The 144,179-nt window shown below is 37.5% G+C and overlaps 10 protein-coding genes across 26 annotated transcripts in view; 4 read left to right on the top strand and 6 right to left on the bottom strand.

Annotated features, from left to right (window-relative positions):
• Positions 1-8,175, bottom strand: part of LOC146450861 (epithelial sodium channel subunit alpha-like) — a 14,275-nt gene extending 6,100 nt beyond the window's left edge. The window contains exons 1-5 of the mRNA XM_085099864.1: positions 8,083-8,175; positions 7,310-7,576; positions 3,173-3,299; positions 1,514-1,727; positions 787-917 (exon numbers count right to left, since the gene is read on the bottom strand). Coding sequence (XP_084955990.1) covers positions 787-917; positions 1,514-1,727; positions 3,173-3,299; positions 7,310-7,570 — 733 coding nt within the window. The 5' untranslated portion in view covers positions 7,571-7,576; positions 8,083-8,175. The remainder of the gene's footprint in view (positions 1-786; positions 918-1,513; positions 1,728-3,172; positions 3,300-7,309; positions 7,577-8,082) is intronic.
• Positions 8,176-10,077: 1,902 nt separating this feature from the next.
• On the bottom strand, positions 10,078-20,235 carry LOC146450860 (degenerin mec-10-like). The gene is made up of 12 exons (XM_085099918.1): positions 19,972-20,235; positions 18,215-18,320; positions 17,034-17,643; positions 15,726-15,856; positions 14,712-14,875; positions 14,076-14,186; positions 13,424-13,532; positions 12,619-12,697; positions 11,356-11,413; positions 11,173-11,243; positions 10,954-11,029; positions 10,078-10,567 (listed from the first exon to the last, which is right to left on the bottom strand). The coding sequence occupies exons 1-12, from the start codon at positions 20,233-20,235 to the stop codon at positions 10,403-10,405; spliced, it is 1,944 nt and encodes a 647-aa protein (XP_084956044.1). The 3' UTR covers positions 10,078-10,402.
• A 1,506-nt stretch (positions 20,236-21,741) lies between these two features.
• On the bottom strand, positions 21,742-32,398 carry LOC146450859 (epithelial sodium channel subunit beta-like). The gene is made up of 11 exons (XM_085099900.1): positions 32,299-32,398; positions 31,686-31,914; positions 30,123-30,253; positions 29,190-29,353; positions 28,561-28,671; positions 27,874-27,982; positions 27,286-27,361; positions 25,169-25,226; positions 24,939-25,009; positions 24,172-24,247; positions 21,742-23,655 (listed from the first exon to the last, which is right to left on the bottom strand). The coding sequence occupies exons 1-11, from the start codon at positions 32,369-32,371 to the stop codon at positions 23,482-23,484; spliced, it is 1,272 nt and encodes a 423-aa protein (XP_084956026.1). The 5' UTR covers positions 32,372-32,398; the 3' UTR covers positions 21,742-23,481.
• Positions 32,399-37,832: 5,434 nt separating this feature from the next.
• LOC146450855 (neuropeptide FF receptor 1-like) lies at positions 37,833-109,970 on the bottom strand. 13 transcript variants are annotated; one of them, XM_085099876.1, is made up of 10 exons: positions 102,440-102,532; positions 90,583-90,816; positions 61,152-61,386; positions 56,721-56,813; positions 56,022-56,100; positions 52,441-52,480; positions 51,724-51,776; positions 49,681-49,773; positions 44,151-44,203; positions 37,833-40,300 (listed from the first exon to the last, which is right to left on the bottom strand). In XM_085099876.1, exon 10 carries the CDS (start codon positions 40,210-40,212, stop codon positions 39,115-39,117), a length of 1,098 nt encoding a protein of 365 aa, XP_084956002.1. In that variant the 5' UTR covers positions 40,213-40,300; positions 44,151-44,203; positions 49,681-49,773; positions 51,724-51,776; positions 52,441-52,480; positions 56,022-56,100; positions 56,721-56,813; positions 61,152-61,386; positions 90,583-90,816; positions 102,440-102,532; the 3' UTR covers positions 37,833-39,114. The 13 variants fall into 13 exon arrangements, with proteins under 13 accessions (XP_084956002.1, XP_084956005.1, XP_084956003.1 ...); XM_085099879.1 differs by lacking the exon at positions 56,022-56,100 and adding an exon at positions 42,023-42,094; XM_085099877.1 differs by lacking the exons at positions 56,022-56,100; positions 102,440-102,532 and adding an exon at positions 109,595-109,970.
• Positions 64,147-70,302, top strand: LOC146450858 (galanin receptor 2a-like). Its single transcript, XM_085099870.1, has 2 exons — positions 64,147-64,509; positions 68,032-70,302. The coding sequence occupies exon 2, from the start codon at positions 68,161-68,163 to the stop codon at positions 69,304-69,306; it is 1,146 nt and encodes a 381-aa protein (XP_084955996.1). The 5' UTR covers positions 64,147-64,509; positions 68,032-68,160; the 3' UTR covers positions 69,307-70,302.
• On the top strand, positions 75,801-78,584 carry LOC146450857 (neuropeptide FF receptor 2-like). The gene has a single exon (XM_085099893.1). The coding sequence runs from the start codon at positions 76,539-76,541 to the stop codon at positions 77,562-77,564; it is 1,026 nt and encodes a 341-aa protein (XP_084956019.1). The 5' UTR covers positions 75,801-76,538; the 3' UTR covers positions 77,565-78,584.
• LOC146450856 (QRFP-like peptide receptor) lies at positions 80,476-105,764 on the top strand. Of its 2 annotated transcripts, none has more exons than XM_085099872.1 (2): positions 80,476-80,545; positions 101,699-105,764. In XM_085099872.1, exon 2 carries the CDS (start codon positions 101,949-101,951, stop codon positions 103,071-103,073), a length of 1,125 nt encoding a protein of 374 aa, XP_084955998.1. In that variant the 5' UTR covers positions 80,476-80,545; positions 101,699-101,948; the 3' UTR covers positions 103,074-105,764. The 2 variants fall into 2 exon arrangements, with proteins under 2 accessions (XP_084955998.1, XP_084955997.1); XM_085099871.1 differs by lacking the exon at positions 80,476-80,545 and adding an exon at positions 93,234-93,495.
• Positions 106,234-114,527, top strand: LOC146450854 (UDP-glucuronosyltransferase 2C1-like). Of its 3 annotated transcripts, XR_014860204.1 has the most exons (7): positions 106,235-106,540; positions 108,144-108,366; positions 110,277-110,678; positions 111,822-112,025; positions 113,004-113,292; positions 114,067-114,399; positions 114,443-114,527. XR_014860204.1 is itself a non-coding variant. In XM_085099866.1 (6 exons), exons 1-6 carry the CDS (start codon positions 106,391-106,393, stop codon positions 114,347-114,349), a joined length of 1,380 nt encoding a protein of 459 aa, XP_084955992.1. In that variant the 5' UTR covers positions 106,234-106,390; the 3' UTR covers positions 114,350-114,521. The 3 variants fall into 3 exon arrangements, 2 of the variants coding, with proteins under 2 accessions (XP_084955992.1, XP_084955991.1); XM_085099866.1 differs by having other exon boundaries at positions 106,234-106,540; positions 113,175-113,292; positions 114,067-114,521; XM_085099865.1 differs by having other exon boundaries at positions 114,067-114,521.
• A 4-nt stretch (positions 114,528-114,531) lies between these two features.
• LOC146450853 (neuropeptide FF receptor 2-like) lies at positions 114,532-131,093 on the bottom strand. 2 transcript variants are annotated; one of them, XM_085099890.1, is made up of 2 exons: positions 131,001-131,093; positions 114,532-116,722 (listed from the first exon to the last, which is right to left on the bottom strand). In XM_085099890.1, the coding sequence occupies exon 2, from the start codon at positions 116,609-116,611 to the stop codon at positions 115,535-115,537; it is 1,077 nt and encodes a 358-aa protein (XP_084956016.1). In that variant the 5' UTR covers positions 116,612-116,722; positions 131,001-131,093; the 3' UTR covers positions 114,532-115,534. The 2 variants fall into 2 exon arrangements, with proteins under 2 accessions (XP_084956016.1, XP_084956017.1); XM_085099891.1 differs by lacking the exon at positions 131,001-131,093 and adding an exon at positions 124,700-124,795.
• Positions 131,094-137,782: 6,689 nt separating this feature from the next.
• LOC146450852 (uncharacterized) lies at positions 137,783-143,033 on the bottom strand. The gene is made up of 4 exons (XM_085099916.1): positions 142,964-143,033; positions 141,889-141,951; positions 141,133-141,194; positions 137,783-140,710 (listed from the first exon to the last, which is right to left on the bottom strand). Exons 1-4 carry the CDS (start codon positions 143,031-143,033, stop codon positions 138,026-138,028), a joined length of 2,880 nt encoding a protein of 959 aa, XP_084956042.1. The 3' UTR covers positions 137,783-138,025.
• Between the last annotated feature and the right edge of the window lie 1,146 nt (positions 143,034-144,179).

Below are 144,179 nucleotides of genomic sequence, written 5' to 3'. Positions count from 1 at the left end.
TACATTTTTAAAGGGAGGAAATTTAAGAATTTTAAAGGCCAAACTGAACAAACGGTGCAATCACACTTAATTGAAAGTAATACCAATAAGATTTACACAAATTAGCGTTGATTGCAAAGTGGCATAAAGCGCTTCTAAACAGAATTCGATGGGTCTAAGACTTCGTTCAAAAGGGAAATCGAAAAGGTGTGGTAATTGGAGTAAAAGACATTGATGCGAACTTACATGCTTTTAGAAAGCGAATTACAGAAAAACTCGTCAATTATATTACTTGGAGTTTAATGAAGTTGTTTTAAGCTATTCACCCCCGCACGGACAAGCAAATATTTCATAGCCATATCGTAAGATCAAGAGCTGCAACAATCCCTCCCACAATGGGTTTTCATTGTGTTAGAACATTTTGAACAGAGTTAACCTTTGCTAGACAATACGTGATGCGGCTTCAAGATATCGTTAACATTATGGCTTGTAGAACTGCTTGGATCCTTTAACATCATCCGTATTAAACTGACATGTACACCAGAACCATGCAAATTAACCCACACTTCCGTCCGTCCGTCCGTCCGTCCGTTCGTCCGTCCGTCCGTCCGTTCGTCCGTCCCTACTCCCCACTTTATCTCGCCCATTGTGTATCGAGACTTCATTTTACAACACCTAGTCTTAAAACGTTATGCGCTATACCGTAGGTAGTAATTTTCACTGATGCAAAATCCTGTATTAATTTACTTTTTGTAATAGCACAGTTAGTTTAACCTCCGTTTGATTTACGTCAAAGTTTCACCTTACCTCCAAATGGTCCAGTACTGTGGGTTTTCAAAATCGTCTGATCATTGTAGTTATCATCCTTCCCGCCGTTAAACTCGTAACAGTTTCCATAACGATAGTCCCAGAAACGAGACCAGAAGTTGGAGTAGTTTCTGAAATGTGACAAAAACTTAAATATTAGTAGAGTAGTTTTAGTACAGCATGTGGTACTCATTTCATTTTGAGGGAAGTTAAACAAGATACTAAGCTTGTAGTTGTTGTTGTTTCTTTTTTTGCCTTTCATTTGTGATGAATACTTGCAAGCCGAAATTTACGTCTATCTTTATATAAGTTGTAACAGAGCTAAACTCCATCCATCCATCCGTCCGGCCCTTTGTCTGTCTGTCTGTCTATCTATCTCACAGGTTCCATTGCAAGCTTTTCAACCACGGTTCAATTTACTTAATGATTTTTCAGTAAATCACGACTTACAGACAACAGAACTTGAAACCAGAGAGTCTTGAAAATGTCTCCGCCCCATACCCCATTTAGTTTGGAAGTTCACTTTTTCTCAATTGCCGACACTGTCGCCCAGCCGCGCTTAAATTATTGGCAAAATAATTAATGATGGCCGCTTTTAGTTGATTCACTTTAACTTAACCGATTATCATTAATATAGAGCATTTATCTGGAACAACAATTCCTGTAAGTGATCAAATAGATACAGATAATACCGTGTAATAATGAACAAAAAACCTTAAAATCTCACCTGCAATCAGTTCCCCTGAAGTAACAATCAAACACGAAGTCGTTAAATTGGTGTCCCATTGCGTATAAAGTGGTGTCATTCTCTACTGCTAGCTTTGCTATCAGCAATTCTTCAGCAAGATATTCAATTCTAAGTTGTTGTTCAGGATCGTAATATTCATCAGCTGTATCGTCGCTGTCGGTTGACGAGTTTCCCAAATTGGGATTTTGAGAATCTAGATGACATAAATCGCACAATAAATAAATAAATAAATAAATAAATAAATAAATAAATAAATAAATAAGCAAGTGAGCATTCGCAGAAAGTGTAGCACGAAATGGGATTGTCTTGTTTATGAACAATAATAAGACTCAATTTAAACACCCAGAGCGACTCCATTAGAGCCAAACTCTTTGTTTAACTTCCAATTTATTCATCTCTTCACTATTATTATTTTACTTTCATTTGATAATAACCTCGAAAAGTCATATTTTATCCAAGACTTTTATTGTCAAATGTTTTACCAAATCCTTACTTATTCGAAATAAACAAGTGAAGGGAAAAACTCGTTTGTGTAATTACAAATAATTCTGCATTGCTTCAAAAGGAAACATTTTGCTGCACACCTTCCGTTCCCAACATTATAGCAACCGAGATTTAAGATTTCATTCATTAATATAATCATTAATTAATTTATTAAACGGATCGGTTTAGTTACATACCGGATTGCACTTTAGTTTTGGTTGAAGTTGGAAAACCAAAATCGACGAGAGTAATCACTAAAGCCAATCACAAGAGACAAAGCACCGTGAACCAATCAAAACTATTGCAGCTGGCGATAAAGCGGGTACCGAAACCTTTAACTTTGGTTGAAAATAAGAAAAAAAAAAAATTCAAAAAAAAAAGTTAGTTAATTTTTTTTTTAACTGAATTCAATGCAAAGTCATAAAATTACAAAAACAGCAAACGTGTCAGCCTTGAAGTAGAAATAGAACAATGTTTCCAGGGAAACATTCTCTATAATAGTTTTAGAAACCGAAGATGTCGATGCTAGTGTTTTCAAAGATTAGCGTGGTTGTAGATTTCATCCCAGTAGTTCTCGTAAAACGTTTAGTAAACAATTCCCCTGCACTAAAGTTCACGCTTGCCCGAATTCCTATTCTAAGACGTAATTATTTTCTGTGAAAATTTAAACTTTCATCTGGAATTCTTGAGTTTCTTGCGGTATAATTTCCTAAAAAACTTGCAAAGAGGTTTCATCAAATAATTTTCTCTAATTAGGGCACATTTTACGCAGTGGCAAAAACCAGAATCTGCCTCTTCAACGCGTAATTTTTTTGCTTTTCAAAGATTTTCCTGATGAGGCGCTATCCGCAGTGACAATTTCCGAACCTTTGGCCGAAGGAAGCTGAAAATATCAATTAAAAATGAAAGCCAAATACACACTTACTTAATAACTCATGACCCAAAGGTTTTATTTTACCAGCGATGGTTCAACGCCACAGCTTTGTTCTTAATTATTACATTCTGGGGAATTTCAATAAATTGGTGGATAGAAATCAAGAGAAAACTGGTTTTCGATGTGAAAGATAGCGCGCGCTATATCTTAATTGATAACCCTGTGGAGCTACCTTTTAAAGTAAGACTTCTTTTAATTAATGGTAATTACATTTCATGTACCTTTCTTGTTGTCGATGTGGAGTCTTTTACGAATTTCTTCATTTATGTCGCTGTTGTAGTTATTTGGTATGAAGTCTAATTTGACGGGGTTTTGGTTGCAAACTACTACGGCTGGAAATGCCACTTTCTGTTGATAAAGAGAGTAAGATAGCCAACAGTCACTGCAAAGTGTATTTTCGTTCAAAACGAGACCACTTTGTACAACGAGTAATACAACTCAATTTCAATTCCAGAAGCACACGTCTATTTCATCATGGTGTCATTGGTAAGGACAAGTACTAGAATCCATCAGTTTTTTGTTTTATATTCTCGTGCTAATTAGAGGTATTGTAATCGACTCCCCTCTGAAAGTACAAAATTTGAACTTTTTTTTCCACATATTTTACTGTCATTTTGAAAATAAAGAAGTGTTCACAAGACTCTCAGTATACTCTATTTACATTTGTGAGCTATTATTAATTATAATCCATCGAATATTTTCGCTCGCGCGCGATTGGTCTAAACGCCACACGTGACCGAATATACCCCAGCTAAAACTGGGGAATATCCGAGGATATTCCCCAAGTGATATTCCCCAATTTCAAAAACTTCAAGGAGCGTCAAGTTTGCAATTAAAATGAAGGTCAAGATGGGGGAACGGTTTGCTTTTGTGACAAAAGAAGAGATAAACCTGCTGGTCGATAAACCAGTATCAGAAAACAACATACGCTCTAAACGTTTTTGACGGTAAGCTGTTCGTAAACGAAATGTTGAAATACTCAAGCTCGTATTTGAGACATTTTCTCTTGGTTTGAACTCTGTTTAACAGCCCTTTGTTTAAAAATGTGGTAAAACTGAAAAATATGAAAGGCGAAAAGTTTTAGCCCATCTCATTTAAGAGTATTTATGGTTTTCTTTCGGTCTGGCGAAATGAGAAAGCCATCAACAAGCTATTAAACGAGTTTACTCGCTCACACGACGGCAAATATTACAGTTTAGTTGTAATTCAATGAGAGCAATTCGTGCTGGCCGGGATATAGGGAATTTAAAAAACGAGAACATAAATTTCAGTACCATTACTGACAGAGTTCAAGCCGGTAAATGATGATATCAATGCTCACCTGGTCGAGATCGCTCGCGAACATAAAATCTCGTCCACGAAACAAAAACCAGCCATGATACCCCGAGATGTCGAAATTCTCTACGAAGAGAAGCAGCTTGTCCTACTCTCGAGCAACAAGTTTAATCCTCAGTGATTGTGGACGACTTCGTTGCTGGCTCCATTCAATGTCAAGTTAGCAAAGAAAGCACTTCGATGGAATCCAGCAAAAACAACCGGTGGCGTCGTATTCGACTGCAGGTTCAGCTCCGATTTCTTCACAGGTCGTTTTCGGCTGGCAAATTCCACAATTGTATTTTCGATATAAAGTGCTGCTCCAATTGAACACGAGATAATAGAAGAGAACGACAAAGCGCCGGCTGTTTCGTTGAAGACAGTTTACACTTTTTACGGAATGCGATACTTTACAGTTTTTCGCTTTCAGTGATCTTTAGCTTGTTCTCGAGAGGTAGTTAGATTCCCTGTAACCTTATCCGCCACTTGTATCTTGCTTTTGTCTTTCACGGAATTAAACAAGTTTACTTTCCTTTCAAATGTTTTACCTTTTCCCCAAACGAACGCTTTCGACCTGAAGCGAAATCTGACGTGGAGATTTTGGAAGCCAACTGACAAACTTTGACATGATTGACATATGACAGAATGGCAGATCCTGCCGATTCCCGCGAGATTCCCGCATGTTGCGAAAAATATTTGAAGGATTATAAACACAATATCCTCCATTTGACTTCAAAAATATGCTCAGATATTTGTCCTTGGACATTATCTGCTCCTCGAAGCTCACAGTTTTCCTCGAGCTTCGCTCTCGGAAAACTGTTCGCTTTTCGGAACAGATATTGTCCGCGGACAAATATCTGAGCATATTTTCGCGCCAAATGGAGGCTATTGTTTATTTATAAATCACATTTATATTTGTAAACAATTACTATAATTATATTTGTAAACCATTATTTGTTATATATAAGTGCCATCTATACAATAACCCCATAGCCTGAAATTTTTTCTGTGAATTGTTTTTAACAGCAATATATTTCTCAGTTCTATATTTGACGTCTACTTGTTTTAAGAAAACTTCACATTCTGGAATTTTATCTTGTTTACGACTTTGCCATATATGCAATTTTGCGAGAGTTTAAGATAATTCAATAACTCGCATTTTTTTCTAATTTACTGATATATACATCTTGTAAGGTGAATTTTTCCCTTTTACCTGAAAGTACAAACCAGAAGTTTTCAAAGTTTTCCCAAAATGGAAGAGCAAGAAGACAATTGTAAAATAAGAGATAGATGGTTTCTGTTTCCACTTTGCAAAAAGTACAGGTATCGTGTAGAACATAACCTATCTTTGCTAGTCGCTTACTAATAAAAACGATATCATCCAACAGTTTTAACTGAAAGCTTCCGAAAGGTTTCCGATGAAACTGACAGCAAATTGAGAAAAATCTTTGACACAGTAACATTATCTAAGTCAAAGTCATTTTTCAATTGATACTATTTCCTTTTTTGTAATGAGGAGTTCATAGAATTATTTACTTTTACATAGCGCAGGATCAAACACTTTTTCCCCGCAGCAAAATTCCAATAAACCAGTTTTCTCCTATCATCATCCAAAGATTTCAAGTGGCCAGGGATTGCACTTCGAATCCCTGCCCACGTTGAAAAGTTTGATTGTTTCAATCCTGTATCTGCTGCAATATTGTCTGACTCTAAACTTCCCTTATCGAATTGCATCTGACTAGTTAATAGGATACCTGCTTTAACATAGTTGTGGTATTAAATGCTCTTTCCGTCTATTTTAATAAGCTTATTGTTCCAAATTATATTTCCGCAGTAAGAGGCAAAGTAGAGAAAGCATTCCTAAAATCATCCCACCACTGGAGGATCGGAGTTCACTATAAAATGATGAATTGATATTATAATCCCTCATTGTATAATTACAGCTAACAAAAAAAGTCCCAACATAATTTTCCAAGAGGTTGTCCAAAAAGGCCTTCCATGGTATTTGGCCCGGTGAATAAATTCTTGCAAGCCAAGCTAATCTTAGTGATATTATAGACGTTTCAATATCTGTTAACCGAAGTCCTCCAAATTTTATGTCGTTAACTACTGCTAATCGAGCTATTTTATCAGGACCGTTCCACAGAAAATTATATATAATAATGTTAAGTTGTTTTATAAACTCTTGAGAAAAATTTAAACACGAAATTAAAAATTAAACGAAAAGAATTCGGCTTCGACTGTTGTCAAAAGATGTACGACAACGTGAAAATGGCCTGTTATGACCAATGGCCTATCGTGACTATGCAGTGTTGTGATAACAAATTGATATTAATTAACGAAAATTCAAAGCAGTTTGGAACTGAATACTTTGTATTCCTAACCAAGACTGCATGCTGGACTAGTTGACAGTCATGTCCATGAATAAATCATAGATGTTTTTTTTTTTTTGGTACCCTTTATTCTCTTTGGAAAGTTTCAAATGTTGTTACTGGTTGAAGATTAGGCATGAAGCAGTTTCTTGTTTGGTGTTTGGATTTTTTCTATAGTCGACGCTTTTGTATCCCCCGTGAATTCCCAATTCAACCTACATATGCGTAAATAATTTAATATTTACGTCTAAAAGTTTGCAGCGGAACGCTTTGTGTTAAGAATAATTAAGCACCCCCTAATGGCACATGTAATAGTTACTGGCATGCAAATATGCCAGAGAGAGGACGCCCAAGGTAGTTTTAATCAATATTAAGGCCAATTTTCTGGGTGCAATGAAGGCTAATTGTACTGTTCGTAATAATTAGAGTGATTTCAAGTAATGATTATACACAGCAATCACTTTTCTTTTGCAGCACCTCTGCTGCACGGAATAAAAAGTGAAAACAATGCTTAAGGCATTTTAAATTCTTGAATGAATTCCTATAAGGATGATTACTACGTTAAAAAAATATATTAGTGCGTTTGCTAGACCCCATGTGATATGTTCTTGTTGTACATAACTATTTCAAAGCTATTCTCTGTGACAGTTAATTCACGTAAGAATGACTTACCGTTTTATGTTTGACTTTCACTACGGTTGATACAGGCCGACTCAGAAACAATTCAAATAAACCATGAATCTGGTAGAAGAACATAGCAAAGGCACCGCATATGAAAACAGTCCAAATAAACCGGCTAAAAATCGTCTTGGTTTCTGCAAGCCTTCCTACTCCATGGGTGGTAGTATAGTTACAGAATTCCTTTATTAGCTCCTTAGTTGAAGGAGCCATCTTGCTGACTTTGGGCGATTCATCAGAATTTCCACCTGTCATCTTCGCCTTGGATAAATGAAATAAAAAGATACGATTTACTGATACGATTTTTATTGCGATTTATCGTAAAAACGAGAAACCAGAGAACATGCATCCCCTATATTATTTTCAAACTGTCTTGCCATCTCGATTTTCAAGTTCGTATTGATCGTTTCGTACATCCAAAGAAATTGTCTGATTACGCAGCTGACTTACAATTTAATAAATGTGAATAAACGTTTCTCTTAAGCAACGAAAAACAATGTTAAGTAACTATACAGATATACATATCGTATCATCTAAAATTTATGGACCTATTCCGTTTTCGCCTAAGTACGTAGCAAAACCATCAACCAAAGACATAAGAAAGTTAAACACTAATATTGGTGAGCAAGTCCTTGGCAATTACCTGATCGAGATACAAGGGTATATATTTTGGCTATTACAAATGTGCGTTAATAGCCAAATTTAATTTAAAAGAAATGGTTCACTGCAAAATCTAATACTTACCAAGCGAAAAGTAAATCACTTACCAGTGAATGACAGACTCAAAATTTCACTTCTTCACAGGAAAGAAAAATGAATAATTGAAAAGCTTTGGCAAGAAGTGACACATTTGCATCCTGTTTTGGACCAGTCCGAGGACGCTGAAATGCAATTGTTGCTTGTTTGCTTATATTATGTATTTCATTATTTACGACTGATACATCAATGTCAAAAGGACAAATAGGTATAGATAAGTAATTTCCGATAGAGCAGCTATTTTCTCGTGCCGCATACGGCAACGAATCTAGGAAACTTGCCCTCCGTTTTTCTTCGTGTTTTGCGGATCTTTCGTGTATGGGCGCGTTAGATCTGGGTACGACAGGATGTGCGCATGCAGATCGAGAAAAACAAAATGAGATTCGACGTCGTTTTGCAAGCAGAAGCGCAGCATTATTTTGGGTTTTACTGAAACGTATTGCTGTTTACTTAAGTATTTGCTCTCGTGTCACGTACAGTACATCACTCACACAAATTAATTCTGTTAAGATAACTTAATCGATAAACAGGATCCACACGAAAAATCACCAAAATATAGAGGGCTAATTTCGGAAGACACCCTGTTTGTCTACCAGTTACAGCGTGGGCTAATAGGCGATTTTCAAGATGAAGTTACCTTAATAAAAACTACTAGGATCCCCCCCCCCCCCCCCCCTTTGTTTTTCCTTTCTTAATTAAATTTGACTATCGATCCCAGTGAGGTTTAGATAACAAAAATTCTAACACAAGTTGGCAAGAGAAAACAATTAACAAACTGAATGATTATGATAGCTGTAGGAAATTATGCCATCGTTAAAATCGCCCATTTAACTGAGATCTTAGAAGCTTGGTACTGAAATAGAAAGCTGCTTGTACGTCAGAATTGACTGATCAAGTAAAACTTGGTCACAGATTTAAAGCAGCTGATTGTCCTGAAAAGAATCGAGTGAAAGTTGGGCAGAACGCAGCTGATAAGAATTTAGGCGTCCCTGCGTTTCTTAAACTTCCGACAAGAATTCGGACCTGAAAAACTATGTTTCATGCACAAAATTCATTACTAAAAATTCAATTTCTGATAATTCTAAAAGTATAAAAATTTAAGTTTCACAAGTTTAAGAGACGCATTGTGTTAATGTTTGTACGAGAAACAACCAGCCGCCTGTTGAAAATGGAAAAGAAAGAAAGCTCTTCGGGAGCCATAAGAAACGTTTACCTTCAGGATTGAAACGAGTGAAAGTTGGCAGCTGACATGGATATACGAAAAAACCCGAACTTAAACCAACATTAGCTGAGCATTAAGATATGCACTTACCGAAATTTATAAAAGTTTGATAAATATACACTGGTGGTCTGTCAGAAAATAAGGATAACTCTGATAAAAAATTCCATCATTTTGTACTTCAAGAAGTTCTTGAACCAAATGATCGGCAACACTCTCCAGAGCATGACAGAATACATGATTTTTGAAAAATTGCTGCTCCATTTATTACAACAATCAAAACAACCGTGAAACGTGTGGAAATATAACGCAGAATTAATGGTGACAGCTAAATTATCCATGTCAAGCGTTTCTTCCACGTTAGTTGTAGTTTATTCTGTATTGTTTCTGCTTGTTTTACAAATTTCGTCCATTTACAAGTCTCAGCATTTGTCGTTGTTTAGATAACAAATCATGTAAAACACACTGGTCTCTTATCCAAAGACATCAAGCGACGCCCCATAGCCTTAGGTGTCTTGGGTTCTACAGAACTTAGCCGTGCCCTAGGACTTCCAACACCTTTCGTATAATAATAATGAAAATGATGATGATGGTGATGATGACAATGAAAATGATAAGGATGAGGATAATGATAACGATAATGATAATAATAGTCTTATTTCTTCGCAGAATATATTTCCTAATATACATTGAAATATTTGATGAAGTGGCTTTTTCATTTTTCGTATAGTTACACTGTACAAGCTAGTACTTAAAATAATAATAATAATAATAATAATAATAATAATAATAATAATAATAATAAAATACAATTAGATTCCTTTGAGGGAAAGCCTATTTTGTCCTGTACATTAGGCATTATATGGAGAAATGGTTCGCTTCACACGAAGTGTGTAAGCAGGACCTAGTTTCATTATTTAGTACGTCTTTGTGAAGGAATCTGCCACAGCAATATGATCTGTATTAGTTCAAACTTAATTCATCTTTTATACATTCCAGTACAGATTCTTTACTTCCAAACCAAGATGAAGGGAGTAACATATAACGACTTAATCAATAAGTATGACTTGATGAGACTGGCTGCAGCTGGTAAGGACGAACATGACAGAAGATTATGGTGTCTGTGGTTTAAGGTCTATAATGTTCCTTCGTGAGACCCTATTTATGGCTGTTTTTATTATCATCCAAGCCAATTCCAAGAACTCGCAGCATGTTAATACCGAAATACCAATCCAAAGCCCCAGTTGACCTCCGATGTCGGCTACAAGGTTTACACCCTACAAATTAACAAACCAGTAGAATGCAATTAATTTAGGACTGTGTAATAAATGAACACCTTGCGCCGATTGTGAGATTGATAAAGGACATAAGCTCGGAATGACAACGCTGACAACCTCCCCTAACCCACTTGGTATATGACCCTGACTTCCTTGTAGGTTTATACCCTACAAATTAACAAACTAGTAGAATGTAATTAATTGACGACTCGTAAATGGCACCGCTGACAACCTCACCTAACCCACTAGGTATGTGATCTTGGCTTCCTCATTGGTCAATTAAAATATCGTTGAGAAACCCAACTATTTGACAGTAACCATATAAAGGGCGGGGGGCATTATTACAGACTTATTCAGAAATTTAAAAACAAGAGGAATATAATTACCCCATAGCTGATTCTCTCAGTGACCTTTTCATAATTAAGCTGTTCGTAGTAGACTTTCACTTGAAGAAAGTTCTCACTTAATGGTGGAAGTAAAGAAAGAAATCAACTCGTTGTCATTGTCAACACACTGAGGAAGATTGATGATCAACAAATTGAAAGAAATTAAAAGGAGTATAAAAGAGCTTAAGTTTAATTAAATCATATACTCTATTTTTATACCTTAGAAAGTATCCTTGTTGTAGTTCGTTTGAGAGGGCACTATTTTCTTTCACTCGGCTTTCGAGGATATACTGGAAAACAGAAACGCGCGGAAGCAGAAAATTTTTAACGTCATAAATTAAACGAGTCTCGATAAAGATACTACATTCAACGTCAATGAATCATCTTGACAGCGCAGATTACCTCATATCCTTGAGATGGCCAATGGCCCATGGACACTGTAGTCCTGAACTGAACCTCCCTTAAAAAAGAAATAATAATAATAATAATAATAATAATAATAATAATAACAATAACAATAACAATAACAATAACAATAACAATAACAATAACAATAATAATAATAATAATAATAATAATAATAATAATATTAAATCAATGAATTCTTCTTTGAACTACATCAAACTTCACCGTTGATAAAAGGCTATCGTTTCTCAAGTTCAAGTTTAAGTTCAAGTCAAGTTTATTGTGAAGATACGCTTAGCTTTAGTGAGACAGCTCACCAGCTAGTTTTCAGGTATTTTTGCTCGTCTCAATTTAGCAATGCATGTTCAAAGCTGTACTATTTAAATTTGTGTGGCACTTGATAAGATTGCCCTCCCAATAGTGGGGTCGAAATGAGGTCTGCAGTAAAACCTGATAAAGGTATTCTCTCAAGACCAGTCTGCAAACTACAAGATCTCTGAGATAGAGAAACCGTGTTTTGTAGTTCTGTAGCAACTGCTGCACGGACCGAGTGCCCCTTAAAAGTAGCAGTGTCTATGCCCACTAGCTGTAATAGTTCCCTAATCCACCTGGCCAGTGTGGCAGGGGAGACCGGTTTGTGTGGGCGTATGTGGGACAAAAACAACTTATTAGGTTTAGACTGGTACATTGGTCTCCACTCTAGGGTTCTTGACAGGTACTCCAGGAGGCACTTGCACACACACAGGTGTTCATTTTCAGGGAAACTGGCATGAAAACAGGTTTTGAGCTCCTGACCTGCTCAAACAGTCTTCGTTAAATCTGGAAGTTTGAACTGAACGCATTCACGGTAAAAGGACCTGTAGCGTAAATCACGAGCTGCTAAACCTAGAAGCTCTGTCTGGGGCAGTAAGGGCAAGTAAGCCCACCAATTTGAAAGTTTCATAGACAGTAGATTGTTAAGGCCCAAAGAGGAAATAAATTGCACTACTTTAGAAACCTGCCACGTTGTTGCATATGGCGAGATTGTGGCCCTCCCTCTATATTATGCATTATATTGTTGAGTTATTTCCTTTTCGGGTTGAGGTGATCCGTTCATTCAAAGACGTGAGCCTGCGGTGGGTATACCAAAACATGTTTTGTTGTTGTTATTTCTGGTTGCATTGCTTTTCTCTGATGTTATGGATTTGTAATCCTTTAGTTATTGTTGCTGCTGTAATTACGTTGTTGCTCCTGCCCAGTTATTGTAGAAATAAAGCTTACCTGCAAGGGATTGGGCATTGTGTCTCGCATTCGAGGTCTCCTGTGAGCAGTTTTAGTTGAATTCTTTCTAAACACTTAGCTGGATGGTGGAAAAAGGAAAAGAGTTTACGAAATGGCCTTGTAAAAAGTGAGATTTCACATTCGTTATAAAGCAAGCATATCGATTTATTTCACTGTTGTGGTGGGGTGGAGGAGAGAGGGGGATTTGCGAGGAGGCCTAATCTTGGCTGGTGTAATACATTCACCCCAATTTTGTATAGAAACTTCAGTTATCATTATAAATCATTAAAATCATTATTATAATTAAAAAAAATATTTTTAAAAAAAATTCATGGGAATAGTTTGATAGCTATCTGAGATATGATATATTTTGCATATTGTCACTTGTTTTAACAAGTGCGAGAAGCGCTTGTCTACGAGTTGTGATTCTCTGAGCACTTCTCTCGTGTTCTTAAATATTTCTTTAATAAATGATGCAATATCAAGTGGTAATGCGATGTGAGGTATGTTAACGTTTACTATGGTTTCTAGAGCAGGTTTTACGTGAGTGTCGTAATTTGTAAAACTAAACTAATATTCTGACGGACACAACTCGGCGCAGCGAGCCAACCAAAATTCAAAATAACCGGCGTCAAGCGCGGGAAAACGCGCGCGAGCAAGTAAACGACTGGTTTTGGTTTTGCTTCTCAATGGTTGAAAAAGTGGCACGAATCTTGTTAACCAATCACAGAGCTTAGGAAGGCAAAACCAAAGCAAATGCCACTCAATTTAAAACCACTCTATAATCAATATATTTTAAATGTACCAGTAGTAGCGTTTCGAAGGTTACAAATGTCAGCATCGGAGGGAAACTGGCCTTCGGCACATCCACAGTTTTCCACCTGTTTCTCAGCGTGACAAGAGTTCAAACAAGCCTTACAAATATAAAGGTGAGCATATCATTTATTATTCGATCAGTGCTCAATCAACACACATCTAATGTAGATCATTAATTTAAAAGTTAAAATAGGGGATAGATGGAAAGGGTGGGTGGATCGGTGGAGTGGCCTTCATTTATCTATTCCATTTATTTGGTTTCTCAACTCCTACTACAAATACACAAGTATTAAATAATTAGAAATATTAAATAAATTACAATTAACTCGAATACAATTCATATTGGGAAGGTAAGGAGAGGAGAGGAGGGGCAACTCTAGTAAAACTAATACTGTGCCACTTATTATAGGCCAATAAACTAATTATTTAGTTAAAAATTACGTAGAATAGAAGAGTAGAAAAAATAGAAAAAGGAAACGAAAAATAATAATTACGTTTCAAGATCACTTTTGCCACTCAGGTTCACGATAGTTGCTTTTCTTATGTATTTAATTTATGCTCTACATAATGTCCAATAAAAGTGTACTCTTATGGAATCGTTTTAATTATTCCGGTCTATGTACACAAAAAGCGTGCCTTACCTGTCGAGAGTAAGAAACGTTGAATTTTTTGCTATACAAGCTATCGTGATTCAAGTCCTTCTCGGATACACAGCTTCCATTACCAAATGGATCAACCCTCTCGATGACAGTCTAAATTTTTAAAATAACAATAATAGCTCATCATTGGCACAATTTCATCTCTATCTTACGATTGCTTGATTGGTTGTTCAGTGCATTGCTCTGGCACATTGCTTAGTTGGTGAGTTGGCTCTTTGGTTGTTGGTTGGTTGATTGGATGATTAATGGGTGGTCTCCCTCGCAGTCGTTTATAGTGTCGCCACGCAACGTCGTTCTTCCCCACAACAAATAGCGTTGCGTTGCGACACTAAAACGGCGGGGAGAGAGACTAGTTAATGGGTGGTTGGGTTGATTTATTTTAATAATTCAATGGTTTTTCCACTATGACAGACTCGGAATAAAATTTGTGATTCCTCAAGCAATTTAAGTTCACTTATGACCAGGATTGGTTCTTCTTGTTGATTCCAACATGCACACATTGCACTTTAACTAATGCGCCCCCAACCCAAATGCCTCTACCTTGAACTTTCCATTTTAGTTTTTAATTTGCTTGTTGTTCCTGTTCCTTCAGTTAAGTGCTACACAATGGATACTTACTCTTCTTATTGCAAACGATGTAGAACGGCTTGGAAGAACACTGTAGCCTTCGTTATTAGGGAATGGTATTTGTCCTTGATCGTGAATTATCACCCTGGCTCCTGCTGTGTGACTAAGCTCTGGGATGTACTGTGATTGTTCTATGAACAGGTTCAACTTAAGGCCTGCATGTCGAGAAAAATATAATTTTGTTATTATACCACTTAACTTTAGATAGATAAATGAAACACTATCGCAGTTATGTGGGCAACTTAGCCAATTACGAAAAGAAAGCATGGGAAAAATCCAGGCTTCAACAGCTGCTTAAGTTACGCACAATCACTGTAACACTAACTAACTAACTAACTAACTAACTAACTAACTAACTAACTAACTAACTAACTAACTAACTAACTAACTAACTAACTAACTAACTAACTAACTAACTAACTAACTAACTAACTGACTGACTGACTAACTAACTAACTAACTAGCTAGCTAGCTAGCTAGCTAACTAACTAACTAACTAAGTAGCTAACTTAATAACTAACTAACTAACTAACTAACTAACTAACTAACTGACTAACTAAACAAAATCGTGAAAATGTTGAACTAAAAAACGAAGTTACAAAGGTTCAAAGTTAGCTACAATCCCATATCGTTCCTGTCACATCTCAATGTCCTTTGCTTTCAATAGCAAGAGATAGCCGAGGCAGTGATTAGCTCTACTATATATTGCATATACTAAATAAACAGGAATGATGTTGGTCTTTTAAACTATTGATAGACTTGCGTAAAGCGAATATAAACCAACTTCAAGAACAACAACGTCACTACACTCAGTTTAATCTTTCAGAGTTGAGGTGTCATTGATAGACCCTGTAAAGAACTCATTTGTTCTTGTATATGGTGGATACCGGAAAAGGTTTTTTAGTATACGTATACGCCTGAAAAGAAAACATCAAACAACAACAAAAAACAAACAAAAATGAAAACAGAAAAAGTTTGTAGAGGAAAACCTGAAAAGACAATTACCGCCAGTTGGTCCAGTGATATGTGAGTGAAGAACCTTTTGCTCTTCGCCATCGTCGTTTACGCCACCATTAAATGTGTAGCAGTTACCATGGCGATAATCCCAAAGGTGGCGCCAAAATTTCGAGTAATTTCTGCAAAAGAAGAAGATATTTATTTAAGCAGATAAAATTGTGCAGGTTATGCAAAATAAATGATAGTCGCAAGTATCCTATTATCTATGCATTGCACTAGTTAATTTATGCAATGATTGATTGATTCATCATTTACCGATTGACCAGTAAACACTAAGTAAAGAAATGGATTCTTCTTTCTTTTTCTTTGTTTGTTTTTGTTTTTTTTGTTTTTTTTTTTTTCTATAGCTTTTTTTTTTTTTGCCTTTGCTCTTTGGGTGTTTGCTTCTATCGTAAATTTGTTTCATATATCAACCAATCATCGAATAAGTACTTTTGAAAAACAAGTTACGCAGAAGATCCAAAAGTCAACGAGGAACATATCGTCTTCTTGGCCACTGGCTCAAGCATGAATAAATTGATCGGGAAAGTAATTTACTTCATTATATAGCGCCACTGGATCACAACATGAGAGCTTGTTTGCATTAAAAGCAAATTTGTTTTCCCTGTCTACTTCCAATATATTTTTCTATACGGTATGGCATAATATGATAATACTCTAGCAGGCATTTAATTAGGGAGGTAATGTCCCCTTGTCCTTGTCCAATCGACGGCCGTATTCTTTGGTAGACTCCATTTAACAAATCGACGGCACTTTTCTAAGGTCCATGCTGTTATAGATCATAGAATGACGTCAAACAATGTTGAAAACTCAAGTGGAACCACTCGCCTGCGGCTCGTGGTTTCACTGCCAAATTTTAAACATTTTTACGGCGTCATATTATAGTCTATAAGAGTATAGACCGTAGAAAAATCCCACCGATTTGTTTTTTTTACAATAACATAAAAAAAAAAAACGATCGAGAGGAACTGGCTTCACTTTCCGTTGAGAAAACGCGCGCGTTACACCTTACGTTATTTTTATTGTGTGCACTCTTATAGAAAATAGCTACGAGCCAATCAACGCGCGAGAATTCGAACAAGAAGAAGAAGAAGAAGAAGAAGAAGAAGAAGAAGAAGAAGATACTTTTATTTAAAACAGGGTAATTCCTTCAGTAATTATAAAGCAAATTACTGTTATCAAAGGAAGCCCTAAACGTTATTGTAAAAATAACATCGTTATTGTTATTGGTATTGTAAATTGATCAGTTATTGTAAAAGTAATTTCCCGTCGATAGTGTACTCAAAAGCATGATACCTGCAGTCGTATCCCCTGAAAGAGCACTCAAACACCAAATCTTCAAACTGGTGTCCCATCTCAACAATGGTACTATCGTTTTTAAGGGCCAACTCAGCACGGATTGTTTCTTCAATTTCAAATTCTTTTTTTTTGGTCTCACTTCCAAGTCCTCCAAAGAAATAATCGTAATCGTAGTCATAGTTGTAATCGTAGTTGTCATTGTAATCGTAATTATCATTGTAATCATCGTTGTGCGGATATGGAGTGGTCCCATCCGTAGGGGAATCACGTGACCTAGCAGTACCATCATCCGTTGCGATAGTACTCCCAGTAGGAGCATCGGTCACACCATCGGTAGAAGGTTTATCTTCAGAACCAGTAGGTGTGGCACTTCCATTTTCCTTTGAGGAGGTAGCACCATCAGTAGCAGCACCAGTAGCACCATCGGTAGAAGGATTATTGGTAGGAGTCGCATTATCATCATTAACTGGAGTGGCATCACTAGGGGTAGGAGCCTCAGTTCCTTTTTGGGTAGCAGAATTAGTTGCTGAAGCAATACGGTTATTAGTAGCACGAGACGAAGCAGCATCCTCGGTAGAAATGGCTTCTTCATTTGAATTTTCATATGCTACCAGAAGTGAAAAAAAGATGGTTAGTTTAAATTTAGAAATCTGTCTGAGAAAAACTTAACGACCTTACACAAAAATCAATAATTGTTGCTTAGAATTGATATCATGAGGACATTGATCAATAAATAGAGGGAAGTTGAGAGAAACAAGTAGGTAGTTTTTTTCTGTTACTGCAGGAGGCGTGAAACAACAAATCTTAAGTTAAAGGGAATTTCAAATTGTCAGGGCTACGTTTTGCCACACCATGAGATAATTAATGCCCGTGAAGCAGGAAGAGGCAGCCACGATTGTGAGTGTCTTTGTTTCCATATAAGACTTATTAGCATACGGTAACATAAATGACAAAACTAGCTACGAATATTTGCACTCCATAAATTGAAATAACACAAACAAAGTACTCTGTGAAACTTTGACCACGATATGTTGAATAGCTTTTGACAAACGAACTTTAAATTGTCAAGATTTTACAAAGAATGTATGGCTGGTTGGCAACTCTTGCCAACCAACCATACATTCAATAACCAACTCTTTGGCTATCATCTTGATTAAAGATTACATAAAAAACCTCACCTTCCTCGAACATTTCCATCATTAGATTGTCTATAAAGTTTTCAGGAAGCTTATCGTAGCGGATCATGTTTAGATTGCATATTGACACAGCTGGAAAGGGAGCATGCTAAAAGGATGGAAACAGGTTTGCATTTAATCTCACGTCAAAATAATATCAACTTTAACTTCTAGTATGGTATGTAACAATATCAAAGTAAAAAATGACAACTATCTGCATTTCTATATTCAATCAAGCATTTTTCTTCAATTCGATTACCCAACACGAGGCAAAATTGCTCGAGTGCACTGGTTGAATCTGGCCTGGCCTGAGAAATAATATTGTAAGAATGAAGAGGTATCACAGTTTTGCTAGAAAAAAAAAAGTTACCCCACCGTATAACGTACTTTTGCGATTTTGGTCTGGAACCGATGTGTTACTAGTAAATTATTAAAAAAAAAAGGAATGTTCTGGAACTGCGGACCGTCAAACGTTATTAGAACCATTTATATAAAAAAAAAAGGGTTTTAAAAACGCGTTCGCTGGCAGATAGAATATCAGATCGAATTATATAACGTTTTATTCAAAATGGTGAAGCATAAAAGCTCCCACTAACGGACTAAAAGAAGACTGTCATCTTGTAGACTGTTTTAAGAAGTGTTAAGTAATATATAAGCGATGCCCATTTTAGTATATTTTTTTGGTAACAAAACTGAAACCAGTAACGTTAACTTTAAAATATCCATTAGTACACTACTCTAGAAGGAATAACAATATCTTTCAAGTGCGGTCATAAAGACATTTAAGATAATGGTATCATTGTTCAAACACAGGAACCACCAAATCAATTAATCTTAACCAAGAGAGGATGAGCAACCTGGTCGATGAGAAATTGTAAGCATTTTCACACCAAAAACATTGTGTTTACACCGAATAGTAAAGTAAACGACATGACGCTACCAAGTCATCCTTCTCATAAAGCTATTTTAGCGAACGTCGTCGGAAAGCGTTCGCGACAAGACTGCATGGTGATATGGATAATTTAGTAAAAACTTTACCAAACTCACTTATGGCTCATACTTGCCGAAAATAAATAACAAAGACAATAGCTGATGGCATTTCCTCTGCTCTGGTGAACAATCATGAAATTTCAGCTGAACAGACCTTACTACGCTTCCTTGTTTTGTTGCCCCATTACAGATCGTGTGACGGTAATATAAGGAGTAGTCTGTTTTAATTGGTCATACGCTGCATGCATTCTGTACTTCCAAAAATATAAAGGATCGGTTCTCCTGAGAATATCACGTGAGTTGTATGTTACAAAACATTTATAACTACCTATAGTGCCTTTTAGTCTTTTCGCGTAAGCTGTATGGCTCTACAGCAAAGCAAAATGGCACAATAAGGTATAAGTATGTGTTGCTTTTATGATAAAATAATGGTCGGTGCAAGTCTTCTCTCAGACCATTAGTGGGAGTTTGTGTACTTTCGTATTTTGAATGAGCCGTTATATAATTTGATGTGATATTTTAATTGTTTTTGCCCCCATCACCCAATAAATTGTTTTGATATTTTCCCTGCGCACGAATGTTTTTCATTGAAAACTTTAGAGAATGATATCCTTTCAAACAAAGTCTAACAATTAGGTCTTGCACGACGTATAAGACTTCTGAAACATCTGCGACTATCTTCACACGTACGAGTCGGTTTCTTTTGAGGGGTATCTACGCAACGGTGCCGTCATTTTAATCGAGTCTATGTAGATAATTCCCATACTTACACTTTCGTGATGAACGTTAACAACAGTTGCCACTGGTCGACTTAGGTACATAAGGAACAGGTTATACAACTGGATAACAAACATGATTAGAGCACCTATGCAAAACACGCTCCATGCTGTTCGATGAAAGAAGCCGCCACTTTCAGCCAATCTTCCAAGTCCGTGGGCGGTTGTATAGCTACAGAAACGAGTTATTTCTTGTTTGATCGAGGGCTTCTTGTCAACGGTGGTCTTTGACTTAGCTACTTCGTCCTGTAACTTCATGGTTTCTTTCACTGTCGGCAATAAGCGAAACAAGCTCATTTAATCATGGCCAATTGTAATAAAAACTTTGTGAATAATTAAAATTTCATGTTCCATGAAATAGTGGCGAATAACTTTTTTCCTCGGACAGTCATAGACGACAGTCAGTTCCCTAAGACTGTTATGCTAAAGAAAAGTTATGTTCAAAATTATGGCGGGAAAACACAGTTTACAGCTCATATAACGTGAAGCTGACAGCTTGTTGTTATTACATGGTGTTTAATCGTCTCTTGTAAAAAAAAATAATAACAAAACAAAACAAAGTATTGTTTATAGGCGAAATCAAACTGATAAGATTGTGTATCTTGAAAACAAAATGATGAACGATATGACATTTTATCTTGGTACGAGTAAAATCAGTTCTTGGTATACCAGCTTGCTATTTTGTATTCAGTGCTCGAAGCCTAGCCAGCCTCATCAACCCAGTTGAATATAAAGTTATCTATCTAATGGCGTAGTGTTATTTCGTTTCTTCGTATATATACTTACGTATAATCACAGGTTTTGGCTGCACAGTCATTCTTCGTTGGAGAAAAGGTTAAAGAAGGGGTATGTGACAATACCGATATTTTTCGTAAAACGCATGTAGCACGTATTAAAATGATTTTTCAACCAGTTTGGACATAAATTAGCTTGGTTAAAAGCAGCCATTTAAATGAATGCTATTCTGCAACACTTTCATAAATGTGTCATGTCTTTTCATAATTGCGAGGCTGTAAAGAGTTCACTAAACGGTTTACCTTATCATCCAGGAAGAAAAAAAATACTTGGGGCTCTGAAAAAGAATTGGTAATTGATCTGAATGGTACCTTATTCTCCCAATAAGTTTTTTTTTGGTTGACCTTTAAAGATTCAATAAAATAAGAAAATGCAAATTATTTGCCTCCTCGGGATTTCTAATACCGGTAAAGTTTAAATAATAGGTTATGTCTTACCGTCAGTTTTTCATTTTTGTAGCTAAGGGTGTCACGAATCTCCTACCAGTTACAATGTCAAAGTTATGCGATCGTCTTCGCGTTCGTTTTCTTAGACTCCATAAAGCAAAACAATACAATTCCCACGGACTATTACGACCATTATATAGCCACCAGAAAATTGATGTAAATATAACAAATTAAAGGAATCAAGTGTTAGCAGGAATTCTGCGATGAATAAGACACTTAAGGTAGTTAATTATGTTGCGCAGCGTGTAATTTTGAAATGGTTAATTTTGATTGGGTAATTATGAGTATCGCGATATTTGAAGTGGAAGGAGACAAAGAGGCTCTAATTGATGAGCGCTGTGGAACCGTGCGTCAGCGCTCTAGAAGGCCATTCTGATAATTAAGTGTTAGCGCATTAACCAGGTCAAATAAGAGCAAACAGGAGAAAAGGAGAGCAAAATAAGAGTAACAATTGTACAAATCTTAGGAACAGCAAATGGTTAATTTATCTATATCTTTATTGAAAACAACAACACCGCCATCTTTTACAGGTGAACGCAAGATTTTTTATGCACAGCCCCAACCAATCTACATATATTACAGCGGTTACCAATAACACGCGACCTGCGGCATTCAAAAGAGTCGGATAAAGTTGCGTTTTGGTGGACGTCAATCAAAGAAAAGCAGTTGAAATTATTTTGAATTCTGACAAAATTCCAAGGTAACCGGCAAGAAACTAAGAATTTTACCTCGCTAAGAGAAGGTAAAGTTTATTTAACTTGATTCTCGAGCCAGATCAAGCGCAAATAAAAAGTATTTTTGAATTAAAATTTTAAATTTTCACTGCACGTGATAATTTGCTCACTTGCACGCATCGCTGATTTAATTATCAGGTGTAGCGATTTCAAATGTTTCAAAAAAAAAAAAAAACGGCTTCGTCTAAACAATGCCCATTTTTTTAGATAACCGGACTTGGAAATCAACTTTCATTAAGTTTATCATCCGTCAGCGGATAAAACTGTCAATTTCTTGGTTCTGTTGCCTTGAAATGTTCTCAGAATTCAAAATAATTTCAACGGCTTTTCTATGATTGACGTCCACCAAAACGCAACTTTATCGGAGTCTTTTGAAGGCGATAGGTCGCGTGTTATTGGTAACCGCTGTAAGATTGCAGGCTTGTAGCTATGATCAATATAATTATACAAATCCTTAGGAGTTTAGCAAAAGCTTCAATGGCAATCCTTAATATGTATATGGCGTCGTTTAAAGGGTGGTTGTACTGAAAAATGCCTTCTCAATTACCAACTAACTGGAAAGGTAGCTGTAGATTTTATTGTATCAGGGTTGGTGATCGGTCCAACATTAATTATTTATTTGTTTTTGCCATACTTTTTATATAGTAAAAACTTAGGATAACGATAAAGTTTTGAAATAAAGAAGTTTTCTAGTTATTTGTTTATTTTTATTTTGCGCTTATTTATTTCTTCAATGTTTTAATTAATTTCCCGCTGCACTGTCAACACAAGTTACACTTATGCTCTCGCAAAGGCAAACGACTGCTACGCACGCTATGGCAATGATTAAGGTGGTTACAAATACACGTGACAAAAAACATTTTGAAGGACGTATTTTTAAACATCATATCTCATTTAAGGTTTGACTGTTCTAGATTAAATTACAATTCGCCTTAATTTTGATACTGCAGTTTATTCTATTATCCCTGATAACAAAACTGTTATTGAAAACAATTTACAACGCGTGGGTCAGGATTAAACGTCAAGTTCAACTCCAGCTTGTAAAGAAATGTTATTTTTTTATAAGAAATTCAGCTTCACTCCATATTGAAACCAGGAGAATAATGCTCAATTGAAACATAACAAAATTGATGTCTTCACAGGACTAGGTACTGCGTAAAATCCCAATGGGTATGCCGCCTCTATACTTTAGAACATCACAAAAGAATTTTGTATGTTAACTGCGGATTAATTGCTTAATTTGAGGGACTTTTTTTTCATGAAACCATTGTGATCAAATTGTAATAAAACTAGAAAGGCGAAGCTCCGGCTGCGAGTACAGAAGCCTTTTCCGAAATTTGTTTCAGGCGGATGAAACAAAGCCGGAACAGGCGTCTATTCTCACAGGCTAATCTCACAGGCTTCTCGAATCCCAACCCGCCAATACACAATCTTTTTGGAAAAAAAAAAAACTGTAAATTGACTGAACACCGATTGCTTATGGGCTTTGCGATTTTTCACTGAAGCGTTCAAATTCTAGCAATAGAAAATTAACTGTTTCTATCTGCTGCAGGCATCACACGAATCACATTTGATGAAAATGCTCTTCTCAAGGCACTCCGAAGTAAGAGGAGAGCAAGCTCTAACAACTCGCAGCATGTCAACACTGAGATGCCAATCCAGAGCCCCAACTGTCCTCCGATATCTGCGGCTAGGTTTACAGACTGATGAGAAAAATAAAATCACTGATTTTTGGATTGTTGCCTATTACCATTATTGACTAAACAAGTACATGGTCTTCAACATGCCCATTTGGCCGAATTTTGGCGTATTTCTACGTCAAGCGACGCCATTAATCTTTACTGGGACCCCCAAAGCTTACCAAGTTTTGTTGTCGCAGCTTTTGGGAGTTAGTTAGGACGGACCCACCCACCCTCCCCCCCCCCCCTCCCCCCTCCCTGCTCCCAGAAAGTCTGGTCTAGACAGGGTTAAACAAAATAATTTATATGTTTGTTTTTAATTTGGTAGCCGGAAAAAGATTCGAGTGTTGACGTTGTTCGTGAATATTGAATTAACAGTGAAAAGTATGAGGCCGAGGAGATGAGGGTTATTAATTGCTTATTAAGGTTTTCAGAAATTTTGTAGATCAGTTATTGTACCATGCTGCCATAAATGAAGAAAACTACTCTCCCAATACAACAAGTGGAGGAAATTAGTCCTTAATTTCATGCCTAAGATACCTTGTAGCTCACTCTCTCGACCACTCTTTCGAAGTTCAGCTGCTCGAAAAATATCCTTACTTGCAAGAAATTCTCGCTGAAAACGAATGAAAATGCATAAGAGTTGTTTACATATCACTTGAATGGTGTTTGTGTTCAGTTAAGACATTTTACCCACTGTCGACAACTCATAAGCTATATATACTTGCCCATTTTGATCTCTTGGTTGATGACCGCAAATTTATCGGCAGCTTCTGAGTGCTACTTAGTTTGCTGCTGCTACTACACTAGATCCTTAATAATGGCTTTGGGAATTACCAAGGGCAACCTATACACAAATGAGGTAGACCATCAAGGTGATTTCCACAGTGGGCCACATGTACAGGCATTGCCAATGGGCATGGAGTCATCATCACAATTATGGAGTAAAAAGGATAATCTCTATTCCCCATTGAATCTGAGGAGACTGGTTAATCTCAATGTTACTATCAACATTCTATTTTGATAACATGTAACCATATACACAATGGTAGAAATTGAGAGTACCACACCATACATAAAGATTATGATTTAACCACTCGTTTTCAGGCCATACATCACATCCAATCTGCATGCGATCCACTTGACAATCGCGAACTTTCCTAGCCGTGAGTCTGTTTTCGTCTGTTTAGGCTACCTTCAAAAATATCTCATTCACTTTAAAGCGGTGCTAGGTAAAGTCACTTAAATGCCATCTAAATAACTGAGTCACACACACGTTGTTGTTAAAAGTGGCTTAAGTTATTTACCTTAGATAATAGCCAAAATCCTGTTCAGAAGTAAACACCTGTCTTTCTTTGACGCGCGCCTGAAGAATTTGCTTCAAAAATAAATTTAAGGCAGTTTAGTATTTTCGTTTCGACTTTCATGGATGCCAAAAACTTGTTTAAATTCTTTAGGCTAAACTCGTTTTAAAAACTTTTCGAATTTCAAGTTTTCAATGCAAAGCTACAGTGAAGGTCAAACAAAATTCCCATACCTCATATCCATAAGAAGGCCATTCGCCCATCGACAAGGTGGTCCTGAACATGACTTCTCTGTAAAAAAAAAAGAAAGCAAGTAAATAAATATTTCAGATTACGTCCTGATTCAAGTTTGCATGTTGGACTGGGAAACCATATCACTGGGTGCAACTAAGCCGAACAACTCCTAAGCGGGAACTTCTCCATGCACAAGCTGCCCAGGCCCATTGTAAGGGTCACTTTACAAAGTTTCGACTATAGCTAAACAAGTTTTTCTAAAAAGACGTTCCTGTAGTTTTGTTCCGATCTGTACTAAATCATGCTTTTAGTGTACGTATGAAGATACCTTGCTCATATATGAAATGCTTCTCTACTAATAATTTTTAATTTAATTTTCACAATAATAAAACTTAAATAATACAAGTATTTCTATAGTTTCTTCTTTCTTAAGATAAAGGAAGGAACTCCTATCACTTTGACAAGAAATATGAAATTAAAATATCTGACATGGTCCCTTAAAGGGGAAGTATCACAAAAATTTTGATGTCATTTCAAAACCCCAAAATGTTTGTCTGAAAACAGAAACAAGACAATAATGTCTAGTTTTGTCATAAATTATCACCACGGTACAATAAAACTGTCCATTAGTGCCTCTGGCCAGAGACAGAGTAGGTCGGAATGGATTGAAACTTGAAAAATGTTAGGCTAATGTTTTTCAAGTTTTCGTATTTTTGTTTCCAAAATGGGCTAGAACAGAGTGCGAGTACATTGTTCCTGTCAAGAATTGAGTTGATTTCTCTCCTCTCGTTGTTGTAGAATTATTTTGTTGCAAAGTGAAGATTTTATTTCACCATTTTTAACAAAAGAGGTAAAAAACCCCAAGATACTTCCCCTTTAATATATGTCATTGTTTCTGCTTTGTTATGTACTTAAAAAGCAAAACTAATTGATCTGAAAGCACGGCAAAAGGGAGAATTCTTCTATTCCCAAGCACCCAGTTCCAGCCAAGAGACGCGCTTCAACTCCAAGAGACAAGCACCTGCCCACACCCACGGGGGATGTTTGTCTGCTTATAGAAGCAATGTCAGACACATGAGTTACTTCATGAAAAAATATAAAGGGGACAGAGAGGGAGACCACCAGTATAGTCCTTGGGATATGTGAATTTCACTTAAAGACGATGCCTACTAATACCGAAGTATTTTTGCGCGGTTTACGACTATGTGGAACAAACAGATCTTAGCAAGGGCTATTCAAATCCAAAAAGTCAATTAGGGATAATCACGCATTCTTTAGAGATAATTAAGTAACAATTGTTCTAAAAAGCAGTAAAATACAAAGCAATGTATGGTGCATGTTTTTCGCCAGATTGAAGTTTTATTATCTCTGAAAAATGAATGGTTACCCCAAATTTTCTTTTTGGATGCCAAAAGCACTTGCTAAGTTTTGCTTTCTCCTCATAGTTTTAAACCGCGCAAAAATATTCCTGTGTTAGTAGGCACCACCCATAGGAAACCCGAGTATCTCGAGATGCACAGAACGTATGCCCAGTAACAAAAGTAGGCACCATCCTTTAGTTAGAGAGTTTACGCAACACGACGGCTGATGTGGTGGGACGGCAAATTGTCCTGGTGTGACCAACGTGACGTCCAAGTATTTACGACTCTCGATTGTAACATTTCTACTGCTCGTGGTCTTCACGTTATAACAGATGTGAGAACAGCAGGTTTGCACGCAAATCGCCTAAAAATGTGAAGGTACTAAGATGTCATGTTGGTCACACAACGATAATTCACCGTCCTCTTCCGTCAGTCGTCCTGTTGCTTAAGCTCACTATTTTTAGACGTCGTGAAAACGGAAGTCCCGACACGTCCGCAAATGTATTTAGACGCCCGTAAATACCACTTAGGTAAGCCATACTGAATATTCAACAGCCGCCTGGTAACACAATGCGACGTTGGCACGCTCCGATGATATCCGGTGACGTCATACTGAGCATTTGTGGACGTCTTGGGAAACTGAATTCCGTCAAGACGATGTCTAAAAGCAAGTCAAGTGAAATTCACATATCCTAGCTAACCCCCCCCCCCCCCCCTCAGTTTTCCTCTCTATCCCCGTATTTTCTCATGGTTACCTGCATGGAGAAGGACATTCCTTTTCGCAGTCAAGTTCTCCACTGAGTTTTTGGAGCAGAGTTTGTAAGCACCGTTCTGGAAACCAAAAGAATATGGTGTGCACGATAAATCATTAAGGACAAAATAATATTCAGCGGTGATAAAAACGAGCTCCCCTTTAACTGACAACATAATACTACCCAGGGGTTATACAAGAAGATATGAGTTAATGAAAAAGGGGTGGCACTTGTTGACCGAATCGACAGAATAGCCTCGTTGTATGTATGTTATCCTATGCGTCTCGTGAGAATCTGCAATGGTTACCAGTCGGAATTAAATGTTGTTTGCATTGCCTTAAAACAATCAAAAACATCCATAGGGTACTTTTCTGAGGCCAAAGAAGACCATATAAAGCTGAAGCTTAGGAATCTTTCTAAAGTGAGATACAGATGAAAACCGCTAAGGGTCATTGCAAAGTTCTTGTGGCTGACTTCCTTATGGCGATACAGCGGTGAGTTACCAAAATTTAAGTAAGAATTTTAAATGATTGTGAAGTTTTTTGGTCAGTTTACGAGTAGGTTATACAATTAATCATACAATGTGATTACCAATGGTAGAATTTCTCTTGTCACAGATTATCGCATCAGCTGGATATTGAGCCTCGACACATCCACACTGCAAAATTTCTTTTTCAGCAAGACAGGAATTCAGACAGGTCTGCAAAACATATGGGTGTAAAAGAAAGCCAGTTTTAAACACGTTAACAATTGGAAATAATGTAATGGAATATGTTAAGCCTGGTGAATAAATGAGAATGATGTATTGATTAGGAAATGACACAGGCATACTCGAAAGAAAAAACTTCGAGTGCTCCGAGTGATTGTTTGCACCTAGAAGTTAAAGGAGATTTCCAAGAGACAAGAAATGGCTGTTGGAGGGGATATGTTGCAAACTTCAAGTGCACGTGTGCTTCCGGACGCTGCTGTATTTGATTGAGCATGTGTTACTAATTGTCTTTTGTTTTGATATATAATAAAATTTTGTCATAGACTTGTCCCTCAAACACTTAAAACGCGGAAAGGGGAACAGACACAACTCTATGACACAACTCCCCAGGACTAATGAATTTTCTCTCTTATGTTATAGTTTCCTCGAATGCATAGCCCCTTAGTGGCTCTTAATACAATTGTAACATTCTCTTGGACCACTCTCGTGTTTGTCAAGCCATTTTGTTACTCATAAAAACTTTGTAGTAAGGAAAATGGAGTTGCTGTAGCAATGAATTGTCTACATGCCTGTCTGGAATATGAAGTATTGAACTTCTTCGTGTAAATGTTCTTGTCAAGGATGCCGTCGTCTGAAATACAGCTTCCATTGCCGAACGGATCAACACGCTCAATAACAGCCTGCCATGATAAAAGACTATAATATAGGAAGATATAGAATAATATGTATCTTCTTAGCGAGAGCGTGCGCAATGGCCGTTTTCAAATGGTTGCAAAATTTGTATATTTGTTCTTGCTTGCTTAGGTTTTGGGTTGTTAAGTTCTGTGATCGGTTTAAAAAGCATCGCACCGCATGGTAAATCAATCAGAGGTCCAAACTTCAGAACAATCATAAATTGCTTCCGTGAGATTTCCTGCAGTTGACGAATGGAGCAAAAGTTTCTTCAAGGTTTTATTGGTTTGGTACTTTGCTATATTCGCGTACGTCGTGTCTGACAATGGTGACTACGTTCAAAAAATATTGGCAATCAAAACTGTGTTTGGCAATATTTTTTTAGCGACTACTTAAACTGAATTGGTTGTGGCTTTACGATACTCAGATGAAAACTTTAACATCCCCTTCTTTATTTTCAATCTTTGGTACATTACTCAGTGCTAGAAACCTGTTGGCAGAATACAACGTTCTTATAATTACTTACCCTTCTAATTCCAAATGAAGTAGAATGGCTCGGGAGAACACTCAAACCCTCGTTGTCAGGAAACGGCACCTGCCCTTGATCGTGAATGACTACTCTCGCTCCAGCCGTGTGTGATAGTTCTGCGATGTACTGTGACTGTTCGATAAACAGATTTAATTTCAGACCTGAAAACGAGATGCAGTTGGTCAGCCCTTCGTGGGTTTATTATAAACACTAGGAAATGTGACTGTTAAGAGTTGAGCTCTCTTACCAGAAGTCTGGTCTAAGACCGTCGAGAGAGTACTAGGACTTCACTACGAAAAAATATTAAATTCAACGCCGAAAACAAAAGGACGGTAAATTGTTGGAAAAGTGTCTAAATTCTAAATTTTAGTTTAAGAAGTAGAATTAATTAATATTCAAGAGTGTTTAAAATTAGATATGATTGTCGCCTATTTTCGCTTTTAAATTTCCCAGGCGCAGCCATCCTGGATTTCATGACGTAATACGGTTGCTCATTTACTTCACACGAAAGAATTTCTGCCTATTAACAATAGCGGCAACCGTATGACGTCAACAAGTCCAAAATGGCGCGAATAGGCGATAATCATATTTAATTTTTAGCACACTTGCATACTTTTTAAACTAAAATTTTGAATCTTGACACTATTTCAAACGATTTACCGTCCATTTGCTGTCGGAGTGGAGGTTCCCTTTTCTGAATAATGTCGATTTGATTAAAATGCAAACAACAATTAGATTAATTATTTGACCTTAACAAGTGGTACGTGATACGTATCTTTATCAATATAACTTTTTTCTCAATAATTTTTATTATTTTATAAACCACCATAAAATTAAGGACTGTGAACGAAAATGACAACAACAATGAACAGCAGCAAAAAGGTTTATGAGTAATATAAAAAGACTGCGTCCCTAAATGTATTACACTACCTCCATCTGGTCCGGTGTTGTGAGAGATTAAAACTTTCTGATTGTCCCCATTGTCATCTATTCCACCATTAAAGGTGAAACAATTTCCGTACCGGTAGTCCCAGAAATGATGCCAGTACTTTGAGTAGTTCCTATAAAGAGTATTTCTTGCACAATGCATTAAGGTATTTATTAAGAGGCTAAGGCAATTAGTTAAGTTACAAGCAAATATGGTGAAATAGCAACCATTTTCATAGAAGAAGGTTCGATTTTCCTTGTTCATTGCATGTACACCTTACTTTTACCCCCCTCATATTTCTACACCCATTTACCACCTGGCACAACGTTAGTACAAATTTTCTCTACTTTTTTATAAGTTGAGGCTCATGTATGGTCAAGGTAGACAGCAGTGAAACAAAATCACCGATTCGGTCATGCGATTCAGTTTTGAAAGGCGCAAAATCTCAGCCAAGTCCGCTTGCGTTTGTCTCCAATAGTTGCCCTTTGCTATATGCAGGTGTAAATATTCCCTTTGGACTGTTTGTAGGAAACAATTTTGAGCGTAGGTAAACAAAGGATCCAACATTTCTAATCATGCGAGGAATAACTATTACTCAACTGACTTTGAAAACGCAATTGTGATTGATTAATGTAACCAGCGAGTACGAAAGCTCTTGATTAATGTCATACTGCCATGACTGCCATGAAGCAGATAACAATTCCATACCGTTACCAAGGCAAGACTCGATTCTTTCGAAAAAGCTACTCGTAATTCCGGTATGTTTTCGAACTTAATGATACTTATGTATTTACGCATTCGCGCGCTCTTTATCATTTGACAAAGGCTGCAGTCTGGTAGCCGAAAGCTCATTTCTTTACGAGTTCCTTCAAAACCAGAGAACGTTTTTTCAACTTTTAATAGATAATTATTTTATGAGAAAAAAACAAAACAAAACAAAAACAAGAAATACTGCTAGACCTTGTTGATGTCAATTTTGGACGAAGACATGTTAGATCTAGTGGTTGCTATTTCATGGTCATAGTCGGATAATTAACAATTATTCCACGAGCGCGAGTTGGACTTGAGATGATAGATAGCCAACTCGGCGCTGTTGGCTATAATTATCTCTCATCCAACAAGCGCGATTGGAATAATTGTTTTATTAAAAACAATCAAGACATATTGCTAGATCTTGCTGACTTCGCTTTGCAAGAACAACCAGAAGACAATTGAATGGTCGCTATTTCTTGGGCATGGTATAATGGCTCATATACAATGGCTGCTAAGCCAATCAAATCACTAGAACTGCGTTAATATTATACGATGATCTAGTGATAATGACTGACAGCCAATGGCAGCTCAGTTAATGAAACCTCTGGAACTGTGTTACCTATATGATCCAGCAACGACTCGATTTTGTTGAATTAGTGTTAAATATGTTACCCAATCAGACCACGAAGTGCGTATGCAGCGAGCTTGAAATCTCACCGTCTGTCACACTGTAACATTTGTAACAATTGCCACGAATCTGGCGAATATTTAGACTTTAAGCAAATAATATGGACAATGAGAAAGCACACTACCTGCAATTGTACCCTTTAAACGAACACTCAAAAACAAACTCCCCAAACTGATGTCCCATTGAAAACAACATTGAGTCATTTTCCAGGGCGATCTTGGCAAGTATAGCTTCCTGAATCTGATACTCCATTTCTTTGACTCCTTCCTCTGATGTCTCACCAAAGTAGCTTGATCCATTGCTTGAACTTGGATAAAGGTTATCTTCACTCCAAGATGAACTGTTATACAATACTTTCGATAGTACGGGAAGACAGATGGACAGCAATAAGAGACAGGAACGGGAAACAAAATGACAAAACCACACTTTAAAAAATGTATTTGCCATCAGCAGCATAGCGCATCTGCATGCTAAAAGTCATTCTAAGGGAAGAGTATCTTTTACAATCTTCAAGAAATAAAAACAGGTGTTGAGTTGGTCTGATTTTAGTAAATCTACTAAGTTTTAAAGATACTACAATTTTTTTTGTGGGTATGGATTGAATTCTTACAGGGTCAAAATTAAGTTGTACAAAATATAAGGTTGCGATAAAAGTATTTGCAGTCTAGTTGCTATTATTAGGTAAGGGTTCACAATGTCAATCTCTACACTGGATTTTCTAATTATAAATACGTTACCATATGATGAAAGGTTTCCCAGAACGTCTTCTACGTAGCTCATCGGAACTTTCTCCATTCGAAGCATGTTCATGTTGCAAATAGTCACTGCCGGAAACCGAACTTGCTGAAAATCGCCAACAACAATAAAAGAGTTATGAAATGAGTAAAATGTTAAGTCGCAACACCGGGAAGAAATTGTGTAAGAGTTAAATATGGAGACGAGAACAATATATGATGATTCACGTGCACTACCTCGGTGGACATGGTCAATAAATACATGCAGATATATAGAATAATTGATCATATATGTAGACTGAAGAAGAAAGGAGAAACCCTGGCCTTGCATCGATGTTACTAATACCTGTTGCCTAGAAGAAGAAAGCAAAACAAGTCAGACTTGTGCGCGTGCGGAATTTGAAGGCATTACCTGACCATAAACGTACCGATGGAAATGCTTCTTGCGCATCATATGTATGTATTTAATCTGGAATCACATCACACACATATAAATGAACATTTGACAGTCTAACACTGTGTAACGTGGCTGACATACACCTCAAATGAAAAGAACAACTGAAGTGTTGTCCTCTGCAGGAATCGAACCTACGTTTCCCCGGATGCTACTTGGGCTTGATGACCACTACACGATCGAGGCGACCACCCTGGCAACTTGGCCAATTATCAAATTGAGTAGAATCCTCCGCAGGCTATTCCACGGGACGTTTTTTTTCCCCGAGGTATTCGTGTATACACACGACCGATGACTGATTTTCCGTCCCTTCAGAAAGGCCCCGAAATGTTCTGTGTCGATGTTTGTTTTCATGAAGCATGTTACTTTTTTCAGCTGTTTATTTTGAAGGCGGCAAGACAATGAAGTTATTATTATTATTATTATTATTTTTTTTTTTTACATTTTGATTGCATAATGATGATGGCGCGTTACCTATTAGTTGGCTGTTTGTAAAAGAAAAATCACTTATTAAACACTTACGCTTTCGTGCTCCACTTTCACTACAGTGGTAACAGGTCTGCTTAAATATAAACCAAACAAACTGTACACTTCTATGACAAACGCAGTGAAGGCGCCAATGCAAAAGAGGCTCCAAACAAACCGGGTCAAGCTGTTGTTACTCTGAGACAGTCTTCCAAGACCATGAGCGGTTGTATAGCCACAGAAATCCGTCAGTAGTTCTCTGGTTGAGGGCGATTTCGTCTTTACATTAGTTCTGTTAATGACTCCAGCATCCTTGTCATTGCCTCGTTTCTCCATTGCTTTAGCATTCTCTTCAGTACCGGTGCTTTAATCTTTAGACAACAGAAATAAATTATAGGCCAGTTATTTAAACAGAGTCTAACTTAGGCCGCGGCTTACGATAATCAGTGGGCCTCCAAATCTGTTTACAAGTGGTTTATTTTAAGTAGATCAATAGTTTTCTCAGTCTGGGATGCAAGCCTTCTTGTTACTGTCAGCAGCAGACAATGTTTATATATGACTGATGCGGCAAAATTGAAAGTGGCTTTGAACGTGGTTTTGTTAAACACCGTCTAAACTGCCTTTTAATAACTGACCCATATATGTGTTTTGAACGCGCAAATGTGTATTGCAAAACCGTTATCTCCAAATCTACAGTTACTAAAATACTCCGGACTGTTACTCATAGTACAAACTAACTGATATTTGCTGCAAACAACAAATAGGACCCTTCACCAGATTAGTACCAGTGTTAGCTTTTTTGTTCAGATATCATTTCAACTTTTCTTGGGTTTGCTATGTCAAAATAATTAATAAACCAGTTATTTAAGGGTCAACACTTCCAAGCACGGGGTAGTTATTATTTTGGCGTCAATATATTATGATTAAATATTATTGAAATTTTTAAATCTTGGGGCTCCAGGGGACAATTTATTCAAACGTTGTTTGTACCTAACAACGACCTAGGCCCTTGTTATAACATGCTCATGCAGAATACGAATCAATAAACATCGTTGAGAATTAGTCTTAAACGATTATTATTAATTAAACTCGTTTTTGAACTCTTCATTGAGTTTTTCTTCGCGTGCGCATGTAAAACCAACGGCCACGCTTGTATGGTATAAAAATTGTCTTGAATCGACGCCGTCATTTCAATTTTAAAAAAACGATCATCTTCCTAAATTTCGTTTGAATCAGGATTTGGATTTATACTTAATTTATCAGTAACGTTTTCTAAAGGTATTCTAGTATGTCCTATATTCAAGACCATTTTCCTTGACTGACCGATGTTGATTGCTTCCGACAGTACATAAGAACCAATACTTACGACGCCTTACAGTGGACATTTTGTCAGCCAACTGATGGTGATGATGAAACTTATTCAAAATTTGGACTTTTAAACTAATTATGGATATGGAAGTAAAATTAAAACTTTACCTCTCGTGGTAAGAAACAAAACAAACAAACAAACATGCAGCAATGAGGATGGTTAGTGCTGTGCTTGAAGCTGAGGAAACGATGTTTATTCGACTGCATCGAATAATTGCATCAACATGTAGATGAACTTCTTCACAACCGAACAAAACGACCCACCCCCATGCTGGTTAAATGCACAGAAAAGGAAAACAAAGGTAACATTAACCAGCCAGTAAGGCTTGAGGACTTACCATTGTTTTCTATTTGGACTTATAGATTAGAATCTACAAGTTGCATATCTACCTGTAAATCAAGTAAAACATGGATATTTCAACACATTTTCTCTTGGAGTAAGTAACTCATTATTTACAGTAAGATATAAAGTGGTTTTTAAAAGTAATTGGTACGTGGAAAGGGGAATAGTCACATCAGGCTGCTCATTAGCTAACTCTGTTTAGGTTAACTGACACAGGCATTTTATCAAAGGTACATAACATCTCCAAGGCAACGGAACTCGTCTTTATAATTTAAGACTTCATCTCCTAATAACAGACCGCGCCATTGTCTCATAAATGAAGGCAAAATTAATTTAAAAAATCCTCTGGTAACGCATATAATCTATAAACAGCACTACTCGGTTTTCTAGAAACCTGTTTCAGAGAGGTGTCAAACACCGAAGACAATTTTGGAACACTGACCTGAGAATAAATGAGCATTTCAAGTAATTCATCTTTCACACGCGCTCATTATGAAATTGTTTTATTTTGAAGAGGTAAATACATTTGAAGGTCGGGGCAGTTTTATTGAGAGCACTATTCAAATAAATATGGACGAGTAACCAGGATTATGCATGTTAACAGCTAAAAAACGTTCTCTGGTAATAAACAATTAAAGAAATGAGCTTTCCACTACCAGACTACAGCATCTGACGAATGATTCTTTAAAAAAAAAGCTACTCGAAATTACTTACTTATGCTTATATATTCATGCATTCGCGCGATTTTTATCATTCGTCGAAGGCTGCACTCCGTCAACGAAAGCTCATTCCTTTAAGAATTTTTTAACCAGAGAACGATTTCAGTACTATGAAAATCTCTAAAACAGACAAACACTGATGAGAATTATACAAAAATTTATTCCATCTTCACTTTGGGTCGTATTAGTCATGCTTTATATTTTTATCCCACAACGTCTTTTGGTTTTAATTTTATCTCAGTATTTGCAGTCGCGTAATAAATATACACAGCTTTGTACCTTTTTCTGTAGACCGTATACGCAAACTTACTGCTAAAGGTCTATGACTATTAATGGATAGCCTCTTTTCAAAATCATTTATACTCTAAACTTAATTGAAAAGAAAATAACGTAAATCGAAGGGGACTCTACATTTTCAACCACCTCAAAATCACTTTCTTGGTCAAGAAAGAATATGAGCAGGAATGAAGCAGGTTCCGCAATGGTCATGCATCCATTATGTAGCTCACCAAGACTTGCCAGTGTAGACAGAAAGAGATTTCTTTTCTCGGTATTCACCTGGTCGAATTAAGAGTAAACCGATTATCGTTTGTGGACACCCAAAATGCGCGAGCTTTTCAAACATTATACAATGACTTCCCTGGCCCTTGAATATTAACGGCCAAGAGTTGAACCCTCCTACGACTGTTCTTTCCCGTGGATTTGTGTGGTCTTGAAATTCTTGTGGGCGGATTGTTTTCCATCTGCGCGTGATTTTAAGTTTGATTTCAAACTTCTTATCCAAAACACCTTCCATTTAACATTCATTTTCACGGAGTTATTTTTTTTTTTATTTTAGATTTAAGTGGCAAGATATAAGAACTGCGTATACAATGCGAATTAAAAATACATTATTGAGAACTTAACTTCTGATCAAGGCAGCTTCTATTATGTTATCGCACACGGATTATGCAGTTCTTGCATTGACTCCTCGTTAAAGCAACGTTTATTCTGTTATTGAATACGGCCAAGTTATTGCAAATTAAAATGTCCACAAATTGGCTGTGAATAGTGGGCCTGACCATGTCATCACGTGTTAACGGTAAATGGCTTTCTCGTTTACGTTTCCTCCGAGTTAAAAGAACGAGTCAGCTATTGAAAACAGTGAAAGAATTCTCATGTTTATTGCTAATGCAAAACTACTCACCTTTACTGACATACAACAGAACACGCTGAGTGGCAAACCATGCCGGGGAAACATGGTCACGCGGTCATTTCTTCTGTCCGCCATTTGCTCTAACACACCAGTACGTACCGGAGGTGATTTGAAATTGCTATTAAAATTCAACTCAAGTTGCACGAATCGCAGTCATAATTGCAACGAAAATTGCTCTTCTTCGCTGCCCTTGCAAAATAAGACTTGGGAAAAATTGCTAATGGCTATGCGATGGAAATGTTTTGAAAATCAAATTATTGAAATGCACACATGCAAATGCCACCCAACAGTGTGCACAAATTTAATCCGTTCATTTTAATTGTATAGACCTTTATCACTCGGCGGCCATGTTGATCTCAGAAGCTTTGTTTTTGCACGGCAAGCCTCGCCTAGACGCTAATTCAGTGCAAAGCTTGCCGTGCAAAAAAAAAAGTATTTTTCTTCTCCTGAGACTCAACATGACCGCCGAGTGATGAAGGTCTATTGTGTGCATTTCTTTTATTCTTTTATTTAATGTGATCATGTCGCTTAACCAACCAACCAACCAACCAACCAACCAACCAACCAACCAACCAACCAACCAACCAACCAACCAACCAACCAACCAGCCAGCCAGCCAGCCAGCCAGCCAGCCAGCCAGCCAACCAACTAACTAACTAACTAACTAACTAACTAACTAACTAACTAACTAACTAACTAACTAACTAACTAACTAACTAACTAACTAACTAACTAACTAACTAACTAACTAACTAACTAACTAACTAACTAACTAACTAACTAACTAACTAACTAACTAACTAACTAACTTAAAGGCTATAGATATTTGTATTAGTGCTTATTATTTTCTTTTACACCAATATTAAAACGATGGTCATGCAACGTCGATAATAATTTAAGACCAGGAGTTAATGATGTTTTCTATTTATTTATTCTTTACAATAACACACTCAGCAAACCCTTCAGCTGACATTGATAACTGCACTTCGAAAACCAAATTTCAAATATATTTATTTTAACCACAAAACTATTTATCGGTAAACAAGCTAAGCATTTCCCACACATATTTCCAATGAAATATTCACACAAGCCCCTAATACTATCTCAAACTATATATGGTTGACCACAAAACCCATATTTCTACCTTGTATTGCATATAGAAGAACCAGTTCTTTGTTTTTAAACAACGGATTACCAAACTGACAGAGAAAATGATTTTATAGGATCGTTAAATATATTACAATATTTCCTAAGTAATATGTTTTTTTTTTTCTTTTCTTTTTCTTTTTACAGCAGAGAGGGTGAATCGGTATTGGCAACATCAAATGATGACACAAATGCGATATTATGCTGCATAACTAATTACTCTCCGTTTTCCTTTGTTGACTTTTGCATCCGAATTTTCCCGGAATAAATTTGTTATATATTCATCTATTCGTCAAGTTCCGTTAAACGGAAATACGGTCTAGCATTTCTAAAAAGATCTGACGAACTGGCCGCCGCGCTGAAGAGGCGATCTCACTTCAGGGAACTCAATACATGGACTGTATAAGGACGAGTAACAACTCAGAAAAAAAGTAACACATTAAATTTTGGTATCGAAAACAGGTGGTTTGAAAGAAAGGTGGTCGCTTAAGAGACGCGGTTGTTAAGAAAGGTTTGAACATATTATTCCATTAAATATCATGAAATTAACAGAATATCACTATTCGTTTCAGTTTTTTTCTTTCGAAATAATAAAAAAAAAAAGAAAACTATTAAATAAGAAAATTTTAACACTCAAAAAATGGCATGTTTTTTTTTTATATGATTATGCTTTTACTGGTTGTTGGAATTTCACAGTCCCCTTTTACGCCAGAACGTCGCCTAAAGTCTTTGCCAAGGAATTATGGCTAACCACGTAATTTCTAGCAGAGCGGGTTTGCGGCCGCAACATTCCGAACGTTTGAAGTTATTACTATCTGTGATAATTGATTTTGACTAAGATACTTCGCCCTTTTCTTAAAACCCTCAGCGAAAGAATTCAATTTGATATGTTAATTTTTTAAGGAGACCTTTTGCAGTCACAGATTAAATATTAAGTTGTGTCCGTCCAAATGACAGCTAAGAATTAATACTTAATTGCCGTGGTGCCGTTTGTTATCCTGTACTTGATTCTATCGATAAAACTCGTTCAGGCTGTCTTAAGTATAAATGAGGTTTCTGAAATTAAACGTATCTCTCTCTTATTTTCTCTTCGTTGCGTTTCATAAACCACACACAAACGAAGGACGTTCTACGTTGTGGTGTCCCCAGTATCTCGGCGAGTAGTCATATCTTTTGAAGTATCGAGCATTTGTATCTCGTCCGACTGTAGATATGGGACATTTTGTCTAGCGAAGCAACCTTTCAGCAGATGCATAATTTCCTTGCGGTAATTCGCATTGGTGATTGTGTAGCAAACTGGGTTTGCTGCACTGTTTGCGAAAGTTAAAATGTTGCAAAACGCAACCAGTTCCCAAAAGTAGGCAAACTGCTTTTCGGCATTGCCAAAATCCAGCCATAACCACATGATGTTGGTCGGAAGAACACAAACAGCGAATAAAATCGTCACTGCAACAAGCATTCGGATTACTTTGGCGGCCTCCTCGCTTTGGGCATTTTTCAGAAACTTGTTTTCGAGACCATTGGATTTCTTCTTTCCTAACTCTCTGCCGATACTTACATACGCAGCTGCAATGATACTTAATGGGACGGCATACTGAGCGACAAAGAGAGCCACTGTGTAAATCTTTCGACTGTTATCGTCACTCCAGTTCTCCTCACAATATCCAGTGCTCTCGGTGACGCCCAAGACCCTTATGTACGGAGATACAGGAACTACAGAAAGGAGCCATATTGCAACGATGACACACTTCGCGTTGGTAGTTGTAAGCTGTCGTCGTAGCGGGTGCAATATCGCCCAGTAGCGTGTCAAACTAACGGCAGTTAGCGTGAAAACGGAGGCGAATAAGGACATGGTCTGCAACGGGTAGAGAATGTTGCACATGAAGGACCCGTACGGCCATCTGTAGTCCATTTCTTGTACAGGGATGTCGAATGGGATACATATCAGCGTGAGCGTTAAATCGGCGAAGGCAAGGTTGAGGATGAAGTAGTTGGTAACAGTCTTCATCTTTCTCCTCTTCAAAATAATAAAGCACACTAGCATGTTTCCGATTGCGCTGACGAGAAAGATGACAGCATACAAAGTGAGTTTTAAGGCCTTCATGTACACATTGGTGCTGCTTTCGTTGGATTCTTCCGTGGACTTATTGCTTGACCATGAAGGAGCGGAAGTAGCTGCAGTGGTTCCAGAAAGATTTGAAAATACTTCATCCAAAGAGGAGTTCATTTTTTGCTTGTTGTGTTTCAGCAATCGTCTTCAGCTTAATGAAGCTCTAGGCTGTGTCTTAATCGACAGTCAGTCACTTAAAGCTCACCTGGAATGTCAATAATACAAATGCTTTGTAAGTAAACATCTCCAGCATGCGCAATAAAAGATTTCACCGAAGGAGGTTCTAGGTGAAGCTTGGAGGACATTTAACGACTACAAAAAAACTGCATGACGTCCTCGAGTTGACGTGCGACTTCAGAATTACGTTTCAGATGATTTTTAAAGATTATCGGTTGAGGAAATCATCGCATCTTCGAATTGCTTTAGGCAACTTACACCTTATTTCAAGTTAAAGTGGGCGCATGTCTCGAAACTCTGAAACTTTAAATAAATTAATTGCTTTTATTGTGGCCCGGCAGTTAACCGCAAACACAATTTGAAAGGTAACTAATACTAAGGAAATTATATATTGGATAACTGAGGTAAAAGCGAAAGCTTTTTATAATAGACGCCGCACGGGAAAGATATATTTGCTCTTGCATTTTTAACCTCCGCCATTCACACAAAATAAAAATCTGCATTAATGCATTTATGGGGAACGGGGGGAAAGATATATCCCAGGTAAAACTTGTTGGAAATTATCCATCACTGTTAGTATAAAATATTTATTTTCACTCCGAACTAAACAGATCTTTCCGCTTTACACGAATTACAACAGTCATTATATGTATAGACATGCTATTTATATAATTTTACACAAATGATAGCTACGGGGTTTCTTTGTTCCAGCCAATCAAAGCTTACTCGCGTTTCCCATATGCAAAAAAGGAGCCAAACAATTAATTATAAAGTTACCGGTGAGTTAGAGCTAGAATATTCGTTATTCTGCAAATGAAAAACGCGAAAATGCTTCAGACCTTTATCGAAGTATACCGCGGAGTTACTAAAAAAATTATCTACATGCTGCAAGATGTAACTTTTTTTGTGTGTAAATTTTTACACGTTCATGGATTTGGCAAAGTGACATAACAAGTGTCAAAAAATACACAGTTGCTCCTATATATAATTATTGTGCTCATATACGGTAAATGTAATTATCCAACTTAGTATTGTGTTTGGTTCCTTTTTATTATGATCAAAAATAGACATGTGAAATTGCAATCAATCTTATATATAACGTCTACACGTGCAACCGCCTTGGAAATAGGTAATATTTTCATCGAAAAAAAAAAATGTTTCGAAATTACTAGAACGTAGCTTTGTCGTTCCAGTTTTACTACAATTATCACCTCAACGGTCAACTGCTACGATTTTCTTTTTAGTCGATTGAGTTAAAAAAGAAAGAATAAGAAAATAATAAAATAAAAAAAACGATTGCTACAACCTTATAAACGTAACTAGGTAGACGTTAGTTGAATTTGAATGCAAGTTTTATTTAGCAACTACTTGATATTCATGTGACTTATCAGTACAGTACTTTACAAAATAAAATATTTTTGTTCAAACTTTTAAAGATCACTTGTGAAGGCGCCAATGTGATATAAGGAACTTTGAAAACAGTATGAAAAACTTCCTGGCATGCACTCGAATGCCCATAAAACCTTAAATTTGCCTGTTCCACGTTGTTGATATCCAGGCGGAGGGTAAAGGAATTTCCAAGTATGTATAACGCACATGTAGAACAATTAATTTTCACATTAGCCCTATTGTTTTGCAGCGTTCCACCGCCACCGCCGTCATTTGATAAATACTCTCAAATTGCGTGCGAAACCTTACAAAGCATGTTTATAAAAGAGACAGGCACTAAGGTGAGTATATTATATGGTACCTGTCGTTGCTTGATACCAACTGGGCTAGATCCCCGGCCGCTTGGATTGCTTGAGTTCCCCGAAAGGCTTACCTGCAATAGCCATACTTTAAGATAACTAGCGCGTGTATAATATTGGAGGAGGCCAGTTGTAATATAATTACCACAAAGGTTTTGGGTGAACCACGCTGGTTTCGCGCCTCGCGTGCAGCCTTTTGGGCTACAGCAAACACCTTTTTTAAGTTATGAAGCGTTGCAATCCTTTAACAAGTATCAAATGTTCCTCACAGTTCTCTCTATATTTCTCATCACGGTACTAGCTGGTACTAACTCAAGATATGCTATCTTTGGTGATCATTTCCTTAATTCTCATGACCTGTATGTTGATCAAGTAGTGATATTCTGAGGAGAAATTAGATGCTGGTCATTAGACCGGATTTAGGGTGCGTTCGATTGGCACTATTCCGGAATAGGAATACATACAACGGTGACAAGAAATCCCCCATAAAAGATTTTAGGAGTTACTGAAGTGCGAGACGGCTCTTAAATTCTCATGTGTCAGCGATAATTTCTTAAAAAAAAAAAAAAAAAAAAAAAAAAAAAAAAAAAAAAAAAAAAAAAAAAAAAAAAAGAGAAGTTTAACAGCTATTCCGCTTATTCTTATATCGGAATAATGTCAATCGAACGCAACCTAAGAATTGCGTTTACCGCAAACGGCAAACGGCAGAAATGACCACGTGACCTTGTTTATCCCCGGCCATTTGCCGCTCGCTGTTTTTCAGTTTTCATTAGCATCAAAACCCAGAATTATTTCGCACTATTCTCATCTGTGTACTAACTTTTTCAATGCAACTGCTACAATTTGCCTTTCAGTCGATTGAGTTCAAAAAGAAAGAATAAGAAAATTAATAAACTAAAGGTTGGCTGAATTTGAATGTACGTTTCTCAGTTTTCATTAGAATCAAAACTCATAATTATTTTGCACTATTCTCATCCTGATGTACTAACTTTTTGCAATTAAACACAAACGCGAATCTCACGTTTGCCCTTTGGCTTAAACAAGATTCTAAACCTCTCTATAAGGAACCACAGTATAGTTTCCTTCAACGTGTACACGTCCTACTGGATATGATATGGTTTAGCTATAGATGGAAACAACATCAACTTTCTCCGTTCTTGCAACAAACAGTCCTATCCTCTTCTACGCAAAGGGATCAATCCTCCTCTACTTGATTACTAAGCGTAGCCGGGATTCCGGCAACGTGCAGCTTCGATTTCGTCTTCAGTGGTGGCGTTAAGAGTGAGTACAGATGACTCCAAATGCAATTGAAGCTTTTTATGTATTCATTTTACTGCCAAAGGCCGACCTTACTTTTTCATCTGGAATTTAAAAAAAATAAAATTTCGACATCACCGTTTCTTTTCCCCTAAATTAATTTTCATGCAATTATGGCCAAACGTGAACACAACAAAGACTTTTTGACATCGTGATAGTATTAACGTGCTATCAGATATGGCCGGATTCAATGTTTCTTGTACTTTAACACCATTATTCTCCACAATCTGCTTTTGAATTTAAAAGTCAGTTGTATTACTTGTGTTAATTCTCGATTCGTGTTATCTATAGAATTAATACCATGCCGTGTGACAAGCGAATATAAACCGATTATCAGTTCCATGGATGTAAATCAATATGTAAATAAAAAAAGACGCCGGCACTCATATTACCAAACTTCGAGAAATACTGATCTTGGCGAGTAAGTTTTACATAGAAATCCAGCCTTTTTACCTTTTATCGTAAATTATACGATACGACACCGACAGTGAGTGACGCCAGCGTCTGGTATCTACGTAGATCTGTATGAAAAAACCTCCTCCGTTATTTGTAATCAGACTCTCTGCAGTGATTTCAACAGTGAATACGACATCACGGTTTGGTAACCATATTAATGGACCAAGCCATGTTCAACTTCAAAGGACAATGGGCAATGAAAAGAAACTGAGAGGGCAAAATGAAACCTTGCAACATGCAACTGAATTTGCCAAAGAGTGAGGCAAGATTATGATAACTATTTCAAAACATTTAAGCAATGAAGAAATTAAAAACCAAAAAAAAAAAAAAAAAAAAAAAAAAAAACACTGAACTCACCAGAAAAATCCGAATTCGTTCTGGCGTGTATCGCGTCTTCCCAATCAGTCCTTCTGGAATAACAAGCCACGAGATAAAAAATCAAGGAAATAAGGAAAAAGGAAATTGGCATTACTGAATATAATTTGTTTATCGAAGTTTTGGCTCCATAAAATTAAACAACTATCACACAAAGAAACCGCCTACACACGCAAATCATCCAGGAGCGATCCAAGCCATTGTATAAAACATCTACTTAATTTGTTTATTTAGTATCCTCTGATGCGCATGCATTCAGTGAAATTTATGCGTTTAATTTCAGCCTTCTCCAAACATTTAATGATCTAAGATGCGGTGTTTTTTAAATAACCGCAAGCGACACAATGTAACCCTTGGATACACTACCACACAAGGCACAAAGAGAAAAAGAAAACAGGAAAAAAATTTACAGACAAATATATACCAAACACCGGGAAAGCTAGCATATTTAAAATCCGGCAATGTCTTCTTTTGAATCAAGACTCTGTGGTTTTTCCAACTTTCCCTCTCTGATTTGCGCACACAACAAATGTTTTTAATGTAAAGTCGAAAGAGGAAATTTTCATTTTGCACAAGTTCACATTACAAAACTGGTTATAATTATACTAATGTCTTACGCTGTTAAAGCTTTCAATCTTGGAGTCATGCTGTTGTCAGTGTTGTGAATGTTCACTCACATGGAAGTTATTTCGAAGTACTTTTTTAATTTTTTTAATTTTGCTTTTTTTTTTAGGGCGGGGTAGAAGAGGCTTTTTTTTTCCGATATCATAGTCAAAACGAAACTCGACTTTTTTTAATATCTATTATCTCCGGATTGAACGTCAGAGGCGAAAGGAATAAGCGTCCTTTTTAATTATTGAACGCCTTGGAAGCGAGAATACGAGAAGCGTCTTTCCCATATCGAGTAGACAGCGGGAGTCCACAAAAAGCGACATAACATATCACTCTGTTAAATTTGATAGTTTTCAGTTTTCACACACGCAAAGAACGACTTCTGTCACTTTTCAGAGGCAAAATTGAAATAACCTAAAGGTTAAAACCTCCATTAACCTCTTCTTCTTTAACACAAACAAAATGCCACCAATAATGTGTTTCAATGTCTCATATAATTTACGCAATTGGACATGTTTAAGCGTCTTCTTCAAACAAAGGAGACCAAAGTTATTAACCTAAGAAAGATCTAGAAGAAAACTCATTACTTTTGGTTCTTTCGGTCTACAGCTTTGCACTGTGGAAAGAAATAGAAAAAATGAAAAAGCAGACTGTGCGTTCACCATTGGATTAAGCAAAGAGCTCGCTCTTAAGATTTCAAGCCGGTGGAGCTAACTTTTTGGCCTTTGTGTTTTTCTCTTTTGTTTACGGGTTTAAGGTGGTAGACTTGAGTTTCGGTCTAAATTTGACTTTGTCCAAAACATTCATTGATGGAGAAATTTTGTATCATTTGCCTTAAATCCGAAAGAGAAGGAGTTTCTGTTTCACCCGACGAGGAGAAAACGACAGCCAAAGTTGGACGGCATGCAGACTCGTGCACAGCAACTTTTCAACCGTTTATAACAAAGCTGGCGTTTGTTTATTCACACTCAATAATGGATCTTCACAGCCTTACAGACAAAACAGAGTGCAAGAGGCGAACCTCACTTTTCCGTTCGAAATGAAAGCCTTTTTCCGTTGTACTTCTATGTTGTGCTCGTTATTATGCTGTGTTTTTTCATTACGGTTTCATGGTGGTCTTCACATTTCAGTCAGGCCTTTGACCGCTCAGTCTTTCCTATGGTATATTTTGTTTATTTCTACATACAAGGTGGTTCTAAAGTTCAAATTCAAAACTAAGGAAGACATGCTGTCATGCGAAATTGAGAAGCAGATGTTTTTTCTTTCTTTCATTTTATTTTCATTTAATTTTCATCCTCCTTTTTTTTTTATTTTGCCTTTTTTTTGGGATAGATTTAAAGCTTGGGTTTCTTAATGTTTAAATGATTAGCCATACACTTTCTTTCTGCACAATAAACATCGTAATGGTGAGTGAATTATTACCAAAACTTTTCGAGGTAACGTAAGTGGGCGGGCGACTAGAAGTTCGCAGATCCCATTATTTAAAACTAAAACAGGGCAGAGATCCTTTTCTTTTAGAATTGTTAATATATGGAATAACTTACCATCTGAAATTAAGCTTAGCCAGTGTTTGAATAGTTTTAAGCGTAATTTAAGAAAGTATCTTCTAAAACACATTTTACGATGAGCTACCCCGTCACCAGATTTTTAGCTAGTTTTTTAATTACTTGAACTGATTATCATTTTTAATATTTATTTACGTATTGCAAATTGTTACTGAAAAACCCCTCTGGGGAGTGTCAACAAAGTACTGTATTTTTTGTATTTGTAAGATGACATTCGGTATCAAAATATTAAAATGCCGTGTTTATCAGTTATAGATACATTTACATTCATTTACTCAATCATGATATGTACCATTCATCATTGACATCATGATATACATTTCCAGCAACAAAAAAAAACAATGTTTAAGTAATAAAAAAAAGACCAGCTAAACAAAAATTTCGTGCCCAACAGCTTAGCTTCAAATCTATAAAGACTAAAGAAGCAGAACAAAACTCTTTCGAACTCACGCTATATTCAATCATAAGTTCGTCCTTGACGAGGCCAATGTCCAAATTTTTTTTTTATCCCAAAGAGTAGGCAGCTTGAGTATGGAAAACGTTGGGTCAAGACAAGTTTCTTGCAGACAAACTAACATGTTCTACATATGCCTTTCCAAAAAAAGAAAAAAAAGCCATTTTTGAGCGCAAAATGATATCTTAGTCAGAATCAGCGGCTTGGCAAAATAATGTTTCCGAACAAAAGCGCCATGGCAGCTACTATAAAATATTTTTTTCTTGGGGGGCGGGGGGGGGGGGGGGAGGGGGGATTTTCAATATGAATAAAACTGGCTTCGAGTTTTAACAACTTATAAGCGAGGGGGGTAGTGATCGTTTCTCTGTCAAATTGGGGAACGTAATTAACAACATCTGTAACGCAAAGTTGAAGAGCGTCAATGTAAAAACGAATTCTCACTCTTATTATTCGATTTCACGATTATTCGAGCTTAATTTGTCAATTTTCATCTCACACTGACGGTTTTTAATTTTAGCTAGAGGACGAAAAATTCATCGCCGTCGTTCGTTTACAGTGTGGTTGTGCATATAATGAACATATTTCACAACTATCCTGCGAAATAAAATAATGGTAAAATAATGTTTTCGAACAAAAGCGCTATGGCAGCTACTATAAACTATTTTTTTCTTGGAGGGTGGGGGGGGGGGGGGGGGGGACTTCGACATGAATAAAACTGGCTTCGAGTTTTCACAACTTATTGGCGGTGGCGTGGTGGCGGTTTAAATTTTGTCTTCCTATTGTTCCTGCATTTGGGTATGGTAATGTATCATAATAAGTTTGAAACAATGGCAAACATAATCTAAACCAAGGATAAAATTGGACCACAACGTATTCAACCATATCTTACCTCGACCTTACCTCAATTAAATTTGATTACCGTGTAGCATGAACATTTTGCGGGAGTTTTATTTTGCGGATTGGCGATATTTTGTGGTTTGCGGGAACAAATTTTTGCAGCTCGAGATGACTGAAATTTCTGGTGGGAACTATCTTTTGGGATTCATTGTTCAAGTAGCAGAAAAGTGACCAGCAATCATCGAGGATGGATGTAAAAAATCTGGCATCGCAAACGCCCTAACAAATGGTGTTCCTTCAGCCGATGACCCTATTCGTGCCAATCTAATGTACTGAATTGCTGTACATGCACTTGACATTTTCTGTTCTTTATACATTGTTTTGTTTGCGATACAGACTACCGTATGTATCTAAGCTCTGGTTGCCTTTTCCAATGGAGAATCATGTTAACGTTCTTGTTTAAGTCCAATTTATAACGCCCCAGTGGCACAAGTCTATTACAAGCGAAGTTTTTAATTTGACTGAAGGGAGTTATTTTTTGCGGTGTTTTATTTTGCGGGGTTTTTTTTTTCTGCGAGAACTAATTTTTGCGGATCGAGGTCAATCCGGTGTATATGGTGTGTCCTACAGGGTGTATATGGTGTATACTACAGGGGGAGGTGGTCTTACCCTTTTGCTTTCGCGCCACTTTTCAACTACCAAAGACGAATTTTTTTAAATCAGTGACACAAGCATACTCGGAAAAAAAAAGAAAATCCCAGTTCTCCCAACAGGAATCGAACTTATGACCTTCCGATTACTAGTTCGGATGGTCTACCACTGAGCTACAGGAGACTCGTGGGAGCTAGCTAATCCTGCGTATTTCTAGGATTTGAATGTCGATGAGTGGTATATGGTATATAGTAAAATGAAACGCAATACCGGCCATTTGCGCTTCTGTATCATGGGCCTGCTTTTTTGTATTCATCTCGATTTGATTAGCTGATCGCTTTGTTTGTACTAGCCAGAGTAACTACTTCGAGATTGTATAAAGACCGACAAACAAAAACCTCCTGTGTACATAAAAATTATCTCGGCAAAAGATAAGCTAAGCATTTAAGAAAATGGTGGGAGGAGGTAGTGATCGTTTCTCTGTCAAATTAGGGAACGTAACTAACCACATATTTAACGCAAAGTTGAAAAACGTCAATATAAAAACGGATTCGCACTCTTATTATTCGATTTTACGATTATTCGAGCCTAGTTTGCCAATTGTCGCAGCGGTTCATTTACATTGTGGTTGTGCAGGCAATGAACAATACCCTGCGAGAACGTGCGGAATATTTCACAATTATCCTGCGAAATCGCGCGGAATATTTCAAATCATCCGGCGAGATCGTGCCGAATATTTCACAATTATCCTACGAAATCGCTCAGAATATCGCCTGATACTAAGCCGACGAGGCCGTAGGCTGAGTTGGCCAGAATCATGGGCTATTCCGTAAGTTTGAGCAGGATTACTGTTTTATTATTCAACACATTGATAACAAAGCACAGTTTTATTGATGAAAAGTTGGAGACGATCTTTATTTTGCCATTTTTCTCCCCGACACACGAAATTACGTAGAGTACGTATATTGCACGATATCTCTTCACTACGGACGACGAATATTCAGTGCACCATGACGATATTTGGGCAGTGTTACAATGTGTTAAATAATAACACCTGACACATACTTAGCCTACGTTGCAGAAAATTGCCTTTTTTTCTCATCTTTCATCCATTTTTCTCTCCGAAACATGAAATTACCTATATAGCAAGAATCTATTGTGTACGGACGAAGAATATTGAGTACACCATGAGCGTATTTCGGAAGTGTTCAGGCACAATGTATTGAATAATTACAGCAGATGTAGAACGTTTCCTTTAGGGCTGTTCTCATTACCATCGTCGTCAATGTTGGGTAACTCCTGCTTGATAACTTTTATCCTAATTCCTAATCTTACGCAATTTAACAGTGCAATTTTGGGAATTAAGAAAACAAGTACCTGTGATAACGCTTACCATGAGCTACAGATGGCATCAACTTCTGATAAAAAGAAAGGCCAAAGTCGAGCTCCAACAACTCCTCCTGCTCAGCTTGCAGTTATGGAATCTCTGGGAAGAAAACATTTGGTGACACGGTTTCTATTTTATCTTGTAGAAATGTGCGCCGAGTCCAATTTACTTTGTACATACAAAGACAGTGTTAGCTGACACATTTTGCAATTTTTCATTTACCTTAGTTAAACAACATTTCGCCTTTCTGATTTTCCACGTTCTCCTCTAATGACAGGGCAAATAAAGTGTGCGTTCTCTATCAGATTAAAACATCTTTTAAACGAATACGTCTGTTTTCCTTTAACCTACTCTAATCTTTCTGTCGAAAAGCGCCGTGATCTAAGTGTAAATGGATTGTTTTAATGGTTGCTATTTTGTATTTTACCTTCTATTGGCTTTTTCTAATGCATGTCAGTCATAGTTAATAAAAGGCAATGGTTATGAAGCCTGACAAATGTCTTTGTTGTATGTTTTTGTTAGCATATCATTTTTGGCCTTGACCGTGCGCACACCACGATAGATGGTGAAGTGAAGTGAAATGTGTTGGAGCAACTGACCAATAAAAACGTTCCTGTTAAGATATTTCAATATACTGTGAACGTAAAAGCAAAGGATTGTGTACGGTCACAGCCCTTCCGACATAAATTGCAGAACCATTGTTGTCATGACGAGGTTTCATAACCATTCTCTCAATTAATTAACTATGTGCACATTTAATAGTCTGCATGTCTGTATATATCTAATGTTTACCGTATTTAATAATTTCCTCGCTAATGTGCAGGTATTAATTTCATGAGAATTGAAATAACTCAGTGAGACCCGCCACTAAAGTCGAGAAGTCAGAAGGAAAACACAAACTAAAGATTAAATAAAATTTGGTTTTAAGATGGCCGGCAACGGTTTTCATTACTTTTCAGCTCTTATACTTTAACGGATCAATACAACCACTCTTTATATATCAGTTGATACAACAATAATGATGCAAAAAGATAAAAAAAAAAAAAAAAAAGCGTTAATATTAGTGAACAAGTTATGGTCGTTTTCTAGACGTAATGGCTTACCATAGCAACAGTTTACCCTATGAAAAACACCCCTAATTTTACCTTCAAGTCTTCATAACTCAAAAACGAGCTCGGTAACCCCCATTTTTATTATGGAAATGTTATCAACACGTTTAGATACGTTTTTTTCTGCAAAGTTGTAAATAATGCTATCAGCTGGGTTCAGAGCCAACTTAAATTTTCGAAAATTAAAGGTGGCTCTGAACCCATTGGAGGTGACAAATGAAAATAAACAATTACATTGATTTATATTTGATTCGTTTTGGTCTATATATTTGATTTGATTTTTATCAACCAAGTAGAAACTGTTTGAGAAAAATGTATTTGTTTTGGTAGCACTTCAAATTAGATATGAGTAATTGAAGATAACTTCATAAACAACAACAACAATAATAATTTCTTAAGCATTTCGCTTTAAAAGACTTTGTTTTCCTTCGGGCCAACCTCGGTAAACTTTCCTTTAGTCTCGATGTCCTTTTTTATTTTGTTTCATTTCCTCTAATTTTAGTTTTGTTGATAGCTGAGTTAATCGTTTGTTTCATATCCACATCTTTGTGACTCAATCGTGAGACAAACGATTAACTCAGCTATCATTTTAAACCACGATGACGAACACCTTTCATAATATATTTAGTTTAAGAGAAAATTTCTCAGTGAAATATTATGTTTTTGAGCAAAATATTCGAATGAAGATCCATCTCTTTACATCTACGGTTAAATTACGAATTCACAAAATGGCAAGCTCCTAGTTGATTTGATCACTCGGTAGAACACCACTCTGGTATCCCAGTTTTCACTGGTTCGAATCCGGTTCACGCCGGGCTTTCGATGGGCTGGTTTAACACGTAAACGACCAAATAATTTTGATCAATATTGCTGGAAAAGCGAGTATCAAATTAACAATGTGATCAACTCTTTGCCAGTGCTTAAAACATTTTAAACTTACCTTTGCGGTGAAACACCTGTCCTCAGGGATTGTCCAGAGGAAAAAAAAATTCTCTGAAAACAGAATTTTACACAGCATTATCCAAGAAGATTGTTGATAAATTTGACTTAAAAGAAATAAGCGAGCGAATTTACCTGTCTCTTTTAAACCTTGAAGTATTGGTTTCGCATATTAAGACATCAAGTGTTTTTGCTATTGTAAACTAATTAGCCAAAGGTTCTTTAGTCTACCCAATAGTTTTGCTCTCCTTCGGCAGGTTTTGAAATATTATCTGAAAATCGACTTTCAATAACACTCATAGTGTTCGCCTTTAAAAAGTCCTTTGAGATTCACCGAAAAAAAATGATAATTCAGTAATGTAAGATCCTTTTTTGCAAACAACATCGATCGCCATTTCTTAACTAGTCCGTGAAACATCAAATTACTTTTCATCTGCAGTGAAAAGTTTTGTACTGTTTTATTCAACTAGCAATAAAGATTCCTAACTAAACTGTTCGCAACACTTTTATGAGTATTCTTTTTTCAGTGTTCTTCGACCATTTAGTGACAGGGTCGGTTTGGAATCATTCGATCTACACAGATACAAACTCTTCCTTGTTCAGCATTTACGTGTCAATTTGTAAACTCCATAATACTTAGCTGCAGCAAAAGTAAGTATCACTTCTCGGTTTTTTCCGCCTATTTTTGTCTTTGTATGCTTGTATACACCCAGCTTACCTCAACAATGGTACAAGTTTCAGCAATCGCTCCTTAGGTACTATGGAGAAAAAACAGACCGCCGAAAAAGTTTAGCGGATGGAAACTGTCCAGTTAAGGCCTAGCCATTAGCATACGTGTATTGAATATGATATTTAATAGTCTGTCAAAAAAAACCTGCTGTTATTTAAACAGCCACTCTTAACCCGCACAATTATTTCCCTATTTCAGCGATCGATATAAGAAATTTACATCACCTACGAACGTTTGTTTCTTCCTGTACGTAAATCTCTTTGTTTTACAGTAATGCAAAATAACATGACGGAAAGGGACCTGAAGGGAATACTTTCAAGGCTGCAATCGACATAACCAGTCTTGTGCCGGGATATGTATTAGATATAAGATCAGACAGACGCCTACATATATTTCTCCAGAAATTAGAGAATCCCTGGGTCTTCCCAAGGAAAATTAAGACCACATTATTGACGGTTCTGTCACCAGCGCAGATGATGCCGCTCAATATTGTCTATCAATTTGTGATAAATGCAAAGAAAGCTTCATAAGAAGAAATAAATAAAATGTTCCATACAATATTCAATGTATGGTTACCAATTTCAGGCTAATTACACTGGACCACAACTGAGAAGCGAAAGATAATCGAGGTGGGCAGTGAAAGAGAAAAATAAATATACAATATCAGTGAAAAGTGCTTTTCGCGCGCGCTGATTGGCTAGCTCGGAGGTGATTAACCAAGTACTATCCGAGCAGCCGAAGAGAAACAATATGGCTTCCCGTTTCGCCACGGTCACTTAAGAGGAAAACATTTCGATAAAAGAGACGGCCATTACAAAGAATACAAAAATGGCAACAAAGTTTGGTTTGAAGGCATTACATGGTAAGTTGTTTAATCTTTCAAACCTCATATTCTAAGGCGAAAAATAAACATACAATGCAGTTTACGAAAACTGTCGAGCACTATAATTACAATGTAAACAACGAAACATCTGTTTTGCAGCATGGTTTCAACAACAGGACAAATTTCACACAACAATCGAAGAAAAGACACGTAGTAACTAAACAAGTGCATCCAGAAGTTTTATTTGTCCGCAAGAAAGCGAGACGGAACCTTCTACAATAAGAAATCGCTTACCGCGAGGCGCGCGAGATTTTAAAATTTCCCTCCATTTGTCGGTATATTGCCAGAAATAAAATATTTTTGATCCACTTCGTATTCAGCATGTGTGGGATATACAAAAACAATTATTCACCTTCACTTTGGTGAATAACTGTTAATTATCTATCTAAAAATATAGAAGCTCATAGCATCATTTTTGGAACAACATATTTTGTCTACAGTCCATGATGTCGTAAATATATGCAGCAATAGATCTACAATTAAAAGGGTCGATATTATTTAGAAGAAATAGAATTTTTTGAAGGGAGCGATTTTTTTCAGTTATTTAATTAAATAACTTTAAACGTAGATTGTCATAAAGTTTTACAGTAGAATAGAAAATAAAGTTAATTTCCAACTTCATTTGTCTGACAAAAATAACATAATCTCCTATTTTTCAGGTGTCTTAGCTTTGGACAACTGCGTCTGCCTGTTTCAAAATGTAAATAGTCATCGAAATTTATTTATGGCTATCCTGTGACGACGAGTTTTAATCATGTCTAAGAAATAAGCTTTCCTGGTATTTGTTTCGATATTCGATAAGAGCATTACGGATACATTGCTTGATGTGGGAAAGAAAGGCTATTTCGTTGAAGTTGAAGTTGTCACACACGGTTTTTACTTGCTGTGCAAGACCCACCTGGATGTTCTCAGCCATTTCCTTGGAGAGTTGTAAGCATTGTTTCGCAATGCTTTTTTCCGGCAATTCTTGTAAACGAATCCAAAATTTAAAGTCTAAACCATCGGTGATTACAACAGCGTTTTGCATATCTTTCTGAGGGATGCAAAAAGACCTGGATTCAATTCAATATTTGTTTAGTACTGTCAACTTAACTGGTATGACGTTCTTGTGTGTGATATGCGGGCGACAGGTCTACGATTCAAATTGTTCCGTGTTAATTAAAACTACAAGCTTGTCTCGTACGACACCCAAACTGTCGTGTAGACTTTTAAAACATGTTTGAAAATCTTACGAAAATGGCAGGTTTAGACAATGAGGCCATTTATACGAGAGAAATTATCCACCGCATACTCAAGCCGTTGCTTAGCTTTGCCGTAGAGTTAACGTAAAAGAATAATTATGCTGTTTATATGCTGTTTCGGGTTTGGTTCGTAGCTAAACCGCGACACATAAGCATTTATATGGTTAAGTTTGCGACGTAGCTAACCAGCGTGCTTTTTTTTTTTTCTCTCGTGCACACTGCCCTAATGTTGACAGACGAGAGTTGTATACTATTTTTTTGCATGGCACAAGCAGGGTGTTTTGTTTCGATAAAGTTCGTGAAGGACCATACGTCACTTTTTAACGGGTTATTGTGTAGTCTTCCGCGATACCCGTCGAAGTGAAATTTACACCAGTTATTGGTTTTCAAATGAAGTTTATCACGACTAATATTTTAGTTAAATCGATATTACCATGACGACGAAAACCAAAATTCTTGCAATAAAAACATAAAATATACAAATAAATCAAAGAAGCGATAGTGTTGTTCGTTCATTAACTTGGATAAAAAGAAGCAATAAAGAACTTTTTTCATATTATACTGAGAGAAAACAACATTTCAACTGATAGAAATTCTTTCAGTGAAATATGTGTTTCTGGAGCTAAAAGTTTGTAGGAGCATGACGTAGCAATCTTCGTGGGTTTGACTGTCAAACATTTGCGAACTACATATATCTCTCAGGCCCTTCTCTTCAAATCTTCGCTTAAATTACGAGTTCACAAAATGGCCATCTCGCACTTGATTTGATAACTCAGTTGGTAAAGCACTGGTGCGATATCCCAGTTCTCATGCGTTCGAACCCTGTTTACGCCTTAAGTTTCCAGGATCTCTTTTCGCAGCTGCTTAACCTGCGTAAATAAAACTGCGACGGTTTCTCATGTATGAAATCTTCATGGGGCTTTTTTGAGCCATGATTTCGCTCGTTCGGCAGCTTGACGAGACACCATAAAGTTTGCCATTAACACAAGAATTGTCATAATTTGTAAGGTTTACAAGGATTGTTGCTAAAGAAGGTTAATTAACTGTCGGAAAGTACAGCTTATATCAAATGCTACATCAAATTAAATGTAAAGGTTAGTTTTGTCAATGCCGCAAAACTGAGTTCGTTTGTATCATATCAAAACCATCTGGCCTCAGTTGTTCAAAGGCCGGATAACTTTATCCGCTGGATAAGGCACTCTTCAGCGTCTAAAATATACTTCACGTTAAATGTTGTCCAAGGTTTTCGTACACTCCCCAACTAAGCAGTGGTTAGAGTGTGCATATTCAGTGGTGCATGAGGAAATACTGAAATCTTTGCACAGATTGAAACTGTCGGATAGTGACTTATCCACTGGATAAAGTTATCCGGCCTTTGATCAACTGGGGCCTGATCATTAATACTCTATCGGACAACCGACGCATCATTAAAGCAAATCACTTACAATATTGTCTCCTGTGTTCCCAGACCGTCTTGTGTTTCAGCTTTTAAAGATGTGCTTATGTAAGCTAATGGAGATTGACCTGCAGGTTTACGAAATTTAATTTCATTCCGCGAATTTACCACTAGCTGTTGTTGGTTTCACTACATATATATTTGCACCTTCGCAAACGAATTTTTTGTTTTAGTTTTCTAGTGCTATGAAATTTTGAGCTGGTATTTTGCCGAAGACAGCTGTAGATTTCTAAACAACTAAATGCGAATTTCTGAAGGGATTAGGGTTTTCCCATCAGATATCCACAGAGATAAACTGATGGATGCCCTTGACTCTAACGAGTGGACCGGCGTTTTTAATGACAAAAAGGTAAAACTGTAAACTTTGTGGTCTACTCTGGGTTAGAATAAATATTTTTACAGCAATGTTCAGAACACTTAAATAAAGCCTAAAAACAATTATATTGATGAAAAATTCACCACCGTCATTGCCATTGTGGATGTGCAAACAGCGGGAAACGTAGAACGTTTACTTCGTTTAGGGGGCCGCTCTCATCACCATCGGGGATGATGTTGCGTAACTCCTTAGTAAATAGAAATTACGATTCTTTTTCTATCCTAATATATCGTTCCCTCTTACTTCAAGCAATCATGATTTAATACTGTGATTTTGGGAATTGAGAAATCAAGTGCCTGGGATAACGCTTACCATGAACTACAGATAGCATCAACTTCTGATGAAAAGAAAGGCCAAAGTCGAGCTCCAACAACTCCTCCTGCTCAGCTTGTGGTTATGTAATCTCTGGGAAGAAAACATTTGGTGACACAGTTTCTATTTTATCTTGCAGAAATGTGCGGCGAGCCCAATTTACTTTGTAGATACAAAGACAATGTTAGCTGACACATTTTGCAATTTGTAATTTATCTTAGTTAAACAACATGTCACCTTTTTCATTTTCCACGTTCCCCTCTAATGACAGGGTAAATAAAGTGCGCGCTCATGATAACGTCATCTCTAGCACATTAAAACATCCTTTAAACGAATACGATGTTTTCCTTTAATGTACTTTAATCTTTCTGTCGAAAAGCGTCCCTTCTAAATGTAAATGTATTGTCTTAATCGTTGCTATTTTGTATTTGATTTTTCTATTGTTTCTTTTTCTATTATATAATGCACATATGGCCTGTTTCCCTTGTTACTTTGACAACATGAGCGTTTTCTTTTCTGAGTATGTCTTTTGTTTACCTCGATAAAGTGCCCTCCTGGCTCTAAAAAGCATCAATTACCTTCATAAAGCTGAAATCCCCGTCAGAACGAATACGCAAACTAAACATTAAACTTGGTTTTAAAAGTGGTTTTCGTGAAGTACTCTATCGACTAATCTACGTTCAAATAATTTAGATTCAGCCCTCCATACCCCTAAACCAGGCCTAGCTTCGGCTTCTTTTAAATATTCCGTCAGAAAAGTTACATTCAGAGTTTTGTAAACTAAGTAGCTGGAACTTCTACGAGCAAAATGCGAAACCCGCGAACTTTAAGATCACCATTCATTGCCCAGCGCATGCTCACTTTTAAAATCAGTGCTCTGGTGTATCGGTTAACAATGTTGGTTATCGCAGTGTATATCTGATCTCCCTAACTCACACAAGACAATTATGAATGAATCGATATTAAACCGACATACAGCTTCAGAATAGCTGTAGAAGAGGAGAAAATGTGTTTTGTTTTAGTTCGAAAGACGACAAACATTATTCGCACTGACCATGTTAGCGACTTGTGCAGGCAAATGGGGCATTTCAAAGAACAGCAACACTGATTTAAGTCAGTAGGTGAAAATACGCTAAACTTAAAGCCTAGTTTATAAATTAAATTGTCGCCGGAGGCGACAATCACTATAGAAAATGAACAATTGCACGGATTTTTATTTGATTCGTTTTGGTCTATATATTTGATTTTTATCAACGAGGGAGAGATTGTTGAGAAAGGTATATTTGGTTTGGTAGCACTTCAGATTAGGTAAAAGCAATCGAAAATAGGTTCGCAAACAACAACAGGAATAATATTTTTTGAGGGCATTTCGCTATATTTAGTAAAAGACATTATTTTCCTCGGGGCCAAGCTCAGGTGAACTTTCCTTAAGTCTCTCAATCTCCCTTTTTCATTTTGTTTGTTTTTCTCTAATTCTAATTTTGTGATTCGGACTTCTACAGAACTCTGAGCTTTAGTTTTTATCCAAGCTTCGTAGCTTTCGCTTTTCTCCAAGCATTTTCGAACTGTGTACAATTCAGTATCAGCTTGCGACTTGATTAGAACTAGAACTTAACGCAAACATCAAGTACTGAAAACACAATTACCTTTCCTATCCAGAAGATAAGAATATGCCAGCGCTGTACTGAACGTTTCGGTCAACAGAACACTAAGGTTTTTGGTATGCAATTACAGCAATGCCATGAAACATCTGTAAAGGTTATGCATACATCGTACTTTTCACATGAAAAGAATAATTTATCTCTATTGATCCAAGTAGCTTTTGAAGAAAGGTGCTTTCCTAGATAAATCCTCAGGAAGTGGGAGACAAGGCAGCCTTTTGTTTAGATAAACAAAAACGTGATGTTTTATCAACATCAATATATTGTTGTATTTACGAAAGCCACTCATAAAAAAGGCACGTCCTTGAAAATTTAAATCTCTCATTGAAATTACAACTTGTTTCGTTTTTATTTCTTCTGGTGTCATGTCAATCGGTCCTTGTTTTTGTCAAAAACACGGAAACTGAAATCTGATTTCTTTCCCACCGCATTTCAACCCAATTACAGCCTCGTGTTAATTCTAATCTTTCATCAATACTTAGAACAAATAACCTCAAGAACCACAAACAACTTAAAAATAAAATACCTATTGTATTGAATTCCGGAGTAATAATTCTTACGCAGTCACATCTTAAATTGAGTGGTTCCATTTGAAAGAGAACCGTAGGGTTTTGAGCGGATTTTCTTAAAGGGACTATGTCAGCTGGGGGACATGCGCAGTAGAGTCCGGTTTAGAATAATTTGCATATAACTGGTCGAGATATTATTGTTTGTCCGCCATTGCGTCCGTCGTGTCGATCGCACTCTCACGCTCGGAAATACGTCTTCAAGTGCCCGCTTTGCCAAGCTTATGGAAACAGACTGTGCTGTCATTGAAAGTATATCACATGAGTTAAGTTTAACCGCTTGATTCGCGTTTAATGTGCTGTCTGATGTAAATTATCGGTCAGCTTACCTTTGCCAATACAGTGATAAATAATGACTTACGTGTGAGTTTCTTTTGTTTAAATGCCGATCCTTGCAATTGCAAAACTACTTGTACTCAAAAAACTACGTCCAAAACCCGCGGTTGCCCCTGCAAAACTGCGAACGTACACTGCACAAGACTGATTTATTTAATTGTGGCACGAAGAAAGAGTCGGATTGTCAAAACAGCGAGAGCGGTATTTGTATTCATGTCTGATTTACACTCATCATCTGTCAATGCATTCACTCGATCACAGCGATATCGAGGTCAAGGTCAATAACTATCCAGGCAAATCCTTCGATGTCTTCGATTCCAAACTTTATGTTTTGTGCCGTTGCTGTCGTATATTCTTTTCGGCCGCAGCCAGAACGACGGCCGCCGCGAGTACACATCGAAAAGCCACGCTAATAGAGCTCCAAGAGCAAACGATTTCAGAAATATTGCAACAAACAGCTTCTGTGATTACTGAGGAACGTTTGTAAATAAAAATTTTAGCTAACTTTCCGGAGATGAACGCGATTCAGGCAGATGAAAAGGGCTTCAGCTTCCTGAACTCTCCACGGTATTTGAAAAAGTTGGGCCAACGATTTCAAAGTGGTTCTAACAACGCACTGACTCTACTGCGCATGTCCCCCTGCTGACATAGTCCCTTTAAGTGCATTGAGCAATCTAGGAAAATTGTATATTAATAACGCATTTACCCTCTCGCGTGAAAGAATATCAAATGTATTCGTATGGCAAAGTTATTGTTGTGCCACTTTAATCTATCGAACAGCACTTTTGAAGTACAACTTTATCAAAAATAAATTCATTAAGAAACTATAAGTGGGTTTGCTGGGTTTGTGTAAGCTGGAGAAAATTCAGAGAGCCGTTGCGTTCAATTTTTTTTTCTTGTCTTCCGGTTGTGATGTTCCAAGCATGATAGGATCATTTTAAGATAAAGGAGCCTGACACTATATAGAATGTGGTTGAATCAGAACAAACGATTAGTAATCAACATAATGCGATGGAAATTGATAATCGTAAGCCGATTAATTTTCCCGAACTATCAAAGTGGCAGCAGTGTGCCAAGGTTTCTCAACTTGGGTCCGGATCAAACAATCATGTACCGAACCTAACGCAAAGTAGAAAAATCAGAAGCTTTTCTTCATTTACATTAGGTTCGGCAAAGTTCCACGTTTGGACCTAGCCTTGAACATATGATTGAAGACAGCTTTAGAAAGTTGATTTAATACATGCAAAGGAAATCTGCTTCACCTAGTTTTTTTTTTCTATGCCGTCTTTGGGGTCCTCTGCAGATAAAACAAACAATTCGATTTATTTCCTGCACTGCTAATAACACAACCAACAACTTCTTAAACATAATCCGTTATACGATAAAAATAAAACGTATGTGGAATATGGTTGTCACTGATAAAACGTTTCGTGTATGACACTTTCGCCACCAACAGGAACAGTGAAACAACAAAACATTCATTTTCACCAGATCTGTGAATCAAACTGAGATAAAATTTAAAGCAACTCCTTGAAGGACTTTAATTAGTTTCTCCTGTTTGAATCACTCCCGCGTTTTGCATTTTGAATAAATTGATTAAATAGGTCATACAAATATTCTCCTAAATAAAAAAAAACTAAGAGAAATTAACGAAACAAGATCAACCTTGATTGTTTTGAGGCAAGAGCGAAGGACTAGGTAATGAACAAACACAACGTCATTTAATTCTGACTGGTAGCCATTGCAGATTTTCACGAGACGCATATTGCATCATCTGCAGGATAACATACGAATCAACGAGGCCATTTCTATCGACTCGGTCACTACAATTCGTCAACAGGCCCCACCCCTTTATAATTAACTCATACCTTCTTGTATAACTCCTGGCCGGGTAGTATTATATTGTCAGTAAAACAGGTACAATCGTGAGAGCTCCATTTATCACCGCTGCATATGGTTTTGTCCTTACTGATTTATCGTGCACACCAAATTCTTTTGGTTTCCAGAACGGTGCTTACAAACTCTGCTCCAAAAACGCTGAGCTGACCGCCAAGACTTGAAGAAATCAAACTCCTTGAAAGTCAAGTGGGCGACCTTGAATCCCTGCATGAAAAACAACTGACATTTATCCGTTCAAGTCTATTATGGTGGGTACAAAGTCCTACGTTCAAAAATCATGAATTTCACTGAGGAAAGCAAGAAAGCTACCTAAACACGACTAAAGATTGGGGAAAAGGTAAAAAGAAAGCAAAAAGCCTGACCAAGGAAGACCAGAAAATAATCTCTCATCTCCAGCGCGTATACATGTTTCAGCTGCAATAGACTGTCACAACAGAACCGCTATCGAGGATTCCGACTCTGTTAAGACTATATTTTGCTCGGTAAAATACATTTTTAGCCACGTTTCTGTCCACAGAAACGGTTTGTTGAATTGAATTTTTTTTGAGAGTCTCGCCAGTCAGGTTTTGACTCATCAATTGTTATTGAGATCGATTGGCTAATTCTACTTGATTGAAATGTGTCGAACCAACAGTGATCGGGTTAAATTTCTCCTTACAGCACTTGTCACTTATGATCAAGATTATTTAAGTCATTTGAATAAAAGAAATGATCACTAGGGAAAACAAATGTCTCGATTTTCAGTACAGAGAATATGCACATTGATACCGGTTAACCAGCCTCCCGGAAGAAAACTACAGTTACTGGAGGTCGTCGATCAGCCGTATGGCATGCTCGCCTTAGGCTAGGCAATTCAACCCTGAATCATAATTTGTTCCTGTCAGTGCATAAGAATTTACTAAAGTAAGTTTTGATTGTAAACCGATATGCTGTTAAAACGTGATTGTCTGCTTCCTCCAACTGATCAATTGATTGGTAATGAAAGATGGGTCAAGGCATCCAGAGGAAACCAGATGCAATGGCTTCTGAGTAGTGTTCCTGAGATTTCTTTCCAAAGTAATGTTTCACTTTTTTAAAGTGTTTAGAAGGTTTTGGTAGATTCCAAACGTTAGCAGTAGTTCTAGAGCCTTGCCAATCCTTTACTCTTTATGATCTTTTCGTGTATATTTAATCCAATTCTTGTAAAGAAAGTGTTAGTCACAAGAACTCTTGCAGACCGAGGACGGCGCGCTGTCTTTCTGGGCCTAGTTGTTCAAAGCTAATCCAGGGTTAACGCGACTGATTGGCACAAGTTTAATTACTGATTAAATTAAGTTTTTCAAACGCCTATTCCCTTAGATTTGACGAAGACTTAAGCTTTAAATAAGCTTTCAAAGATGTCTTAACGATTAAGATGAAAACTCCGGTTACCTTTTAATCGTGGATTAGCGTAAATCGGCTTTCGAGCAACCGGGCCTTAATTTTGCTCATGGTGAATCCGAATACTTTGCCTTAAAATCATATATCAGCAAGTTTCACTCTGTTAAAGGGAGAGTAAAACATTCAGTATGTTTAGTTTGTATTGATTGGAGCATCAAAATAACTGTTCAAGTATGCTAAAAATAACTCTACTCGGGTACAGTCTGTAGATGGCTAGAATGGAAATGGAGATTGAAACTTGAAGAAAAAATTTGTTCCTACTGCGAATTTTTGCGAAACTGCTAAAATCTCATTAAAGTTTACTCTACCGTGGAGAATTCAATTCATATGTTCCTCCCGGTGCTCTTTTAGCGATTTCATGTGAGCAATTTTGGCCAACATACAGCAAAATCTCCATGACAGTGATCCTTTAAGATTTTGATGGGTGTGATGAGATCTGCTATCGTATCTGAACGTACCTCCGTCTGGTTTTAACACGTGCAGTCCGATGATATAGGTCTCAGAAGTCAGGGAATAATTTTACTGGTACGTTTTCCCCATACAATATCGCGGTATACCATAGTCCAAAGAGGTTGCACTTCAAAAGATTGTGTCGGCATGATATCACTACGTGTAGGTGTATTTTTCGGCTGAAACAAACTTCAAGTCGAGAGCTTATAAAAATAGAATTCACAGCTTATCGCCTAGCTATATACAGAATTGATTGATAATACCAGTGAGTGATGGCTAATACCAGTCTTTCACAGTGAATTGTCCATATGGCATTTAATCTTTGTCCCAAAGATATTAAAAGTTACTTTTAACAAGATATTTGATATCCAACTAAAAAGAAAGGGGGCTAAATGCTTTGTCTTCCTGTTCATTGTTTTCAGCTAAAAGCCAGATGTAAATTTAGCAGTACGACATTCCTGACCTTTTTATCTTTGTTTCTCTTCTTTCTTCTTCCGCCCTATTCATTTTTTTTTTTTTTTGATAACATGGCTTGGCCTTTATTTAATGATTTGTCGTATCCGCTTGGTTTTAGCGTGTTATTAGGATTAACCATTTTTTTATTGCTCTAAAGGGCAATCGTCAAGTACTCGGTTGAACAAGTCTCACGAGTGATATTCCACTATATAAAGAATGCCTGGAAAATTCTTTCTCGTTGCGCTTAAGTGTTTACTAACAACTAACCCACTTATAAATTTGAAGGGTGCGTGGTTTGAGCGCTCGCCCTTCTTACGCGTCTCTCGTTATTGAACGGGATGTAATTTGTTAGAAGTAGTCTTGCGAATAAACATTAAAATTTTGTGGAAACTAACTATGAGCATTTGGATGAATAGGACTTGAAACTACTACTCGGGTTCAAAAAAATTTTCGTTCTTGAAAGGAGCCATGCCTCGCCCATGTTACCAATTTGCCGTTTTTTTGTTTCCCTTAGTCTTTTAATTGGTATTAAATCTTTGTAGACATCAAGTCCGACCACAGTTGAGGTTTCATCGAACATGGACCAATTTTAATGGGACATTATCTGATGTCCGATGTTGTATTCGCAACTTTGAACTAAAACAAACACTGAGCAAACCCTAGCTAAAAATAAATCATGTTAATGCCTCGATCATGGATACTATCGTCACATGCCGACTGTCCCTTATCGTAAATTGTGGTCACCATTAATGCAGCTTATTGCATTTTTCTGGTTGTCCTTACCCCTTTCGCTCAGTTTGCCAAAAATATCGCGGTTTTTATAACTCAACACTACACAGATGCCCTTTTAACACTTACATACCACATCTACCTGATGATCGCAAGAAGTTATCAGTCTCCGAGTATCAGTTACCACAATGTTTTTCTAACGTAAATCTCGAAACGAAATCTTCGCCGATTTACAAGTTATAAGAAACAGAGCTTTTGTTAGCCGCTTAATAGGTGAGTAAATGCTTACTTGTCCCCTAGATTTACGTTTAAGAAGAGTGATACTGGCTTTTGAAGACAAATGTGTGTGTTACTTGTGCATGCCTGCCTTATGTTTAATATGAGTTGTTTATTTCAAGTAATATTTTCAATAATTTTCAATAATAATAATAATAGTTGAAGTATATTAGCCAAGTTATGACCCACGATAATTTGAAAAGGATGATACTACAAAGTACTGAACGATGAAACACACGTTGGCAGGAGAAAGCGATTATTACAAAGTTGTGGCACAAGATTGAGTATGTAGGATGACTCAAGTGCACAGGAATAAACAAACTGGGCATGCCGTCAAATGTGTTAAATACCCATTCGTAATAACTGCAAGAGACTAGTAGACATGTCTGTTGTACAAGAGTCAAAACTACAGTACATGTACAAGTTAAAAGGTTTTTAAAAGTCGATCGCCTGAGACTTTTCGCGAAAAATTGAAGACATTTTTGGGCTTAATCATCTGGTTTCTCCAGTATGACATGCCACCGAGTTCTCTCTCTGGTATTGATTTCTTCAGCTCTATAATAATGCAGTTAGAATTACAGTATAATGAGACTTAAATAGGTCTAACTTAAAATCCATACCTTATGGTATATTCAAACTTAATCGAGGCATATTCGAATAATCCATTTGTTGCTAAATACCGCGGCATTAATCGAGGCCTATTCGAATAATCCATTTGTTGCTACAGTGTGGAATATTGCGAAGACTGCCAGGGATTTCAAGGTATTTTATAATGTTGACCCCTTTAAAAATTTGGTATTAACGAACCAAAAGAGCTCTTGCGAAGGCTGCTGGGGATTGCAAGATATTTTGTAATGCTGGCCCCAATAAAAATTATGTATTAATGAACCAAAAGAGCTTCTTGTCTAGAGTTGTGCACGCATGTGCCCAGCTCTTTCGTTAAGAATTGTTTACAATTACTGAATCCTATGTTCACAACCGCTCTGAGTAACGTCTGCTCTGTTGGACAATGATGTAATTATCCAGTGAGTGATACGGGCATGTACACTCGGAAAAAAGGAAATCCGAGTGCTCCTAACAGGAGTCGAACCTATAAAGACCTTCCGATTACTAGTTCGGATGCTCTACCACTTAGCTACAGGAGACTCGTGGGAGCTAAGGCCATTAAACAAAATTACTGCTAGGATTGTAAGTTTCTCTTTATATCTTCACTTTGAAATAAAATATTGTCTTTTAATACTCAATATCAAGCCTTGCATTCAGTGTCAAACGATCCCGGCCAACTTTGACATCGATCGAGTGGAACTTCGATTTACCCTAAATTGTGACCGTATGTTAAGCGCCGATAGTGGGCATGGTGATCTCTGCTTGTCATCATTTTGCAAATGTTCAGTGTAACTATTCGGCATATTTTAGAAGCTCTTGAAAGAAGAATATTTGTAAGCCAAAGAATTTGACGACGAGAATAATTTAAAGTTTTAAAATGTACATTATTCTTTTGAACGTTCTCTTTGTTTCCAGTGCTCCTTGTTTTCGTTGATTTTATGACGTGAATTGTATTCATTTATTTTGACTTGTAAAGCCCCTACCTGTACTCTCAAAAAATATGACAAGCGCCAACTGGGCAAAGCATGGCACTAGATGCAGGTGGATCTACAATCTTGAACAGAATGCCGAAAAGAAATAAATAAACAAAAAAAAAATTAAAAAAGAGAGAGACAGAAAAAAAAAAAACCCTCTTCCCCCTGAAAATCAATGATAACTTCGCGCGCAAAGCAAAATTCGCCATTCTTCCATCATTGAAATGGGAGAAGGGTTGAATTGTCTTCGACTGTAGTTAGAAATTTCACAAAAATACAGCTAATGAAGAGGTGTACAGCTGAAGAAAAATATACTGCATATTTATTATTTCTTTCAGAGAATACAACTGATGCTACCTAATCCAAAATAAACGCAAATGATTTACGTTATAAAAGGGAGGGAAAAGTAGCAACTTGACGAATCCATGGAAGAAGAATCGAACAATAAGTCAAAGTTATAACCGATCTATTCTTGTTGTCAAATTCTCGTGCAAATTCTTTTGCTTCAATCTACTTCTTTCAAGACCTTATATCAGAAAAGATCCTCGCTTCATTAGGGCCCAATGGCACTAATGGACACATTGCGATTTGTTTGACAATTTTTGGTCGAAACAAATTTCTTGTGAAATCCGCCAGAGACAACACGTCGATTTCTGTTAGTTACCAATTACCTGTCAGATCACTTCCAAATCATAACACCCTCGCATTGTTTCGGAAGATACGTATCAGTTTGGCCTTCTTTGGAGGTATGTACCCGGCGGCCTCTTTGGAGTTTGTCTGGCGGTGAACACATTTTTTTTTTTTTGGTTTTCCGTCACGATGACAGATTTTGATTTTTTTTTTTTTTTTGACACCAATAAAGAGTTTTGTCCGCTAGTGTGATTCGGCCCTTAGTTGTATAACTCCTATCTGCAGCTAACAGGATCATATAAGAACGCATTCCGCTCTGACGATAAGAAGCATTTAGAGTCTAGAATGGTAAAGTTATATTTAACGGAACTCTTACGGATTAGGAGAATTAGTCGGGGATTCTAATCTTTTGACCTGGAATGCCAAGTTGCTCTTTGTTTCTTGACATAAGCGATAAGACGAAACATTATAGAGGATCATTACTGGGTCTTTTCAATTGTTCAAAGGCATAAGTGAAAAGGAACTCCAAATCAGCCAGTGTTTAACTTTGTCAGCCAGACAAACTGCTTCTTTGCGATTTATGGAGCTGAGTCGGGTCAAAGGGAAGGGGAGGTGGGGAACGATTCCAGCCCCCTTCATAACTTCAAAGTATAAGGCTATTCAACAGAAAGAGCTATTTTTGGTTAAGTTAAAGTCACAATGGCACCAAAATTGACCAAAAAGTGATCAAAGTCAATAAAACTATTGAATGACCGATTTATTTTTCAGTAAAAACAGAATTCAAGATCGTACAAAGCCCTGCCCACCTAACAGTCACAACAAATTTTATGGACATTGGCATGTCAGCCCAAATCGCTCCCAAATATTTTTTTCTACAGAGTTTAAAGGGGGTTTGTTTTACTGTTTATTTTAATTGCGAGAAAGTAGGTTACCCATTAACTGCTACAAATTATGAAGGTCAATCCCCTTTCATACCGATTATTTATTTTCTGGATTCAGCGGCGAAAAACGTCGATGCTTTTAGCTGCTTTAAACAATTTATTTTTCCTCTTTTGCAAAGAAAGGAAAGTTCTCTCAAGAAATTTAAAACAAAGCTTAAGTCCCGTTCTCTATGTGTTTTGAACTGAAATTTTCATTTGACAACCAAAGAAGGTTCACGGCCTTTGATCCGATTGCTAATACTAAAGCCAGGTTGTCATTACATTTTAAATCGTTGCCCTTATCAGTAGTAAATTGTGGTAAACTCCTCATCCTGAGTATTTAAATTATGTTGTTTATCAAAATTTTGTTTCCATTTCTTTAACAACAGGTTGACGGACAGTTAATCCAGTTATAACGCACTTGAGAAATCGATAAACTACAACTTCAGCCTGGTTGAGCCGCGGTCAGATATCTTGAATAACAAATTCTACATGGATGTAGAATATTAAGGTGCGCTATGGTAAATTCAAGTGTTGCAGGGAATTCCTCAAACGCATCTAGCCCCTCCACATTAGCGGGATTTTCTTCAAGTGAAAGCACAGAATTCAGAGTGGTTAAACTTTTTCTTTGTGCGCTGATATTCTTGGTGAGTGTTATTGGCAATACACTCGTCTGCGTTGTTATTATAAGGCGTCGCAGAATGAGGACCGTCACAAACTGCTTTATACTGAACCTCGCAGTAGCCGATTTAGCATTCACTTGTATCTGTATACCATTCGACATCCCAGTGCAAGAGAACGACTACAGATGGCCATATGGAAGTTTTCTCTGCAAAACGCTCTATCCTCTTCAGACTATGACAATGTTTGGTTCTATCTTCACACTGATGGCAGTAAGTCTCAACCGTTTCTACGCAATCGTCTACCCTTTGAAAAACCAGATGACCAAGACCCATGCCAAACTAATTATTTCTGGAATATGGGTTTTATCTGCCGCACTGGTTTTTCCTTATAGTTTGGTATTAAACCTTGATGAGGCGACAATGAGCTGCGGGGAAAATTGGCCTAGTGATATTAACTATCGAAAGGCTTACACACTTTCGCTTTTCCTTGTGCAATACGTATTTCCCCTGATCGTCATTACCATAGCATATTTAAAAATTGGGTTAGAGATGCGCAAATGTATTCAGAAAAGGAGGTCGGAAGCGTCGTGGAATAACAAAGCTCTTAAATGTACTCAACAACATGAAGGGAAGAGGGTAGTACGCATGCTCGTAGTTGTCACAGTTCTCTTTGCAATTTGCGTCCTTCCTAACAACATCATGTGGCTTTGGCTAGATTTTGGCAACGGGGCACAGTACAAGTATTTCTGGGAGGTAGTTGCCGTTACCAACCTGATACTGTTCGCAAACAGCGCTGCCAATCCAATAGCCTACACGATATGCCACGAGAACTTTAGAGACGAATTCCGACGGTATTTTGCTTGCAAACGTAACAGGTATAAGCCTGTTTTAGATAAAACTAACAAATCAGTGTCTTATGGACATCTACATTTAAACTACTCTTCAGCTTGTCCATCTACGGCCTTGTCGTCGATACTATTAATGATGAGGAGTGGAGAATTAGAGCAAAAGTTGGTCGAATCACCGGAGACTGACATCTGATAGTTTTAGGCTTGAAATTTGTATCAATATGTTGATTAACCTCGTGCAGTAACCGCCTTAATCATCTACCTCACCTTGCCCTATCTTACATCGTTTTTTGACACCCTAATAATACTGTAGTACCAATACGGTAACATTGGCAACATTCCACTTTGCAAAGCCAATATGCAATATGGTAACTTTGGCAAAAATCCACTTTGCAAATATTGAAGCCGGGTCTAATGACATCAAAGTCGCGATGACCGCTACTGATAACGGAGGGCCCCGTGGCTGGAGACCGTCTGAAAATTAGATACACATTAAGGTCCCATCCACACTTACGCGTTCTCAAGTGCCGTTTTCATCTCGGCGAAAATAAAGCAAAATACTTTCCTCCACGTTAGCGTTTTCGTATCGTTTTCACCTAGCCACACTAGAACGCTCAAAAACGACTGAGACCTGTGATTGCGCTTGTGATAACATCACAAATAACATAACATCACAAGACCATCCGCCATCTTGTATAGATTCTCCGATTTGGACTGGAACCGATGGCACGTGAAGCTTTTTACGTCACCGTTTTCAGAAGTCTCCGTTTTCACCTGTCCACTCTAGAAACGAAGCGTTTCCAAAACGATGCAAAACCGTTTTCTAAAGTTTCCGTTTTTATCGGCGAGTGTGGACGATAGCCTAAAACGCAACAAAAATGTGCGTTTTGAAACGAAAACACACTAGCGTGAATGGGACCTAAGAACATTACCCAGGACTGGCTTTTTAGCTTTAGTAGGGATATTCGACTGAGATAGTTTTAATCAGCTGAACCCAATTTAAATTCCCGTGATCAAAACAAACAATGTGTTCACAAAGGCTTAGCAAATTATAAGATCCAGTAAGGTACATCAGATTTAATGAATACAAACAGAAAAAAAAAACCTACGAGTTCACGTAAAACATCGAATCGTATATCATCGAATAATGTTTTCAGAGAAAATAAACATTTACCTTTTGCCATTAACTTGCGCTGTGACGCCGCCCGACTTCTCTTCTTGTAGGATATCAAAGCATTAGTCTCCAAGTATATGGAGTGATCTTGGTCGACTTGTAATGGTTTTCAATAAATACATACATACGTATGCAATAAAGTCAGATTATGATATTTAAGCTAATCGTGAGCACGGACGTGTTCTGTGAGTTTTCAAAGGTAATCTATAAGAAAAGCCCTGTAATCTTCATTGGCAACGTGCAAATGGATGATTCTTCCAACTCAAAACATGACGTTTAAAAAGGCATCCAAGTCAATGGAACTCTTAGTCGCGCTTCTAACCATAGTGACAAACATTCTGAGATACAGTTTAGTACTTCTTAACTGGTCTGTTCACACTGTTACATATAACTAGTCGAGGTTTAAGAAACAAATATATGTTGATATGACCGTGATACGAAAACAAAAACAAAAAAATAAAACGACCGAAGCAAGCAACAGCATTGCTTTAGTCGAGCTGTTATTTCAGATAACAACAGGCAGCCAGTCATGCTTTTATCAAAACCACTTGCTGAGTGCACTGTCAAGTCGGATGTCCAATGACAGAAGGTTGTCGTTATGAACCATAACAAAACGAATTCAGTTACAAAGCAATTCAATTTAAACAACCCTCCATAACGAGTACAGTATATTAAATTCCTGACATTTACTGACATACTTTAAAAAGTAAGACAAAACAATAAACTATTCTTGTGTGCTTAGGCTACATCAAAGGAGGCTCTTTCATTGCAGACGTGCATATAAACAAGCGTTAATCATAGTAAGTCTGGTATTCCCATTATGTTATAATCTTATTTCTTGCTCTTTTTATCTCTTTCTCTTCAAAGGTATGTCATAATCAAGTTTAGTATTATCATTGTTTTTTGTTTCATATATGGCAGTGCATTAAAAGGTTTCCATGTCACTCGTTTCGGTGTATAATCAACATTACTATTATCATTGTTTTTTTTTTGTTTCATATAAGGCAGTGCATTAAAAGGTTTTCAGATAATCAAACCCTGACATTTAAGGTGTGCTAATTTACAATTTTCATTATCTGCATACTTCTCACAAAAAAATGCTGTACGTGGAAGGAAGTGTCATCAAGCGAATTGATTTAAAGCAAATATCACTCACGGTCTGACGTAGGCAACTGGCTTTTATTACAAAGGAAGTTATTGTGCTTTCCCATCAAAAAATATTGCTGTTTTTGCTGGGCAATTAAAATTCTGCATAGAACAGGAAATCTTACTACTAAATTAAAAGGGTTCCTCAACTATGTTTACTTCCTTTTTGGAAGACCTCTAGTACAAGAATTACTTTTCGTAAAAAATGGTTGATCCGGGAAGAAAAAGTGCCGCGGTTTACCCTTTGCGTCTCGTAGTCCCCTCCTTTCATTGGCTAGTGTAAATAAATTTTAGTCAGGATAAAGCCTAGCCTAAGTACGCAGACATATTTCCGACTGTCGCTTCGCAGGCTAGATAAAGCCCTACGTGATCTAAACTGAGACGTGACTTGGAAAAGGTACCTTTGTTGATTTATTTTTAAAGATGAAAGCGATACTTAAATGTGAATATCGTCATTCTATCAACAAAACGTCCAAATCAAATTTTTAATGATAGATCGATCATTGAACTTATCTTTTAACTAAATCATAATTTCTTATTTGCAATTAAAGGGATCACGCAATCAATTAGAACCTCAACTGAACCAACTTACCCAACATAAGTAGTATTGTAAAGCTAACGAAGAACCTGTAAAATAGAACGATAAGTGAACAGGACGGAATAAAAATAATTTATTTATGAAATTACACGGAGTAGGGGGGGGGGGGTGGGGTGGGGTAAAGGTGAGATGTTATGTCTCAAGACTGCAATCACAATTTGAACAGCGAACATGAGTGGAATAAGATCGACCAAGTGTTAACATAAAGTCAACTTAACCTTGGAAACGGAAGGGAAAAAAAGTAGTAATACAGATTTCAGCTTCAGAGGTGTCGGTTCCATGTACTTTTGAGCAGTTGCACTTAACTTTATATGTCGGTTGCAGCTGCCTCAAAATTTCACGAAAACAGTGATTAAAAGTCAAATAGATTTACAGGATAAAAGATAAGCCGACACGCAAAGATATTAATTTAAATGCAAAGCACCTACTTCCTCTTAGAGCAAACTGAGACCTTCTTTAGATTGTCAGTTCTGTTTTGAGTTGCGGTAGAATCACTGATAATTTGTGCATCACAGACTCATGAACAGTTTCGATGGTTTTTGAATTTTATCGAAGCTACACTCAACCGATCCCTGCGCTCGAAGGCCACTGAATTCAGTTTGCAAACCTTGCAATTACATGCATATATACGAGCACTGATTAAGGTAAGCAATGGCTCTCACCATTTTTAATACGATTGCACCGGCCAAATCACGCCGAAAAGTTTCACCAGCGAAAAATGGTCGATAGATTGGCCAACTTGATGAAGTTATCACAGTAGTATGTTATTTGTTTGACTTCATATAAATGTCGTGACCCTTCCTAATCCAATTACCTTTAGTTTACGTACAGTTAAAACAGTTACGGTTATAACGCGCAGTTCAATAATTGATTTTTTTCCCACTGTTGTTTTTTTTTTTTTTTTGTCTTTTTTTTTTTCATTCATGACAACGAAGTACAACAGTGGCCAATTTAGTCCTTAAAACGACTAGTCTAATACACGGAAACTATTAATAAATCGCGAGTTTAAGCAGCAACTACAGCGACGAAAACGCCACAAAACAATAGGACGTCCCTGCACGTGCGTTATAAAGTTAGGTGCATTTCTTCTTTGTCCTGTGCAGCACAACAACGTGAGATGACCTAATTCAAGGTTTGTGGAGAATGTGAATAGTCCTGCTGCTGGATAAGTTCGGCTACAGGCAAGTTGGACGAATCGAAATAATCTCGAAGTACTGCAAGTAAGTAAACGCGAACCTGTATTTTCAAGTGGCGTTTTTATTGGCATTGCCGTCTCGGTTGCTTAAAGGCGCTAAAAATGTTTTGACGGCAGCGGATAGCCAAGATGGAACGGTATCTGATCCCAATTTGTAAACGCCAAGCAGACAATTTCACATTATTCCCTTGTGACTTAAAACATAAAATTGACAGTAACTTACTGTAGCCCGTTCTCTCTTTGAGTTTCACATGATTTCGTCCCATTCAGTGAGTTTGAATTCCTTCATGTATTTCGCCCATTTTTACCAAAATAGGATAATCTCTAAGACGCACTGTCCCCTTTAATGAATTGAGCAACGTAAAGAATTGGCAAGAAAAATGCAGCTGCTTTTGTAGTTCATTCTCTTCCCTTCAAGAGCGCATTGTAAACCAACCCTCTTTGGTCTTCTCAATGACATTTTTACTAATGCACCCAAGTCAAAATGTACAACGTTAAATCCGGTTTGCACTTTTGTAATTGATTTCATGTCATATTGCCGTGGACTTGGCTTATCGAATACTCTGAATGTCGCGAACCCTTTCAATTTGAATACATATCTTTAAAAATTGGTTTTTACTATTTATTTTCGGTCATTGTACTTGATGCATCTCTCAATCCAGTAATTTTACCACAGGCCCCGTACACTGATTAGCCGAAAAAGACGACTGGCGGCTTATGTATAATGAAGCAGCTAATCCGTTTCGTTTGTATACCAGAAAAATAGCTCTTGAATAAGATGAGAATGAATTTCTGTTCATTTGCACTTTCCCTTCACTTCCATGATTCTTCGATAAAGCATCCCCTTAAGCTTCTTTTGACGAGTGAGCATATATTAGGTGATACCATACTCTGCTCGGGTACGTTCAGCCAAAGTTTGGAATTCGATTCGTATAAGATCTTTGGCCCATAACAGAAGAGACTTAAAAATCTTGAAAGTGGGCAATATAGCGTATTAGTAATGACAAAAAAAGAGGCACATTTAGTTTTATTCTATACGTTTTCACCGTAAGAAACTGAGCGAAATTAACAGGCTTAACAAGAATGGCGTCAATAACATTGGAACGATTCAAGTCATTTATATATATATTTCCAATATCTGAGGTTACAAAAAAAAATTAACATTTTTAAGGAAAAATAGACGTATAAAAGAAAACGACATTTGAAGCAGCTGAAGGTACGCATAAACCTTTTTTTTTGGCCACTTGTTTTATCAGTTAAGGATCTTGTGTGCGTGTGCATGTTTTATTCTTTTTGGGGTGAGAGTATACCCTAAGTGAGCAAACACGTAACCTGACAGGTGAAGGTGAACTCGCGTCAAATATCAACTGATCTATAAATATCGACCTGGCTTATTTGCTTCTTCAAACAAGAGAATTCTATCGGTAAGCTGCGTCCGCGCAGCGTTTCCAGCTTATACATTGAATATCCACTCAATTGCTCTCCTAGGTGTTAGTCATCTGCTTGAAGTAAACGTTACTAAGGATGATATAAAAAAAAATATATTAACTGCCAATGTCTAACAAGCAAAAGGAAGAGATAACATCATACAAAGAGATAGCTTCGTCCATGACGAAAGCTATGTTGGACACTATTACTACAGAGTCCCCAGTTATAGTAGATTACAATATTGTTCGCTTTCTTAATCAGTTTTGACCTTTTAATTTCACCTCGCTTAATACTCTTTTACTTCAGTTTTAAATAAATATATCATGTTGGTCACAGTGTATATACACAAGATTGCAGTTAGTAAAGATAAGCGCCTTAGCTTTGAGTGAAACCTGTGAAACCGGCAACTTTTAAACCTGACTAACAAGTATCATTCACCTCGAAGAAATTTACCATGGCTACGAAACATTAGTAAAGTTTAACCCACCCAGGAAACTTTTGCCGTTTTCTGAGTAGAAGATAGCTAGCCATTACCTTTGGCAATGAAGATTATTTAATCTACTTTGTATAGAACACGTCCTTAATTAACATTGCATTAATTGGAATATAGAGATAATCTCTTTAACGTTAAGACGATTTGACACGATTTGGGAAAAGAAAGTCATAACTCACCCTTATTTCCTTCGTTCGTTCGCTCGTTTGCTTGCTTGTTTTAAATTAATTGAAGAGATGATATGAAAAGACCGATGCCTCTGCGAAAAGGTGTAGTTTTTAAGCAGAAAGTTCCTATTATTTGCATTTTTTTTCTGAAGCCCCACCCACTACAAACGAAACTTTTTACAATATAACACCTGTAAAAGTCGCCTTAAGAAGGTAAGTAAGCAAAGCGGAAAACATTTTGCCGGTATATCGTTACACAAGAACAATACAATACCCAAAAACAAGATATTGTTCAGCTACAACATATTGACGATATGACAAAGTCTTGCTGATTTTTTGACAACATGGCTAATGAAACATTCAACATTAAGCTTTTACTGTAACTAAGCTAAACAACATTATTCAAGTTACTTCACTGCGCCTTAAAATCGCACAAGAGAGAAAAGAGAAAGAAGAGGCGGTAGCCCAGAGTGTCGGATATTTTTTCAAAAATCCAGGCGCATTGACAGCGTCCGCTAAAAGTAAACAGGCTTGCGCGTACAAGTGGCTACTTCACTGAGAAGGCTATCAGTTCAAACTACAAGTTGACACGTCACTCGAAAAAGATGATGGCAAATGCGTTTTTCAAAAGAAACGTTGCGTTCGCTAAGGTAACAACATTTCTCATCATGCAGAGGTAGTCTGTGAAGTAATGGAATATTAACTTTTCCAAATTTTGTCGATTATTACACTCAATCGAGAAGGCACAACCAACGAAACGCGTTATGAGCTCTTGGACGTCTATCAATCGGTAAGTTGCATCCGCGCAGCGTTTCCCATGACTTTTCATTTGTATAGAATGCATATCGACTCAATTCATCTCCATGGTGTTATAGTCATTTGTTTGAGTCGGTGTCGTGATACACCTGCTTTATGTTGCCGTGGAAATAACTCAGGATGTGTTTTGAAAATTGCCCCTATTCCATCGGATTGATGTAGTTAGTGATAACAATAAAGTTCTCAACTGGTGTTGAAATTATGCTGGTTTATCCTTCTGGAAATTTCTGTTTAAAAGTGCGCAATTTTAACTTGTTTTGTTTGACCATCTTCCACTAATTTGCATTCAAACGTCAAATAAATTTATTGAAATATGTTCTCTCTTTAAATTAGGTCTTATCCGGAGAAATATTGACGGTCTATTCTGCCGCCTGCTGGGGGTTTCTGATTCAACCCGATAAGAGCAACATGGCCGATCAAACGTTCAACAACTCAAGGGAAATCGTCTCCACGCAGCACTTACAGGAAACGTTTACTCCGATGACATCAACCGATATCACAATGAACAGCGATTTTGTCAACTGTTGGAAGATATCACTTCTTGTTCTACATGTGATTATTTTTGTAATAAGCACGGTTGGAAATGGCCTTGTGTGTTTCGTGATCCTAAGAAGAAGAACAATGAAGTCAGTTGTCAACTATTTAATCCTAAATCTAGCGATTGCCGACCTCATTTTCACGTGCATTTGCATACCCTTTGATATCCCAGTTCAACATATGAACTATGTTTGGCCTTACGGTGCGTTTTTGTGCAAGCTCATCTACCCCGTACAGACTCAAACTCTGTTTGCTTCGGTTTACACTCTCGTTGCGTTGAGCATGACGAGATATTGGGCCGTGGTCCATCCGCTTAAACGACAGCTTACGACTGAGCGAGTAAAGTGGGTGATCTTGATCATTTGGGTGGTTTCATTTATACCAGTGACTCCGTATGTGGCAATGCTACGCTTGAATCAGACAACTCTTACTTGTGAGGAAAACTGGAACGAGTCATCTTCTAGAAAAGCATACACTTTATCTCTGTTCTTTCTCCAATACGTAATACCCTTGGCAGTCATCTCTTGTGCTCACATTGCTATAACGTTGGAGCTAAAACGGAGCGTTTCTCGGGAGAAAAGCATTCTAAGAAGAATTCAAACCGAGGAAGCCCGAAAAGTTTCAAGAATGCTCATAACAGTGACATTGATTTTTGCAGCTTGTGTTCTACCAGTTAACATTTTGTGGTTATGGTTAGACTTCGGCGCAGCGGACAAACACTTTATTTATTTCTGGGAGTTCTTGGCATTCGGTAACATCATTGTGTTTTCCAATAGCGCACTGAACCCTATATGCTACACCATGGTAAACGAGGCCTATAGACAGGAAATACGACAAGTACTGTGTAACTGTCTTAAGAAAAGGAAACAAGTTCCTGCTGAGGATCTTCAAAAATAGCTAGTTTACGAAAACAGATCCGAAGGCGAAAATTAACTGATTTGGTATCAATATTATTTGTTCAGCTGGTGGTTAGATGTCACGTTTAGCTTCGTTCGTTGAATTTGCGCGCATGATCACTTGAGCTATGGCACTTTAACAGATAATGCCTTGTCAATACTAGGTAACGTTACTTGACAGTTTGACATATTTTTTACACTTATTTAAAGGCCCACCTTCACCCAAGAGTCATTGCGGTCGATTGTTTTTGTTTTGAAATGCTGTATTGCCCAAACGCGTGATCTTATTGGCTGTCCGAACTCAAGCGGTTCATGCGGGTTTCCTAGGCGACTCGTGCTGGAGGGAAAGAATATTCGTGATCGCTTATTGCTTTCTCACTCGACTCGCGCTCAAATAAAATGGGAGGGTTTTCATATATGAAAACTGTTCCTCGGCGCGCAATACATCTTGGGTGAATGTGGGCCTTTAAAATAACAGACATTATATTGATCTTGTTGAGGCCTCGACAGGCAGTAAAAATTCTAAAGAATGTGATTTACCATATTTTTTTCCGCGCACCCTGATTGTTGTTCATGTGTTCTCGATTGTTAAAGACGAGGATCTGTGTGGTTCAGTCTTGTTGACCATTCCGGAAGTGCATAATTCTTCTTTCTTGCTTTCTGGCTTTTTTCTTATTAAATGCTACCTGGATATTGTTGATTTCCCATTGCAACTGGCTTCGGTCAGATCAGGGTTACAAACTAATGATAGCGAGACGTTTTCTCGATCTGTGTGCTCAGGAAATAGAAGAAAGTCCCTCGAAGTTGCAGTTATTTACGCAATTAAAGCAGTTGCGAAAAGAAAGACATTGTGGCTTAAACGGGATTCAAACCCATCACCTCTGCGATGCCGGTGCAGTGCTAGACCAACTGAGCTATCAAGCCAGTCGGGAGCCGGTCATATTGTGAGTTCATAATATACCCGTAGAGGATAAATATGAAATCTGGTAGGTGATCCGAGACATAGAAAGTCAGAGTTAGGCCAAAGTATTATGCATGGCTTGAGCCATATTTAGAAAAAATCAGAGCCAATCAAAAGCGTTCTTTGTCATTGCTGTGGGATATTTATACAAAAATCACATGAACTTGCATGCTTCATTTTCGGTTCGATTAAAAACGTAGTTGTCTCGATGAGGCATGCACTTGAATTTCTATCCTTTCCATCGGGAACCCACGCGCATTTATTCATTTTAACACAGAATAATTATACAAATGGCGATTCTGTGTTTTAAAAGAGTTACAAATCGACTTACGTTATGTTGTATTCCATCTAGCTTTTGGCCGTCTTACTTTTGCGCTGTTTAAAAAACCTGATAAACATGCCAGACGTCGTACTGACAAATCGTTCGAAAAAAGCCGATGGTATGATATTTGGTAATTTCGAGACTTTACGAAATGCGTCAGTGGTTGTGTTATGTCTAGTCTCTTGTTTTCTTAAAATTTAATTTAACTGAATTGAAACCCCCCCGCAAGATTCTGCCGGTTAATACCTGAAACTTTAAGTTCCTGTGCGCCTGAAACCATTACATTTTGAAATTGCATGGAAAAACCTTTTTCGTTGATACAAAACCCTTAAATCATATTTATTACATATAGTATTATTATATTTTCATTGAAACACAAGTTCACATAAGTTCATTTATAGCATTACTCTATGCCTTCCATTTGTCCTCCCTCGATCTTCCTTTCCCTGAAAACATGATTACTCTTAAATTCCAAAGGCGTTTCGTGATGTTTTCCAACGATTCAAGTTTCGAAAATACTGCAACTTTTTAAAACTGGCCATCGTGTAGTCGGAGGCGCAACTATGAGCCGATTATTTGCTCATAGCAACAAGCTTTTTGTCCAGGATGTTGGAGGGGAGGGGGGGGGGGGGTCTTTAAATAGCCGAGAAGAAGTGCTGTTTTTGTAATGACATCTGCAAATTAAACGGTTAGACTTTCTAGTCTTCTCGAACAAGGACGATAAAAATTAGGTCCCCTCTCACAACACTTGTTCCTAATAATCTGTGGGGCGTTAATTAAAGAACCCACGCTGGTCCCATTACACCTCTTTACAGTATCAGTTATTTTTACTAAAACAGAATAATAAAGAAAATTCGGAAAATGATTAGATGTAGTGTTTGTGTTAGAGAACACTGCAAGGAACCGTTTTCTAGCTGAGCTCCATTTGAAACTGACCACTATTGTGTAGTCACAGAACACAAGGCCGCTAAATTTACAATACCTGTACTACAGTACAAGGCTTAAGGCAACGGGTGCCTAAATAACTTTGGTTCGGAGAAAAAGGTAGTTTTAACTTGCGAGTGTCTAACTAAATAACGAGCCATGACTTAACATTCCTGGGATAGAGTTGACCATTAAGCTTTTACATTTGTCGACTGCAAAGTCTACAAACAGATATTTATTTAGATAAATATACAGCTATTTCAGTTAACGTTGTCGGTTCAAAGCATAAAGCTAAAAGACAAGACCGAAAGTTTACGTGGGAATTTTATGAATAAATTAATCAAAATCAGTCATGCCTGGAGAAAACAATAGGTTGTAATTAGCAGTACAATGACCTGCACGTGCAGGAATGATTTTGATAAAATTATTCATAAAAATAATCCCACAAAACATTGCGGTCTTGTCTTTTAGCTTGATTTTAATCCGACAACGTTAATTGAAATAGCCGTATATAAAGATAAAGATAAAGATATATATTTATTTAGCTACGAGTCAGTTTCTCCCCTCCGACTGTGCGCACCCTGGGAGGGCTACTCACTGACAACTAATTTGCGCTATTTTAGTTACTTCAGATGAATAATTAACAGAGTTGGTTCCACATAATGAGCCTCAGTGAAATACTGATCAGTAGCGACCTGAGGGAAGTACTGCATTTCTTGGATCTAGCAGGAGTAATGGTTTTCTTGGCATCAGAATTTACTTGAGGACATAAAAGGTGGGGTGAATTACAATATAATATTATGTATCAAACAATTTTAGGGAGCGGTAAATAAGAAATGGGAGCGCTATATTTTTTTCTTAAGCTACTAGAGTCAGCAAGGTTTTATCATCTTCCCGTACGGGATATTTTATTTGTCTGTCTTTCTCTGATCACAATCGACGAATCGCGAGAGCGATTTCGCTTCTGCTGTTGGATCGAAGCGCGACAACATTGTCCAATCTAAATTTCAAACTTGCAAAAAAACAAAGTGAAAACATCGGCAACATTTGTCTTTTAAATTGAAGACAAAGTACTGGTTTTCTTGGCATCAAACCAAGTTATATGAAAACATATAAGGTGAGGTGTATTACAGTGTAATTTTATGTATCAGATAAGAATGACTCTGGAAGCTGGTTAAGGAGAAATGAGAGCGCTATATATTTTTTCTATGGCTACTTGAGTCAGCAAGGTTTTATCATCTTTCCGTACGGAATGTTTTATTTGTCTATCTTTTTCTGATCACAATCGACGAATCGCGAGAGCGATTTCGGTTTTCCTGTTGGATCGAAGCGCGACAACATTGTCCAATCTAAACATCGGCAACATTTGTCTTTTATCTTGAAGACATAGTACTGGTTTTCTTGGCATCAAAACAAGTTATATGAAGACATACAAGAAATACAGTCTTCTGATCTATCATTTCTCTCGGAAACGCAGCTGATCATCTTGCTGGCGCATCGTAGTTTAGACCGGGCGCTGACAAAGGTTCGATTTCTGGTTTCTTCATGTACCCCCAAATCCTGGGGCATAACCCTGCGAGACAAATGATCCTAGACGCTCCGGTGCATGCTACAGAAATGCAGAAATGGAAGCTAAACGGCAGCCAGACTAAAGATGTCTGGGCCTTCAAGGACACTTTCACGGCAGGGAATTTACCCTGCAGGCAAAAGCTAAAATATATAATTACCTCCCATTCTGGGGGAGTTGCAGGGAGGGAAGGGGGATAATCTGAATGTTGTTGGGGGTGTACGGACTGCCAAAAAATATATTTCTTGCTCCCTAATTTCGCATCTGATACTGAAAGATATCCCCCTAACCACAGCTAACATGGTGCAGACCTTTGCCCAGGCTTAGAAAACCCAATTTTAAACTAACGTGATGAAAACATATAGCCATTGTCAGACCAAAATAGCTCAATAAACATAACTCTTTGAGGAGACACGTCCCATCTTTAAAGCTTATAAAGGAGAGTATATCCACCCCCCCCCCCCCCTTCCCCTCCTCCAACTTCAAACCTGCATAGTTAAATTCTTTTTTGATAATGCTTTTCAAAAATTCCATCTTAAACTTCTTTATTACAAGCGTTAAAATTTCCGTGCCGTTTTTAAACTTAAAACTGTGTTTCGTGATAGCTCGATGCCCGCTAGCCGCACCTGCTGTTTTCAATTTAATTCAAGAACCTGCTTAATTAACTAATGCATGTGGCACCTACACGTTCTTTTAAATGGACTCTACCTAATTACATGACACACTTCAAGAACAACAAGGACAGCTGCTCTAAGAGTATTCAATCTTAGGTAGAATAAGTCATTATTATAGATAAAATAAAAGGTTATTAACATAAAACCTGCGATGTAGGACCTTCTGACAAAAGACAAAATAAAAACAGAAATGACAAATAAAAGCTAATTTAGTTCCTAAGTTTGAATTATTCAAATCCAACTTAGTGAAATAACAGCTCACCACCACGTCAACTTTAGAGAACTTTAGATGATTTAAGTGAATTTTACGTGCATGCGGTGTGGGCTTTTTAATCTAAATCGCGCGGCAACTCTATCAGTTCCCTTTGAAATCTGATTATTTTAAAGGTTTATATATAAATTTGCATTTCGTGTCGGATAATTTTTCAAAGTGAAGTATTTGCATTGTGAATGGTATGAATCCAAGAATGTTATGTTAACACTGTCCGACCAATGAGGGATAATTCTTGATGATACTGGCTGTCGTTTCGACAACTTGAGCGAAGTTCCAGCTTCCTTGGCTCTGATGATCAGCTCCTCTCACATGTCGAAACGTCAGCCAATGTCCCCCACAAAAGTCGCCCTCAAGAGAATGCTTAAGGATATATATTTTTTACCCCCCCCCCCCCCCCCATCCTAAAGCAGCCTACAAATTTCCTCTAATTTCATCGTTGTCTCTAGACAATAAGCCAATATAACGCTATGCCATAATTGTCAAATAACGCATAACTATCTGTTAATAAAAAAAACCCTCGTAAATTTAAAGGAAAGCCTTTCTATTAGAGACGTTTGATTGGTGGAATTTTAAAATATTTTTTCATGTCATTTGTTGCTGTAGATTCTAAGATTGTTGTCCACATTCTCTTGGGTGTATTATTACCTTGGAAAAGATCAAAATTTCTAAGACGGCCGTTTCCTGTAGATGTATTTTTTGTGAGAAGTTAATGAAGAATGATGCTTTCCCTTGCAATTTTACAAATAATGCCGCACATTGTAATTCTGGGGCCCAATTGACTGATCCAGGCTGTACCATGTAAAAATGATATTGGACGCTTCATCACACTTGGTTCTGGAAATTTTAGGGAGAACAAAAAAGCAAGCTATCTAGGCAACAGTTATCTAAAATCCATTGTTCTGTAAACATTAGTAACCCCTTGAATCCATGCGTAAAAAGCAATAATTTAGTACCAATTACAAAAACCAGCGGCGGTGCGAACAAATTAGATAGTTTTGTCTCATCAATTATCAAATGCAGCGTTAATACATTATCTTTAATTCCCTCTTACATTTCGGTTCTTTCGGACTGTCATCATCAAAAGCAGGCGAAAGCCAACTCTTAAGAAGACTAAAACAAAATGAATAATCAACTTATTACGTGTCGTTTCGAATCTAAATTGACAAGGACTGTTATTGTCCCTCCCGTTAATTAGTTTATCATATTTATCGCGAAAAACATGACATGCGCATACTTACTGCCAATTTATGCTGTTTTTAAAGAACGTACTGATACCGGCTTTAGCTATAATGCATTTGAGCGTAGTGGAGCACCAACAAGGGCAAGATCAGTTTTGAAGTGATTTATTGTGAGAAATGAGGTAAGATTTTGATTTTCAACAGATGCTTATATTTCTACCATTTACCGGGTTTGTGTGGTTCTCACCGGTAATTTTCAAGGCACTTATGCATTCATGCGAACAATTGTACATACAAAATCAAATGCACCTTCGATTTACAGCTTAGAGCAATTGATAAAGAAGCGACATTGACGCCGTGTTCTTGAACTCAACTTAAAAAAGAAAGGTCACTAACAGGCATCGAAATTTGGGCGCTCGCCGATAGACTGAAAAGGAAAAATCTTGAAGAAGAAGCAATCGTGATTTTTTAAACAAAATTTAACAAAACGAATTGGAAGATATTTCAAAAAACGTTTAAAATGAGGGTGAGAAGTATCTCTCTATAGAGCTGTGTTCTTAGTTTATGTATTGCACATCAACCTTATTTTAAAGAAAAATATCGTTAACAATGTTATTTTCTTAACAAATGATTTCAGGAGCCGACGATCATGTTCTCCTGATGATCTTTAATTTTTCACAGCGAGTAAAATATCCATGGAGTTTTAATTTGCTCAACAATGACGTAACAACAATTGCAGGAATCCACAAACAACAGAAAGCGACTGTTAGTCAAACTAAGTTTATCTTTTAATGTACTCACCAGTTTCAGAATATCGCAGTTTTCTGCAGCTTCATCGGCTCCTTGCGCATGGTATACCACGCACGCAATTAATGAACTGTCAATACGTCACTTCAGAAGCCTGCATTTTTTACAAGAAATAGTTTGACGGTGGCGGAGAAAGATAAAAACGAAAAAAAAAAAACACGTTCATCTTCGAAAAGTTAGCTGAATTTTTTATTTACAAACGTTCTTTAGTAATTACAGAAGCTGTTTGTTGTGATATCTTTTTGAAAGCTTTCGCAATGGCGGAAAACCAAAAATCCCGCGACGAGTTGTGTGAAGATTACTCTCAAACGGCCTCTACTGCGCATGTGCCCCAGCTGACATAGTCTATTGAGTAATAACTAAATTGTGTATACCTTTGGGCGAAGCAAGATATTTTTATGCAGATGACCCATGTCTAGTGAACAGAATCAGATGGTAACAAAGCTAGAGAAATATTCACTTGCCCGATTTAAAGTCCAAGCGAAGATTATCAAAGCCATGATGTCAGTTAAAATATATCAACACTGCAAAACAACAAAACGGGTAGCTTACTTGCATAAAACATCTCTTTAGTTAATTATGCTAACAAAACATTATCAGTACAAAACAATATTAAACAAAATTAAAGCCAAACTGATGAAATAACAAACGCGGTTTCGAACCAGCAATAATACAACATTGAGTGGAGAAGCTAGATTTAAAATATAATGCTGACTCCTTTTGTTTAAATAAATAATATTGCGTTCGTCGGGATCAATAAATGTACGTTGTTTTGTTGTTATGTACAACTTTAGTGGTTAGGATCAAATACAATGCCCCAAAACGGTGTAATTTGTATGCTAATTAAAGACTAAAAGATCTGGACGTCGACAAAAGACCGGTGCACCTTTAATTGGACTCTATGGGATGCAAGTCCACGTAATCAATGAAATTCACAAATGGTATTTGGCTTAGTGTCCATTAATGGTGATCCTGTCAGCGTACAACTGGCGCCAAAGCTGACATCAGATAAACAACTGCTTTGCTTGGAGAGGACAGGAAAGCCTTACGCACTGCACTAACTGATAAGTATTAAGGTAGGCCTTTCCCTTTCCTTTCTCGATGTAAAAACTAGACTCAAGTCTGAAAGGCACATATCTCCAGCTAAAACCTTCACTTACTGAAAACTAGCTTTAAAGACTTACTGATCAGAAAACAAGTTCATGTTATACAAAATGCGTTTCATAATTGGTACATTTAATTCCATAAGTAAATTAATTCGTGTTGGTCGTCGTTATAAGGAGTAACAATAAATGACTGTTAAATCATAAAATATTGAAGTATCAGCAGATAGATATAGGTGCTATTTTCCTGGCATCAAAGAGTCTGGGCAACTGTCTCGACTCTCGACAATTACCCAGACTCTCAAGTTATATTATATGGATTACATTCTTAACAATAATTTCATGTCATATTGATCTGCGAATCTAGTGCCCTTCTCCTACGACATGATTACTGGAACCAAATCAGTGTTAAATTTGCCCGTTTGTACTTATAGGTTCAATTTAAGCCAACCAAATCAGTAAGTTTGGGGAAACATTTGAAGCTTTCCAATTGCCCTTTTAACGTTCGTCTTCAAAGTTTCTCTCAAAAACTGAATGTATTTACATTGTTCCGAAGCTTGTTACTCGGATTCGCTTATCACATATGCATTAGCAGAGAGTCCTGTTTTGGCTAGGTCGCTTATCAATTTGACAAGAGTTCAAATTTTCTTCGTTTGCTATCCAATTTTCCTTTAGCTCGTTTCTATATAAAACTGTTTTCAACCAGTTTTCTGCAAAGAGCTTTGGAAGTTCAAAACTTAGAAATCAAAGTTCCAAGATTTATTTTTGCGAAATACTGAACCACGAACGGCTTTAACACTTTGCGAATTCGTACTCGCAAGTTTAAAAGAGTTTCACTGCACAGCAGAATAAACAGCTCCACTCGAACGTTTCAGGTTGCACGTTCAAGAAACTCACTGAAAAGTAAACGTCAAGAATCTTCAGTCAATTTGCAACCATAGAACAAGGCCTAATTTTAGCCAGAAGTATAATAATTCGATAACCATTACTACCTGCTTACGACCTAAGTATCGAATACTAACTTTGAAAACAAGACCCTGCAAGGGAACTAATTACTCTATTGTCAGACGCCAAGCATACAATAATGAAATCTCTCAAGAGACATCACACTAATCGAATAACACATCTAATTGGCATCGCACAATTAAATGCGCTGTAGTGACACGTCGTATGCCCAATTAACAATAAATTGTCATTAAATCTGTACCGTTCTGAAATCGGTTCATTCCCTCATTCAGTTAAAATGGTCTTGGTTTGTTTCGTTGGATGATGTTGTTAGTTGGTTGTTGTCTTTATGAGAGGGCACTTCAATTAATACCAGATGCCTCTATAATGACTTAATAAACTCCATTCACCTTACAGACAAAGCAGGCAAAATTTAGTTTGATCTTCAAAGGCAAACAACTTAAAAAATAAAAAAGTTAATAAAGAAACAGTTATTAAGGAATAACTGAGTTATACTAGGAATTCCATGATGAAAGTTATGCTGACGCCCTGAAATTCTGGATTTCAATATTGATAGTCTCATCGTATGATATTTTTTTTTGAAGTTTGCAACACTATTGGACTATCAGTGTGATTGTCTTTGTTCTGTTTGTCTATGACTGATTATGGTGATTATGGATGGCGTGACAGTGTGACAAAGAACGTGGAGCTTTCTTTTTTGTCACGAAAGCATTGTGTACTTGACGAAAACACCATGTACTGTATCTTTGTGTCCATATCTTAAATGTCCGTGTAGTTTACATTTGAGTTTATGACGAGAAATTAAGCTTGAGATCCTTGTAACATGACAAGCTGAGAGAGAACCTGAGATCCTTGCAACTCATCTGTGTACATCCGTCTTCTCTTTCCTTGGCGGATGTACAGACGCTGTATATACCGCGGGGTACATAGACCATGCATTGAATAAACATGACTTCTCACAAAACACAAATAAACGCGACGTTACATAATCAACCGTAGACTAAATAATCGTGACTTTACACAGTTGCACGCGGATAAACGTGACGTTCCCGTCACCTAGTCACGTTTCAATAAATTTATATTAGTACTATAGTTTCTAACCGATCCAAGTAAAGAAATACACAAGAACAACGATCGAGCGGCGTATAATCTTCGAAAGTTGTCAAATGACAGAACGTACGCCCGATCCATGCAGGAAAAGCAGTACAGCAACAATGGTCATATAGAACAACTTTTTAAAAAAAATCTATGTTCCAAGCAGATTATCAATGAAATCAACAGGACGTAAGGTGCACAGGCCTTATGCACAGCGGTGCACATCAAACTGTGCATGCCCGGCCCAATCTGACATTCATCGAATCGAGAATTTTCTGCCTTATAATGTAAAGCTGACCAGCCAGAATAATGTGCTGGTTCGCCAAGGCAATGATATGCAACAAATTCTGCCTAGGGGAGATTTATCTCATGAATGCACTTGATGAAAGGTTCATCTCTGGTGGAAGCGGTTGGCTGAAGGCTTGGTTAATGAAAGCAGTTGGCACTGAGTAGGCGTTCGACTGATCTACCTACTACGAAACCCAAGAGATAGAAAGAATGTATGTGACCATGGCAGACTCTGTCACTTACATGAATGTGCATCCGGCTAGCTGTGGCTCTTAAAATACTTCAATGACATTGGTTGAAGATAAGAGTATACACTTAATAAAGTCTTCCAAATATGCACATATGGAATTCTGTTATGAGCTAAAGGGTGGCGAATGGTAAATTCGGGAACGCCAAACTAGTCTCTTTTCCCCTACAAGACCGAAAACGTTCTTTCCAAGGCGGCGAATCTTAACTGTTTTTTTTCTGTTTCCATATTCGACCTTAAGTCTGGCAGTTTCCATGTTGAGCAAACGGTGACCGCGGGTCTACTATCCGTTGGGCGAAAGGCAAAGAACTTTCGTCGGAAAGGATATAACTTTCCCAACGAGGCACGAAGTTCCGAGGAAATAAAACGAATATGGGCATTCCAAAGATATCATCTTCTGACGACAGTACTGAGAATGTTAATTTGGGTGGAGTGGGCAAAAAAGGTACGCTATCTACATGATCCATGTATTTGTACTGATGATCGAGGGTAGTTCGCCTCGCGCCAATAATTATAACAGATAACAAAGCGGTTGAAAAATCCACTCAGACAACTGCTTCAAGGCTATGGAACGGAATTTCAATGAAAAAAGGGTAGAAATTTTAGTTTTTTATTATTATTCTTCATTACATGACAAATCTCTAGTTGTTAAGATTGAAATGTTTTCTCAGTTACAAAAATTGTAATAATAAGATAACCGAGCTCATGCAGGAATATTGATCGTACATGTGTATTAATTAACATGTTGGTATTAGTTAGAAAGGTATTGCTTTCAAGTATCTTAGAAATATCACCGATACACCCTAAGGCTACCACGCAATTCAAGTTAAACAAAATAATCACGATGGCAGTTGTCAGACTGGAGTGAAGAAATTAAGCCTCAATATGTGGACTCGGAAATCAATCTGAACAGATAGTACGTAGCTCTTTTGAACCACTATTTTCGTGGACCTGTGGATTGTTTCAGGGGTAGGGTCCATTGTTTCTTCAGCTTCAGGTTGAGGGGCCCCCTCTCCCCTCCCCAGGGGTTTACGCTCCAGTTTGTAAACAAATGGTTTTTACTGATTATAAATTCAGCCTTTAAGTGATATATAGGATATTATTATATAGACATGAGTATTTTACTGGAAAACTACATCACTCATAAATTTCATAGGAAACTACATCCGGTATCCGAGTGGCGTATTCTCCATATCTTCACTAGTAAGGATATTGATCACGTCATTTCGCATTTTTTTCATGGTTGTTTGCGACAACAGCCAGTGAAAAATGGCGAGTGATAGATTATCTATATAATGGCTAGAAGATATGAATTTTATTTACTCGTGATAAAAACAACAATTCACTAACTCGCTGCGCTCGTTCGTATAATCACCAATCCTGTTTTTACTTCTCGAAAATAAAATTCATATCTTCTCGCCGCCGTGGAATATACTCTCTAGATAAACATGTACGTGGAATATCTGTTTTTAATAATTACACATGGATTTATACCAGCGTTTACTTCGTATTCTCTGATTTATTTTTGTAGGATAAATAAAGATTCATTCATTCAGTCATTGATTGCATATCAAGCTTAGCCGGAAGCCAGTAGAGTCTAGACTAAGCACGTATGGTTCTTTTGTCCATTGTTAATTCTTCCCCTCAGCATCTTAATCTTTTTTCCTTTCTATTTTTAATTATGATTGCCACATTATGACGCAAATTGTTATTGTTACACTTTCGCTGCAATATATCCGTGTAGGCAGTGAAAACAGAATGACAAAATTAAAAAAATAATAATTTTTTAAGACAGCTAATAGGAACTTGCAGATACTTGTCAATATGTGTCAGTTTTAATTGGAAAACGTCCTTCTCGGTTGAAATGTTTTTCAAAAGGGAATTCGCTGTCCTCGCTAGCTTAAGCTTTTGCTTGTATGTTTAAGCTTATAACACTTTCTGAAAATTATAAATGAAAGACGCTAAATGTTTTCTGATTAGCCAAGTGCGTTTAATATATATATTTTTCTTTTCGTTTACTGTAAGTTAGAAGATCAAATATGATCCTTAAACACAAAACGAAATAAACATAATTATTTTTATTTTACCAACTATTTCGTTCTTAGTTAGTAGTCTGTATTTTTCCATAATTTTCAGGCCTTTTAGATGTATAATTTCATATTTTTCTATTAGCTCTAGATTTTAGTATTTTGTAGTATCCTATTTTATGATGTAAAGTAAATCGCAATTCAGCCGGCCCGGGGACTGCAATGATGTATCTTAATAAAACTATCTATCTAGTTGGTCGCCCCAAAAAACCACGTTTTAAGAATTGCCAATTCATCAGCGAAGTCTATTGTGAAAACAGTCCAGGGAAGGTTTCTCTCATGAATGCAATTGCGAAAGGACAGCAGTTGGTTTGAGAATTTTACACACAAGAGCATAGCATTCGCAGAAGGCGAGCGACTTTACGAACTACGAAAAGGATTTTAAGAATGAATATGACCTGATCATGGCAGCTTCCTTCAGTCGAGCATGAACTGTGGGTCTCGCGATTATGGGTGGTTGTCGTTACATGATGAAAGTCTTTTAATTAATACGCCATTGGTTGACGATCAAAGTACACTTACTAACCTCTTTATTCACTTGTAGTATGACGGTTTCCGTTATGAACGGTGCCGAATGGTATCTTCGAGACAGTGAGGCCACTACTTCCTCTTCTGCGAGGCCGAGACTTTCTTTCTTTTCGAGGCTGCTTTGGTTATGAGTTTCATCTGGCGACCTTGTCTGCTTTTCAGGCTACTTCGGATGACGACTCCTAATAATTTCATTGAGTGGGCGAGGACGAACGCTACCAAGGGACACTCTCTGCAACAATACATGTATTTACATTGATTATAATATCAACACCGAAACCTCTCGCATAACGAACAGATACAAAAAAAAAGCAGAGAAAGAAAACGTGCTACTCCATCTTTAAGGACAAATCAGTGCACTCTTTTAAGTTAGGAAGTGGAACTTCATTTACATTCTGACTGAAATTCAATTTCCGATTTAACGTGTTTTTATATTAAAATTTGCAGCAATTCATGGTTAAACAATACATTTTTTTAAAGAGACCGCCATACTCCTATTGACGCAGGCGAGTGGTTTCACTGACAAGTTTTGAATATTATATGTCGACATTTTATGGTCTACAAAAGTACATACCATATAAAACGGTGATTGATTTCCTTTTTTACATTAACATGGCAAAATTACGAGCGGAATTGGTTTTATTTTCTGTTGATAAAGCGCGCGCGTTACATATGACGTCATTTCAATTGTCTGTACTCTTGCAGACAATGGCTACGAGCCAATCATTGGCGGGAATTTTCACACTTAATGTAAAACACAGTTTTTTTTACGAACTATTCCACATTGTATAAGTTAGTGGCTTTAAATTACGGACGGCCAGAATAGGAAAGGAACATGACCACGCGAAAAAGATTTGGAACAACAATTTAAAAATGATTAGGCTAGTTTCTCTAAAGTCTTCTTGAATTTCCAAATGCCATTTCATTTAAAAACTAATTATAGTCTGGATTCCCTTTGAGAAACCACGTTCCAAAAATTGATGCTGTTCTTCTCTTAAGTTTCCTGCTTCCAGTTTTTTCTTTGACAAACCGTCCCTTCTAACTTGATATCGTATTCCTCTTACTCTTCTTGGAATATTTTATATGCGAAAAAAAGCACAGCTTTGGAACAAAAACCCCTCAGGACGTAGACCCTTTAGAATAGAACCACTTCAAACACATTCGTGAAACTGATTTTCACGGTATACTAGAAATATCGTTGAAGTGCCACGCAGTTTTTTTAAAGTCAAGGTGAGCTGTATCACAGGATGTAGCGGTCGTATTAGAAAGGGTTCACTACTGTTTAGAGAAATTAAGCCACGCGCAGAATTCTAGATTATTCTTAATGACAGCGGTTGTTTACTCGGCTGGCGGTAGGTGGTCTTTCGAGAGGTTCGCCTTTTATCTTTCTTTCTAGTTTGTAAAGTGCTATCAGCCGCTTTTAGATATGCACTGATTAATTGTGACAAGATCCTTCAAACCATTGTCACATGACTCAAATGTATACAAAACATGACGCTGAGAAACAATAGCCGCCGGCATTGATCACTTGGGGCTAGTGGTTTAACTATTTATAGTCTTGGGCGAAGAGTAGACGTTTTTAACCAATAGAAAGTGAGTGCCACCGATTGAATATAAGATCCATCAACTAAGAAACTCTAACCGTCAAGACTGTCAAAAGCGACATTGATTGAACCATAAGGACGCGCTTGGCCAATGAATACAGCATTGACCATCGAATTAAGCTAAAGCATAAGTACAGTCAAGTGCTACGAAAACAAACACGCTGTTTACATCTCTTATGCTACCATCGCAAGGATTTCCTAATGACGTCACTGGTTATATTGGTTGTTATCTTTCTGCTCAGTTCTTTATGTCGCTGCTGTCCCTTCGCCGTGACTGTTGTATACTTACGCTGCTGAAAAAAAAAACAGTAAACAAAAACCTTTTTGGTGTTTTGTGGTAAGAGAAACAAGCGCTATAATAGAACTTTCAAGAAAAGTGAAAACAAAAATCGTGCTAGCATATCAAAGTGAAGAAAGATATTACAACATATTCAAACGGAAATCATACAAGGCTTTTGGTCACAACAAGTAACAAGACGGATAAAAATTCCCATCCCGGCAACCCCTCAAAAATAACAGTAGCCCACCCTTCCAATATATCAGAAGTTGAATTTTTCATCTACAAATAAGTGAAAATGTGGCTTGCGGCTATATCACTTTACGCCGCTCAGTTAGTTGGAAGACATCATTTACTTCTTGACAAAGCGATAAAATATTTTTTTTTTGTTCATTTTAATCATTCGGCCAGGTGTAGATATTATCAACGCGTTGAAAGGCAACAGCGCCGTTTGGAAGACCAAACCAAGCAAACTACAGTACTTTACACACGTTGGAATTGAACAAATAATTAACTTAGCTGTAAACGATCTTTAAGACTGAGTGATTTAAGAATACGCTCTGAAAAAAAATGTAACAATGGCATCACGCACACACACATTGGAAAGACAATATATTTTCATACGTCAACAAAGCAATTACATGGTCAGAGGTCACGTGATACACCACCCTTTGAATTGAATCGTTCGAATCGTATCACATCCTATCATATCCCTTATCAGTCTGTACATGACTGAAAAGCATCTGCATGAAAAACCTCATATAGGTCAATCATTCAGCTTTGTCAAGATTAAAATTGCATTAATTAATAAGTTAAAATATTTTGCCGTGGTATCAAAACAATGCTTTTGTTGGCCTATTGGAGTATCAAGTATCGTACTTTTTGACACAAGTTCCGGCATCTCGGAGGCTCAGTTATTTCAATTATGCCAAAAAGCAGACGAACAGGACCACTTTATCTAATGCGGTTTCTTGTTCATCAAGGAGCAACAAATTAATCCGTCTCCGGATTACAAGAGAACTACATCTCGGTAAGCAGTGACCCTCTCTTTTACTTTTACCTTTTAATAGAACTATTAATAAGATTGATAACAGCAAGGGATTGCGCGCGATTGTAATATAACCGGTACAATCAAATGACATACTCGCTTTTGTTTTGTCCACTCTCCTATGAGGACCCTATGCGTGCAGTCATTGCGTGACAGAAGGATTGGCTTGTAACAAAACAATAGTCGAGGCAAATGAACGCGAATTAAAGAGGAAACAAATCACTGAAAGAATGAGTCGCAATAGAAGATTCTTTGCGTGTACATAGGAGTGACGCCTTAACTTGCACTCAGTCATACGATGACCTCTATTGTATTCAAGTGCACTGTGGCTTCATTTTAACTGAATAAAGGCAAAAGATTTGTATTTATTCTTCACTAATTTAATTTTCAATAACAACATAATTGCTGCAGTAAATTCAATAAATATGCATTTTTTGCATTGCGAGACGAAGAAGTACAGTTAAGAGTCACTTAAACTCCTTCAAATTTTAGTCTCGCAATTTTAAAAATGGTTCTAGAAATCAAAAGGGTTAATCAAGTAATTGTCATTTTTTCAACAACTTTCAAATTGCCGATATAAAGTTTCTAAAAGGTTTTCGTTGAAATATGCGTCCGGTGAGCTGCTACTGAATCGCGTAATTATTACTTTTTGTGCTGTATTCTATGATATGAATTTCAATGTTTTATTTGTGTATCAGAGTAGTGAAGAGAAACTTTTAATTAATTTAAACCAGATAAGCTCTGTAGATCGTGCACTGATATGTATTAAAAGCATTTAAGATTTTCAATTATTTCGGGACACTGACGGCTTTTTTCATAATGCGGTTTAAGGCTGCTTGCTTTGGGACAATTTCTTAACACGCTGGTAATACTTGGTAATACTAATACATGAACACTATTAATGTGGTTGATCTCATGTGGCGAACACGCAAATCGGGCATGGAGTGCAGCGAAACAATGTTTTTGACCATTTCTGGAGTTTTCTATCAGATGATTGTCTCAGGACTCCCATCGAGCAGTCATACATCTTTGTATCTACATTATAGCTCCAGGCTGTTTTCGTGTTTCCAGGTAAACATTTGTTTCTAATGGGAGTCATTGACTTAATTATGGTAAATATTTACCCAACGCGACAGGAAAACAAACTTTCTTTTTGTGAGGATCACGTATGAATTCAGGTCAAGTCATTTTCTTTTTAACTGCTTTAGTAAAATAAAAAAAACTTGCCTGATATTGCACGTCTTTAATTAGAACATATCGGAACATTTTCAAATCAATCTTATAAAGATTTTCTAACATCATGAACGTCATCTAATGAATGGGAAGATCACAGATCAGTTCTGTGACATATGGGCTTCTATCAATTCCATCTTTCACACTTGATATGGCAATGGAATCTATGTATTCCCTATCCTAATCATTTACCATAACCATAATTTTTTTAATGTGATAAACATGGGTAACTGTATTGAATCAATATATTGGTACGGTCATATGGCCCCTATTATAGCTTAGCAAGTAGCAGAAAACTACATGTAAATGGCCACGTGACTCAAAAACTATCATTTCACGTTTTCTTTTGTTTTTGTTTTTGTTTTTTTTTTTTCGAAAATTATAAAATTAAAATAAAACATGTCTGGAAATTACGAAAGAAGTTTTCGTGGCTCAGAGAAGCGAATCAAGTGTCGTTTTATTTTATAAATCTCTACATCAACCTTGCGTTGAAAACATGATAGTGCTTACCACATATCACTTGGCTGATTGATTTATCTACAAATCGTCAAAATATTGAGAGAGTCTCTAATTGTTGGTAAGAGAGATGACTCCACACGAAAGCCTCCAACTCCTCCCCCCTAATCAACATTGCTTGTTCTATGAAATCAAAGTTGAAAGATTACTCTGAACTTCAAATACAAAACGACTTTGATAGTAGGACGAGAAGAAGTATGGTCATCTTGGTGTCAGTATGTGTGCGATTTAAGAGAACGACGGGAAGGCCGCATGAAAGAAATAATATTGTTTGCCGGTTTCTTTCATTGCTCGCTTGTTTACCTGTTCGTTATTTGTTTGTTTGTTTTTTATTTATTTATTTATTTTTTATTACTATTTTTTTTTTGCCATTGATGGCGTTCTTTCGGCATAACATTTTGTATCTTTGGGGAACCAACCTTAAACCCATTCATATGACTGTCGCGCTGGGGCCTTTCTGTAGACCAGACAATCTCAATTTAAGCTCAGTCGTCTCCTTATCTGTAAACCCTGTAGGCAAACTAACTAGGGAATTCAAATTATGCTGTCATCGTGGCACCGCTTTAATGCCACCAACGACCTCCCTTTTGAGTATCTCTCTCTACGTTTTCCATCCGAGACGCAATACAAAAGCTAACCACGTTCTAAATGTGACGATGCATCCTTTTGCTACTGCGCATACGTTCTGCGCATCTCGGGATGGTCCAAGAAACTCCCTCTAAAACAAAAATATTTTGCGCTGTTTATGACTATGCGGGAAAAGCACATCTTAGCAAGGGGTGTTAAAATCCAAATATTAAGGAAAACCACGCATTTTCCGGAAATAATTAACCTTCAATTTGAAGACAAATGCCATACATTATTGTGCAATTTACGTTTTTTTCCGAATTATTATTTCTTAATTAACTTAAAAATATGCGCGGTTACCCTCAATTTTCTTTTGGATTACAGTATCCCTTGCTCAATCTTATTTTCCCATATAGTCGTAAACTGTGCACAAATACCACTTAAGTAATGGCTTTATAACTAAGTCATTTCAATTTCTCATTCATGCTGCCTTTTTCTCTTCGTGTTCCCCTTCCTTTTTGAAGGCTTTCATAATTTAACAAGGTTTGGGTAGAATTTTAGCATGGAATTGGAAAAGGGTAAAGATATACGGGTTTTGAAAAGTGTTAATCTTATTGAAATAAAATGTACACTAGACATGATTAAGGTTTGAGGAGACATTTCAAATGAGACTGAGATAATTTGGAAAGTATCCAACACGACTGCTAACGTAAAATGGGTCCAGAGTCTTCTGTTCCATAGCATTGCTCTTGAACATGTTGGTTGGCAATGCGTGGATGTTATGCTGCATCAAATTTCATTCAACAAGTTACTCCTCCTAGGGAAACTCTCTGACAAGAATTCGGTGAAAATTTGTGAATTGGCATGAAAATTGACAAAAGGTGCCTTAACCTACGTGGACGTCATCAACAGTACAAGTACTTGGAAAAATTATCCTCGTGTAGATGGTTCTCAACCCAATTTCTTGACCCCCAAAGTTTAACTGTGTGGAGTGGAATTCTCTTCGCTTTTACAGAGATTTTGTTTGTTTTCATTTGGCTTTGTCATGCGAAAACAATTACAAATTACCAAGATTCAAAGTGAAAACAAAAACTGAGGTTATTCCACAGGGGTCCCCTTGACTTAAAAACAAAACTAAAAGAAGTACATGACAGGAAAGGTTAACAACTATGGAATCTAAAATGTAATAAATCATGTAAAGATCAAAACATCAACAAGGCCGCCGTTCAAGACCGCGGGCACAATTGCACTTCAAACTAACGGACTTCCACGTCCGCACATCGTCCTGGCCGTATACACTCTACAGGACATTGTAGTAATACTCTACAGCACGTTCTCGAACGTTCGTGTAAGCCTGGTGTAAGTACACAAGGAAATGTTCGTATTTCGCAGTTGATCTGGGAGAGCATTCGAGATTCGGGACAAAAGAAGGAGCGTCAATTGACAAATAACATTTTTGCATTTCTTGGGTCTAATTGTAGCCGCTGATAGATAGGTTAAAATAAATCTTGTTACAACCTCATTAAAAATCTTGATTCCTGTCACCAGAGGACCTTTTACCTCTTATGAAAACTCATTCAATGCGGTTGTTACCGGAGTGACATGCTTTCACGTTTTGTGCTATTATTTTCCTAAGCAAGAGTGCTTGACGATAATCGATAGCCTCCTTATGTTTGTGTGAATGTATTGGTCAGAAGCATGACGACTGTCTGTCTACAATGTTATTGGTGACTAAACTAATTTAACGACTTGGAATCCAGTTCTTCCGTCAATTACGCAACACAATTAAGTGCTTCGATCAGGTTCTTTCAACGGAGATCAACTTATTTACCTACAAATTATCCCATTCATTTGTAGTTCAAAACAAGGGAAATAAGTACAGGTAGATAGGCTTGATCAATATATAATCAACAGTTAACTCAAGTGTGGCCAGTTATTTGGTTTTCATTCTGACGTATAAACATGAAGAACTGAAATGAAACTGCATGATCATTGAACTGTATAGTTTGCACTGCAGAAAACTAAAACAATATATACAGTGACTTAAGAAGGAGAATTGTGTTCAAAATACCAGTGCAGGGAGGGGTTAGCCCTCGGAATCGAACCCTGAGTTCATAATTCAACAGATACGGTGTGGATCTTTGTTCCCCGGGCTTTGTTCATACACTGTACCCACTTTTGGAGAAGGTACGAAGGGTCTGCATGGGGTTAACTGAAAGCTTACAATTGGCCAAAATTTTAACTGTCAGCTGACTGAGTAATGGCAGTTTTTATACTGATAGCTGAGAAACGTTAAGAAAACTATTAGCTGAGATGTGTAAACTTTGCCTGAGTATAGTGTGAATTTTACGTGCAAACAACTTGCCAATAACTGTGTAGTTAATTGTAACCCTAAAGTATACGTTGCGAACCAAGATGGCTCGGAGCTCCTCACAAGTTGTTTCTAGAAGTCATGAGGTGGTCAGATGATGATAAGCATTGTTCGTTAAGTCTCGAACGAGAGTGGAATCATTCGAAAGTTATTCGGAAATCTTCGAAAGATTCCCGAGACTGTTAAAACACCATTGATACGATAGAAAACCACAAAACACGTGAGACTAAAGCAAAGTTAACTGAGATGCGTCATAATTAACTGATACCTAAGAAATGGCCGAAATTTTAGCTGATAGTTTTAGATCCGTAGGGCTTCTCCTCTTCAAAGATCCAGAGACAGATAAAGCGGGATGGGATCGGGAAAGAGCTTTTACGACTACTGGCCAAATCCCAGGGAATACTTTTCTTTCTTATCTTTTGCTTTTAAAGGGGCACTGTCGCGGAGATTTCTTTGTGTTTTGGTCAAAACTACTCAAATTTTTGACAAGGTTCCTTTTCGCTAACATCAAATTAAGTGATTTCTCCTTGAAGAACAAACTATAATCATTTCTTTATTATTATTATTATTATAATTATTATTATTATTATTATTATTATTATTATTATTATTATTATTATTATTATTATTATTATTATTATTATTATTATTATTATTATTATTATTATAACCTCAGAAGCGCGGTGACAAGTCCGGAGGCAAGACTGGACATGAAGGCAGGGGGCTTTTGGTCTCGAGGAGTTACAGCATTTTTCGATGTCAGAGTAACGCATGTTAACTCCAAGTGTAACCAGGGAAAAGCAACATCGACAATCTTTAAAGAGCAGGAAGAAGAGAAAAAGCGGAAGTACCAACAGAGGGTGCTGGACGTTGAAATGGGATCTTTCACTCCCCTAGTTTTTGGAACCAACGGTGGGATGGGAGCCGACTGCAATTGTTTTCTCAAACGCCTAGCCGAGAAGCTCTCAGAAAAGAATGAGGAACCTTATCACATTACTATCACTTGGATTAGAACATTGCTTTCTTTTGAGATTTTAAAGTCGGTACACACATGCGTACGAGGCTCCAGGACACCTTTTCACAAAATTCCATTTGGGGATTTCATTGATGACTGCCGCTTAAACGCTAGCCAAGCGTGTCTCCGCTAATTTTAGAAAGTGAATGATGGCGTGACGTTGTAAATTAGTATTTTAGGATCTTTTTAACAACTTTTTTATTTCATCAAAATTTTAGTCTTACTATTGTTAAAAAATTGTGCTTGAAAATAGCTCTGTTGTACTTGGAAATAGTCGCTTTTTTTTTTAATGGAAATGAATTTTAAATATTGAATTGTAAATAGGTTTTAATAGCTCTTTTTTTCTACTTTTAACTTGTAAATATCAATTTTGCTTGGAATATTATAATAAAGAAAGATTTTATTATTTATTATTATTATTATTATTATTAATTATTATTATTATTATTATTATTATTTTTTTTTTTTTTTTTTGAGCGATTTCAGCTCCAAATATGCTGGAAGAACTTGAAAAAATTGGCCAATGTTTCCAAGTTTCAATCCATGTCAACCTTGGAAATCCGAGGCCAAAGATAACTAACACTAGTTTCCGTTTAGAAGTTGGGTTACTGTTAAAAAAAAACTGGCCCATTGTTTTACTATTCCGTCGATGCAAATGTTTTTTTTGTTGTTGTTGTTGTTGTTTTATTTTGTTTGTTTTTTTTTATATTATTATTTTCCATTAAAAAAATTAACATCACAAACAGGCGACACTGCCCCTTTAAGTAACGTGCAAAAATGTAATTTGTACGTGTTTTTTAGTTCAACAACATCTTAAAACACTGATGGAAGTGAATCTGAGTATAAATGTTTTCGCCCACCGATTATTGGGCAGAACAAAGACACTTCTGACATGGCGTCTTTCTGGTGGAGTCTATTGTAACTGCTTCTATCATGCTAAGCTCAAGCCCTCCTACACTGGAATGCTTTCGTTATTGATGGCCATACTTAATGGCCCGTGCAACATACATTTCGTTGACCTTGAGTGATTTTGCCCGTTGCCATATATGCGCCTTCGGCCGTCTTCAAGAATGTAGCAATCTTAAATCTGTACTGTACCACAGAGTGAACACCTTGTTGTCATTTGAATAATGGCGATACCATGCATGCAAATCGGGCTTGCTACGGATACAAATTCTATGAGTTCACGAATGACGTTAAACCCATTAACCAATTCATGCTCCCTTTAGATCGCAATCATTTAGCGGCTATATTTGATTAGATCAGAAACAGGATTGTCTGTTAAAAATGGCATAAACAATTTATATTCAAAGCCATTTAAATACTCCCACCTCCATGCTTTTAGATGTCATTTAGCATCTGCGAGTCACATTTGGCCAGTTACTAAAGCAACAATATTTCTTGTAATTTGTCCCTAATTTTTCAACGAAGAACACCCACCACGCACATCGTTTTTCCGTCGGTAAAATAAAAATCTCACACTTAGAGTTAGAAGTTCATCTGATCGATGGTTATGAAGCCTGTGAAACGTCTTTGTTACATGCCTTTGTTGGCATTTTTGGCCTTGACCGTGCACAGACCACAATAGACTTTAATTGAAGCGTGTCAACTGACCAATAGAAACGCTTCTTTCAACTTGAGATACTTTTTTTAGCTTTTAACTTGAGAAACGTTGGGGGCTCTTCCAAAAATAAATTGCAGCACCATTGTTGTCATGTTAAGGTTTCATAAGCAGTCCCTCAATTAACTATGATCTGATGACAGAAATGTTTCATAACAATTACCAGATTGCTTGAAATGAATCTGGCTGTGCTTCGAGGCTTAGTGGTCAAATGCAAAGAATAATTATGGTTTCCACAAGGACATTTACTAATTTTTTGATTTTCAACAGTATACCTGTAAGATATCCTTACTAACATAGATGAGATTATGTCACAATGAAGACCACGCAATCCTAACATTTATTTCGTTTGCTTCTTCCATTTCTTTATGATTAATAAAATTTCTTTAAGTTAGTTTTATGAGCCTGACCTTCGCGAGTAAAAGAAATGGAAATGACCTTTCATCCTCGACAACAACAGACGCGACAAAACAATAATTCATTTGAATTATAAATCAGCGGTGTCCTACAAATTCAAAGGCAGAAATATATATATCAAAGGTGCTTTAGTTATCCTCTTAAAAATAACCGTTTTCTTTTTTTTGAAACATAGCATGTGCTCGAGAGCAACACTTTTCTTCGTCTGGCCTCTAATGAGTACAATTTACTTAATTGAGTATTCCGTGTCTTTTGTCCTTTTGTTTTTATTCGATAGTACATTCATAATTTATAGAAAGAAACCTCAGTTGAAGCAAAGTGTTTATCAGTCTACCATCCACATGCGAAGAAAAGCAGCATCTTGTATGCATGTGTTCATCGCATGTTGAAATATTTTTCATTTATTTTTCATCTCTTTGTTTATTTTTCTCTGCATATAATACAGGTATCAATTACCCTTGCTGCAGACATTGAGGAGGTCTGCGTAGCAAATCGCAACGCAACAAGTCATTGACTCAGTATTTCTATCACATTTGATTTAAACGACGAGGACTTGTAACGTGTGGAGATTGTACACAACTAAAAAGAGTCCGTGGACAGAGGCGAGCCAGTATTAAGCATAAAACTGGCAATTTGCTTCAACGAATGCTGGCATATAGTCTGTTATAATCGCCACGAGCCGAAACAGCAAGAAAATGAACACGTCTGCATCGAACAACAGTTCTGTGTTCAATACGCAAGGCGCGGGAAACACGTCAGAAGCGCTTATTAGCGAAACGCCCGCCGCCTTTAAGGCAGTCAAGCTGTCGTTATACGCCATAATCTTTATCATAAGCGTCATAGGAAACACTTTGGTCTGCATAGTTGTCGTCCGACGACGGCGTATGCGAACTGTGACGAATCTGTTCGTGTTAAATCTTGCGGCTTCGGATCTCGCTATCACTTGTATTTGTATACCCTTTGACATTCCAGTACAGGAGAATAACTACAAATGGCCTTACGGAGGGTTCGCGTGTAAGCTGTTGTACCCGCTTCAAACTGTAGCAATGTTCGCCTCGATATTCACCCTAACGGCTGTGAGTCTTAATAGATTCTGGGCGATTGTGTACCCACTAAGGAGACAAATGACGAAAATTCACGCAGTGTGTGCTGTAGTTATTATATGGATCATGTGTGTTATACTTACAGTTCCGTATGTCTTTGTGCTACGTTTGGATGAGGAAACTATGGAATGCCGAGAGTATTGGCCGGGAATAAACTACAGGAAGGCGTACACAGCCTCACTTTTTGCCCTACAATATATGTTGCCTTTAACCGTGATCACATTTGCATATCTGAAAATTGGACTGGAATTAGGACACTGCGCGACTGTCAAAAACCGCCTAGCGGTCAATGCTGTTCTTCACCAGGCACAGCGCAACGAGGCTCGAAAAGTGGTGCGCATGCTCATTGTTGTCACCCTCCTATTTGCGATCTGTGTCCTGCCCAACAATGTGATGTGGATGTGGCTCGATTTCGGCAATGGCGCCGAATACGCTCGCTTCTGGGACATGGTAGCAATCACCAATATAATTTTATTTGCAAACAGTGCGGCCAACCCAATAGCATATACGATCTGCCACGAGAACTTTAGGGAGGAATTCAAACTATACATAACCTGCGATCCAAAGATATTCCAAAGCATGGCGGAAAGTACAATGTCTTACACAAGGAGTCGATTAAGAAGTATGACCGGGACGGAAAGAATCTCCACAAAGAGCCAGGTTGCTCTTGACTATGGAGAGATCTTAGTGATTGATGCTAAAGAGACCGTCATTTGACTGGTAACTTAAATGGCACTGTCACGGAAATTTTGCTGTATGTTGGTCTAACTGCTGCTCAAATATTGCACTAAGAACCTGCGAAATTCCTCTGAGAGGAAAACTGAACCGGGAGGAAAATATGAAAAAATTTCTATGAGAAAAAATTAACTCTTAATCAGTTTTTAGTCATTTCTCTTTGCAAGATACTTAGAGGGAACTTGAAAATATTGGCCATCGTAACCGTCCGCAGCCACAGATGAAAATTTCTTTTCAATAATAGGGTTATTCTTAACAAAAATGAACCAGTATTTGATGTTTACGTTCATACAAATATAATTTTTGGCCATAGGGTTCTAGTGTTGACGTCAAAAAAACTAAATTTATGAAATTATGGGGCTTTTTAGTATATTCGGAAAGAGCATGAAGAAAAATGCCTACCTGCCAAAAATCAGCATCTTGTTGCAATTTGGGGGTGAGATATGAGCTCTGTTATGCCCTGGTGACTCTATACAAATCCTTCTAATTTTTTCTCAGTTCCAAACGTTAAGAACTGAGACAACTAACAAATCCCATAATTTCAAAAATTCAAATATTTGTGACGTCACACTTTAGAACTGTTTTCAAAGTCACACTAAGAATAGGTGACTCCGCCCCTTTAAGGGCCATGCCTCCTTTTCTTAAACGCGCATGCGTTCTACGGGTCACAGGTTTCTCATAGAAACTAGATCAGTCTTGTTAGGGAAGGTGCCCCCTTATATACATATTGAGCGGCTTATGACTATGTAGGAAAAAGTAAATCCAAGCAAGGGCTGTCGGTATCCAGAATGAATATGGTGGTTGTTAAATTTTTTTTTTTTTTTTTTTTTGGAAAAATGCGCGGTTACCCTTATTTCTTTTTGGATTCTATAACCCTTGCTAATGTCTACTTTTTTGCATTAGAAGGCACCGTTCTTAAAGCAATAGACACATCATCACCCATTCACTGTGATCTACCACAATAGTCCAACTTCGGATGAATTGTCTAAGTCTGATTGTTGATAGTCAAACATGGATTGCGCCAATGTCCTTTCGTTGAAAATATGCTAGTGCCGCAGTCTACAAGAAAAAATGCCCTTCTATGTGTTCTATAAGCCATGATCAATTTAGCTACGCTTCGTGGACAATTTACCCCTAGAAAATTTTAGCCTTCCAGTCTAATTATTACTCAACTGCTCCAGGGGTTGGTTGTTCGAAAGCCGATTAACGCTAATCTACGATTAGGAGTTAATCGAGGCTTTCATCTCGTTCGTTAAAAAATGGTTTCAAAGGCTAATTTTGAGCTAAAGGTAAAGAAAAGTCTAAATGAAAACTGAGGGGCAAAAATCTTTTGGAATAATCTTTATTGATAAGTAATTAAACTCGAATCACAGTTTACGTTAATCCAGGATTAGCTTAATTAGGTTTTGAACAACTGGGCCCAGGGTCCGGTTGTTCGAAAGCCAATTAACGCTAATCCACTGACGATTAGAAGTTAATGAGGCTTTCAGCTCGCTCGTTAAAAATGGCTTTAAAGGCTAATTTCGAGCTAAAGGTAAAGAAAAGTCTAAGTCAAAACTGAGGGACACAAATCTTTTTGAAAATCTTTATTGTTTAGTAATCAAACTCGATCAAAATTCTTGTTAATCCAGGATTAGCTTAATCGGGCTTTGTGCAACTGGGCCCAGACGTTTAGAGTTTTATACCGGGAAATCCCCTGCCCAGAGTGACCATGTGAGTATTAATTTTCTTTAACGGGTACTCTAGCATTGTGTTTTGGGGATGCGTGAAATGTCATTTAAATAGTCATACAAGACTTGAGCTCTAAAGATATAGCATAAATAAACAGCACTGCAGGAAAGTGCTACTCCATTTGATTAGGAATACCTATTCGATGCCATAACCTATTATCTTAGGTAAGCATAGGCCACCAAACTTCTTATATTTTTTTTAAAATTTAACGGGCAGGGTAACATGTTGTTAAGTGCTGTTTTTGTTTGTTGCTTTGTTTTTCATCGTTACTTCAGTTGATGACGTTTGAATATGTTGATTCCACGGTTTTTAATGTTTTTCGAGAAACCGATCAATAAACCCTTATCACTCGGTGGCCATGTTCAATCTCGCGGGAATACAAAGTTTGTTTTTGCATGACAAGCTTAGGCCAGACACGAATTCAGTGCGAGGCTTACCATGCAACAAGAAAGCTTTTTATTCTCCTGAGACTCAACATGGCCGCCGAATGATAAGGGTCTATTCAAGATGGCGAATGAAAGGTACCAGCTGTTCGAAATTCATTAGTAACATAATTACCACGTCATGTCAAGTTTAGCCTATTTTTGCTAAAACCTTTAAAGTGCTGTTTGCTTGCTCAGACGTTTTAACCCTTTAATCCCAATTAGCGACATGGATCTACTTTTTCCTCACGATATCACTTCCTAAGCGAGTATACAGAGGAATACATGAAACTGAGACCATCAAATTCCCCCAATTAGAACTATAAGAAATATATTGAACACAGTGAAGATAATGTACACTTTGATATTGGAGTTTAAAGGGTTAATGTACTTGAAGCGGGAGGGCGAACAGGGCAATACTGCCTCTCCTCCCCAAGGTAGTCTTAGGAACTCCAAGAAAAGCTTAAGCTAAGTTAGTTGGAAGCACCTTGCACCAAATTAAAAATATTGCCAAACGACAGTATGATGTTTCATAAGCTCTTATATAGCTTTTACTTTAATGACTTTTAGTCGAATTTTCAGCTTATGTCCAGCAAAATATAGAGCCATTTGGTACAGCATATCTCGTATGAACATCATGACTCAAACAACTAGAACGAGACGCAAACGCATTTAAAATGTGTAGGGGGCCTGGAGGATATCCTTGGCATTAAGCTCCGGTGTGCAGGGTAACCGGCTCAGTGGACGACAGGGCCGAGTCGGGGGACAAGATAAGCGGTCTACACAACGCCCCCCTCCCCCCCCCCCCCACCCCCTTACCTCACCTCCTCTATTTTCATTGCCGTCTCGTACCTCTTCACACGTATGAAAGGGTGATGCCTCCAAAATAAAATTGGTGCTGTTGATTTCAGGTCTGGAACTACCTCACCCGCTTCCCCCCCCCCCCCCCCTCCCACCTTCCTCCCTACCTACTACGACTTTTCCCACCCTGCTTCTTTGCTACGCTGGCCCAGTTTTCGCGTGGTATGTTTCCCACCAAGGTTGATCAGACTTTGTGACATCTGCAATGCGTGGGACTGGGGACTGGTGGCAATACAAAATGTCAAGAGACAACATTGCGTGACTGTCCATCCCTCACTAACCAACATGGCGCGAACTTGTAGAAGTTTTGCATTTTTGTTATTTTACTGCTGCAATTCTATGGCGGAGAATATCCTCCTTATTCCATTATTTGGAAGCAGTCACTATCTTTTGTTCAGGCATATCGGAGAGGAACTGGGAAATCGAGGACACAAGGTGCGTGTATTATGCTGTTCGTATTCGCGTGTTGGTGCTTGAATATCAGCACGAGGCAGATTCATAATACTGAGGTTCTTAGCGGCAGTCTCACTGTCTAAAGTACTGCCTTCTGGACCTCTTTTTTTTTTTGGTCCCTTGATGTATTTTGCTTTTCACTTAACAGTGTATCTGAAGATTGCAAACACATTATTGACAATTTCTGTGGGAAAGAAAAGTAAACAACATAAGAGTTCATTTTACACGGAATACATGAGATTTCTTACTTAATGGGTCCAAATGGATGTTAATAAATTGTACACTTTTAATTCATTCAATAATAACGTGGAAAAAAAAAGGAGCCATGCTCAGCAAACGGCAGAAGTCGTTGTACACAGCAAAATGTGGAGCAACATTATAATTATTCATCATTGTCAATGCACTGTAGTTGCATAAATTAGGCTTGCTGTCACCACATGAGATTGTGGTCGCGATATTTCTATCTTTGGAACTTTTGTAACGCGGAAAGCAGAAGGTTAACAGCTTCAACGCGACGCAGAAAGTTTTGGTTCGTTTGTTTTATTTTGTCTTGATTCAAGAAACGAATGATGCACAATTTACAATGTCATGTCATGTTGTTTTGTCACGCAACAAAGAAGACCCTGGAAGACCACAAGCGGTCTCTCTCTCATTTTTTTTTCTACGAGGGGACAGAATCGAATGAACCATTGTTCATTCCGAAAACGAATATGGGGTCCCAAGAGAACACGAATGCCGTCTTTTTCGTGTATTCTGAAATAGTCCCAACAAAACGAGCCTTCAGTTTAGTAAGTGGCTGAATGAATATAACATCGAATGATCCTTTAATTTCTGATTCAGTTTGTACTTAGCAACGAACAATCAGATCGTATACCAGCCACTGGTATATAAGGGAAACGGTTAAAACAACTATAGAGTGTTTTCATTCACGTGACTACCGGCCATATTGGTTTACTGAAACAATGAAAGTATTTGCATAAAAATAGAGTTCAATTCCCAGAGGTTTAGTTTGGGACACAAACATGGCCGCCATTTCTTTGTTTTGGGACACCAACATGGCCGCCGTGACGTCATGTGAAAACACTCTATACTCGTACAGGACGAGCACCAAACCACAAAGTAGATGGTAGTGGCTACGAGGCCTACCCTGTCTTTCTCAGCCTCAAAAGATGGTGTCTTTATTGCACAGCCACCCTCCATCCAGCAATTAAAAAATGACATTGAGATCCGAACCTCACTTTTCTTGTTTATCTAGCAATGCTGATTCTTGCTAGCTGAACATTTCTGTGTCAACTAAAATTTTAACGACAATAAAATTTTATCGGTAATGTTTATGAGATAGGTGGTGTCTTCGATAAACCCCTACACCAGACAAAGTAGGTTCTCTTGGAACAAACTTGTTATGATTAGTTCCCTAAATAAGTTTTTTTTTTCTTTTTTTTTTTTTTCATTCACTCATAGTATCTCTTACTGTCCGTTGTAAATTTGAATACGAGAGAACTCATTCAAACCTCAGTTACACCATATCGAGTCCACTGATTGAGATAGGTTCGTCTTTAACGTCATTTTGTCTCCTGTGAACAAGGTAACGATGCTTATTTCATCGGCCCAGCCTTTCAAACCAAGTGAGAAATATTCAACCCAGGTTTATCAAGTTCCGTACGAGCAAGGCTTTGAGGAGAAACAAATAGCGAGAAGCATGAGGAAAGACAAGAACGAATCTGAAGATCGAACTTCGGGGTTCGAAAAACTCAACAGTATTGGCGAATTACATGCAAACTTTTGCAGAGGTTTATTGGCGTGGGAAGGTATGAAATTAACATAAATAAGCATAGTATCATTGTAGATACCGTAAAATTCTGGATATAAAACCCTTTTAAGGCTTCAGCCGGATAACTTTGCTATATTTAACTGCCTCGTATTGTTTAGCCTAATACGGCGATCTATTCGAACATTCAACCTCCCACCATCTTCCCCCCCCCCCCCGCGCATACACCGGGCATTTGACCACGCACCGTGCCCTGAGAGCAGGGATTTTACCCCCCACCTCCCCCCCCCCCCCCACTCCAACCAGCATACCCCCAGCATTTGATCATATACCGTGCCCAGGGATCGAAGTGAAGAATTTGATGGGGTGGAGAACTTGAACCGAACCAGATTTTTTTTTTCGGTCCAGAGAGATTCGTGCGTGTGTTCTTCCTAGTTTTGGGAACTTGAGGAGTTTTTCAAGGACAGGATTTCGCCTTTGTGAGCGATATTTCTAAAACCGGCTTTAAAATATCCCTGTTCGTCCGAAACCAAACTCTCCTCGATAACAAGTCCCAAAAAAAATCACTCGAACAAATAAAAAATCCCAGGGCTTATGTTTATGGTATTGCAGAAAAATTTCTACTGCTAGCTATAGAAAAGTCAGGTTTTTTTTTTTTTTTTTTTTCTACGTTAACATTCGTTAAAGTAACATGAGCCAGGCATACTCACACCTTTTGAGTAGGTAAGTTAATCGGAAATGGAGTTATGGCATTCTACAAACGGCAAAAATATTTTGGCTGTGTTCAAACCAGTTGAGAGAGAAGAGAATTTTTAAAATACGCATATGATGTAAGACAAACGAAAGATTGGCGTTGAAGTGAGCTGCTCAAAACAAAAGAGAAACACGAATAAATGATGCTACGTGTGTAGAGACGGCCTTTTCACCACAGGATACTCCGGCTAATCAACAAAATTGAAAAAGAAAAATACCACAGGCTTCCCAAACATAACATAAACGCATGTATGGACAATTCGGAAATAGATTTCGTAGCGATAAACAATTGACTCTAAAATATACCATCACTAAATTAAGAGTAAAAAAATAGTACCTGGTAATGATTCTGTCTTTCTTCGCCGTTTCAGCGAAATCAGAACGATTTCTACGCTAATTTATTCTATTGAAGTGACAACTACTTTGCATCTATCGGCGGGAAAAGTTTATCATCCGATTACAATTTCGACCATAAATAAATCATATCATTAAACAGCTTTTAAAAGCTTACATACTACAATACTTGCTGCTCGTCTGTTGTTAATCCACCGTAAAGCCAGTAAACACACATTTCAGCAAGTTTTGGATTCCTGGTTTGACGTCAACTAGTAGCGAGATGGACCGTGACATGCACTTTGACAGGCCGACGAACTGTAAACGCCACAAATTCCCTTCGCTGGATTCCAATCGCTCTAAAACTTCATTCCAAAATAGATTGAAGATACTTCTTCCCAAATATTTTCTTCTTTTGTTCTCAACCTTCATCATCCTTCCAAGCAAAGACGAAATGCGGAAAACATTCAAACACGTTTGAACTTCGCACGTTCGACCTGGCGTTGTAACCGAGCTGTCCGGGTACAAATCCCCCGTCGGGGAGGGTGAGGGGCAAACCAACTGCTCTAACAGGATCTGGGTGGGGTTTGTTAAATGACTCTTTAAATGGTAGTCGCGAATTGGCCAAACGGTTAACTGCCAGTTGAGAAATAACGCATTTTAAACTAAGATTTGAAAAAAATTAACTGAAGGCTGTGAAATGGCCGAAACTTAACTGATAACTGAGATCCCAGCATCCCCCACACCCACCCCACCCTCCGACTTTCTTTTAAAACATGGCTGTTGATTATATTCACGAGAATTCATTGATTATTTCCCCCCTCCTTTTAACCCTTAATTGTTTTCCTCTCGTGAACCTAACAGGTATGAAAGAACTCAAGCCGGACATCGTCGTGGGAGATTCGCATTTTACCTGCAGTGGAATAGTAAACGAACTCTTGGACTCTAAGCTTGTTTTGGTCTGCCCATCAGGCTTAACACACGCCATGTTGCCACTATTCAAGAATCCCAACCCCTTATCGTATGCACCTCAGCCGTTTACGGGCCTGGACGATAGAATGCACTTCAAGAGTCGACTGAAGAACTTAGCTGGCTTTGTACTCGCTAATTTGATTGGTCGTGTGTTCATGTTCCCAGCGCTTGACAAAGTGAAGGAAGACTATCATATCAATCCAGAGGTGAGCACAGTGGAAGCATTGGGGAAGGCAGAGCTGATGCTGGTGCAGACACACTTCGCTTTGGATTATCCAATACCACTTACACCATGTATGTATAGGCTAGTGTCCTAGTGTAACCTCAAGTTGATTAACGTTTTCAGACTATTTCTCAATGTACATTGGAACCAGTGGGATAGACAAAAACCCGTTTTGAGTGGCTCCTTTCGATTCCAGTGGGCTTGCTACTAAGTTGTCATGATCAATCTCTTGTGGGACGTTTGAGGTTTGAGTGCGGTTTCTAAAATTCCACTTCCTTGTGCACATAATTCCGCAAAATTTCTGTTGTGCACCAATCCCTGATTTTATAATGGGGACTAAGGATGTGCCGTGATGGGCCGGGATAGATTCTTATGAGGAAAATACTGATATTCCATTTCATCTTCAACCCACATGAAAACGTCAACAAATCCCCTTGACTTCCGTTTTGTTCCAGTATTTTAAATATTGAATTGATAATTGATATGCTGCACACTGTTGTTCCCTTCGGGAATAACTTGGATATAACAGGATGTAAAGTTGAACTGAATTGTTGAATTGAGTACAGTGGAACCCCATTAATACGATCACCTTCGAGCCGTGAAAATGTGGTCGTAACTTTCAAAGGGGTGGTCTTTTTAGCGAGTTCGTAAAACTAAGGAAATGACTGGTCTTTCGTTCGGGGCACAAAATTAAGTGGTTGTAACAACGAGGTTGTAGAAAGGCGGGGTTCCACTGCATTTTCTTGCAGGAATAACACAGGTATAAAACAATAAACAATTAGCGATGATAAAGGCGCCAGTGGCATTTGTCTCTCTACATACCAGGTAGTCTCCCACGCAGTCGTTTTTTGGCGACGCGTATTACATCCTTGGAGAGGATGTAATACGCGTACCCTAAAAACGACTGCGTGGGAGACTACGTACCAGGCTCGTGAGTATATTTCCATGTACTACACCACATCCAAGGTTCCTAATTGTTATGCCGACTATGTACTCTGTCTCACTTGCCACCCCACCCGAGCGCCAGCAACACGCATTGACCAGTCTACCAGGTCTGAATCATGCCACTGTATTTTATTTATGCTAACTTCTTCGTTTTTTTTATTTATTTATTTATATATTATTATTATTATTATTATTATTATTATTATTATTATTATTATTATTATTATTATTATTATTATTATTATTATTATTATTATTATTATTATTAGCGACAATAGTCACTGGTCCTTTATTGCCAAAGCCAGCTAAACCACTCCCGGCCGACCTAGAAACCTTCATGGCGAGCGCCGGCGATGAAGGAGTCATCGTTGTTGCCTTTGGTTCCATGCTGTCTGTATTGCCAAAACCCACGTTAGACATGCTGACTAAGGTACTTGGTGGAACGAAGCAGAAGGTGTTGTGGAAGCTAAAAGGTTTGCGAAATCCTTACTTTATTCAGAACTACACGTACCTTATTTCTTAAGTCTAGATTTGTAGATGTTGTTTTGGACGGTCGTATTATTTTGCACTGTTTACAAGGTATATACATGTTTCGGCATAAATAAGATTTAAGGAGAAGATAAATACAATAAAATACAGCAAAAACAAGCTAGAAAATATGTGCGCAGTGACCAGGGTAGCCATTAGCTTTCGAGCTGGTCACTGCCATGAGTAAATGCGGTTAGAACAAAAGTATACATCTTCCGTCATGGTCTTTGTGAACTCAGCAGACCATTACCCGGAGGGTAAGCTTCTCTATAATCGTGTCTGCCACAACATTTTCCTGGCAGACCTATTTTAGGTTGAACTTCTCACGAAAGTAGACTCCTACGAGAGTTTTCCAAACCTACTTCAGTTGATACTCATCATGTAATTTATTATGCATATATAATTAAACTTGGCGGGGAAATGGCCCACGTGATCTGAAACAAGACTATCAAGTGACTGAACTAGTAACTGTTGAGTGGGGAGGTTAGAGTACAGATCATCAAAACTTGCGTGGCGTGAAATTATGGCAGATCATTTCGAGTGAAATGATATCTACTGCACTAAGGACTGTGGAGCGCGGACTGTGGAAAAATATATTGTACAGAACATTTTCAAGAATATGCCGTTGGAAATGACGATTTAGAAGACTCTAGTTCCTTGCCTTTCATTTTGCCTTGTATCTCCCCAGGCGGGCCCACCATTGAATTATTATGGTGATGTATCTCCCCAGGCGGGCCCACCATTGAATGATTATGGTGATATTTAATTATTACGATGATGATGATGATGATGATGATGATGATGATGATGATGATAACAATGATATTTGATTACATGCCATCACATTATATAGAGGTCGTTTTTGTTGTTTTCTAAGTTGAAATGTTTGTTCACTGATAAGCTCTTTCCCAAACCTAATACAGGAAATACACTGAACTCTAAACCATCAAACATCAAGACAGTTGACTGGATGCCACAGAATGATGTTCTTGGTCACGCCAAGACAAGGTTGTTCCTCTCTCATTTGGGGCATAACAGCATGTATGAGGCTGCCTATCATGGTGTCCCAATAGTTGGTTTTCCGATGTGGGGAGATCATCTGGACAATGCCCGGCAAATCGCCCGAGCAGGAATGGGACTCTGGCTGGATATCCACAGAATTACAGAAGATGAACTGCGCATGACTATTTCCCGAGTTTTGACTGAAGAAAGGTATGTGCAGTGTGTGTTTCTCTGCCTCCATACCCTTCCCCCATCGCTTTTAAGAGTTCAGTTCCATATCAAGTTGCTGAACCAAATTAAGAACAGGAAACCTTGCAAGCAATTTAAATTATCCCCTGATTACATCTCAAACAAACATGCCAGCGTCTTCTTCTCCGGTAAATTTCATTCCTCTTTCTTACAGGGTTCTGCAATAACGTAATGAAAGATGCTCTACCCAATTGCTCTTCATTCTCTAGCAATCAAAACCAAATTGAACGTGCATGTCTCAAAACTATATCCTGTCTTGTGGACAGAATCTTTCGTAAATATAATCGCTTTTCTTTGTCAGAGTGAAACGCCTAAACATAGATTTAAGCAAACGTATAAAACCAGTTATTTAAACAGAGACTAACTTAGGCCGCGGCTTAAGACAATCAGTGGATCTCCAAATCTGTTTCACAATGTTTAAATATGACTGTTGGCAAAACTGAAAATGGCTTAGAAAGTGGTTTTGTTAAACACCATCTAAACTGTTTTTTTAATAACTGACCCATATAGTTTAATATGATTACATTACTGACAATCAAATGGATGCATTTTTTTTATTCTATTTACTTTTTTATCACTATTTATTCTAAAAATTGGTTAATGAGGGCCTAACTACAGTTTGAAACCTCTACTTAAATTTTAGTCGTCTTTTCTACCGGGCAATAATTAATGTGGGGACAATATTGAACTATCTTTTTTCTCAATATAGTGTCGTCGTTTTATCTTGTTTTGCAGTTTTAAGAATAACGCGACACGTGTTTCCCACCTGATCAAAGATCAGCGCCGACCGCCCCTAGAACTAACAGCTGATTGGATAGAATTTGTGCTGAGACATGGCGGAGCGTCTCACCTTCGTGTCGAGGCTTTCAACTTGTCATGGTATCAAGAGAACTTGATAGACGTGGGACTGTTTCTCTTTACCATCACTGCCTTTTTAGTGCCCTGCATCTCGCTTTGCTGTCGATTTATGTGCAAGAAATGTTGTAGAAGTGATGGTTCGAAAGCAAAGAAAGAATAGCGAATAGAACGTCAATCAGAACGTTTATCATTTACTTAGAAGCACAGACTGTGTGTTAAAGGCATCACAAACCGTGTATCGAAGTTCCACTAGGTCGATAATTGAATCATACGGTTTCAGATAATAGTCTTTAAGTTGAGTTTAAACTAATCAACAACTGAGCACGTTTTGGCGTGGTGACTGTCACATTGGTAGTTTTGGTAGTGGGGTGGGAGGGGTTGGCCGCATTGACCTCACAACGTTCTCTGCGTAATTTGTCTGGCAGCAATATGACCTGTCCATGCTCACGTGACTAGATGTTTCCATGGGAGACACTTAAACAAGTTATCCTACGAGTTCGCTCGGAATATTACCTGGTACTTAGCTTACGAGGCCGTGGGCCTAGTTGGCTAAAATCAGGAGATTTTCCGAAGGATTGAGCAGGATAATTGTTTTACTATTCAATACGTTGATAACAAAACACAGAAAATTTTCCAGCTTTTGGTTGTAAGATTTATTTTATACATCATTTTAGTGATATTTGAGTGACATTTGTAGCATGATTTTTCATAATTTATAAAATAACCGAGCAAACATCCTATTCCTATACAGCGGGATTAATGGCGCAGAAATTCACAATTCTACCAAATAAAATAAATGAATTGTACAAAGACAAACCATGGACAAACTCTTTCGCGTCCGGCCAAAGGTCGTCAGCTGGTGTAAGTAGCAAACCGATCCGATGTGCGGTTTGTATTCCTTAAGAATATTGCGTTTGCCAATGACTGGAAACTAGTGTTTTTCTTCACCTCTGTAATGCTAAGTGACGCTAACAAAACTTTATTTGAATTTAAGAATAAAACAATAAGTCTACGACATTCTTTCAGCTATATCACACAAACGGTTTATTATTTTTCGCATATATGTACATGCTCTCAAATGCTCGACTTGCGTCTCTTCGTAGAACGAAATATATCGGCGTCGCGGCCCTAGGGGCCTCAGTTTTGGGGGAGGAGGAAAGTGCCCCCCCCCCCACCCACCCCCGATCCCCTCCCCCGCTACGACCCGCCATGAATGTATCACAGTCCGTCGGGTTAAGGAAGGTTACGTGGACGAAGTGGACGAAGACGAACTCCGGATTGGTATAAGAGGTAGCTGGGATGTGTGTGAGTTACGAAGGTATCCCACCGTCTCAAGCGTTTACTATCATACAATAGAATTCATAGTAGCAGATCGACCCTTCGGTGTCGCTAAGCTTTCTCGATCTTTCATACCCCAAAACTCCTTTCGCATCTGAGAGGGCTTTCCAGATATCTTGTAAAATAATTTGCTCAGATGATCCTTGAACGCGTCTCTATAGCTTTCGTTCAGGATCGTGTAACAAATAGGATTAGCAGCGCTGTTTGCAAAAGTAATGATGTTACCGAACGCGACAAGTTCCCAGAATTTGTCGTACTGCTTTTCGGCGTTGCCAAAATCAAGCCACAACCACAAAATGTTATTTGGAAGAACGCATACCGCGAACAGCATTGTCACTACCATGAGCATGCGCACGACCTTCTTTGCTTCCACGGTATGAAGATCTTGTAAATGGGGATTTCCATGTTTGGCGCGTCGAGCGAGCTCCCAGCCAATACTCATATAAGCGCCTGCAATTATTGTCAGTGGTAGAAGGTATTCGAATACGAACAAGCACACGGTGTAAGTTTTTCGCGCGCTTTTGCTTGGCCAATCCTCGTCGCATCTGCCTGATTCGTCATCTTTTATCAACACGCTCATGTAAGGGGTGACCGAAATCAGCGAAGCGATCCATATTCCCAGTATTATCCATTTTGCGCACCTGATCGTAAGCTGTGGCCGAAGTGGGTGGTTTATGGCCCAGAAACGTGATAAACTGACTGCTGTCAGGGTGAAAATAGACGCGAAAAGCGACAGCGTCTGTAAAGGATATATAACTTTGCACAGCAGTGCTCCGTAAGGCCATTGATAGCCCATTTCTTGCACAGGGATATCAAACGGAATACAAATGCATGTAAACGTCAAATCAGCAATAGCCAGGTTTAATATAAAATAATTGGTGACTGTTTTCATCTTTTTTCTTCGCAAGATGGCTGTGCAGACCAGAGAATTCCCCACTGCGCTGACGAGGAATATGACGACGTAAAGAGTGAGCTTTACAGCTCTTAAATCGGGCGCCATTTCGTGTTGTGTCCCAGAAATGTTCGCATTTAGGCTTGAACCCCTTTGAGCTCCGGAGTCGTTTAGTCTTGCACTCATTTCCATGTAAACGGATACTTGGTTTCTAAAGACACACAGTGATACTTTGCTTATGCCCTTACTGTAGAGCCAGGCAAATGTCTCTTTTCTTCTTAATCAAGTATTCTGGCAAGTATTCTGAAAAAAGAAATGAAAAGAGATATTAATCAAAAGAAATTTCATCAGCACTGTGTAAGACTGGTTCAATTCCCAAAGTATCGAATGCCCTTTGTTGTTCTTTCCAACTTCATATCTTTAATAGTTTCAGAACTCAATAAACTAGTGCAAGTCTTAAACATGTATTCTCTATGGCAGTCATTTCTTAGCTCAAATATAGTTTCCAACTTAGGGACGCTGCCTACTATGATAAGAAGCATTTTATGCGGAAAAAGCAGATCTTGCAAGAGATTTTGAAAGTCAATGTGCTGCACGTCTCTTGAAGTTGCCACTAGGGGCTAATCATAAACGAACAAGCTCCTTTCGTCTCAAAATACCGAAAAAAAAAACTTGAGAAAGCGATAAAATAAATGTAAGGTTCTATTTTAAAATTTTCCATCGATTGAGACGAAACAAGCAAAATCAATTTAGCAATTTGCATTTTGAAAGCGTAATGGGACGGAGCAAAGGCTTTTAACAACCGGCTAATTCGGCGTCTTGAGCCTTCTGGTTAATATTTCGCCCAGAAAATAAAATTGACTGATGAGAAAACGTGCATTTGTGTTCGTCGTCTCCACGATTTACATTTCTGTATGTTAATTCTGTTTTATTTATTTCAAATCAGTTTATATTATTTTATTCTTAATTTTATTCTATGTTATGTTACGTTCTTTATTTATTTATTTTAATTTATTTTATTTTACAGATCGTATCTTTCGTTGGGGAAAAAATTGGCAAGCTAACTTGAAGTTACCTCGTGTATTTTTCGTCTTATATCAACCTATTCAAAAGACGTATCGGAATATCAATTGAATATAACTAATCATCAGCACTATAAACAAATTTATTCTATTCCTCAGGGTAAACTAAGGAAATTTAATTGCAAATAACGACAGCAGAATAAATAGGTTTTCAAGTGTAGGCAAGGGTAAATAACTGATATACTAACAACCTCGTAACATCAGACCACTTGTACTTATAGACTCTAGTACTGTGATTGATCTTTATGTCATAATGCAATTTGTTTTATGCTTTTTTCCCGCGCCAAAACCCGGAAAGCAGCAGTCTCTCTGAGAATCAAGTTAGTAGCGGTTTTATGGCGACGGAGTTCCAACATTTTGAGTCGTTTGGCTTAAACTCTAAAGTGTGAGAATTCTAATAAAAAACCTGAACAGCACTTTTGCATGCCGTCGCTTGCTTATTTATAGTCAGGAATTTTATGAATGAAATTTTGCATGTCTCGGACCCTAAACTGCGAGACATGAGTTCCAAGTGCTCGTTAATTAAGGCCGTTTTATCACGCAATGCTTAAGAAAAATAGCTCCAGAAGACGCAAAAAGCTACAAAATTTTGGTAGATTTTTAAGTCTGCTTACGTTTATGAAATAAGACAAAAATGAACGTACTCACCGAAAGCAGGATTTTATGTCCTATTGTCACCAGTGGTGATTGTTGGATATCTTAGCTGAATGCTGTGCCGGCCTAAATGCTTTTCCGTAACATTCGGTCAGTTCTGCACTTCCGTAAATAAACACTAACTCATTTCCACTACAAAACTATATACTTAGTCAAATTCGTACAATGGAAGTAGATCTTACCATAGAAACACTTTGATGTAAGTTGGAACACTTGTGTAAACAGGGGCGGCAGAGTTCAGTGTGGGTGACTGAGTGGAATTTTTTTTTTTTTTTTTTTTGTTAGCCGATTGGATAGAAATAAATAAAAGTGGAAAATTAGACTAATCTAATGCATCTAGAGCGAAAAAAAATAAAACCATGCGCAACAACGAATGAAAAACCATAAAAAAGTAGCTGTTATTAATTTAGTGCCTGCGGGCTTGCGCTCACACGCCCAGACAAATTTGTTGTAACGGTTCCCATCTTTCTTCCCCCCTTCATTGTTGAATTTCACCAAGCGAGAGTGAAAGACACGCCATGAACGCAACGCAACGCAACATTTGAGCCGGGGTATCTCTGTGGGTATTTATGTAGTGTCTCAACAAATAATGACTGCATTAAGATGAATTGCTTCTCATCAAATCAAAGTAAGAAGTATATTTTAGGAAATGTGAACTGCAAGAGAAATTGTTGTTTATTACGGAAAGTACGAATTATTATTATTATTATTATTATTATTATTATTATTATTATTATTATTATTATTATTATTATTATTACAAGCGAAAGTAAGCTTTTCTCTTATTTTAACTCAACGCTCACTTTGTTACTGCTTTCACTACATTATTTTTATCCAAAATATAGCCGTTCAACAAAAACAGACAAGCATCTTTTGGGTATCTCTCATCTAATTCACCCCGCGGCTGCCAAAAGAAATATATAATCACAAAATAAAACTCAATTAACCTAGTTATCCCTTTACTTATAATTTTTGTTGTTTATGATACGCAACAAAAGCTATACCACTTATAGACAAACAATACTGAGATTAGGAAACACCATTGTGCTCACCGCGAACTCGAAAATTAATAATAAGCAAAACAGTATAGAATGGTTTGTTTTGAGAAATGTAAGAGCGTGCTTCTCTTTGAACAGTATTGGGTGCCGGCAATTGGAATTTTCTGTGCATGTAGCTTCTTTCCAACCTGCCAGTTATGCTCGTGAAAGCACTGGTGCATGAGCTTTATAAACTGTTATCATTACAAGAACGTAGTTAAAAAGTGTTGAAGTAAGTTGGTTTGAATCTCTTAATGGAACAAAAAGGCATTGGTTTAATTAGGTATGAATCTACTGTTCAGAAAACTTCAATCCACCGTCAATTATATTAAACTGTGCCAGGCTTAAACATGAACGAAATTTCAATGAACGTTGCTCTACATACATGCACATATACATACAATCCTTTATTTAAACACGATAGTGGTTTAAGCATACACTTGAATGTGAGGTTCATGCTAACTACTATTAAAATTGATATGACATACATCTTTGATTTTTACTTTAGTGTCAACTAACTGGAAAGTCAATAATGCAAAACAACACCAAATAAATCTCAAATGCGAAATTACTTCAAATGCAGATGTTGGCTTAAAAAAACTTACAGTGGAGAGAAAATAAATATTTGTAAATACTTGGGTATTTTAAAGTCAACAGTTCTAGAATCCTTTTAACTCAGATGATTGCTATTGGGTAAAACCAGACACACATCCTTGCGCACAAAAGTCATTTTTGCTCGGTAAACTCAAAGCTATAAGAGTAGGGTAAAGGCAATGAAGATCATTTGAATTAATTTCAAAGGCACCAGATGTGCAACTCCTTATGACCTCAAAAAGAAAGAGACAAGAAGGTCTTCATTTTTGTAGATGTAATTATGAGAAAGAATTGCTTTCAGTCAGTAAAACGGCTAACGTAGTATTCCAACTTGTGAAAGAAATGTGATCATCATGTTATGTTTTTAGCCTTATGAATAAATAGTAGTTTTTTGAGTCAGTGACACAGGCATACTCGGAAAAAGAACATCGAAGTTTTCCCGACAGGAGTCGAACCTAAGACCTTCCGATTACAATGTTCGGATGCCCTACCACTGAGCTACAGGAGACTCGTGGAAGCTAAGGCCATTAATCAAGGTTTATGGGACCGAAGCATCCTGCATACTTCTGGGATTCGAACGTCGACGAGTGGTATATGTGAAAAAAGAAAAAAAAAAAAAAAAACGCTGATGTTATGTTTAGCCTTTAACATTATTGCCATACACTTGTAAGAAAAAAAAACTAACCAAAACAAGTAAAACTCGAGAAGTTCCTTACTTACTAGACCTGATGGGAGCACGAAAGAAACGCTGAGGTACTGGTTGTCAATGAGCTCTTAGACACAAGTGAAACCAATCCTGTTGCCTCTCCTTTCAAAATAATGACTATGCTTCAGTTAGTGGTAATTCCTATTTAACCAAGTGAATTGTTGCCCAAGGTACATAAGCCCGCGTGCTCGTTTTCGTATTAGCTATATTTGGCCTTTTGTTACCCAAAAAATTAATAACTCAGAGAATAGATATCGGGTCGGATATTTCTAATTCTCATTAACATATGGCATCATGCGCCGCTGCTAATTTATATTTCCTACACTGTTTTTAATTAGTTTAAAAGACATTATTATTATTATCATGAAGTTATTAAATGTATTTCCCCTTACTTTTAACTCCGTCATTCGATAAAATCCTCTAACTTAAGAGTGTCAAAGGCCTCATTGTATAGCCCGAAATTTTGAGTTGAACTGAAATGTGTAAGGTATAAGCATTAATTAACATTTTATAAGTTTTCATTTGGATGTATGCTCTTTACGTTTTCATTCATCCGGCCCAATAGTTAACCACAATTCGATCACAGTATCTCTGTGTTTTAAAGTAAAAAAATCATTGTAATGTGTTTGACATTTATTTACCTATGAAAATGTAGTGAACACGTCTTCTTTTTGATACAAAAACTATCCTACAGAAAAACACGACTCAGGACTGTAGCAACTGCAGAAGGGGTTTTTTTTATAGGCTATTTATTCTGGAGACAAGAAAAACGCGGTGTGTCGTATATCAAACAGCGACAACATTTAGTTTCTTGTTTTTCCTAGTCGGTAAGTACAAGGAATATTAACACTTGAATTTAGACATTTAATTATAGTTAAATTACTGTCAGTTCACTTTGTACGCCGACCCCACTGTTTTATAGCCACTTTGTTACTTAAAACCCCTACCTTTTCCAATAAGAAATGTACATTAAAAAATAACAGCAGCAACAACAACAACAAACATTCGTTTGAATTAAAACATTTTGCATCAAATGATAAATAAACGGAAAGGGACTAAAGAGCAATATTCTTAAGCCTATATGTTTGTTTGATCGCTGTAAATAATCAAACGTTGTTGTTGTTGTTGTTGTTTTTTCTTTTTCATTTCAAGTTAGCATCATAAAAAATACAAGATCCATAAGATGATAGAACCCTTTTCACTCTATTTTTCGTGTACTTTCTTGTACTTTGTGATAAAACCCAGATATAAGTTACATTAAGTAACTTAAAAAATATTACAAATGAGACAGCTTAAAAAAGCAAAGGACCTTCTGATAACTTCCGATAACATTTTTATCATTATTATTAATCTATGTTCGATAGTGAAGTAAATTAACGAAAACAAATTTCTGAGCATTAACTCTAGCTATGTACAGTATAATCGTCTATTATTCATGAGCGCACCGAAGATTTAATTTTCGCACGGGACGTCAAAAAGCACTTATGAAATCAAATAATTCGAAGCGACAGCAACCTGACGTGCTTTCCATTTGGTCAAAATTGCCGGTTCATCCGGTTCAAATGTACACGGAAACTTGCGCATATGCCGGAAATTTTCCGGAACAAAAGGACAACCTTTTGAGGTACTCCTTAAGTTTCTCTGCTCCATTTACACAAAATTTCTATGTGAATTGTAATTGGCTTCGTGCACCATCACATTAATGTTTTTGGTCTACCGTTTGAAAACTATTAGGCTTTTCGTCTGGAAAGAAGAAAAGTCTCTCTATTTGGCAAGGAAAGTTTCTGGAGTTACAAACTGAAAATCTGGGCTAAGTGTCACTTGCTTAATTAGGCGTGATTTCGGTTCCCAAAATTCGCTGAACCAAATAAACTCCTTAAGATTAAAGACACAACTCAGCGAAGAATAAGGCTGACTTAAACGCACAATCTTTCCTTCCTTATTAAACTGAATATAGGGAACGCCTTTTTCAAACTAAAAGGGACTTGAGGGCTCAACTAATGGTTCATCCAACAGTTACCAGTTTGTCTCATTCCTTGTTACTTATCGGAAAAGTTCAAAACGAAATGCAGATGCTTTGATATAATGTAGGTGCGCTTAGCTTTACCAAGCCAATTTTCAGGCACTCCACTCAAATGATGGGAAACTAATAATCCAAATTCAACAGGACAGGTTAAAAATCCCAATTGGCAAGAGGCAAACCAGCTGGATATTTACAAGCCGCGCAACCGAGGAGTTGAACTCAGGGCAACCGAGAACAACTCCAGCAGTTGTCAGTGGCTTAATCCACGTAACTTTTATTTCATAATTTCATTTAACAGTTGCTTATTAGTAATTGTAAGGAAGTAAAAAAGGGGAAAAAAGCTGTCTTTACAGTTTCCTTGTTATCGAATCTGATATTTAGCAAATAAAACAAAAACGTTTCCATTTTTTTTATTTTTATTATTCAAAAGCAAGGTCAAGGTGTCCCAAGTTACTTTGTGCTACAAAATTTTACCATATCTCCACTTAATGCAAACCCAAGACGTGGCAAACAAACCGTTTGTAGAGAAAGAAAACCAGTTCATCTATTAAATGGTTTTAAGGTGAAAACTGATGTCTTAGTGAGTAACTAGACAGTTATCGGTGCATTTTTTTTTTTCAGCTAAAATTCACGATCGACCACCTCAGCTTAAGGCTTATCAGCTATATCAGCCATCTGCTGACTTTTCAAATTTTAGCAAATTCTTAGTAATCACCATGCAGATAATCACAGGAAAAAAGTTGAGTCACGAACTATTTGGACGTTTGTTCGGCTTAAATTCAATAATACTTCGCTAGCAATAATCTGTGATTGGCTTAATGTTTCAGCACCCTTATCAATATCACTGCTGTGTAGATTTGAATCTGTGGCTACGACGAGATTAGGAAGCGTAATCCTTCTTCGCCCGAGGTAGTATAAAAGCTGAAGACGATAATCAACCTTGTTTGTAGACTGATCACAATTACGAGGGTACGCCCTGCTATATTATGCGCACATGCTAAGGTAAAACGTGGCTTCTTGAAACGAATTTCAAAGCGCGAACTGCTTAATGTAATAAGAGTTTCCTTTAAAACTCTCCCCTCGATTTCATTGCTGCTGTCGCACAACTAATTTAGACACCGTCCTATAATTTACCATCCCGGTTCTCCAAAGAAAATAAATAAATTTTAGTTAGCGAAGAAAGAAATATCTGAAACACAAACAACAACACAAAGTAAAGTACTGCTCAGCAGCTTTTGGTTGCATATGTGGTAATTTCTAAGGATTGGGTTTACAAAATCAAAAGTTAGAACGGCTTTTTAAAGCATATTGTATAGCAGTATAGAAACGTACTGCTCATTAGCTATCCCAGAGTGTCATACGGAATCATTCACTTACATAACCTTAAGTTAGACCAGCTTGAACACAGGTTTAAAAGGGTTGATCTTTATCAATTTTGAGAATGACCTTGTGCACTATAATGAACAGTGTTGTAAGAGAGTAGACCCAACAGATGTTGCTTGAATGGCAATTTGAAGTTTTTGCAAATTTAATGCGCTAGTCGGTACCATCTTGAGCGTAATTGGCCCGCGCCGCTGGGAACGTATGCACGAGAGCTTTCATATTTAAAGAAATCTATTTAATATCTCCAAAGCTAGAACGAGCTTGGTACAGTGTGATAAACAGTGCCACAGGAAAATACAACTTAATGCCTGTTATTTGAATTATATATTGACCGATGTGCTCCAACTGGGAAGCAAGGTCAGGGAGCTCTATCGCAGTCCGTTTGCTGCGTTTACGACGAAATCATCTTGGTAATAGGCCCACGCCACGGGGAACTTCAAAAGCATGATAGCTTTTACTTCAACGATAACTTTAAAGGGTTCATTTACAATATCCAGTCAAACGTTCGAACAACCAAAAACAGGATGAACACTGCTACAGGAAGCACAACTCGGTGGTTCACACTCTAAACCCCACTGTTACACTTTTTCTGAGCATCAAAATAAAATTTTACAGAAGTTACATAACCGCCATGAAGTCGTAATCAAGATCTTGCCGCCGAACCACATTGGTCTTAAACCTCCTTATAGCTTTTATCATCGATGGCAACTTAACTTTGAAACCACAATATATACATATATGCATGGATCAAAATTTGATCGATCCTAAGAGCTAAAGGTTAAAAAATATTGTCATCCTTACTTTAATCCAATGAAAATTGCCCCTATGTGCTTATATATTTCGTCCATTATTGGTTAGATTTTCAACCATTTTTTTTTTCAGTGTATGACAGTTTTCTCTCGTGTATTCTTCCTCTCCTTTAGTCAAAAAGTGATTGAGAGCTTTCTATGACTTTATGGCGACTATGCGTTGTCCGTCTTTAAATAATCAGTTTTGCATCTGCTCGCTCTCGTGTCATTTTTTATGTAAATTGTTTCGTTCGTTTGAAGTGTTTTTGCACGAAAATACCACTTACATAACTTCTCCCCTAATCGTCATGTTCTTAAATGAATGAATTGTAAACATGGATTTCTGTTCATAAATTGCATCGCTTTATGTCTTTTTTTTATTTTATTTTATTTTATTTTATTCTATTTTATTTTATTTTATTTTATTTTATTTTATTTCATTTTATTTTATTTTATTTTTAAATATTATTTTCACACAATTTATAAAGGATCTTAACTCCTGAATATGAACACAAATGCCGGTGGGAAAAAAATCGAACATTTATAATTATATCCTTTTCCGTTTTGTCACTTACTATCAATGCGTAGATCAAATCGATAATTAGACTTCAGAGACTAGGGGAAAAAGGAATTGCAAATTACAACTGACTCACTCAGCCTGTTAACTCCTATTTACTTTGCTAAATAAACACCCTATAACAAGGCCAAATTCACCTGCGAAGACCTTCTTAATTGCATTTTCTTTGACGGCCATGTGCAAAGAAAATATCAATACAATATCGGCGGCCTAATTTCATTCACATTTTGAGCGGAATGTTTTACAGTTTTCTAATTTAATTTCGCTATAAAAGCGGCTTTTTTTTCCTAAACAGTAAACAAAAAAATCAATTAATGTTATCTGGTTTACAGACCCTCCAAGCTCTTTCACTCATACCAACTTGAATTGTATAATCGAATATCCTTGCACTAATTATATATGAGCCTGTTTTCTTTTAGGCTTTATAACACCATTAGATTGTTTAATGACATGTTTCTTGCACTGGTGTTAATGCAACAGTAGGCCACTCACGGTTAAAACTGGCGATGAACTCTCAATGGCTTTGAGGAAAGTTGAAAATTTCTCAAGATAACAAATGAGGCACACTAGGCCACCACGATCTAATTTCCATGTTTTAGGCAATTCAGGCATACTGCAGTAAGATTATTATCATAAGACTAAGTATAATTAATCAAACCTAACGAATTAGGTTTTTGTGATTTTGTACGGCAAGATAGCCAAAGCAATTTGGGATATGAATGGTGATGAACTGGTTTCTGTTGAAAATTCTAGCCGTTAGCGCATTCGTCTAATATGTTAACAGGAAAAAATGTCGACTCACATCATAGTGTACCTCGAGAAATTTTCAGGATGAATTTTTGTTTCCTTTTAGGTAACCCAATACCTTGTATTTTTGCGCCTATTTCATTTTCGCTATTTTTTGTTCATCTGCTCAAGTGTCCAGTACCAAAAATTATACTGGCGAAAATAACCCACAGAAAAAAAAAATAATAAAGTCAAGGTTTTAATTATTTCTAAGCTAAAATTAGCGAGGACAGGTATTTGTAGTATCAGCGCCAATAATTTTTTTTCCTTTTTACTTCACTCGTCCGATTTTGCGAAAATTTTAATTTTACCGGGGTATTTTGCCCTGCAAATGTCAGTTTTAAAAAGATTTGTGGACACAATTTAAAGCAAGGTCATTGGAGTATGTTGACCAAGCAGTGAACACTATTTTTCACAGTTACTTCTGCTTTCAAGTCGAGTTTCACTATCGAATCTGTCCTGTTTTACTTATAAGTGACTCACCTCTCAAAGTGCACCTAACAAATCGTATTTTACTGTTAAAGCGGGTTTCAATCGCGCTTTCGTTGTAAAAACAAATTAAAACCAAAGTAATTCCTCTGACCAATAAAAACAGACGTAAACAGCACGCTGAACCAATCAGAACACTAAGCAAGTACATGCAGCCGGCGCCAAGCGCGGGAAAACGCGTGCAAACAAGCCACGATTTTGTTTCTCATTGGTTGTGAAAGTGGCGCGAGTTTAGCTAGCCAATCACAGAGCGCAGAAACCAAAAACCAAAGCAAACGCTAAATTACTTCTTTTACTCAATTTAAAACCGCTCTAAAGCAAACTGTATCACTAGTTTGTACGCTGGACTGATTTACTGAAATATAATCGATCGGAGCTGTACGAGCGAATTTTTGTTGTACTTAAAATAGATATTGCGACTTACAAACTCTGCTATCAAGACCTTGAATGAAATTTGGTCATGGAAAAAAAGCCGTATATAATTTTTCTCGCCTTTTTTGTGATTTAAAACAAACTTAAGGCGAATTGTGTGACTTTCGATAGACTGATCTAAAAGCGCAATAGTCGCAAGTTATAGAGTTCGATACCGAGTGATACTTCGTAAAAAATAATTAGTTTATACTAACTGTCAATAAAATGTAAATAAAAAAATGAATCGTCAGTGCAGTCATTCAATTAACGAACGAATCTGCTCTCGGCGCAGCGGTGAGAAAGATCCAAGTATATTTTCCGGCTTAAAAATGAAATTATCATAACAGCATGATTAAGACCGCAGTGTTGTTAGAGGAGAAGATTGATACTGTTAAGTTTCTTTTAAGATGAATTCCAACTGACGAAGAGCTTCTTCCAAAAAAATTGGAAATGAAAACGAAGGAAGTTATAACAATTAATCAAAAGACAAATTGGGCTTACTAAAACATGAAACGATCGCGAATTATTTACAAAATTATAACCTTTTCTAAACCAGATCTATTTTCAATGTAGTCTGTAGCGCCCTTACTTCAGGTGAATTGCGGTTTATGCAGCATATCTGCGTTTTAAAAACATTCAAAACTATACTTTAATTGCATAGTGATCAAGAAAGAAAACAAAGAAGCATCAATTCTTGGCGATAGCAATGTAAACTTCCTCAGTCTGTAGGTGTATTTTTACACCTTCGAGTTTACTTTTGCCGTATACGTTTTTTTTTTTATGTATGCTATCGTTTTGCTGTCTCTGACAGTCTTCCTGATTTTATTTATAACCTCTTCTAAACCACTGATCTATTTTCAGCTCTGTTGAAGTCTGTAGCGCCCTTACTTCAGGTGAATTGCGGTTTATGCAGCATGTCTGCGTTTTAAAAACATTCTAATCTATACTTTAATCAGTGCATAGTGATAAAGAAAGAAAACAATGAAGCATTAATTCTTGGCGATAGAAATGTAAACCTCCTCAGCCTGTAGGTGTATTTTTACATCTTCGAGTTTACTTTTGCGGTATATGTTTTTTTTTTATGTATGCTATCTTTTTGCTGTCTCTGACATAATCTTCCTGTTTTTATTTAACTACTGCATTAAAGACGATAGAAATCATTCTAAACTTCCTCAGTCTGTACGTGTATTTTTACACCTTCGAGTTTACTTTTGCGGTATATGTTTTTATTATGTATCCCATCTTTTTGCTGTCTCTGACATAGTCTTCCTGTTTTTATTTCATTACATGCATAGAAGAACTCTCAAATCGATTTTTCTTTGCCTTTTTTCCTTCATGGACAGAACCAAAACAAATCGTTATCAAATCTAATCATATGCCATCTAACACATTACCTTAACTTTCATGCGTTAATTTTGATTTAAAAACTGTAGATGTTTTGAAAACACTCTGTGAGTATTGCTGGTAAATTTTAATCCTTATTTATAATCAGTACTGTAACATTCCGTGGAGCATTAGCAAATGTTATTTTAGCCCTTCTATTTTTACCTTGTTTTGAAATCTAGCAACTTTCACCCCTCGGAAGCAACCCGACATCTTCAGCAACTCTGGCTGACATTGGGTCTTTGATAGCAACGTTAGCAAATCCCAATGTCCTAAACTAGTCCTCGACTTCTATGGTCTTAACAAGCGCTGCTTCGATCACAAAAATAATATTCTTCTCTTACCGAAGAAACATGAAGACCAGTGTTTTTGTTTTATGAAACAGTTAGTACGGGAAGTGGTATTTCCCTACAATTCAAATGCTAATATAATTGGAAAAACTGCAGCTGATGCTACGTTTTAACCGGTTGGTCTATGTGGTTTTAGAGTCGTGCTGTGAATAAAACATGCGTTGGCAACCTCAAATCTGGTACGAAAGTAATCATTTAATAGTACTTATTTTATATCAAAACGAGAACTCAAAGAAATGATTCTTCCAATGAGTAATTTTCAAAACACACACACAAAAAACCCTAGTACATACATACGCACACAAAGAAGAAAGGAAAGGTTAACTGGAAAGGTTTAATTCAAAGCCACTATTTGTATAAACATGTGACGATTTTGCGGCACTTGGCAATACTATCAAGCTATGTAATTATGTGAAGGTTGTCATGAATGCAATTCGAGGAACCATCACAGCCTGACATCTTTGCCTCTATTTGGGCCACTGGGAATACTCTTTAATTAAATACTTTCAACAATAAAGCCATAGATTAAATATCTTTTGACAGGAAAACGAAATAAAATTGCTCTTATTAAGCCCGGCCTGTTTACACTACAGAGAATTTTTGGCACGACTCAGGTGAAATAAGTATGAACACGTTGTTTACACTACAAACTTTATTCGAGCCAAACCTTTGTTTTTTGTGTACGCGTGCCAATTTCACACAAGCCGCGCCAAAACGTTTCTGTAGTGTAAACCGGGATTTAATTGCTTTTATTTGCGTACGTTTCTGCCAGTGATTAATTTAAAGAGGGAAAGTTTGGAGTGTTAAGTGCAGATGTCTCTCATTTGTCCTGAGCAAATGACAGCTCGACATCGCTTCTCGGATTACCGTAATTGTTAAAGTTGGAAAAATATACTAAAGAAACAAATAGGTTTAGACGAACATTAACGGGAACTGAGTGGACTAGTAAATTCTAAGATGACCCATAAACTAAATAGTACATATAGCTATGTATCATAACGGCCTTTTTCTTTTTTACTTTCTCAGCCATTTGTATCATCTATTAAAAGTTGAATTCTGATCCGAATACTATACTCAAAACGTTACTTCAGGAATAGCTTAATAGTGTAAGACCAGTCTCAAATATCAGGTTAAAAAAACGTAGTTTGCATATATGCATTTGTAAATGACTTTACTTTTTTATAACACAAGCTCAAATTTAAAATCCGTATTGAAATAACATTTGATGGTACGTTAATTTTCAGGGCAATGTTCACGCCCCTCCTCTTCTCTTAGCTATAAAACCCTAATGAGAACCCCAACCCCTCCTTCCCGACGTTCATAGAGACTACAAACAGACTTAATTGTAGAATCATCGCTCGTATTTCGGTAGAAACTTTGATGCATTCTCTTGAAATCCCGAACAATTTCTTCGTCTATTTTTTAATTATCATTTTCTTTAGAAAGGAGACTGTTACAAGCTTATTGAAGTAGTCTGAAATGTCAGCCGTCTCCTCCCCCTAACCCACAGAGGGCACAAGAGAGAGGTCTCCTCCTCCCCCTAACTATAAGTTATCGATAATTTACTTTGTCAGCAGGACATAAAAATTGGGCGTACTCAGTGTAGTCAAAATACAGTCACACCGCAAACATAACATACAGCCCAAATTGTTCCATTACGGTGTTGTCCGCATGCCGCATTCAAAAAATCTAAATACCATAAAACGTTGCCAAACTTTTTCAAACCAATATTCAGAGAGTAGATCAGTTCAAGCATTTTTGTTTTTTTTTTTTTTTTTGCTTTTCCGTAGACTCCCTCATCACTTATGTTGCCAGAACACGATGAAAGTAATGAAGAAACATGATGAAAGTAATTAAGTTGAAAGTTGAAAGTTTCAGAAACGCACAATCCTTGATAGGTTGTCGAAAGATACCTTCAATGGTGTTGCGCGATTCCGAAATTCGATCGCAACTGTACTGCAACCTACTTTTATTGTTATTCTAGTTGATTACGTTCTCGTCAGTTGGATTTGATACATAGAGATGGCGCGTTGGCAATTCAAGTTGAAAAAGAATCGAATTTAGTTCGAGTGCAATTGTTACCATAACCAGGTTTGGTTGAAAGTTTACAGACAAGCCGCTTTTCCTCGTGTCTCAAGCTCAGGACATAATTGTTATTTGCCCTGTTTAATATCTCTAAGGAAAATGCGCTATAAATCCCAACGAATCCTTTTTATGCCTCTGCCAGGAGTTTCACAAGTGGCGCGGGATAAGACTGAATGAAACTTTGTTTCGTATAGAATTAACTACTTTAGTGAAAGATGAACGAAGCCGCCTACCTCAAAAATTTGGACGTGTCTTTTAACGTGGTTGGCTGAATTAAGCTGGGTATGGATATCTTTTTGACTTGCTCTATAATACTTGCTCTTTCGCTGCGGCAGTCTCAGTGGCATTGAATCATAAGACGTCGTCTGTCAATGCTAAATACTAATATTGCATCCTGTATGTTCCCTGATATTTGTGTCAATACTGTGCATGAATAAACGGATCCGCCTTGAGGGTGGGGAGCGGAGGGTTAGGGGGGGGTGTTAGTCCTTAATATAAACTAGCCATGTGCGGTTCGTTACAGTATTGCTTTGTAGATCTGTTTATATTTTAACCTTTAATTTTGATCGGATCATTTTAGTTTGCACGAAATACGTAACATTGTATTTTCGGCTTTTTCGCTCTGAAAAGGATTTTTTCTTGGTTTTGTACTAGCTAAGGAGAATAGGCCCACCCCGGACATTTCAAAAGTTAGTTATAAATTGTTGTTAACTATTATCGATGTTGTTATTTCTATCGTTGTCTACCTTCTCTAATCAACCGGATATCGATGAATGAAAACTTGCGTCAACGTGCCGGGAAAAACATCACGTTCAGATAGCAACATGTTTTCTAAACTGCGAACCGGAACGACACTACGTTTTTCAGTTTTCCTGTTATCCAAATTTTTACTTAGCCATTTAAGGCCATTTGTTACCAATATATTTCAGTTATTCTACAAATTTTGTTTATTTCTCGCCACTTCCGCCGTTACGACCCGGATGTTAGCATCAGTCTGCCAGGCCATACCCTGGGTGCCAGAGACTTTTCATGCGCTGTTTCCGGTTTCGGTCACGTCTTTGCCCCGTTCGTGGGTTCGACCTTCGGCCGAAAAAGTGTTCCCGCCACGCCGCGCGAAAAAAAGACCGCTGGCTGACCCAGGCCAAGGTCACCAAGTGAAGCGGGCAACATTTTCTTTGAACTTGTCGTGCGAGAAATATTGCTTTGTAAGTTGCGACTGTTTGATGCATTCGCGATATTCGCGTGTCCGTATTACTTGGAGAATTTCTCAATAATGATTACCCTCTTTTTGTTATAAGAACATCTAATTTTGGGACTTATGTTGAACTAGCCTGTGTTAGCAGGGTTTATATTCCGTCTGAGACGAAGGCTGAAATAGTTGAACGCTCTTAATTTTTTTGCAGTTTGATCCTGAAAACATTCTTAAAAATAATGTTTTCTGTTATGGTATTTCAATAAATCCATGCGTACGTGACCAGCAGCCCGGATCAAAGAGCAGAATTGAAATTGTACCTTTGGGCTCTTATAAATGTTAAAATTATGAATTGCACCCAAGGGCCATCATAAAGAGAACTTTGTGGCCTTCGTGGCCTTCTTTACCTACCCTAAATTCTATTTGTTCTGTCTTTGATTGTAATAACTGTAATAATATTCATTTCATCCTTAAACAGCAGTTGTAAGTCTGGCCCGCCCAGACTGCAGGGACACCCAACGACAGTTTTCTCTCAGATCCTTTGAAACGCTATTTTAGGCTATCTGGAGTGCCTTAAAAGCTCTGTAGGTTCATTTTAGCCTGCGCTATAATATTTTTATCTGTTCGGTCATTCTAATGGAACTTGAGTCTTTTCGAAATTACTAGGGCATTTTTGTCCATTTCCCGAAAACCTTAGGTCTTATTTCCTTTCCGAAAATCTTAGCTGACCTTTCTTCGGTACCTGAAACGACATTTTTGTCAATCCGAAAACACTAGGCCTTAAATTTCCCATATCACGAAAGTTCGAAGTGAAAATTCCCTTCAGAAAATTGTAGGGGATTAAGGGCCTTCCGAACCGATAATTTACCGAAACGATCCGTTGGGTACCCCTGAGACTGGCTCTCGCTACCTGCGGGCTAAATTTTTGAATTTTTGAATAAACTTGAACTTTATAGTCGTTCTTATTTCATCCATTTTTGACTTGATAATAACGTTAAGCTAACGTCGAAACGTCGCGGCATTTGAAACTTTTAACCAAGATGGTTTTAAACTGTTCAATTTTATCGTAATGTTTTATAGTTAAACTCTTTTTCTACGTATTTTAAATTCAGTTGCTTTGAATGTCTTCAGCTTGGACATTATTGCTGAGGAAACTGCATCGGATAGCTCACAATTCTGACTACGGGCTTGCGGTTAATTAAACCGTTTCTGTATATGTATGAAAAGAAAAAAAGTCGCGATCGATGACTTCATTTCACGGTAGTAAAGGAACTATCTTACACAAGAAAGTTTATTTAAGCCGGAACTTTGTCAGAAATATAAAGAACTGGTTAGATCGGTCGGTTTGTGTGCTGGATTGGATCAAGAGTAGTTGGATCAATTTGAAGGGTTCGTTCAAAACATTCTGCACTGAAAATTGTAAGTCGTTCTTGAAAGAAATGAGGTGCGGCAATTTGGAAGGAATTTAATATTTATGGACCGTCAGGCATATAAGCAGGCTAGTACAGTCGAAGATCGCCTTGCGACCACTCTTGTAAGCGACCAGCTCTAGTTACGACCATCATATGCATTGTGAAACGTCGTTTTAATTATCACTTTTAAAAACTCGCCTTAATATATTTAAACTAGCTACGTGAGGTTCGTGGCAGTATTGCTTTGTAGATCTGTTTATATTTTAACCTAATTTTGATCGGATCATATTAGTTTGCACGAAATACGTTATTTTCAGATTTCGGTGTTTTCGCTATGAAAATGATTTTTTCTTGGTTTTGAACTAGCCAAGAAGAACAGGCCCACACCCGGACATTTCAAAAGTTAGTTCTAAATTGTTGTTAATTATTAATTATCGATGTTGTCATTTCTACAGGTTGGCTATCTTATCAACCGGATATCGATGAATGAAAACTGGAGCGAAAAATGTCATGTTCAGATAACAACATGTTTTCTAAACTGCGAACCGGAACGCGGACACGTACTACTTTCTTCAGTTTTCTTGCCATTATTAAGGCATGGTAATATAGTATCAATTGCTGTTTCCTGTTACCTCTTTTTGTTTTAAGAACATCTAATTTTGAGACTTAGGTTGAACTAGCCTGTGTTAGCAGGGTTTATATTCCGTCTGAGACGAAGGCCAAGGAGTTGAACGCTCTTAATTTTTTTGCAGTTTGATCTTAAAAACAAGTCTTAAAAATAATCTTCTTATATGTTTTCTGTTATGGTATTTCAATAAATCCATGCGTACGTGACCAGCAGCCTATCAAAGAGCAGAACTGAAATTGTATCTATGGGCCCTAATGAATGCTAAAATTATGAATTGAGGGCTATCAATAGGTGATTACTGAAGCATTTAAAAATGCAATTCGCACCATCTCTGAATACGTAGAATACAAGAGTTTTTGTATAATCAAAGCTCCATCAATTTTCTCAGTCGCCATGAAGTTTCACAGGACATGCAGGAGCTGCAAAAGTTGCAGAATAACTTTTTGACATACTTTTAGAAAAACAGAATAACAAGTTAAACACTGGTGTTAAAATATCAAACGCACTGAAACGCACTGATCCTTCCAGCCCGGCTCTCTAACGCATCTATTTCAAATTTGATAGTACACATCAAGTTTTTATGGCAGTAAAATATAATGAAAAACGAAACGCTATAAAGAGAGATTTATGAGGTACTTCTGTTTCCGAATCGTCGCTGACTTGACTGAACTGCATGTGCTGAAATTAATTAATGAAAGAATCAGATCTAGAAAGACTCGGACTGAAAGTTTACTCTACGTTTTGTGACAAAAACCAACCCCTGAAGCTGTGGGTCGAATCTTTCTGTAGACTCAAGCTCCTTAATTTTGAATTTGTTCAAAACCTTTAGCTAATTTCAGATGAGTGGTCTACAAATTTGAATGTGATCTGTGCGACGCAGATTACATGTATGTCGGGTACACCACCCGACATTTACACCAGCGCATCAACGAACACAAATATTCTGCAATCGGGAGCGAGGTATCTTGAGGAAAGTGGTCTATCGAAGACTGATTTGGAGGAAAAACAATCCTCTGTTCTGAAGAAATACAGATCAAAGTTTGATTGCCTAGTTTTTGAGATGTTGTTCATTTAGGAATTGAACCCTGAGTTAAATACTCAGAAAGACTCTATTCGCGCCAAGCTCTTTACATGACTCTGTGTGTGAATACCTTGTTGTATTATCATCATATATTTTCGCTTTTTATCCGTGTCTCTAAGCAATTCTTTTCACATTTATAGTCGTTCTTATTTCATCCATTTTTGGCTTGATAATAACGTTAAGCGAACGTCGAAACGTCGTCGAATTTGAAACTTTTAACCAAGATGGTTTTTAACTTTTCAATTTTATCGTTATGTTTTATAGTTAAATTGTTTAACAAATCTCTTTTTCTACGTGTTTTAAATTCAGTTGCTTTGAATGTCTTCAGCTTGGATATTTTTGCTGAGGAAACGGCGTCGAATAGCTCGCAATTCTGACTACGGGCTTGTGGTTAATTAAACCGTTTCTATATATATGTATGAAAAGAAAAAAGTCGCGATCGATGACTTCATTTCACGGTAGGAAAGGAACTATCTTACACGAGAAAGTTTATTTAATCCGGCACTTTCCGGCAATTTGTCAGAAATATAAATTACCTGTTAGATGGGTTGGTTTGTGAATGGGTTGGATCAAGAGTGGTTGGATCAATTTGAAGGGTTCGTTCTAAACATTCTGCACTGAAAATTGTAAGTACATTCTTTAAAGAAATGATGCCCGCCACTTTGGAAGGAATTTGATGGACTTCAGGCATAAGCAGACTAGTACAGTCGAAGCTCTCCTTACGACCACTCTCGTAAGCGACCAGCTCTAGACCACCATTGTGAAACGCCGTTTGAATTACTCTATCACTTAAACTCTGTTATCAAAAGCTCTCGTAAGCGACCACGAACACTTATGGGAAATAATAACTGGTCTTTTCCTTTGGTTTTAAGCTCTCGTGAGCGACCACTCAAAGATTCTGGTACGCATAGGGCAACTTTTTGATGAAAGTATACACTTCGTGATCACATTTACAGTAATATAGCACTGCATATTAATGTTCGTAGATTAAGATCTCGAATCCAAAATTCAAGATGATTTACGGCTGGATTAAGAGTGCTACCCTGAGACCGAGGTAGACAGCTTTATGCTAAAAGCTCTGGTAAGTGACCAGCTTTTATTGCTTCAGCAGTTTTGGTCGCTTACGAGATTGCATTCTCGTAAGGGGCCAGCTCTTGTTACAACCACTTTTTCCAATTCCCGAGGTAGTCGCTTACGAAAGCTTCGCCATTACGTCTGGGAAATAACTGGCTGGTTCTGACAAATTAGTGCATGGGGTGGGACCTAAGATATCTAACAAGTCAACCTCGATAGCTTACTTGTCGGTTTGGTTACAGCAAAGGGGAAGACCTTCCACTCGTCTCCACTCCTGCGTTTTGGGGTCAAATCCACTGAGAAGTCTCAACTACGAACTGGCTTGTCCGGTTAAACTGGATGATCTTAGTAGCCGTAATACACACACAGGGTGAAATAGGGAGTTTCCGTAATTAAGAAATGTGTCGGAAACCTAACGGTTGAAGTTTCCGTTACATTTCCGCAGGACGGATACGACGGGAAACTCGTTACGGGAAAATGGTGGTCATGTTTCGCGTTTCCGCAGCGTTTCCGTTGGCTGAAACGTGCAAGATTGTTTCCGTCGCGTTTCTGCAAAACGGATTCCAAACGGAAACTTAAAGTTATAATTTCACGGGGCTTTCCGTTTCTGGTATTCTGTGATTTCATCCATTTTATTGTTATACTCCCCATATTCCAATTTAGATTCAACGCAAAGAGCTGCTTTTGTCAAAAACATTCTTAATGGTGCTCGCAAGTTGTTTTGAAATGTGAGCATTTATAACAGGCATAAAAGAAGACAATGAAAAACGTGATGTACTGCAAAATAATGAAAACACGACACAGTTTCAGATGTCTCTCTCGTTTGTGTTACTTGCTTGTGTCCTGCTTTAGCCACTGATTACGTTTCCATCCTGCCTCCAATCAACTGTCTTAAAATCGCATGAGCAGAAATTTTGGGAAACGTTGTTCGGTTTTATCGTTTATTTTCACTTGCCTATGTATATTTAAACCTTTATTTATAAGGAAAATGCCGGTAATCATTTAAAACTCAACCGGGTCAAAACATACTTAACTTCGCCTTACGGGTTTTTCAATGAGTGCCAACGGTCTTTGAATAATATTTTTTAAGGCGCGTAAGAATCAATACAATACTCACGAAAAGCTATTTAAATTAAAGCTTAAACCGTAGTTGATCCCTCCGTTCCAAATAATTACACAGAACAAACTTCTGTTTTCAACAATGTACAAGTATGCCCATCAAATTGTCTCAAAGTGCCTCGATTGGGAGATATGGGCAATTTTCTCAAAATCTACGTGTAGCTTTGTTTCGGAAACGGTTTTACATACATGTACTTTAGATATTTGTCTTAAGGTTTATTACCTCAGCATGTTTGGAAACCTTCCAATATTCAACTGAAACCAATCGAACAGTGATACCACAGCGATGATGTGATAACTCCGATTTTGATAAACAAAATTTTTAGCTGTAACTTGGATACATTTCTAGAATCAAGCTGTTGTTGATCTCTTTCTTTTTGCAAACATTTGTCATACTCGTCCATCCTTGAAAGGTGTCACCTCGGAAAAACCCGAGCAAGCCACGTTAACCCTTTGAACCCTAATATCAAAGGAGAAATTATCTTATTTCCTCCCATTAATATTCTTATAAAAGTATTAAGGAGAAGTTATTAAAATAGCAAGGAAATTAAATTTAGCGCGATCGTATCCTTAATTCTTATGACCTGAGGGGTTGAATAAGCATTTACATCACAAGGAGAAATTTGATGCTGGTCACTGTTTTGACTTAAAGGTTAAGCCTCGGAATATCACAAATGTTTCTTTCACGTTACAAGCACAAAATGTCCAGTTACAAAAGGTTTAGGCCTTTCCGACAAGCTGACATCTCAATTTCAAATAAAGGTCCTCTGGACGAGAGGGCACACAATTACAGTATCAACGTTCTGGTGCTTCTTATTTATAGCAATAAATCGCGACTGTATTCTCTGAACAGGAATAAATGTTGCAGCGCCGGGAAGTTTGAAGACCTTGGCGTAAAAAACAGAGAGTGGATTTCTATATGGCGTGTTATTGGGATACTCCTTAAACCACTGCACACAAGCAAAGCAATGTCGGTATTGCTTCTCATCAATGTCAAACGGATGTTCGAAATAAAATTTCACTTGTCCTGGTCTGCTAATTCCCAAGGTGATTTCGCCTTCATCGCCAACCCACGAGGCCATCACTCTTGCGTGCTTATAAAGACGACTTTCCATACCAGAGCTGAGGCGCTCCTCGCCTACACATAGGGATGAATATTTCTTGTATGTGGAGTTGAGATAGCCGGAACGGAGGTCCAAAGATGGATACAACTTAGAGTATGTACTCCGCAGCTGGTCTATTTCACCACTATCAAAGCAACACAGGCGATAACGACTAGGGAGTTTAATCATACTTAGATCCGTCCACACATTGCAATTAGACTCTAACGGTCCACTCATGGCTTTCGACCACGACAAAGACTTGCTTGTTTCAACCACACCCTCAGCTTGGTTTGTTTGGCGGACTTCGCTGCATAAGGGATGAAAGAAGTCTTGAAAATCCAAAGGCATTGAAAACTGTAGGTCATCAAGGGCACTCATTGTCAGGAATCTTCTCATAAGCTGGACTTCTACCTCTCGGTTGTTCGTGTGGAAGCTTCCCAACAGGCCATTGTACCTCTCAAAACCAAACAACCAAAAGCCATACACACTACCGTAGTTCTCCACGCACTCCCTGATATGAAGATGAAGATGCATATTGGGCGTTACTACAGTCTTGCCATATAGAGATTCCACCTTCTTGCAGAAGTGAAGGAGCTTTTGGTCAGCAATTAGCAGATCTGTTTTCGTGATACATGGCTTGCAAAGGTGACGGCAAGCCAAGACGAAATTTTGCCAACAGTTAATATGCTCTTCATCCAAAACACCTTCAAGAGCATACAGCGAGTAATACAACACCCAGTTCTTCCACTGAGATGCAGTGAAGCCTCCATAGTTCGAGCTTATGTTGCCAGGAAGCCGTCCTAGGTCAGATGGGGCTTCGACTGTCTCAATGCGTTCCTGTAGTTTGCGAAGCTTTTCCTTTGCCAAAATGTCATTCTCGCACCAGATTTTAAACATTTTCTTGGCTGTTCCTAAAAACAGATTATGCATTGGATCAATGACACACATGGTGATACTACCATAATACGGCAGCTCCAACAAACTTGTGTACCTTGTTCCAAGCATGGATTCCATCTTCTTTCTCTCTGTCTTCGTTCTGCATTTCTCTAACTTTCTAGCGTTTTGTCGGTGGGAATTGTCAGTTTTTTGAGGCCACGTGCTGCGATCAAACCCGCTGTAATCTTTCTTTTCACCAAAACCACCAGGGAAAAACTTGTTGCAGTGTGAACAACCACGATTCGCACTGTGTCCAACAAATCCACACAGTTTCCTTGCAGCGGGTATGTCAGCTGCACAACAAATGAGCGCAGCACGTATCTCCGCGCCTTGAACAGGTGCCTTCCTAGTTTTGACTTTAATACCACGCCACAGCGCACTTAGTTCGTCCACCATTGGGTTCAGAAAGGAGTTAAGTGATGATGGCTCTTTAGATAGTGCAGGAATAATCCCAACGATGATCACATTTTCCCGCTTGAATCGTTCTGAGCGAGGAAGGTTCATGATGACCATGTACAGTACTCCAACAGATACGTCTTTGCGGTGTTTGAACGGTTGGAACCAGTCCACATTAAGCATCAAGCCAAAACTTCGAGGTAGCGAGAGAAAGTCCCTGTTATTCCAACGATAAAACGATTTCCAAACTTTACCATCGTAAACGTCGCCATATAATTGCTCATCAGTTTGACGATCGCGCCATTGTTCACATGCCTCCTCAAAGCCTGGACGTTTCAAAAATGTCTCTAGCACATCAATCACACTCTTGTAGCAGTACATTTTGAGAGGATAATACTTCGGCGTACCACTCTTCAAGATGACTTTTTTAACAAGCTTGCTACCGCATACCATCCTTCTCTTAGACCTCGGAAATAAAATGTTATCGCAGAAAATTGGTTGAACTTGATTTCCGACTCTTTGTAGGCAATCTTCTGGTCTATACAATTTTGTACACTTGGGGCATACAACGTATCTCTCAAAGTTGTCCCTATCAACTCCTAAAACCTTTCGTAAAGAGTACATTGTTGATGGTACAAGAGCGGCTAAGGACAGGACAAACTCTGCACCGATTCCATTTTGAAGTACACCTCCAATGCAGGTCAAGAAGGCTTTCAAAAATCTCAGCAGCATAAGTAGGGCATTGTCGCTTATCAGGTAGCAGTACTGCCAAACAACCAAAAAGTATAGCGCCCACATAAGAAAGGATTGCAGGCGACGAGAAGGACGTTCAGCAGGTTCAGGCAAAGGGTAGCTATCTCCATCTATGTCAATAGCACCAGCTATATCCTCGAGCAAATCGGACTCTTCCACTTCATCTGCACTTTCTTCTGAACGACCATCCGACTCTTCACTTGAGCTCTCCTGGGAGTCTGAAATTTCGTCTTCGTCTACGCTGGTTTCCTAAGGCAAATTCAAAAATGATTGTATCCATTAGAGAATTTCGTCAGTTTCTTTTATGTACACCTGTTTTAAAGACTACCTATATAAGGATAACACTTTTTGCTACTCTGAAAGAAGTAATGTTAGTGTGCAGAAGTAACCTAGTTAATGACAGAAATATGGCTCAATACAGGCATTGAAAATTTGTCAAATACACCACACCAAACAGGCAAATAGCTATATATTGTCAGTTTGGCGGATTTAACATCACTAATCATGTTTAAGGCATAAGGGGTTTCTTCAGAGCACACAGTTCTACTATACAGTTACTGTACATTCCAATACAAATCAAAGGCCCCTCACCTACCCCACCCACCCCTCACCCCAATACAAAACAAAGACATGATCAATTTTAAACTAAGTGCGAATAAAACACAAGATACCTCTTCAGTTGAAAGTGTCGTTGATGGCAAATCAGAAACCTCACCACAGCATCGCTCTGATTCTACAAAGATTAAAGAATTATTAGTATCATCAAGTAATTACAGTAGAAACAAATATGGGTGAACAGTTCTATACCTATGGTTTAAATATAAATTATGATTATTTCCTCAAACAATTGGTTTTTTTTTTGGCAAACAAAGAAATAAAGCAGAATCATTCAGGATGTTAAAGTAAACCTTTCTAAAAAGACTATAAGTACATGTATATCTGTCTGGATTTGCAGGAATCCCAGGAATCTCAGTTTTGAGTATACATGTATGGAATTCTTAGCATTTCCCATTGAATTTCAGGTTTAAGAGTGAATACAAGGGTCATTAGCAGACATTTCTAAAACAAAAATATTATTCTCCCCCCCCCCCCCCCTCCAGCTACTACTTCCCTGATCGATCGGTGATACGTGGCCAAAGCCCCAAAGGAAATTAACTTCTAGGCAGTAAGGGAGAGAGTTGCTAAACAATCACCTCCCCTTCAAGGAAGGCATTATTTGGGAGTTGGAGAATAAGGTCAATTAACAGCCACATTGTCGAAATGTTTTTTTTTTTCAGGGAGGACATCATTAAGTCTTCAGTGACTGAGAAGTTAAGGCAATCAGTTGCTAAATAATGACCCCCCCCCCCCCCCCTTACTTAACAGAAAAAGACTATTTTGCAATCATACAACTACATACAGCTGAAATTCACCAAAATTGATCTTACCAGGATCTCCATGACTAGATGGCAGCTCCTCGGTTTGAAGTTGAGAAGAAAAGGCAGATTCATCTAAATATATGGAACACAAAATTAAGAGAACACATTAGAGTACACTACACAGTCAAGTAAATGATTACATTTATTTGTAAACTCAATTATCACATCAGGCACCAGTTTTTCATTATTTTTTTGTATGCTAACTAAGGATTTGCCTCAGGTGGCAGTTAAAAATTCTTGCTTCATGCAATCACCTCATGAAGATTTCTTTAATCCCTGCTCACTTAAAAATTATTTTAATGATCACCCTAATCTTTGATGTTCCATTGACCCTTTCAGAAAAGAAGACTAATGATTGGTCTTTTCAAACAATATGTAACAACTTACATGTTGTAATATTGTAGACATGTATCACAATAGATAGATATTCATCACTAGAAGGGAAATCATCTTATTTTATTTGCTAAGGATAAGTATATTCATTGGCAGAAAAAAAGTTACAATGGTTAAATTAAGCCCCCCCCCCCCTTCCCCCCATTTACTTTCACTAAGTTATCACATTGACACTCAACTTAAGAGGCTAAAACAATGATTGCAATCAACCACTTTTTTCCAAAAAAAACAAAAAACAAAAACAAAGTCTTTCAACAGCAAAACAAAAGATCTAAGTGTATAAGAGGAAAATTGGATGGCCTTTGAGTCAACAAATCAACTGAAGTCCAAGAAATACAGGAATTCAATAGCCTAATTTTGATAACCTGAATTCCCCCTAATAGCGTCCATGCTCCAAAAGAGCCTTTAATGTTTCACGGTACAAGCTTCATTGCCTCCATTTGGTCACATAACAGCCATTGAAAAATCAATGGCATAAAAAAATTTCCCTGGCTTCAATATAGATGGTTGGGAGAAAGTTTCCCCTCAATTCTTATCCATCCTTCCCTCCCCCCCCCCCCCCCCCCCACTAAATTATAGCAAAATTTCTCATTGATCTAACTCTTACATGTATGTCAGATCTATTCAATCTGGGCTACTATTGTAAAAACAACCTGAGCACAGCGAAACTTATATTAAAGTTTACACACACCTTCACTAGAGCTTGATCCTTGAACATCAAGTTTGATAAAATCTTCCACAGCATTCCACTTTCCAGTCATGGGATTAAAAAATTGACGCTTATGCTCATGATATTGCCTTTTAGACAAGAAAGTGTGGCAATGACCACATTTTACTCTATCTCCATCTTCTGCAGAATTGTTCTTATTTCGTTTTCTCTTTGGCATGATGACAGTCTTGGATGGTTTTCAGTCTTAGTAAGACAAACTTTCAGCTCAATCACTTTAAATGGCTGTACATGAAATAAAGAGAAGGTGTCAAAAATTAATGCTACATGTACATGTACATTTATCATAAACAGCCATAAATAACAACATTAAGAGGGAATTTTGATAGGTAAAATAATTATAACCTACTTGCTCTTTTGTAGGATATTTTTTGCCCAGGGGCCCCACTCGCATCCGACAGAGGTTCATATTCTATACACCAAAAAATCCCAACTTCAGAATTTGTCTACCCAAAAATATCCCCCATTTTTTTTAGCATACCCAAAAAAATGCCTCAGTGTTTTTGCATCAGCAAGTTTTGGTCAAAAACAAAACTATACATACAAAACTGTATGCTGTAAACAAATACAAAAAGCTCGCATGACTCAAAATGACTGGCTTGAAAGGCCTTGAATTACGTGACCTATCTCTCTGGATTAGATGCGCGTGGAGTGCCGGTAATTACTTTTCAAATAGAGTACAATCTCAGAAATATCCTGTAATATCACACAAGTAAATTGCGCTTATGTTATTGTTGATTTGAGCTGATGAAAAATACAATACCCCCCAAAAACCCCTGTGTTGTTTTCGTGACCCAAAAAATCCCTTTTGGCCTAAATGTTAGGCCCAAAAAAACCTTCGGACCCCCTCTGTCATTAAAATATGTGAGTGGGGCCCCTGGGATTTTAACGTGATTTGTTTTTGATTAAGGGCTCTCAAAGCTGTGCTGTTCCTTGCATTTTAAATCCAATTTAATCATGACAGTTTGATAGTGGTGCTTTGAAAATGTTGGACAAAGCTGACTTCCAAATTAAAGCAATCTCGAACCTAGAGTCCTCAGGCTTTTTGGTCAGCGGGTGGGCGGCAGGAGAGACTCTAGAGAATTAAAAAAACTTGAAATTTTTTGATTGGCTGCTCTATTTTAGCAACATAAAGACTTCCATTGTTTTACCGCAGAAATCCTTCGGTTATAAAATTCCA

This window comes from Pavona decussata, unplaced genomic scaffold, assembly GCF_977016875.1.
Source record: "Pavona decussata unplaced genomic scaffold, jaPavDecu1.1 SCAFFOLD_417, whole genome shotgun sequence".
In the NCBI taxonomy this organism is placed as follows: domain Eukaryota; kingdom Metazoa; phylum Cnidaria; class Anthozoa; order Scleractinia; family Agariciidae; genus Pavona; species Pavona decussata.
The sequence above is the reverse complement of the archived record's forward strand: the minus strand, read 5'-3'. Positions and strand labels throughout refer to the sequence as shown.

What these genes read in the sequence shown, in the direction of transcription:
- LOC146450860 (XM_085099918.1), bottom strand. Translation starts at nt 20,235, where the DNA reads ATGAAGTTACAGGACGAAGTAGCTAAGTCAAAGACCACCGTTGACAAG. An exon ending in TTCAGGGGATACGACTGCAG is followed by an intron (nt 15,857 to 17,033) that starts GTATCATGCTTT and finishes CTTCTTTTGCAG; the next exon opens with AAATTACTCGAAATTTTGGC. An exon ending in CCTTCGAAACGCTACTACTG is followed by an intron (nt 12,698 to 13,423) that starts GTACATTTAAAA and finishes TCCACCATCCAG; the next exon opens with CTAAGTGTTTAGAAAGAATT.
- LOC146450859 (XM_085099900.1), bottom strand. Translation starts at nt 32,371, where the DNA reads ATGAACATGCTTCGAATGGAGAAAGTTCCGATGAGCTACGTAGAAGAC. An exon ending in TTTAAAGGGTACAATTGCAG is followed by an intron (nt 30,254 to 31,685) that starts GTAGTGTGCTTT and finishes TACTCTTTATAG; the next exon opens with GAACTACTCAAAGTACTGGC. An exon ending in CAACACCGGACCAGATGGAG is followed by an intron (nt 29,354 to 30,122) that starts GTAGTGTAATAC and finishes TCTCGTTTTCAG; the next exon opens with GTCTGAAATTAAATCTGTTT.
- LOC146450855 (XM_085099877.1), bottom strand. Translation starts at nt 40,212, where the DNA reads ATGAACTCCTCTTTGGATGAAGTATTTTCAAATCTTTCTGGAACCACT.
- LOC146450858 (XM_085099870.1), top strand. Translation starts at nt 68,161, where the DNA reads ATGGTAAATTCAAGTGTTGCAGGGAATTCCTCAAACGCATCTAGCCCC.
- LOC146450857 (XM_085099893.1), top strand. Translation starts at nt 76,539, where the DNA reads ATGGCCGATCAAACGTTCAACAACTCAAGGGAAATCGTCTCCACGCAG.
- LOC146450856 (XM_085099872.1), top strand. Translation starts at nt 101,949, where the DNA reads ATGAACACGTCTGCATCGAACAACAGTTCTGTGTTCAATACGCAAGGC.
- LOC146450854 (XM_085099865.1), top strand. Translation starts at nt 106,391, where the DNA reads ATGGCGCGAACTTGTAGAAGTTTTGCATTTTTGTTATTTTACTGCTGC. An exon ending in TGGGAAATCGAGGACACAAG is followed by an intron (nt 106,541 to 108,143) that starts GTGCGTGTATTA and finishes CCTGTGAACAAG; the next exon opens with GTAACGATGCTTATTTCATC. An exon ending in AGGTTTATTGGCGTGGGAAG is followed by an intron (nt 108,367 to 110,276) that starts GTATGAAATTAA and finishes TGAACCTAACAG; the next exon opens with GTATGAAAGAACTCAAGCCG.
- LOC146450853 (XM_085099890.1), bottom strand. Translation starts at nt 116,611, where the DNA reads ATGGAAATGAGTGCAAGACTAAACGACTCCGGAGCTCAAAGGGGTTCA.
- LOC146450852 (XM_085099916.1), bottom strand. Translation starts at nt 143,033, where the DNA reads ATGACTGGAAAGTGGAATGCTGTGGAAGATTTTATCAAACTTGATGTT. An exon ending in AGGATCAAGCTCTAGTGAAG is followed by an intron (nt 141,952 to 142,963) that starts GTGTGTGTAAAC and finishes CCATATATTTAG; the next exon opens with ATGAATCTGCCTTTTCTTCT. An exon ending in CGACACTTTCAACTGAAGAG is followed by an intron (nt 140,711 to 141,132) that starts GTATCTTGTGTT and finishes AATTTGCCTTAG; the next exon opens with GAAACCAGCGTAGACGAAGA.